Consider the following 144179-nt stretch of genomic DNA (forward strand, 5'->3'; position numbering starts at 1 on the left):
TCTTCTATACTTAAGGACCAATGCTGTGTGGTTGTAGGGCTGTAATAGCAACAGGGCTTCCACGGGGATGAGCAGCACAGGCAGCCCAAAGCATTTCATGGCACCAGTGTTTCCTACAGATTAAGTGTGTTGCATTATATTTTATTGACAGGAAATAGCTAATTTGTCTCAAGGCATCTGGGTCTTGATTTTATTAATCTGCTGGATGCCTAAACAAAGAAGCATACATATAACATTATGTCAAAAGGATAATTATTTCTGGAAGGGTATTGCTTACATATGAGACACTCTAGTGTTTTATATAACAAGTGGTAGAATAATTGTCAGGGCTTTTGTACATATTGTACATTGTACATATTCCAAAAGTATCTCAGAAGGGGAGTAACTTTTTACTGGCTTCTTGAGAAAAAACATAATGCATACATACATACAAACATACATACATACATATATATAATTTTTATATATCTATACATGCTCACTTCATACTGTCTTTAGTTATTTTTGTGCATTTAATAATAGCATTTCATATTCTGTCAAATTCCATCCAAGCAGTTAACAGACATTAACTGAGATCCATGGTCTCACACCTGTCACTTTGATGAGACATGGTGGAGTGGAAATGGAAGAAGGTGTCCCCAGGTAAGCAGCGTGCTGAGAGTCTACCTGTGATCCCTTCCTGCTGCTGCTGGCTCTGAGAGATCTACTGCAGCTTTTGGAGTTTTCCTTTAAGTTCCCCTGTCTGAAGTCATGTTACTATATTGCATTATGAGGAGGATTTCATTGTCAAAGGGACCAGCCTGGACAAGGGCACTCCAAAGGCTCAGAAAACAGAGCGTAAAAGAAGAAGTGTTCTTTCTATTTAAAATATAATGAAGGATATTTCATAGATTTCATAGAGTCATTGAAAGGCTTGGTCTGGAAGGGACCTTAAAGATCATGTAGTTCCCACCCCCAGTGACTTCTGTAAGTGCAGGGCTGTTGGGATGTTTCCCTGAGCCAGACAGGCAGTCATGAATCTCAGGAGAGCACCAGCAGCTCCAGATGCCTGCTCTTGCCCCTGCCCCATGCTTGGAGCTGTGGGAGGTTGCCTGCACCAAAACCTCATGTGCCCAGCCAGGGTACATGGGACATCCTTCCTGCAGCCATGGCTCGTCTTGTGCTCTGCTACCACGGTTGTGACAAAATCCTCCTCCCTGCCGTGCTCAGGAAGTGGCAGAGGCAGGGCTGGCCAGGGCCGTGTAAGTAAGCACGGACAGCAGTGCAGTAAGCCCAGACAGTGTGTCATTATTTCTATTATTGATTAGCTCTGTGGCCGCTACATTAATCATTCAGGGAAATATACTCTGCAATTTCCCCCTGAATCCAGGAATAATGCTGTCCCTGCCCGGCTCCGTGGGGTCCCGCGTGTCCCACAGACGCACGGGTGGGGTCAGTGCTACAGTCGGTAGCAAAGAGCCGAGAAGGGCATTTGGGTGCGTTCTGCCAGGAGCATTCATTACTGCTACACGGCCGAAGGCTGCAGAGGAAAATACAAAAATGATCCCAAAACTCAGAGTTTTATCTGGGGGTGGGGAAAAGGCCGGACTAGGGAATGGGGACCAATGGGGAACCTCTGGAGGAGTGACGAGGGGGAGAGGCTGACAGGCAACCGGGGAATCCAAACTAGGATAGATTAACATAACAGAACAATGCCTCCTGGGAGAAGCCTTTCTGGTCACCCTAACATAAAGTGGTTCTTGTGGTGCTGGGGACTTGTCTTACTGAGAACTCTCTGTCCCTTGTAATGTATGTTCACCAGCCACCACACAGGAACAGGCTGCAGACCCCACATTTTCTTTCCCAAGACTTTCAGTCCAAGCCTGTGGTTCTTGGCTGGATGTTGAAGCTTTCAAGCTTCTGTTGGATCAGTTCTGCTGGTGACACGCAGGGAGTTTGAAATTGGTCCTTTAAAGCTGTGCCTGTAGTGCTGGGGCACTGACTGCCAGTGTGACCCAGCCCAGGGCACTGGCACTGGCGCTGGAAAGAGCTCATGGATGTTTAACAAGTTTGAGCTCTTTCAGTGGAGTCTTTCAGCACCCAGCTGATTGAGAGGGAGCTCCCTGCTGAGATGGCAGTTCCTTAAACTTCTAGCACATTACTTCGCAAGTGAACATCTGCCCAGCTTAAACCATGTTCCAAAGTTCCTCTTGTCCTCCTGGAAGCAACCTGAAGCTGCAGGTGTGGGGGGTCCAGCCAGAGCACCATGGTCTTAAGCCAGGTGGTCGCTGATGAGTTTGTCACAGCAGTAAGGCAGGTTGGGAGCCTTGCCAGGATGGCTTCTGGTCCCAGATCTCAGGCTTAGGCCTAAATGGCAAGCTAGGTGTGTCATGGAAAACCAGGCCTGTCTGTGTTTGAAAGTGATTCTGCAACGCGGCTGATGTAAGACACTGAACTGTGAGCAGGCACTGTGACTACCCAGCATCTTGTATTCAGCTGCAGTGATGGAGTCACTTGGAATCAGTATAATATCCTTTCTTCATTTGATAGATTTGAGAAAACTCGTTCTAAAAATACAAAGAGCACACTCACACGAACCTCCTCCCCTTGCCAAGGCTATCCATGATGTCTGTAGCCAGTGCATATGGCAGATGACTCCAGATAGCCTATATCTGTCCCATACGTCTAACTTCACCTAAAGATGTAGCTGGGCTAACAGATTATAAATTCATTATAAAAACAAACAAACAAACAAACCAACAAATGAAACTGTGATGTAATTTATCATTGCATTATATTATTCTATTCTATTATTTACCAATAATAATACATAAACACATACATATAAAACAGATTATATAAATAAATACTATACAGCTGGGCTAATGTTACAAGAGTAATGCTTGTCAGTCAGCCAAAACCGCTTTTAGGTGTGGATAGCAGGTATGATGTTTGCAGAGCAGGTGCTGCTTATGTTGAGTGAAGCTATCTGCAAGTGCCTGCACAGCACAGACAGGCACAATCCTCTGATTCAGTTGGGATTAGGACTGTGTAATTTAGTACTATAGAGAGATGAAAAGATTTTTAAGAGGATGCTGCCTGTTAGTGGAAGAGATAAATTGGAAGTGCTGCTAAAAACCTTTGGGTTTTGCTTTCAGATACAGAGAAAGGACACTATAGAGAGAATTCACCTCTTGATCTCTGGCTAGTAGAGAACTGGCCACCTGACAGAGAGAATTACACTGAGTACTGTGGTCATTTAGTTACAGTTTTGTCAGCTGAGGTTGTCTGGTTATCCAGAGATCACATGCATATTCTTTCTGTTTGTAAAAGCTTTCCTTAAATAATACAGCCAGGTAATCAAGCCTCACTCTAGGATACAACAGTATTTATAATTGTTTTTCTATGTTTCATAACTTTTCTAAAATTTAACAGTTATGTTTAAAATTTCCCTGCCAAAACATGTGCCCAATTTCTATTCTCTGAAACAATTTGCCTGTTTGCAAGAAAGAGGGGACAGCCTTGCTCAGTTAAAGCTTTAGGGCAGGGCTGGAAAGCTGGGTGAGGAGCAGGGCTGGTTTCAGGATCTGTCCCTTACTCTGACTGTGAAAATGCCCATGAAAGACTGAAGTTTCTGCTGTCTGATTTCATTCTGTGTGCAGAGTGCTCATTGAGTGTGTGTCTGTGCTGGAGAGGGCCATGAGAATGGATAAGGGAAGAGCGGGGATGAGGAAGCAGGAGGCAGGACTGAGCCCTGCAGGATAAAGGACAGGGCTCAGGTGGGACAGAACCCGAGGTATCAAGAGTCACAAGGTGCCAGGAGGGTTGAACCTGGCCTGAGGAATAGAATAGCTCAGGGCACAAGGGCAAAAATTCACTTACTGCCATTGTGGAGTGTAGCTCCTTTTCCTAAGGAACCAGAGCAGCCCTTTGCCATTGGCATCTTTGTGACACTTGTGCAGAGGATTATTCCTACCTCAGGGTCGCTTCAGAGCTGCAAGCATGAAACCTGGGAACTTCTTAGCCCCTTCCTCACTTGTCCTAAGGGGTTTCTTACAGCACCAGAGGGAGATATGGAACTGGAAAAAAAAAAATCAGTTTTCAAGTTGCCTGTGCAAAGCTGCCTTTACAATCCTGAATGGCAACAAGGGCAGTTTTGGGTTACTTGCTCACCCTTTACACACAGGGTTTTCCAAAGAGTTGTAAATAGTTCAGGGTACATGGGCTGGGAGATGTGTCACAGCTGTGGGGAGAAACCGTCACCTCCAGGACTTCTGCATTATTTGCTGCAGGAACTGGGAATCTGTGCAGTGAGTAAGATGGAACAAGAGGAAGTCTCCTGGGATGGGCTGTTAAATACTGCCCTGGAGAACCTTATTTTATTCCTGACGTGCCGGAATTCCATGGGGATTTAAATCACATCACATCACTGACATTTCTCGCCGGTAATGCCTGTGTGTTCTTCAATTTCTGGATTTCTTATCTGAGCCCTTCAGTCTGATTTGTTGAAGTGAAGGATGCTTGGAGTTTCCAATGGAGACCAGGAAACTCTGGTTTTCTGTGGAGAAATGCAGTGCAATAAAATGCCTGGTTCCCTAAGAAAGTCAAACTGCAAACACTTCAAATGAGTTAGCCCTGTTGACATTAATATCTCTGTGCCTCAAGCCTCTATTTGTGAAATGGATGTAAGGAAGTTTCCTCATCTCACAGGACATTTGGGAGAACAAAGTCATTGTTCTTGGGAAAATGCTCATATGCTGAGAAGTGGTAGGGAGATGGATAATTCTGTCTTACAATGGGATTTGAGTAACTTGTAATAAAGGTGGCATTGGTGGAGAACTGAACAAAGATGGAAACAATATAGGGAGTTAACAATGTATTTTGTCATTCCCCCGTGGGGAATATCATGTGAGCAGTGATGCCCCTGTCTATTCTGGGTAAAAAGGACAGGAGCGTGGTAGAGAGGATGGTTAATGCAGTTAAAAGATTCCACAACACACGTGATGGAACTAAGCCAGGTTTGCAGGAGCAGCCCTGCCCCAGCAGCTCCGTGCGTGGCACTGTCCCTGGGCTGTGGATGTGCTGCACAGCACAGCGCCCACTAAAAAGCACCAAAAGGAAGTGCAAGGAGGGTGACAACAAAACGTTGTGCAGCAAAGCCAAGCGTCCTCACCCTTGGTGCTCTCTGCACCGAAATGCATCCACCCAAAGGTGCTCCTGCACTCGGAGCTAGCAGGCTGTGGGAGCTCAGGTACCAGCAGAGATGCACGCATGCAGAAGGGCTGAGGTGGAGAGTTAATTTGCAATTCAAATGTAGTTACTGAGGTAGATAAATTTAATTATTTAGAGACATTCAAGCCAGATTTCTGAGTGCCACACTCATGTGTATTTGTCAAAAACGATCATTTGCTTCATTTACTCTGCAATGATTTTCGTATTTTGAATTGTCACCTCAGCTCTTAAAGTTGTGATGTATGGCTGGCACTGAAATATCTGAGGAACTCCAGACAAAGAGTAAGTGCTTGGGAATGTGGCCGAGGCTGTTCTTGCTCCAGTATGACAACGAGCAGGCTGCATTGCTCAGTGCTTGCCGTCAGAGCTAATACACACCACCATCTGCCAGGTGTACATGGGGAGAAAGCCAGATTATCATCGTGCCTAAGTGCGTAACTGTGTGGAGGAGGCCAGGAACAAAAGCCATACATTACAGAAAATGAAGCCTGGGCAGATGAATTCCCCGCGAGGTAGTGGGAAAATCTTGCTCGCCCTATTTAGCTCGGTGATTTCATTGAGGTGAACTTTCATGAGAAAGGCAGGAGAGAGCTTTGTGGGTCTGATGAAAGATAGAGAAGGAACATGCTTAAGACAGAGAAGGAAATTGCAAGCCTTTGGTAGGGCAGAAATGGAAAGAAATTGGGAGTAGATATGCAGCAAATTTTCTGAGAGCATACATTTAATTTTACTCTTTTCAGATGCATCATTGTGAGCAGTACAGAATTTTCAGCTGAGGCAGATCTGGCACTAGCATATTTTAGAGGCTTTTCAAGTGGAGTGGCACACTGCAGCTCCAGGCCCTCTGTTCCTCATGATTAATGCATCCTGCTTTCTGTGTACGAGGAACCTCGAGCTGCACAGGTACATCACAGGCACATAGATGGGAAGAATTCAGAAAGGATTTTTCTCACAATCCTGGTGGCTGAAAAATACAGAAAATTTTCCTTCTTTTCACCTGACCTCATATCTTTGGTGAACTCTATTTGTCCCAAAATAAGAAATTTGCTTATTTTTCATTTTGATGGATGATTCTGCTTTACAGCATGACATTTTAGGACTATACAGTATTTCTGGAAAGGGTCTTATTGTGCAAATCAAAGATATGCTTTTGCATCATAACCAAAAATATTGTGAGACAGTGTCCTTAAAAATAATATTTATTCTACATTTTTATTTTATCAAATTTGTTTTCTACCTGCTGTACATCATTGTGACACATTCTTTCGTTAAAAGACCTCTAGAGGGAAATACTAAGTTTTCTTTCCTTCTATATTATGTGCTTGGACACCTTGACTTTTAAAAGGGAAACAAATCCTCGCTCTGTTTTAGGGCCTAGATATAGATATTTTTGATTATATAGGCCACTCAGGAATATATCTGAATTTGTTCTGTTGCTTAGGTGTACAAAGCAGACGGTGCATGAAACTGTAAGTCACTCCCTCTGGCTAATCAACCTGATTGTATATTATCTGTCTTCCCATCCCAAATGAGACATACAGAGAAGCCTACAAGTCTGATGGTTCCCTACAAATCATCACAGCTCTGGTATCTAGACTGATGTCCACATGAAGAATCATTAGGTTTTTGCGTGGGCGAGATGGTCTTGAAGACCTGAGCCTGTTACATTTTAGAATGTGCTTTTCAGCATTAGTGTTTCTGGCTCAGGCTGGCGCACGGGGCAGTGTGCTCCTACCCATGTCCCAGCAGACAGGCAGGGAGGCTGGCAGCTGCTGGGAGCAGTGCCTGCAGTGCCCGAGCTGTCCCCTCCTTGGTGTGCAGCACCTGAGCTGATGGGGTGGAAACCACACGTCTGGGAAGAAGTGCAGCTCCCCTCGGGCAGCTGCGCCACTGGGGTGGGACAGAGCAAGGACAGCCTGGCAGCTCGATCACCTCCACCAGAGGGCATGGGTTGGGGTCCCAAGGGAGCAGGGCTGGGGTCTGGTACTCTGTGGTGTCCCTGTTGTAGACCAGAGCCTCACTAGAGATAAAATAAACAGGGAGATTGTGCATCTGTACCTGTGAGATAGATGGAAAGGTAGGAAACAGGCATCCCCACAAACTCCTGAAACCCTCTGACCACCTGCCACCCTTTCCAGATTTTCATGGCCCTCATCAGCTCCCTGCCCCTCCTGGTGACACTGTGCCCCCTGTTCCCACCCACAACCCTCTACCACCATGATCACCTGAGTTTCACCACTGTCTGAAAGGAGACCTACCCACTAATTTGCTTGTGTGGTGAAGACATTCAGGTTTTTGTCTAAACTGCCAAGAAATCTTCAAGCTGGTTCCACTAGTGAAGCATTTATCTAACTCTTATGTGACACTATTACTTCCTTGTCTGGCCCCTGTTTGCAGATTGTCTCATCAGACCCATTGGGTGGATGGATGGAAACATCACTGATCCAAGAAACATGGCCTCAGTGTAATGATTCAAGCATTTGAGTACTCACTTTATGTGATATATTGTAAGTCTGAGATATTGAAATGATTGAGTAAGTTTGGGCTGCTCATAAATTTTTCAGCGTCCCTTGCAAAGGATGGGGGAGACGCTGGGCAGGCCTGGGCTGCAATTAAAGGAAACAGAAAAACCCACCATTAATGGGTAGTGGAGAGGTGCTGGTTTACTAATTTATTTGGTTTTCCTGTACCTCCAGTTTGCATTAGATCCGATGAATTCATGAAATTTGAATGAGTTTACAATATTTTTCAGGTAAGACCAGTCCTTGCACAGAGAAAAAAAGAAATGTAAGATGTAGTATTCAATTATGCAAGAATAGGGAGAAAGTACAGAGCAGCTGACTCGAGGCAAATAGACTGAGAGCTGGACAATGCTGTGGTGCTGCCAATCTATGCTTTAATGATTATTTATTAAGAACAGACAATATGTGAGCTCTCCCTCACTGGCTTCTGTTCAGCTGGGTGCCATCAATACAGGAAGGCTAACAACAGTGGCTTTGGGATAGACGTATATTAGAAAGCGTTTCAGAGGCTACAAAAAGATGGAGAAATGGTGCAGGTATGGAAAGAGTATTGTATTTACCTTTTCTGCAATGAAAACAGCATGGATTTGAATGCTGCTCTTGCTATTGATTCTTGTTGACTTCATTGAGAGATACATGCAGTCAGGGACGTGGAGTTTGATTTTATGTGGCTAAACATTTAAGCAAAGCTGTCACTGGCTTTTCAAGGCAAAAATTCAATTACTGGGATTTTGACATCACTATCTATTTTCTCAGAATTATTTTAAGATCTGGTATCATCCTCATCCCTGCTTTTTCCCAATACCCTTGTTTTTCTTTATTGTTTCTTCCTTTCTACTGAGGATATCTCTATATTTTGCCTTCTTTTTCTGCTTTTTTCCCATTCCACTTATTTCTTTGACCTTTTTTCCCCTCTTCTGTTAATATATTTTCTCTCCCTGCATGCTTTCTGTTCTTTCATTTGCCCCTTTTTATCTCCCCCATGCAAGCTCTCTCACTTTTACATTAATACACCAGCCACAAGCAGTCAGCAGTTTAAGCTGGCTTTTTATAGCAGTAAAGAGAATGAGCCTTTCCATTTGTGAATAAAAATATTCTTGATAACTTTGAATGACTTCTTCTAACAGTCTGAGATGGTGAAAGAGGAAGTCTGAGGTGAGCTTCTGAGGAAGATGATTCTGCAAAGGCAAATGCTGTGGTGTATATGGCAGTCTCCATTCTGAAAATGTTAAAGAAGGAATTTGAAGGAGCTGGACACACTGAACTTTTAATACAGTGTGTCTCCTTGTCAAGTGCCTCTAGCAACACAAATATTTCATCATGTTCAGTTACCAAAACCTGTAACTGTATGCACTGAAGTCACGAGGAAATTTATAGAACTGCCTCTGTATAATGTGATTATCAAAAGACCTGACTGCATCTGGAAAAACAACTGCAGTTCAAGCTTTTCTTCCTATTCAAAATTTGCTTGCTGAAGGACCTTGCTAGTTCTCTGTCATTGTTTGGCATTCTCAGTGTGTTACACGACAGGAGCAATGCCTGTTGTGTTAGCTGGTCTGTCTGGCATCCCTAAACTTCATGACAGAGGTGAATTGAAAGTTCTCCACACAAGTATTTAATTCTCTGTTCCAAGAAGCAGAAGGAGTTCCATGGACTGTACCCAAAATTGTGGAGATACTTCAAGTATGGTGGCAATTTCCTTCATGGAGGAACTGTTAAAATGAGATTCAAAACTAAGGTCATAATCCTTTTCCTACCACTTGTGTGCAAGCCAAGTGCAAGCATATATGTAATACACAGTTGGACTGAATGATCCTAAAGGTATTTTCCAACCTAAAGTATTCCATGATTCTATGATAATGTTGACAAGGAACAGCCAATGGAAGAGATGGGGAACATTAATGGCAGGAATGGGATGCCTGGAGGAGCCTTTCTTCTCTTTCCCTGGGTAATCTTGCTTCTCTTCAGCCAGCTAATTTGGAAAGGGGGAGCTCAAGAGGATCCTTAATTTAGCACTGGCAGTAATTCCCACTGGGCAGCCTAGTCCAGACACTCACATTGGATCCAGATGCTCAGATTAGGAGGCTAGCCCCCTCCATGGCATCAGTGGACAGAGAGATACCCTGCAGAGCCTGTTAACAGTGGGACCTTAATTCATCCTGAAGGAATCTTTGCTCTGAGGACAAGGGGAGTTTGGTGGGACCCTTGCCACATGTAGGTGGTATGAAAACTGAATGATAGAGCAAAGCAACTGCAGCGAAAATGCACTCACCTAAGGCTGTATTAATATAATTTTGAATAATGAATATGTGAGAGGAAACCAATTTGCTTTTAGATATCCCACAAACAGAAAAAATATCAGATAAATTTTTCATTGTGAATTATTTGCATAGACTGATAGGAACTCATTAAACACCGAAAGAGTGATTTGCAAGAAGGAAATGGAGAAAGTATTTAATCTGGTATTTCTCTCTCCTAAGCTTCTATCGTCTATCCAGCAAATTAATTTGTCTCTTTCTTCTGCTATTATTCTGTACTTCATGGACCCTTCTTACTGAATGTTTTACAGCAGAGGTTTTCTGTGAGCCAAAGAGCTTGAATTTCACAGATGCATATTAAAGTGCATCAGGAAACAGTAGAAGACATCGCATTTTCTCCACTCGTGGCTGAATTGCTACAACTTTTAAATTGCCATACTTAAAAGTATTAGCTACAGATACATAAATCTCCCATTTTTTTGAACACATCCCAGCCTCCACAGGCCAGGAATCCAGCTTTCATGCTAAGTAACATGACAAGCAATTCAAGGTGCCTCTGTTTCTGAATACACAATCTGAGCCAATTTAAAGGGACATAGCTTGGGGCAACCTAAATTGCTATACCATGCTTGAGTTGGAAAATACTGGATTTTGTAAAAAAAAGGGCTGAATCAGTATCTAGGTTGTTTCAAGCAGTTTTTTGTGTAACCTCTTCTTTAAACCCTGCTAAAGATGGTTCCACAGCCAGCCTAGGCATATTCCCAGTGCATGCCTATTCTTGGAATTAGGATATGCAAATTGACTTATATTTGCTGCAAATTAAACTTATTGTGTCTTGTCCCACCTTCAGGGGACACAAGAAACATTTGATACCTGTTCTTATATTCCTTTTTAATACAGAAAAGCATTACTGTGGTTCTCAAATTCATCTCTTCTAGAATAAGCAGGCTTTTCTGAAGAAAGTGCATTTTTCTGACTCCTCATTCTTATTCAATTCTGTGCTCTTTCCAAGGGTCATGCCCACAGCATCCAGTTGAAGATTCATCACCTCTAAGGAGAACAAAAAAAAAAAAAAAAGAAAAAGTCTTCCATGTCTTCTGTATGTGATTCTTTTAATAAATTGGGTAAGGATTAGATGTGGTGGCTTTGTAGCATTGTGACAGTTTTTATTCACTGCGAAGCAGTGACCAAGTGCAACCTCTGATAGTCTTCTGCTAAACTGCTGTTTAATCAGTTTTTCCATACTTTGTGTTTGCACCACTGGTTTCTCTTTCCTCCATGGATTTGCCTTTTCTGAATTTCTTACAGTTGATTTCACATCATTCTTCCAATGGTCTGAGTGTGTTTTGACTCTGTTCTCAGCCTTCAGAATTCTATAGTTCTTCCCAACTTAGGCAGAAAATGCTTTATTAACATATCCTTTTGTACACTATCCATGCTGGTAGTAGTGAAAACATTGAATTGGGCTGGCCCTGAACAGCCCATGTGGGATCTCCCTCTTGTATGACTGCTAAGAGTACCACTGAGTGCACCAAATGTGAGCATGCACACACATGCAGTGCAAATGTAGAGATGGAGTTGAAATTTGACATGATAATTCATATTACCACAATTACTCTGGGATTTGAACACAATTAAATTTCACAAACACTTCTCTTTTTTTTCAAAATAATGCCATTTGACATTGTAATTGCTTTGTATTCAAAGCACAAACCAAAACTGCTACCACAAAACCCACTATGATTCTGTAACCATTGGAAAAAATAATGATATGGCCCCTCCCCTCATTGCAATTACACTAAACTCATGGTACATCTTTTGTAAAAATTAGTAACATGCTTGGCTTTTGTTCCCTCTGCAGTATTTTGGATATCTGTCAATAGATGAATCTCCATTTCTTGTGGTGTATTGAGGAAAGGAGAAAAATGATCATTTTGCCAGAATTGCAAATTGCTTTCCTTTGCTGGTGGAAGTCGTGTGGCTTAGGCCAGAGGGGAATGGACTGAGATCACCCCTTTGCATAGGAATCTCTTATGTGCGTGTGTGTGAGATAAATGAGGATGAGAACAAGTGAGGAGAGAGAAGGAGGGTGGCATTGCAGGAGGGCAAGGTGCCAGAGAATCTTCCTGTGGAGAAAGACAGAGATCTGGAAATGTGTGTTGCCACTGCCAGAGGAGAGGGGGGCAGTCGTGCTGGAGGTCTGCAAAGCAGAGCCTTTGTGTATTACAGAGAGCTAGTGGGATAACCCATGGGTCCTTGGGCAAACAGGCAGGAGCTGGCTCCCTGCAGAGCTGTGTCACATCCCTGTTTTGAGGGCATGCCAGAGATTTATCAGTTCTCCAGCTGTAAGTGGAAGACATTTTTCCCCTTTCCTTTTTCCCCTAGACTTTGTAGCTGGGGAAGAGAGCCCAGGAATTAGAAACCCTTTGGTGTTTCATTACTGGCACATTGCTGGAAAAATGCAGTCCTTTACGCAGTGAGTTAGTTAAGGCTCCTACTTCTGCAGAAATTTGGTGTTCCCACCTAGGCAGCTCCTAGCAAATGCCTGGTGAGCTGTTCCTTTTCTCTCCCACATTCTCTGGAAGGTTGTATCCCTCTCTTTGCAGGTATAATTCAATCAAACAAGAATTGCATATTCCTTGCTAGTCATTGCCTAGTTCCCCAGGCACTGACCGAGTCATTGCCTACCCATCAGCCTCGACAGGAAGCTGCATAATGCTGCAGAGACACAATGGAGAAAGGGATATTTTTAAATGTGTGCTTTATTTTTATTTTTTTTTAAACCTGTATAAATAAATACAAAATGACAGAGAGGTTCATGTTTACTAAACATTGCATTTGATTGTATGACATTACACAGTGTGTGTCACAATAGTTCACCTTGTAATTGTGTCCTTTTAGCTGTTGGTGCATAATTCTATAACTCATAGGATACAATTAGTCCTGAAGCTGCATCCAGCCACCCTTTTAGTGGAACCCCTGAGTACTTACAATTGCAAGAGCGTATTAGGGGAGTGCTTGAGTCAATTGGCCAAAATTGGGGAATTTCATAAGAGAGGTCTGGCATAGCAAAAGGAGATAATGGGAGGTGTAGGATAGATTCTTGAGAAAAGAAAAAGTAATAAATGTTTGGAGCATTTTTATTTCTGTTTTTTGTCCCCTTAGTGGTTAACAGAAACATACTGGAATTAACCAAAGTCAGCAGAAACCATAGACTCATTTAGGAATATGATTTTTTTTCATGCTCACTGAGAGCAGGCAAATGGACAAACCCCCATGATCAGTTTTTACCTGATGGAGCTGGTTCATATCCGAAAAGGGTAAAAATATACTCAACCACTTGATGAAATGCTGATTCTCCAAACCACTTACCATCCTCACCCAGTGAAGGTCAACTGCCAAGGTTTTATAGACATTCTCTGGTCATGATTCGCTAGCTTGCTTCTTTAAATTGCACTCCATGTGCTTTTTCACATTCATTCTCTCATTCATTCTCTTCAAAAGGCTTGAATAGAGCTACTTTACCTTCACATTTAGAGCCTATAAAAATATTTGCTGGAAACAATTTTTCAATTCTGTTTGGCCTGTTTAAAGCAAATTGTTTTCAGGTTGGTTAGAATTTTGTATAGATTTTTCCCATTATTCTGTGAAATATATATACTTTGTATGTATTTTAGGAATAGGGGTAGCTGTAAGGGATGACATTTGACTACTTGAGATCTATGGCTGGCCACCTGAGTATGGTTTATATTTGGTCAATGGCTGAATGTGTATTAATGATAACTACATCTAAAAAAACAGTTACAGATTTGAATGGAGTGTAAAAGCCACCCATCTGGTGACCTTACAAATAAACCATAACAGGAAGTTAAAAACTGTAGAAAGGCTTTTTTGACAATCTTTCCCTGACTTTATTTCTCCTGCATCAGGAGATTTTTGGTAACATTTAGCCAATTCTGCATTCAAATCTGCATTTCCTAGAAGTGCAATGTTTGTTATTGTTTGCATTTGCTACTGCCTTAATGTCTTTTCTCAGCTCACCTCCTGCCTCTCTCCTCCTGCACAGAAGGTTTTGTAAATGATTTTATGTGTTTTGAGTTTGTCAGACTTGAAGAGTTCTCCTATCAGAACAAAGGTAAATATGTGAACTTTCTTTAAAAAAAGAAAACACAGTCTTTTCTGCTGAAAATTTCAAATCCAGCAACACCATCCACCTCTCCTCCCCTTCCCAATGCTTTATTTCCACTGGGCAACATGGTTTCAATCCAATGGTTATACTCTGCTTGGAGTATACTGAAAATCCATAGCTCTCCCTGGCTTGGAGTAGAATAGTGAGCACCTTTTTAGAATTTGGTAGTGGAAAATGAGGCTCACAAAATCACTGGTAATTGAGCCTCACAAAACTAGCTGTCCCTTAACTGCAATGATGGGACTTTTACTTGGTTTCCTGTTCTCTCCTTCCCCCTGTGGCCACCTTCATTTCCAAATGTACTAACAGGGAATAGAGATAGCAGGTGTGGGAACCTTCTGGGGCGAATAGAAGAGCACGCATTTAGAAAGGTTTGTTTGTTCTGAACAAAGTCTTTTTCATCAAAAAGGTATCTCAATAAAACTTGCAATATGAGTGTCAGAGGGGCTGTGTGACACGAAGCCAAAGGCTGAGGGCTACCAAGTTTTGGAAAAGCACAAGCATAAGTAGGCCTGGACAGCATCCATAGCACAGTCTGTGCTTAGGGAAACCACAGACTACCACAGAGGCCGATTTTACTTATAAGCTTTTAAAGTACATTAAGAATTGGAATGCCCTCTTTTGCACAGCTCTCTGATGAAGGAGGAATAACACTGCCCTGCCATGGCTCAGGTATGGGTCGTTTCCTGTGCTGATCTCTTCTCACCTCTGTGTCTCAGGTTCTTTGTCACTCAGACACCGTCAGAGGGATCATCTGCCTTGAAAGCAGACTGACAAAATGAAACTCAGCCTTTGGCTTCCAGGGGAAGGGGGGAACAGTTGTCTGGGTAGTGCTTTAAACAAACGTTATTGGCTATAACTCCCAAGGAATCTGTGGAGAGGTGCGAATGCACACAAAGAGTAAATACTTTGTTAAAGTATTTTTTCCCATAATTTTTCCATTTCTCCCATACCCACGTTCCACATTTTAAAGCTCTGTTGGTTTTAGTTGTCAATAATTTAAAACTCTTACCTTTATTTTGGTCTGGTGCTGGAAGAGACCACCTGAAGAGCTCTCCAGGGCTGTGAGTACATTTAGGAGATTTTCTGCCTAGGATTTTATGGAGCTCTCTACAATAAATTCAGGCATTTCTCATCTGAGTTGATTTTTTTGTCTCCCTCGACTTTACAGTTTCCTATACGTATTTGTCATCTCTACCTGTGAAATGTTCTCCATGAATTTATTATTTGCTTCTCACTTCAGATATTTCATATTCAGAGATTCTGGCTTTGAAGAATATACTGCACAAAAAAAAAAAAAAAAAAAAAAAAAAAAAAAAAGGAACTCACTGATGTTAGCAATCTTATCCTATCCATAATTCTTAAGTCCATGTTTCCCCTTTCTAAGCCAAATTCTTTTAACCTTTTCCTGTAAATTAGATTCTTCAGGCTTGGTATCACCACTGACTGTGAGGCAAGAACTCTTCCTTTGATGGATAGGTTTGGAAAGTGCTGAATGAGCAGTCTAATTGATATTGATATTGTCTTTCTCTCTCCTCTCCCCATTTCTGCAAATTCCATATAATAAATCTGCTGTATAAACATCCTCACAGATGGTGATATTAAATATCATATGATGTCCTGACAGTGAGATTTGGATGCTTTTCCTTGCTAGATCTAATAATGTTATGTCACTTGTGTACATCAGAGGCATGTCAGATCAGCAAAATGTTGGTTGTCCTGTGACAGCCGTTGTAGACACCCTTCCAGTAAGATCCAAGATATTGACAGAAAGGCTCCCAGGAGAGGAGCTAATGAGCAGGAATAATCCTGAAATTATAAGATGGCCATTGCCTCTGGAGCCAACACCAGGAGAGGCTTGGTAGAACCCCACCTCTCTTGCAAAGAGGGGCACAATATACTGATTGGTAAAACTGTCAACAGACAAGTTTGGAACAGCCTGCAACAGCATGCAGAGAGGAAGGGAAAGAGAAATTCAATTTCAGATGGATGTCCATGAATCAGGAATCACCTTAAGAGAGCTGGAATTTCCCACTTCTTGCTGTAGGTTATGTGCCTGAGGGCTCATTTTGTCCAGAGAGAAAATTGATCACATCTTCAAAAGAAAAGAAAAGAAAAGAAATGCTTCCAACAAACAAGTATTTTATCAGGAAGGTATGGCCATTTCAGAACCATTAAAGTCAGCTGCTCTTCTCTAAGTAAGAGCTGCAGTAAAATAGTGAGGGTCAATTTGTCACTTTTCAGCAAGTTCTGAGCCAGAATCCATGACTGATCTCTTATTCTGTATGATATTGTTTATATATCATGTTAAAGTCTCCAGCTCTGGACTCCAGATTAGATTATGAATGATCTCCTCCTTTTATTCCAAAACAATAAGGTACTGGATCTATATTTGAAATCATATAATTAGGCAGCTGTGATTTTTTATTTTCCTTATATGGACAGATCCTGTCTTTTATTAGATAGCCTTAATATAACTTACAGTTGCTAGTCTTACATATGTTCACATGATTTTTCTCTCTCTCATACTACCTTAGACCTTCCTTCCCTTTGCAACTCAGAAGTTTTTATATAATTTCTTTCTCATCCTCCTGACACAATAAAACCTGAGTATTTTAGTTTCTCAACAGCTCTGCATTTCTGCAGCTATTGTCTTTGTTCCTAAACTCTTTACCAAACTTCTCTGTCGCTCCTCCCCTGCTGATTCATTACTAATTTCAGTACAGATAAACTGTTCTTCCTACCAGCTTTTAACTACATTTCTAGGTTGGCTTTTCCTCCTCTTTATACAGAGCCAACTTGTGTTGGGCGTGTAAGAAATATATAATAGGTATGGGGGTGTATGCACTATATATACATTAGTGGGGCATCTCATTTTCCTGAATATAGCTGACAAATAAAAAAATCACTTTTTTACTTGTAGCATCAGGGAACAGATTGCTTATTATGAAATATAATCAGTATGTGAAGGCATATTTTTTACAAATTGTGTTTTCTGGCTTCAGTTTGTTTGTATGCATTTAAAATTTTGTTTCCAGCAAACTTCACCTGTGCAAATTGGTAATTTCTAAGAAGACAAACGCCAGTTTTGCTCAAAAGTATGCCTCTTCACAGAACAGAGAATATTTCAGAGGATTGAATGTGGCCAAAAAGAATCAGAATGGAATATTCTGCATTCATATATAACATATGCTATGTATAATCTGGATACCCAGCTAAGGCCTTTAACACGATTCTTACATTTCTCATATGTATAAATTTTCAAGTGGACTTTTTTGTCTGATGATGGACTGTTGAATGTCTTATTACTGGGTTCTTTCTAGCTAGTGCTTGGCATATATTTCAGTTATTCTCTGCCAGTGAACTGAAGTTGGCAAAAAAAGCCCTGTTCTTCTCAATGAATTCTATATTGCCATTAACCTTTACAAGTTCAAGTGATATTTACAGGATGAACGTGGACATGAGCACACTTCACTGTTTTGGGTTCACAATCCTGCCTAGTTCCTGTGTGCAAATTAGTTGTATAAAGATGGAAATGTGGGTATTTTGGAATGAAAATATTCTGACTTGTATGCGGCAGTGTAAGAATTGCATGCGGAATTCACACATGCTGCTCACGAACATTTGTTGGGCTGAACTGTATTCCTTGATAAGCTAAAAATCAGATTTAACACGCCTCTATTTTGAAGGTATACGTACAGATGAATTTTCAGAATAAAATGTGCTGATTACACATTTGGAAAGCCTGAATTTTGTAAATTAGATCTGTGGAGATTTGCATGAAGGAGCTCTTGCTAACACAAATGAGGAACACCAGCCTGGTATGGGGGTTTTGCTCTCTGAGTTCCTGCACAATGCTTAGACGTAGCCTCTCTTACATTATACAAGCAATTAGAAAAATTGATATCATTTGAGTTTCAGTTCCAGACAGAATTTTTGGCAAGAGTGCTTGTGGATTCTGCATTTAAGGCAATGAGAGAAAGAATGACTGAAAGCGCCAAGGCCAGGAGCTGTAAGAGGTGACAGGAGTCACCTTTAAATTGCTATCCCAAACTTCCCATTAAACTAAAGAGGCCAAAAGGCCTTGGTAGCCAAAAGTCCCAAAGCCCTGATATTTCTTGCAGTGACTTGGGATTGGATCTGGCTCACCTGCTTTTTACAGTAAAGTGAATTATATCTCATTTCTGCACTCAGGTGTGACAGAGCATCTGTAGCTGTCACCCTCATCCCCTGGCAGGGTGGTTTGCTTCTGCTTTGAAGCAGTTAGTCCAAGTGGGCCTGTAGGAATGCTGCTCCCCTCCTCCAAAACATTAGGGAAAAAGTGTAAATGGGTGATCTGCCTGGGTATGAGAAGAAGATGATTGAGCACAGTCATCAGAAGATCCTGGGGCAGCAGCTGCAGTTCTTCAGGTGGGAGAGGTGGGTCTCTCAGTGGTGATGGAGCTTCTAAGTTTGTGGCTGGTACAGTCTTGGTAAGAAAAATTTTAACAGTAATAATTCTGTTTAATAGAACTACTTCTGTTCAATAGCAATACTTCAGGTCTACCTACCTACCAGATCTCAGAAGGTCTGGTTCTTGTTTGAGGAGATAACCTGTAGTTTTTGATCCAGTTTCAGATTTTTGCCTTAGATGTTGGTTTGCCTGCTGAGGCTGGGGTCCTGCTGCTGGATTATCTAGAACCACCCCCCCCAAAAAGGACTTAGATCCCAATAACACAGAAATTAATAGAAGTGAAGGGATTTTCCCTGTGCTTGCTGCTGAGCAGTGTGCAGCTTGGAACAAGAGGAGCTCCTGGAGAAGCAGCATGCCCATCATCTTTGGGACATCGCTGGCTCCATGCTGAGCAGGTGCCCCTGAACTACTCCACCACCCGTTTCTGTGGGGATCTGGAGAGGATGCACATCCTGATTATTTGGGTTAGGCCAGGAAAATCAGTTTGTTGCATTGGTGATGGCACAGGATTTCTGTAGCAGTTTGGGAGCACAGGAAGCAAAGAGAGAGACAGCCATTTTATTTTAGGCTTATGCTATACATTGAGATTCATTATACAATTTTCCCCTAAATTAATACAAAAATAGTAAAAATAGGTTAAAAAAAGCCTAAACGAAAACCCCTGACATCTTGCAAGCCATTTATTTGATGCACAGATTAAGACTTCTTGGAGCTTAAATAATCTAGAATTGTTTATGCTGATTTTTTTTGTTTGTTTTTCCCAAAAATTAAAAAAAGGTAATGACTTGCAGAATGCCAACGACATCAGAACAATTTGTGCCTGAGAAGCGGCTGCCCCAGGCAGGCGCACGTGATGCTGAGGTGCCCTCTCTCCAGGCAGGAAGCTGTGCCAGGACAACAGGGCAAGAGGGTGGCATGTCAGGGCATGCCACTCTGCTCCAACCCATGCACCATGGACAGGAATTTGTGTTCAAATCCCCTCCTGTGATACTTTTGCCATATCTTTCTCAAAAAATCCCAACCAAACAAGAAGTTCGCCACTGCGCTTTCCTGGCTGTGGATGGGTTTCACAAGGGCTTCCTGGGGGCTCATCCCCCCCATAATTTGGAGCTAAAGCTTCTCCCTGTTCTCTAATAAGACTGGGGAGGGGGGATAAGGTTGCCCCCCCACTGCACTGAGCTGGGGTCATGGGGGTGCCCTGCAACGATGGTGTAGTGCCTGGCCGTGGGCGGAAGATGCTTCCTACCTTCAGGAAGGGGAAGGGGCTCTCTCCCCTCCCTGCCTCCTTCTCATCAGTCTTGTGTGTACCCCAGAAAGGATTACTTATTTCACAACATTTATAAGAAAATAAATTACAAGTACTTTTAGTGATATATGTAGGGATAAAGCTAGGGAAGAAATACTTTGTCCCTACATAGCTAATTGTACAATCTGATTTTTATGGATCAGGGTTTTAACATGTGCAAAGGCAGGGGAGGTAAGGGCTCTGGGTAATTCTTTCTAACCAAGAGCTTCCAGAAAGTGGTTTCCTAGAGGGCCTGTGCATTACCACGCAAGCTCTGCTTCAGCAAAACCTGCCAGCAGTGCTGCCACAGCGTGGGAATTGCGAGGAGCTGTTCCTGCACGGGAGCTGGAGCTCTCTGCAGGCTGCTCACCCCAGGAACCCCTGGGCAGGGCTGTGGGATGCGGACAAGGGAAATGACACCACCACAGTCCCTGGTCTGGCATCCCCAGTGCCCACACAGGGGCCATCCCTGCCCCTCCCACACTCCCATCCTGCTGACAGTTCCCAACCATGCAGAGGAGCTACTGTAACTGGAGTCCACAGCAAACCCGGAGCTGGCTCCTGTTAACTCGGCTTCCCTTCCCTGCATCTCCCTGAATGTGCTATCTGCTTCCAAAGTTAACAAATAGGAAAAACCACCACTTTGCTAAGATTTGAAGTCACCAGGTCTTCTCCCACAACCCCCTTGCTTTGCTGGCTCTGTTTTTCAGAGAAGCCAGTCTTCCTTCTGGACTTCCCTGATCTCCGCCCAGTCGTGCCACCACTTTGTTTTGTTTTCCCTTTGAATAAAAATAAAGGTGTTGACTGAGGTGGGATTTCATGGCTCGCAGGAGGACAGTCAGCCTAGAAAAAAGCATTTAAAAGTACACCTTTCAATTTACAGTACATGTTTTACCTGAATTCAGTGCTGGCTCAGAAGGCTTCTGAGAGCAGATGCGAATCCTCTCGTGACTCAACATAACCTCAGGCCACTTTGGTACTGTATTCCCTCCAGGTTCATGCAGTTGACCATGGTAAGTGTATTTGCTTGTCTTTGGAAAAGAAGCTCTTTTTCTTTGACTGACAGGTTTTTCTCAACCTTTCCAGCCATAATTTTAATCAAACTAGAACATTTTCACATTTCTGCTTTGGGCAGAAAATTCTGCCTTCATCAATTAATTTTTATGACATAGTTATTCCAGCTATACCACATTTTCTTTCTTTATTTTTTTCTCCAGTTAGAGTAATTGTAAATTGAAAGTGGACTTGTGCTAACACAACATCAGAAGTTATATAACAAGAAAACTGGATTGATCTTGAGGGCCATATGCACATAGGTTGGCTCTTTTTCCCCATGCTTACCCTGTAGTAAAAATATACTGTACACCATACCTTACTGTATGGGAATTTTAATGTTTGTAGAAGGTATATGTGCTCAGTGAGCCATAGTCCTACATAGTCTTATTAGCCTTAGCTAAAACTTTCACTGTTAGATTTTAGTCAGTGCCTGACAGTGTATAATACTGTATTCTACTCACTGAATTTATAAAAAATTTGATCATCTATATTGCAAACAAAACCACAGTGATACCTGGGCTAAAATGCCACTTAAGAATATGACAAAAATCTGCTTAAGCCTAGGTAGTCTTCCAAAATGGAGGTTCACCAGTAAGGGTAAAATCTTATGCACAGTTCGACACTGGGAGTGCTTTGGACTGAGAACAGAGCGCTGCATCTGCACCTATGAATCAGTTGGCGCAGGGAGGTCCACTGACTTTGGTGAAGATAATTGCTCCAGAGGAAAAAGTTGAAGGGGAGGAAGGCCAAAGTGGCTTAGCATAGTCTGAAACCTTGAGAACATGGTTCATGTTGAGGTATTCAAGCTACCTGTAGACAAGGAGCATTTGGTGCATCCCTCAGACACAACAGGATTCAGGCAGAAGTCTCATGGACCTGGGCTGAGTGCACCTTGGACACTTCCATGGCTGTGATGCCATGATGATTTTTTGCCTTTTCTTTTATACCCCTGTTTTAGCTTTTTACAACTTCTGTATTCTTAGTGCTTTTGCCTACATTCTTAGACATGTTTGTCAAGCTGAGAGACTAAACATTTTAGAAGCTTTGTAGTTAGGGATCAGTGTGCCCCAGACCCCAAGGTCCTCTCCAGAACACATTCTGTAACCTAAGATAGAACCATCCAGAGGAAGGTTCCTTGGGGAGGGGGATTCATTCGAGCCTCTCATTGGGGAATCTTTGATAGATATGCTAATTAGTAAAACCTATAATGTTATACCAGATCTTTTGGGGGTGTGCATTTCGGTGCACTTCACCTAGATGTGTGCACCTAAGGATCCTTAAAATAAATACCAAGGTAAAATCCCTTTTCCCCTTCTAACCGTGTTTGACTCTTGATTTTAAGACCAGGAAAAGGCATCAGCTGTACCTTGCCAACCCTGGAGGTGGGGAATGGAATGGCAGCTTGATGTGAAGCACAGTGAAAAATGTATGTAAGGTGGTTTTGGCTCTGTTCTGGGTTCTCTCTCTTTTGGGGATGCTCCAGTCTCCTGCCTGTCCTATCCCTGTGTGGAGAGGAGCACAGCTCCTCTTCTCCAACCCAGTCTTGGGTGGCTGGCAGGAGTTACTGGTTACTGGAGAGGGTAACATGGCACTGGGGGAGAACTGCTGGGAGAGGAATCTGCCCTTAAAAAGACTTTTAGGAATGGGCTGAACAAACATCCTTCAGAAATTATTTACATATTGTTGAGTCTGCCCTGGGGGCAAGGGCGTGGACTGCATGACTTCTCACCCTGCCTTCTGTGGACACCCAAGCCTCTTCTGCAGCACTTTGTCACAGGAGTGCCTCCACATCCTTTTTCTGACAGGTTTGGAGATAGAGAAGTAATTTTATCCCTGGTTTTATCACCTTTCTTGAAGATCTCTGAAGGCCTCACATGGTGAGATTTAATAAGAGATCTGTGAAACTGCAATCTTGTCTTTGGACATCTTTTTAAAGATGCTCCTGTCTATGCACTGCAATTAGATGTGAGGAGATTTATGGCAACTGTCTTGGTGTCTGGTGTCTGCAAGTGATAGCATGAGGGATAGCAGAGGTGTAAAATCAGTGTTTGCCATGTATTCCTCTCTGCAGTGTACAAACAACCTTTTTGACACATGTCCCATGTCCAAGTGCCCCACAGGTCAGTAGATTACTGCAGAGGAATTGCAATTCCTCTGTAACTCTCAGCTAATTTGCTAATGCCCTCAGAAGTTTAAAAGCCACTGCAGCTGCCTGTTGAACAGCCTGGGGACAGGGTGACTATTATTTAAACAACATACTGACGATTACAGAAAATCTACAGTGAAGTATATTTAAGGAATAATTTTTGGCTGGAAAACATAACCCCAAGCCTGACTCTAAAGAAAACAGGGGAAACAGATCTTTTTCCTAGCCTTACATTCATTTGGCTGTCTTCAAGGTGTCCGCCTGTGTTCTTCCAAGGCTGAAGTTGTTGTTACAGCTTCCCAGCTGCTACCGAAGCAACTGTTGTTTACTTAAGCAAAGAGCCTGTGCATTCCTGGACACAGCTTCCTTTCTTCTGGTCAGGGAAGGGAACTTATCCAGGGGAAAGTAAATGTTGCCAGCTGCACTGCTGACTTGTTTTGCTAGTGAGAATGTAACATTTTGCTTCAGGGCAAAATATCTGGTTATCTTATTTTCTGCTAGGAAGGATGCTTTAGAAGTATCTGTTTGCTTGAAAATTAATATTCAGTAGGTGGAATTTGCAGGTTTTGCACAGGGCATTTGGGGGTCACTGGGATTTGGATGCTAAAGAGATGTCTCATGGAATGAAGCACACCCTGGGTTTGTGACCACAGATGTCCTAGTGACTGTACAGGTACCACAGGCAGCCTCCTGAGCCACAGTGCTCCCAGTGCTCCAAGCCCCATGGCTCTTGCCATATCCCTTCCCCTCCAGATACTGCCACTGAAGCAAACTTTGTGCCATGTGCTGAAAACTTTTCAAGTACTCTTAGTTTCCAGATGAGCTGCAAAAGGGAGTCTGGTTGGAATACATTCATTTTGTACCACAAAGCAACAGTCCATATGAAACCACCCGACACGCCAGCCAGCTTCCTGCTACTGGGTTTTCACAGGCAATGTATGGTCGGAATACTCTCAGCAAAACCTACAGAATTGGCTTACACATCCCCACTAGGGTTCAACTGCATGATAAAACCTTACAGTAAATGAGCCTGTCGCTCTTATGGGTGGAGGGGGTGGAGGAGGGAAGAGATGCTGCTTTATCTGTATTACTCCACATCACAGATGCTGACAGAATTATTGATTTAGAACTCACGGCTCCAAAAAGACCCAGTAATGTAATCTTTTAAAGTTGTTTTTTTTTTTTTTTTTCCCCTCTCAGACGTGATGTTTTCAATAGGCTCCTTAGATATGGGCTCTTTGGGGACGTTGTTAAACTTGCTTCTACCAAACCGCAGTCCCAACCTTCGGTTTGTTCCACACAACTCTCACTGTCTACTGTCTCCTGGAAGAGCCCATAGCTGCAAGGTCTATTGCTTTACAGGTACTCTAGGAAGACCGAGGGATTAAGTTATACATTATGTAAAACTACCCTCTAATCCTCTTAGTGTGCATTACCAGTGAATGGCCTGAAATAGGCTCTCACTAAAAGAGCCCTAACATTCACTTTCTTGATGACATTTTACTATCTGAGGTTTGTATCATGGATTTTGGTGCTGAAATATTCAGTACACCATCTTCTGTCTGCTGCTAGATCCACTCACATGTCTTAGTAGAGTGCTAACAAAATTACAGTTGGTAAAGCAGATTACATGTTTAACTAGTAGCGAGACATGTATAAAATAGAATTATATATTTTCTAGAGTGACAGAGTCACATGGATTTTTTTTGTTCCTTTTTTTTTGTTCTTTTTTGTTTTTATAAGAAAAAGAAACAGCTATAAAACCATGATTAAAAATGTTACAAGGGATGATCTCCATTTTAAAATAATGATACTTTTAGGAAAAAAAAAAGTGATTCATAACATAAAAGTGTTTGGAAAGCACTTGGTTGCTGTGTACTGCCTTCTTTCCCAGTACAGTTTGCTATCTTTTATATAGTCTTGCATAAATGTTTAGATTAGGGGAGAAAAGAAAAATTAAATGTGATGGCAAAGACTTATAAGAGCTGACTCACTGACTTGAGTTATTGCTGTGCAGAAAGTTTGTAAAGCCTTTACATCCAGCGAACATTTAGTGCTACTTCAGCCTTGACAGTTGACCTTTCAACATGATTTGGTTTAGCCACAATAATTGCAGCATCTGCAGTACAGGCGATGCAGACGACTGCTTAAGAACCCAACTTCTTCCATTAGATCTTACTTCATGCATCTACAATTTAACCTCTCTTTGCATGAGTGTGCAAATTCTCTCATATAATCTGTTACAGGAACTGAGCAAGGTACAATACCCCGGCTCTTTTTTTTTTTTAATTTATTTTTAATTTCTCCCATAATTTTGAATATTCCTGGATTTACCTTAGAGAAGGGAGGCGAAAACCTCCAATCTCCTTCCTCTCCCCACACATTTAGTCAGTACTGGTTTCTTTTTGTTTCCTCAGTAAGACCTAGTGTAAAAAAGCAACCAGCAAATCAAGTTAGACTGTTGTAATTTGGTCAACCACTCGGGTGCTATCCATATCCACCATTTCAACACACTCTATTTCCTCACGGTTTTCAGGATTCTTCTTCTCTTTCCTCTTCTTCTTGGAGGGTGGCAGGAAAGTCAGTATCACAGGTAAAATGGCAAAGCAGTGAAAGAAGGTGACTAATGCTATTAAAAACAAGCACCTGAACAGTGTACGGGTCAGATTTGAAGGCACAGCTGCAAGAGGAATCAGACCAACAATATAGCAGAGGTAGCTCTGCAAAATAGCTACCCCATGCACTTCCAGGGCATTTTTCACCCATTTAGTTCTTGTGAACTCTTTGCCCAGGACAAAGGTTGATAACAGTGGAGCACAGTTGTCAATTGTATAATTAATTCCGTAAATTAAGCACAACACAGAAATACAATCTAGTTCCACTTTCCACAAGGTCATAAAACCTATAACTCCAAATTCAACCGAGGCAACAGTTAGAGTGAGCCAGACATTGATCAGAGAGTCTGCCACCAGGAATGCAGAGAAGAAGAGCAGAAATAAAGCACTAATGCAGGAGTTTTGTAAGGGGGCTCCCACTGAAGAGGCATAACGATCCATGTACACAAATGATGGATTGAAAACGATGAATTTCACCTTGGAGGTGAGAGAGAGCTTCCTCAGGGTCTCCAGGAGGTCGTAAAGTTCTTCCCTCTTGGTTTCCATTGTCTTGGCCACCAAGAACATCCTGGAGGCCACAACATCAACTTCATTGTTGTATTTCTTGGAAAAGATGATATCCTCTGAAAAATGGGCAAACTGAGGGGTCTTCAGGAAGGAGTTCCTCAACATATCAGTGAAATTCTTCTTGGGCAATCCAGTAGATACGTTGAGTTTCCTAAGGTAATTTAAGTAGCTCTCGAACCAAGATATCCTCACAAAGCCCTTGGTATACTCCAACACATCCTCCTGGACACTGGTGTTCCAGTACTCGATTGACTCGTAGATGTAGAACCCAATGACCGGGCTGTAGTTACTGAAATACTTCTGCTGGGCAGTTGTGTACTCGATGGTCCGAGTCGCAGTCGCTACGATGTTGCTCAGGTCTGACCCCTCACTGACCTGCAGGTAGCCCATTAAGGCAAAGGAAATATAAACAAGGTAAAAGAGAACTACAAAAGGCTTGACGTAAGTGTTTGTTATCCAGTCACAATAATAGCGTTTCAGGAACCACACCAAAAGATGACTCTCGTAAGTGTTCGTTTCCTCTGAATCATCCGTGTCCTCACTGAATTTGGCTGTCAGAAGAAACCTATACCATGCAGGCTTCTCTTGCAATACCTCTGGCTTTGGTACCTTTCTGCAGAAGATACTATGCTGGTAGTTGTTTTCTATGTAGCCAGTAAACACCAGGCTGGAACCATAAAAGGAGAGTACATAGAGGTAGTTGAAGAAAATTGCAATACAGGAATTGCAGCAGAAAATCCTGGCTGCTTCAATGTTAGTGAAGGGACTGGCACCTATTCCAAAAGTGACCAGGTACATGGCAGTGGTGAGAGAAAATGAGAGCATGGAGTCTGCAAATACAGCTGCAGTCCTCTCTTTAACGTGTTGGTCTTCTCTAGTTTTTCTCCAGGAGGATAACATTTCAAAAGTCCCATACAACCCATGACCTACAACAGAGAACAAAGCGAGTGTTTAAAGTACAAATCCTGAATTACATGGAAAAACGTAAAGTGGACATGCTAAAAGGCTCAAAGGAGACACAGCTGGATGCTACCAGTGCTTGAAGGAAACGTTCTGCAGAAGAGAGAAATTATTATGGAGGTGTAAACCACAGAAGTGTGTTTGCTACCTGCCTAGCAAACCTTACTGCCAGTGCTTGAGGAGAGTTCTGCACTGCTGGCACAGGATTCATGGGTTAAAGCAAAAGGATTTTTTTACTCTGCTTGGCTGTTTTGTTTCATTATTTCCAAGTGCCTGTGATGAAAGATGCTTTCAGATTAGTTTTTCCTGGTGATGGTATCTTGACCTGTGGTGAAAACAAAGAAATACGACCTTGAAGTGCCTATTCTGAAACCAGAGAATTAGTTGGCTGCTTTGCAGAAAATCTGTAAAAAATGAAAATTCCATATAAGCTGAAAATTATCAATTAAATCAGTTACCGATTTCTCTACTTCCGGTATAAACTTTCCATCAGGAAAAAGAAATCCTAGAAATGAAACAAACAAAGAAAAGCATAAATAAATTTTAGAGAAGGAGAGTGGTAAAACTGATATGGAGCTGCTTAAGGCATTGGTCTTCTTTATATATCTAAGATCTTATAAAACCAAATACAGCCCTATTTTTCTTGGCAATGTCTACATTTTGTGATGTATTTAATTGACTCTTAAAATGGATATACCATTCATGAAAGGAGAAGAAAACCTGTTGACTTAAAATCCTGTGTTTAACCCCCAAGTGCACATAAATCAGGAAAAGTACATGCTTTTATCTTAATCCCTGGTTGGTCATCTTCCTCTTACAGTTTCTATGTTGTGAAGATGCGTTTGGAGGACACAGACCTCTGCTCTCTCGTAGTGATCCTGAGCTGGGAATGCAGCCATTGACCAAATACCAGGTGAGAGGGGCTTAAGTAAATGTAGGTTGATGATTTACACAGAGATAAACAGACTATAATCTTTGTATTACCCCTAAAATGTGAGATGGTAATATTTTCTCATAATAATTCATTATAACGTTCATCTTTACTAAAGAGATCCTTTCCATCTAATCCCAGCCTCTTTTCTGCCTTTTAATTCCTCCTCCTCCTTATTCTTTTGCTGCTTTTGCTGTCACTTGTCTATTTTTCTGGTCTGCTCTTGGATTATCTCCAGAAATTCCCAAAAGCCAGTCCACTGTGTTTTGCTCTTACCCATCTTCCCTGATAGTATTAGATAAAATGATTAGTGCTAAATTAGCTGCTGATAACACTGAAGTGCAATCACTGGACTTTTGAAGCTCATGCTCCAGTCAGGAAGGTCAAGATAATTCACAGATATCTCTTAAAATTTCAGGCTGTCTGCAGAGTACCAAAGTTGCTGTATCAGCTCTGTTCTCTCCACCTGTAGACAATTATCACTTTTGCTACAAGGGCTATAAATACCAGTCAAGAAACCTCAAGCAAATGAAGTGTTTTGAAGAACTGGAACACCACGGGATATATTAGGAATGTTGGAACTAGATGATCTTGAAGGTCCCTTCCAGCCCAAACTATTCTATCATTCTATGAGTCTATAATCATGTTTATTCTTAAATGCCTCATACAGGCTAAGTATTTAACTTGACAAAATAACCCTTTTGTGGCCAGCACCTTTAACTGTAGGGGCAGTTGTAGCTGATTCACTCCACCCTTCCTGAAATCTGTATTTTGACAGATGGCAGAGCTGGTCACTCTGCTATGCTGAAAAGAACAGGTATGGAGTATTTTATAAAGAAGTCACAATACAGAGCTCACAAGATGAGACAATAGGACAGCTGGTGTACGTCCTTATCACCTGGTATTTAGTGTAACAAAGTCCATGCTCTCATGTGTACCAGATATTTTACCTATTTTGTTATTTAGAGTCATGGCATGCACCTCAAATGTCCAATCTGTAGCAGTATTACAGACCTGGCTTTGGCATTCATCTAAATTTTCCCCAACAATGTTTTACAGCTGCTTTCAGAGGCCAGGTCAAGACTGTCAATTTGATAACTAGCACTGTGCCCCCTCTTAAAGCTAATGGGGAATACTGGAATTCCCCAGACATAAAATGAAGCAAAAAGCACAATCAGTGACAGGCACCCCGTTGCTAATTATGCTTCAAATAGTTATGTTCTAGGCTCAGTAGGGAAAGCTATTAAGCTTGCTTTCAGTGTGTTCTTTGTAAAGACAGACTGACCTTTATTTAAATGTAACTGATCACTTGCCAAAGCAGGGAGTGAGAGGTTTAATCCATTTATGGCTCCCATGAGTCCTGCAGACAGGCTCGTCTGTGAATTTCACATGGCATCATACACATTAGCATTGAGTGAGCAAAACAGAATAAAATGAGGTCATTGAATATTACAAATTACTTCCATCATGAGCTTTAGCTATAGCATGTTTTTGTAAAAAAAAAAAATCAGTGCTAATAGGCTCTTGCCTAAAAATACTCAAATAGCCATATTAATTTGGAAACCCTTTGACTCTGCAATGAGAGAAGGAAATTAGAGCTAGTTAAATATGATGCTGAACATGCCGTTTGAACAGGTATAAGATTTTGGATAATGCCTGATAATACGACTTCTGATACCACATTCGTTCTTTAAGCAGGAAAGAGAAAACCACAATTTGCTCTTACATAATCTTCAAGACTACCCTAAAATGGAATCTGATTTAGAGAGCTGCTCAACTAAATGCATGAAGAGGCGTCACCACATGTGCTCCACAAAGCCAAGAGAAAAATATTTGGATACTCTCCTATTTTAGGATAGGTTCCTTTTGTTGTTTGCTACACAATCTGTGTACTAGGAACTGGTATTTTCCTTCAGTTGTACAGTTTGTGATTTCTCTGTCCATTTATATGCGAGCTACGGAATTATCATTTACCTTTAAGAGGACATGCCTAAATGACGAAGTTGCACACTTTTTGCACCAGTGGCACTCCTGACCTGATCCAGTTTCCTCTGAGAAAAAAATTAGGCCCAAACTCAAGCACAAATTAGGCTTGGCAGTCAAAAGATTAGCTGTATTTAGCTGGAATGGGATTTACCTAACCTAATTTACCTCTCTAAATACTGACTGTAAACACAACTTGGGTAACAGTCTCCAACACAGTAACTCGCAGATGTTCCTATAAGTCTAGCCCACAAAGATTAGGGCAGATATCTCCATGGAAGCATTCTTTCACTTCTCTGTCATTTCAGAGTTTTCATTTTTTTTACATCCCTAATCAATTTGCACCAATTACCTCTATTTCTCTCGCTATCTACTCTAGATAATATTAATGAGATGAAGGAAATTTTTTCCTTGTAAATAAATTGTGTAATTGCTTCAACTGATTTTCCCTTTTTAATAGAGATTTAGCCACAAATCTGTAATCATTTAGAGCAACTTGTTCATTATTCACGGTCATTCAGTAAATAATAAATATGAATTCAAACAGCTAATGGGCTACTGGAGATTTTTTCCTGCTGACATTTGCTGTTATGATTCACTGGGCATGCCCTACAGCCAGGCTGTACAATCATGAGCTAACAAGAAGTACACAGAAAAATGGGATTTTTTTTAAGAAAAAGAGGTTCAGGGTCAAAGCAAAATGTTAAAGGGATAGGAGAATGGTATTGGACAAAATGGGGATAAGACTTTTTTTCTTATTCTCTTTTTCTGCTACTTTGCATTTAGGAGATACTCCTACCATGTGTTGGAGGACTGAGAACAGGACTTTTATAGCCAAAGAAAATGAAGAAGATAATTACTGTTAATGCTGAGGAGCTCACAGGTTTTTCAGCCTAAGGTGGGCTACATTTAATTTTAGAACATAATAATAATAATAATAATAATCATACCAATAAACCAAATAAATTATGCCTAGCTTAAACACAGCACTTTTATGAGCAGCCTGAAAATGCTATAAAAAAAGTTTCATTTGCCTCCTTCAGAAACAAGTCTTGCAATTACACATGCTCTGCAAAATCAATGCAGAGCATAGATGAGAAAAAAAAGCACTTGTAGGAAGCTGTGAAAACTAAAGCAAAATTTTCTGTTCCTTAAAATTATCGAATATGTTACCTCATTTTTAAATACTACTAATGTGCAGGCACTGAAACTGTTCTTTTTAGTACCATTTTCAACCCCCCCCAAAAAAATGCATCCTTTCCCCTGTTAAGTGGTTGCTCAAGCAAGGGGCCTTTACGAATTGGCACTGGCAGCCCAGGCTTAGCACTGGCTCTGCTCCTGACTGGCAAACAGTGAAACTGAAGCAGAGAGAGATGAAGGGATTTAAGCAGCCCCAGAGCCTGTGAGAGGGCAGGGAAGTGACCTTCAGGTCACTGGAGTCACAAGCCAGTTCTCTTATTTGCTTGGCTTAATTGCCTACCTGAAATAAGGGCTGCTGCCTGCTTTTATAAAAAGACTGAGGGGTATGTTCAATTTTGCTCTAAAATCATGTGAAGTTTTGATCTTATCATGATAAGATGAGGCTTGGATATCCAAATAGTCTGTCAGAGAAATTACGGGGAATGACTGAGGTTTTTGGTTCTTCTTTTTGCATCATTCTTCTTAACCATCTATGAAAGTAGAGAATAATAGTACACTGTGGGTCTCATCTGGTTTGTCCTTATTATTTTGAAGGTTGTATGTTTCTGCATGTGTTTGATGCTTGAGTAAAATCTCTCTGAATAAAACACCACTTACAGGTTGTGAAGTTCCAGTCTTCTGTGTGGAAGGCTGCATTTCAGGGGTAATGGATTTTATCAATCCCATTTTAATGCAGAGGCACACAAAACACTAACAACAATAGATCTGCCCGTCAGTGAGGCTGAGTGCTGCACCAGGATGTATGGTGCCCATTAACTGCCACAATTAACACCAATAAAGCATCAAACTGTTTTCCAGAGGGGGCAGACTTCACTAGTGGCAAAGCTGGGCTATGGGGTGTTTCTCCCTCTGTAGGCATTACTTCCCTTCTCCTACAGAAGTTCTCTGCTCCCACATGGCTACTAATTCACCTGTTATAGACTACACTGGACTAAAAGAATGGTGGGGAGTAGAAAGTAGCCTTTTTTTTTTTTTTAAGGTTACTTTTTAAACGAAATCTTTTCCTGATGCTGATGGCACAAAACACCATCTGAAATGGGTAATGACTCATGGTAGGATATATGGGAGCCTTGTAAACTGGGGGGGTGAAAGTTTGAAGTGGAAGCATGGTCTGATGGAATTTCTGAGGTTAAGTATGGATTTTGATTTAAGGTTTTTGCTTGCACTGTAATGGCTGCATCCTTGTAACACTATCAGTTCAGCTGGACCAATGTTGTCCCACTCTGGTTGATTTAAGCCTGAAATCACCCCACTGAATTGGAGCACTTGTCTGCAAGAGGAATTTAGTGTGCTGTGAGAAAGGGTGTGAATGTACAGAGGCCAAACTATGTTGCACCAGCTTTCTTTGTGGGTATCTGAAGCACAGCCTGATTCACATTCAAAGTGGAGTGAAATATCATCTGCAGAGACAAACAGCAGATGAATTAACATGAAATAGCTAGGATGCTGTAAATTCATATCCCAGCTTGCTGCAAATGCAGGCAAGGTCTCAAGAACTGCTCTTGTGTAAAAATAGTACAGAGGAGATCAGAAACATATCGCAGGAATTGCCCTTTCCAAAACGGTACCTGCAATAACACATGATATAATGAAGGTGCAATGAATTTTCCTAGCTGACAGTATTAAAAATAACAATGTACACTGCTCAACTCTAGGACTGCTTTCCACAGTAATGTCAACAAAGAGACTGAGATAATTTCCCCCTGCTGACTTATTTTTTTCCAGCTAGATCAGTGATCTCATCAGCTCCCATCTTCTGACAAGCCAAGTGAAACCGCTAATCCGGACTCCCTTTGTCACAGGAGTTGTAATCAACCAGTTGTTGACTAAATACCCAGCCTGCCTCATGTGGCCTCTCCCAGCAGGTATGGTTTCAGCTCAGAACATATAGCAGGCTCAAACTGCTATCGAATATGACAGGCAGAGCAAGAATATTTGCATCCAGCTGAAGCAAACATTTGGCTCCATACTCTGTTCTCACTAAAATAATAAAATACTACAGCTAAATGAGATCCTTCAGCATGCAGACAGAATCAGCACCAAGCCTAATTTATACAACACTTTTCACTGAGTGGATAAGAGTTTACTGGCAAGGGTTGAGCTGACCAGCTATACCATCATTAGCATACTGTTGGAAGAAACTGTGGGTTACCCTAAGCAATGTCCAACTTTGTCCTCCATAAATGGTGCTGCAATACTCCAGTTTTGCTGCGTGAATGTCAGACCTGAAGGAGGGTGTGTAATGCTGAACATCCCACAGTGCAGACTTGTTTGTCCCAAACATTTGTGCTGAGCTGAGAAAACGCACTGTGAATCCTACTCGCTTTTCCTACACTTGCCTGTTTGTGGGAGCCCAGTTCGCAGTGTAGAGTAAAATCCTAGAGGCTACTAACATCCTGTAAGGTACTCATCTAAACAACTGTGTTTCCAGGCAGCAGTGTTCAGCTCAGGAGAATTGTGACTAGGGGACTGCAGGCTGTGGACAGTTAAATAGTCTTAAATGCTTCCTCTTTGGCAAAGTGATTGAAGTCCCAGCCACAACGAGCGCAGCCCGACCTCATTTTATACCTCTAAGCACAGGTTCAAAGGCCAAGTAAGCCTGATGCTATGTGCAGGCATGGTACATGGATTCAGGACACATGAAGAGCAACATGGGAGGGGATGTACTGGTATAAGAATAGGCTGTACATATTGCTGTGCTTTATTTACCTCCTGTCACACAGACTCTACATGTACTGTAACTGAATTACAGGTATGACAACATACCTCAAAAACATGATGACAATACTATTGGGTAGATTCAGTATTTGCAATTATTGTTTTAAAGGCTACTAAATTTTACTCATATATCACCTAAGATGTACTATGGCTGCAGGTACTAACACCTGAGTTGGGATCTTCCCAAGAAAGAAACATACTGAAATTAGGTAGGTGAGCCTGTTAGGCATCTAGGCATGAAACCATTTGATCAGTCTCTGGTTTTGCTTTACATTTGATTATTAACCATTAACCCTCAAGTGTCAGGCTGATCTCTCTATATATATTATAACAGCAATGGCCATCCCAGTTAGAAAGCCCCAGGCATGCCCAAGTATTCCTCAACTTACTACCAGCATCAAAAACACAGTATCTTGGTGCATTCACACCAGATTAAAATCTGCCTCAGTCTCTGGAGAGTTAGTTGTGTTTTGTGCTGTATCTACTTGGCAACAAAGTAAGAGAAACCAAAATGTTTAATAATATGCTCTCAGAATCTGCTGTGTTTCACAGCTGTGGGCGGCTGTGCCCACAGAAACACACCGTGAAGAGAAAGTGTCCCTGTGCAGCACACCCTGCCTTGGTTGGTGTGCGCAGAGAAGACGCCTTCAACTGGTGCTCAGTGCTTCATGCTGGGAGACCACAATGGTATTTTCAGTCATAGATCCTGCTGAAAGACTCTCCGGGCCATTAAGCCTGTACTCAAATTGCTTAATGCACAGTCAGGAAAATGGGGTGTGTCTGGAAATCCAGCACAAATTTGATGCCTCATTTAGGCCTTGTGCAGCACTCCCAAGCACAAAAAGGGGGTAGGTTCCTCATAAGACTCGTACAGATCTGCTGCACCGGAGTAATTTAGATCCCAGTCTTCTGGCAATGAATGCCTGCTATATCCTACATTTTTAAACTGAGCTTTTGGAAATGGAGCACCCAATCAACTCTCTGTTCTCCTGTGAAACTCTGTTTTGGTCAGGTCCCTTTTGGACCAATACTAAGAAGTACACATTTGCACAAAGCGGGCATGGACAAAAAGAAATCACCCCCTCGGTCTCACCCTAAATTGTGGAGATGCAGTCAGCAATGCTTGGGGTACATGGTGCACCCCAACTATAAACTCTCCAGTAGTATTTTTTATCATGGCAAACAAACAGTGAGACAATGTTTTAGAAAATGGTACAAGTCACAAGCTAATTTTAAAACCATGATCTATGTATTACTATTGAAATGAAAATCATTCCACATATAAATCTCTAGCTTTGAAGAAATACACACACATACACAAGACACACATAAACATTCTGTAATTTTTCTACCTGTATAAGGGGAAAAGAAACAAAGAGCATGAGAAGTATTTTAATTAAGTAGAATTCTACAATGCCTTGGTATTCATAATCCTAGACTTCACCACAATCCCTAATCAGCAATGGTGGTAACAAGGTTCACCACTTTTTATTTTTGGAATATGTATATTTTAAAGCTATTCACTAAGAAAAAAATCTTACTACTTAATACTGCATTTTCAAATTATTTTTTTAAAGCATACCAAATTCTGTTTAAATTAACAGCCTCCTATTACAATGATTATACATGCAATTCAGCACTTACGTGGTTAATCTTGAATAGTCCCATTGATTTCAAGAAAATAAAATTATTGATTTAGGTTTTGGGAGAATGATGAATGTTTTTATTGTATCATCCTTTTTTACTTTTTAAACAATGTAATATTTGAGATTTTGTTGTTACAGTGATAGCAAGAATGTCAGATAAACACATTTTAAAAACAGAGATACATTTGAGAGGAAACCTGAGTGGCTCTTGTATTTTGATAAGCAAACTAACTTATAGTTCAAAATATACTTTTATATATAAAGAGAACATTTAATTCCACTTAAAAATCAGCAAAGGCTTGTTTTGGCATTTAAATAGCACGCTGTCAGCTCTGTTTAAACGTGTCACTCGCTTTCCTCTGTTTTCACAAAAGACCTGGCAAAAGTTAAAAGTCATATTTCTTTCAGTGCAACAGAAGGAGCTGCATGTTAGCAAAATTTGGTTTTAGCTGCTGGAATATTTATGTCTGCATGGCTTGCTCATCTACTGACACCCCAGACCTTGTGCAGACCTGAACCGAAAGCATTTGAGCCAAACCTGTGCCGTATGTGCAAGTCTGTGCTTCTGGAGCAAACACCAGGGGAGCACCTGAATCTGGCCTCCAAAGGGTCTCCCTGCCCCAAAGTCCTTCCAGGAATGCCTCTTCATCCTCTTTAGCTCAGACACATCAGAAAATCCCCCAGGAAGCAGAGTGCCCTGTGTAAGGTGTTATTTGAAGAGACAGGGAGAAAGCCGTGTGGAGGACGACCGGGGGTCTGCTCGCCACTGCTGCTGGCATGGGGTGCAGACCCCAGGGTGTGTGGGGAGCCAGGACCACCCTGTGCACCAGGGGAGCTGTAAAGGATGGGAGAGTGCCATGCCAGGACAGTAAAGGAATGACAGATGTAGCTGGCAAGATCAATTTCCCCGTGGAGCATGTACCTCAAGCCTCACTAGCTGAGGATGTGGTCAGATGTGGAGTTAGTATGTTAAGAAACCCAGGCTCATCTCATACGTGACATGCTATAACTTAGATCAGCAGACAAAATTGAAAACTGATTTTCATCATTAAGTGATTTTTGGACCGATTTTATGCATGCTGCGTAAAAGAAGCACTTAAAAGTGAGAGCCTCCTGCAACCACCTGTACAAGGTTAATGTTTACCATGTTACAGAACAGCCAAGTGACATACAGCAAACCTCCTGGAGATGGAGTAAGACATAGTGGGTACATCTGGGGCAAACACATTTTAAATCTGCTTTAAATTTCTAAGGCCACAAGCTAAAATATCATTTGCTTCTAGGAGTGTTGACCCAGTGCAATATGGGCCAGTGGAATATGGATTTGTTTACCACACTTCAAGTTTCCCCTTTTCTGGTGAGAAAGCTACAATCACAACATCTCAAGCATACACTTAAATTCTCCTGTTTAAGTGATGTTTGTCACTACTCTTACTCATAATAAATAGATCAACCATATGTGAAACAAAATGTTCAGAATGTTGCAAAAGTTCGGTTAAAGCACATCCAACCTATTTTTACTGATTAAAAAAAAAAAAAAAGAAAAAAAGGAAAAAAAATTAATTACAAGTTTGGAACTCAGCCTGAGTTTTTCACAAAATATCCAGATTTATTCCAGTTCAATCTAATCCACCTCTGGATGAAATCATTCTCCGCCAGAGGTTTCATGACCTGAAAATGACTGGTCCCCTCTCTGCACACAAGCCTCTAGGCTATTCCCTATTTGGGGCTGTCATTTATTTGAAGCTCAGTGTGCACCACCTCTCTCACAGACAGACCTAAAATGAAGTAACATTGGTTCCTGCTGACATTCCCCAGGTCTTCATTGACCACCCAGGCCCAGTACCCAAAGTGTATCACAAACATATACATATATACTTCCTACATGTGTATATAAAGAAAGGATTCCTTTCTTAAATCTCTGAATTTCCAGTATGTTCACATCTACGTGAAAGTTTCTCCTGAGGGACTTCACTACTTGAAGAAAATCAGGATGTCTGTGCCAGACTCTTGGTAGCTGTGACTGTTTGGGACACCTCTGACAAAGCCCTCCATTGAGCCCTCGCACGGACCGACTTCCCTGCAGCTAAAAGAATGCAGACAGCAAAAGTGTAACAGCTTTCTGTCACTCTTTGCATAAATGAATGCTCATTGAACACGCTGCATCACCTGTAACATACTTCTCACAAGTGTTTATTGGAGCACCACCAATCAAGAGGAAATGGTTGATCTTACTCAATGACTGTACAGCACTTGGTTTCAATATTAAGATGTTCTCTGGACTAACTTCCTATGGATACAGCTCCTCTTTTCCAAAAAGATATTGTAAATTATCTGAGTCATCAGCAGTCTTCTGAAGCCAAGAAGCATGTACATGTGCAGGGATTTCACTGAGGTTTGTGGTGGTGAGGGGGGAACTTGGACACCTTGTTGGCTGTGTGTTATGTGTGCCAGCTGCAAGCTCTACTTGCTGCTTTTGCACAGCTCAGGAAAGGGCTGGTGTCTAAAACAGTCTGCCACCATTTGTCCACCAATTTCAAGTCTGTTTGCTTTCCATACAATAGTGACTTCAGTCTTTGGGTTCCTTAAGGGGCTTGGGACATCATCCTTCAGGAGGAGAGCTGGAGTGAGGAAGACCAGCAGGTCAAGGTGATTAATCAGCTCCACTTTGGGTGGAAAAGGCTGATTTTCATGAGACTAACTGGTACACTGAGTGAGAAAGGGTGGCCTGGGAACATACTTCTGCTCTTACCCCGTCTTCCTCATGAGGAATAGAAATGCCAGGTGATGCTTGAAGGACTGCAGAAGATGCATGGCTGCTTAGAGATGTCAGAAGAGACTGAGGGACTGAGGACAGGAGAGGAAAAAAGCATGATGAGCAACGTGACATGCCTGGGATTCTGTCTGCTCAGGGTAGATAAAACCAGATAATTTTATTCATTTCTTAGAAGAGGGATGAAAGGAACAAACCACAAAATGCTTCAGGACTGTAACTGAGCTGTGCAGGGTTGAACTGGGAAAACTGAGCAGATGGAGTGACAAAAAACCAAGTGTACTTCCAGGGCACTCTTGGAGTGCTTTGGCAGTGTGAAAAAAGGAAAGGATGAATGGTGGAAATCACTGGGAAATCTGAAGCAGCTGAGATACAACTGCAGAGTATAGTGGGGACCTAGCTGAGAGCCAAGGAAGTTATGGAGGAATATAGGGAAAATGGTAGGAGTAATGGGCCCAGCTGTGGCTGAGGAGAAGGGAGGATGAGAGAGGAGAAATTTAAAGAAAACCCAACAAAAATAGCAGAGGGAACACATTCACAGGAATGGGGAAAATAGCAGAAAAGATGAAGGAAGCTTAGGGAGACCAAAAGCTCAGGGAAATCTGAAGCAGCTGAGATACAACTGCAGAGTATAGTGGGGACCTAGCTGAGAGCCAAGGAAGTTATGGAGGAATATAGGGAAAATGGTAGGAGTAATGGGCCCAGCTGTGGCTGAGGAGAAGGGAGGATGAGAGAGGAGAAATTTAAAGAAAACCCAACAAAAATAGCAGAGGGAACACATTCACAGGAATGGGGAAAATAGCAGAAAAGATGAAGGAAGCTTAGGGAGACCAAAAAATACTGATAGCTGTGCAGGCTTTAGGAAGGAGATGCCATGGCCTGGAGCAGGAAGATGGGTGAGACCTACTGGAGGAGGCAGCCAGATATTGCAAAAGAGATGGATGAGAAGTGAGAAAGCGATGTGGGGGCAGCCAGCTGAGACAGCCAGCTGAGGGACGACATGCTTCTTCCCAGCATGAAAAGACAACAGGGGGACAGTTGGACAGGTAGAGTGAGAAAGCTTAGCTGGGGAATAAAAAACCAGACTCAGTAAGCTTTACATTTTTATTAACTGACAGCAGGAAAATTGGTGGAAAAATACTGTACAAAGTCAAACATTTGGGGGTGTGTGTTACCTCTGTGCGTGGACTGAAGGGCACTGGGGAGACCTGTGGAGGAGCTGGTTCTCCCTTTGAAACTCTCTGTATGTAACCAATGCTGACTCTTCAGCTTTACTGAATATAGCAAACACTTGGATGCTTTATAGGGAGGATAATGAATGCTTTTTGGATGTATTAATTTGGCGTATGTTGCAACTCCCTACCAGCATGTTCTTCCAGAGAACTAAGCAGCAGCCAGGCCAGGTGCCTTACTGGCACCGAGGCGCAGCTCCAGTGAGCCCCATGTACTGGTGTGTGGTGGCCTGAGCACCCTCAGGTTTTTGTGCTGTCAGCTGCCCTGCTTCATGGTCTCTAACCTTCAACAATCCTCTCACTTGCCCTACTGTACTTTTCACTCCATAATCAAACACATTGACCTCCCCTCTTCTTCTGTTGCCTACTCTTTCCTTCCAATCTTCCTTCCCAGCTGTCTCTGACCTCAGATCCCATCTTTGGTGCTCCAATTTTTTGCATCCATAGTGCCCCTGTACAGCTATCTCAGCTCACTCCTCCATCAGCACAGCTCTCCTCCAGGCAAGCCACGTAGAAGGTGTCTGTCCAACGAATCTGTGTTTCTAAGTAGCAGCTGGAACTTCTCTGCATCTGTGAGGTGTCACTATGAGCCCTGGTTCCTCCAGGTACCTTCCAAAGTGTTCTGCAACTCACCTGCTCCTCTGCTTCCTCCTGCCAGACGTAGCCCTGTAAGTGTTCTTCTCCTCCTGACTTTCCTCCACTTGGGACTGAACCTCAGGAGCACCCTGCCTGGGTCCTGCCTGACATTTCCACCTGCTCCTTCCTAGTCATACCTCCCTTGACCTCTCTGTTGACTGTTTTTCCCCTCTCACTTCCCAGAAGGGGCATGCTGCAGGGTGGGATGCGAGGGAGGTGCTAAAAAGGGGTTCTTCATTTGTCCCTGTTTTTGCCTTGTTTCACATGCTGCCGCTTATCGTTTCCTTTTAGAGTGTGCTACAAGCTCAAGCCTCCCTCATAACTTCCACCTGGTTTTCCCCTGCCAGCACTGGAGGCTAAATATAAGCTCTCGGAGCTGGCCCCGCGTCCTTGCCCATATCTGGCAGCGCCTGGCGTTCCACCGCGGTTTCACACAGCCGATGCTTTTCACGAACTTGGCAGCTGAAGACAGCCACTTCTCCCCAAGTAAGCTGTATTCATTTCCGAAGGAACAGCAAACACATTGCTAGTTTGCAGTGCAAAGGGCTATGTTGCAATTTTCTTTTGAGTGCCTAGGTTCCACTCTGCCTCTGGGAAGAAAAAAAGTCACGCCAAAAACTTGTTCAGACAGTGCTGGTTGTTGTCCAATGATTTGTTTGGTAACACTGTGTTTTTTTGAGGAAAACAGTATTTTTAAAGGTTTGGCAGTTTTTAAACAGAATGTGTAAGGGAAACTTATGATGGCTATATTAGCATCTGTGCCAGACCAAACATCTGTAGTTTTTAATGAAGAAGGCAATAGGAAATCAGAATTTTAATTCTGTTTTTCAGCTGACACTATAAATCAGCTATTTTAAATCAAACCAAGTTGTAGAATTTTTTTTTTTTTTGGTTCCTGTGGTCAAAAATGAATAGCCCTAATTCAGCAAAGTATTCCAAAAGAACTACACATGTGAGCAAACTTGTCCTTAAATTACTTGTGTGCACACTGATAGATGTGGATGGCAATTTTAAAAGCCACTGAGACATATGCTAATTCAAACTACGTCCAGATGAACAGTGGGAGCCTGCCAATTTTCCCAGGTTTTAGGCTTCACTTTCAGGTTAGAAGTACCTATATAAAACTATAGCTGGAGAAGAACAGTTCCCAGTTTGACCTGACAAGATATCCCAGGGAAAAGAGTGGCTGCAGCCAGCCTGCCCTCTGCTGCCTCACCCCACAGTCCCTCGGTGGGGTTCAGGCAAGCCCCAGCCATGGTCACTTCCCTGCCTCTTGCAGCTGGGCCTCCAGTCATCAAAGGGAACCTTCATTCTTTTACTATCTGCTGGGGAAGGGGGTATCTGGCACATCCCTCCTGGCTTCCGTTTTTGCCATTGAGTTAGAAACCAGGGAGGGCAAAAAAGAAACCTGCCCCAACATAAAAATTGTCACAGTAGTGACACACTATGTAGCATCATCTTTTGTAAACTAGGTTACAGTAATCTGCCTTAATTAAAAAATAAAATAAATTAGAACAAACTACCATGATTAAAACCAAAGTATGAAGTGTTTAAACTGGCATGTCATATTTAACAAGTGGAGTAGGCAAAAGATATTCCTGCCGACACTTACACAGCCTGATCCTAAGACTGTAATTTGGTAAGTCATGGTAATTCAGTAACTTTAAATTCCCTGTTGGTGTTAAAGCTGAGGATTCAACATCTAGAGAGGCTAGTACCCTTCACTGTAGCTTGTTTGTTCTTGGAAATGGCTGATGAATAAGGGATGTCAAAGAAAACAGGATGAATGAAAGAGGTATTACAAAGCACTTGGATCAGACTATTTTCCAGACACACTGCCTATATTTTTAGAATGGGCTTGTGACTGGACAACCTATTCAGAAAGTAATTCTTGAAAATATGAAAAGGTTGATAATTGTAAAACACTGCTGACCAGCTAATACATCCTGGAATGGCAGTGATGGTCTCCAGATAAACTTATTGAAGAGAAATGGTGTGAGATAAACAAGCTATAATTCAGCAAGGACAAGGGCAAACTTCTACGTGTTGTTTGGAATAAATGACTGTGAAAACAGGGTAGAAAACGACATGAAGGATCTGTGAATTACCATATACCACCAACCAAATGCCAACCATTTCACACAGCTGAGAAAAAAATGAATGACATATGGCGATGTATGAACAGCAGTGCCATATGCAAGATGTGAAAAATCATCCTCCTACTCTCCGTGCTGCTGAAAGCCTCAGTCTGAATCCTGTGTCTGGATTTAGGCACCACACTCCACAGAAGATGTGGTGGAATGGTCAAAAGTAAGAAGAGTGCTGGAAGTCTGGTAAACATAGTCTGAGGAAAGCTGCAATGAAAAGGAAGAGGACTGGGCAAGTGAGAGTGATCCCAAATATACAAAGAAAAAGAAAATAAATTACTTTCCAGATGCAGTGGATAAATAAGGAGGACAGCTAGGTTGCAAAAGGGGAACTCAGGTTAGAGATGATGCAAATGCTGTAGTGGTTGTGCAGTGAAACACAGGAGGAAGCAGTCCAAGGAGGAGACAAAGTGCATGATGGAAACTATCTGTTATGAAAGATGTAATCTCATCCTGTGTCAAATGATGTCTGGAGAGTGTCCCCCCGCCTCCGCAATGCTGATGAAAAGTTAAAAATCCTCAGCTGCTATAAACCAGGGAAACTTCATTAATGATGTATACCAGTAAAGGGGCCTCGCCTGAAACATGTCCAGTGTAATCATTTTTTCTATCTCATTTTTGCTTTTAGCCATGAGATTATGAGTAATAGATACAGGGCTGCATCGTTAGCCAGAAATCCTTTTGCTTTCTAAAGGTCAGTTAATCTATGATCTAATCTGACGCTCACTGAAATTAAGCGGAAGCAGTTCAGCGGGCTATGACGGAGGGTTCTTAGTATCTCACCCTTCACTTGCCTCGGCTTAAAACATCCTTTATAAGCAAAACAACATCTAGGTATGAAATACATTTCAAAACTCATGCTGAATCTTTCCGTTGTACTTCAGGAAAAAAAAAAAAAGGCCAATCTGCCTTTCTAGCTATCTGCCAGTTTAAAACAGTTCTCATTAAGAACTCCAAAATGCCTTCAGTGCCTTCTGTTCACCTGTTGATATTCCCATCCCTTGGGAAATTTTATGCAGCTGAGAAGCGGGCAAGATTCACATGAACTTGGCTGCTCTGTCTTGGCTTGTTCACAGTGGGAGTTGAGCTGCCCTTTTAAGAGTGGAATACTTCAACCAAGCAAGACCAAAAAAAAAAAAAAAAACCAACCCCAAAAAAACCCACACTCAGGAAAAAGAAGAAAAAAGGAAAAGAAAAGCAGAGTTGACTATACAGCTTGGCACTTAAAGGAACACTAAAACAGATATGTGAAACTTTTCATAGTTATCTGTAAGTCTTTGAGGATTTCAAGTCTCAGCATTGTCACTAGTTCTAAATTAAAGATCTGAAAGGTTGTCCCAGTGAGCAGATATTTGATCCCTAAACAAAGCTAATATTTCATATTTTTGAGTCGCTTTCTCCATGTACTTTCACTTCATATGTCTGGAATTCAGACTGCTTTTCTGCTACTCTTGTAACACATCTGAAAATGCCCTCCTATCTAAAGCTACACTTAATATACACTACTTAATTTGAGGAACTGAATTTTACAATACATAAACAGGCATTAAAACCCACCAAAGAAACCAGAGACTCAGGTCAGAAAGACACCCTTCTTTTGACTCTGTCTTGTGCTGCATTTCCTCTAGATTACAATGTAGTTTAACTTTCATGGATGTCATCTGAAAATGACAGCCGATGTAATGTAGCTGAATTCTGTTTGTCACTGAATATATTCCATATGTTAACTGGTAGTGTGATGCACTGAAGCATAGCCTTTAATTAAAGTGCAGCAATACCACAGTGCTACAGCACTACAGTACCACCACGGCACAGGAAACTGGTGCTGGATATAAAAATAGCTGTGCTCAAAACGTGCCATATCACTACATGATGTGACTAAGTCAGTGGAGACACTCACACTTGAAACCTGAAGTATTACTGAACACTGATTTTCACCGGGGAAGCTGTGATCAAATCAATGCATGTATTATTCTCCACAAATGAATAATGGCATGAATAAGGACATATTAAACACCTACAGCGCACAAAGCTTTTCACACTGGTTATGAACCAAACACAAACAAAGAGGCTGTGAACTCTCCAGAGCTCTCGTTTTGTCTCCAGGAAGTCCTCCTGCTTCTTTGGGTACAGTATGCAGCATTCCCACAAACGCCCTGGTGCAGGAGAGGGCTCAGACTTTGGGCTGGGAGCAAGAAGACCACACTTCTGTCCTCCCCCTTCCTACCTTCAAGGAAAACAAACCAAACCAAACCAAAACCACTCCATATCCCACAGTGAGTGAAGGTGGTACAAAACCCAGGGAGATAAAGATGTCTCTGCTGGCACGGGAGCCAGGGAGCAGCCAGTGCCACTTCCCTCCATAACCCTCTGCCATGGGATGTGCTGGTGCTGGGCTTGCACGTCCATCCCTGGCCAGGGGTGTCAAAGCTCTCTCTCCCAGGGCTGTGAGACCCTCCCTATGTTTGCTTAGCCAACACAGGGACTTCTGGAGAAATGCAACCCAGAACCAACCACCGCTCTTATCCCACAGGCAGGCACCTGCCAAGCCAGGACAGCACCACTCTGGTCTCCAAAGGAGCCAGCACTCCCTAAATGCCCGACATGGGCAGCCCTATGATTTGCCAGCGCAGCTGATGCTGTCAGTGTTGCATAGGGACCACTGCGAAGGTCTCCCTCCAAAACCAGAATCAAACATCCACAGAGAAGCAGCAGCTGGGCTCCCTCTCTGCAAAAGGCATGGCATTTGCACATCCTTATTCCTTGCTACTGCACAGGCTCCACATCCCACGGCATTGTGTTACGCCATTCTGGAGCCCCAGGCACGATTTTAACATCCAGGCACCATAAAAAGTTTCAGAAAAGAGGCAGTGTGGATTTGGTATGGGGCAGTGCTGCAGGGATGATACAACAGGAACCATGCAGTGATGCTTCTCGGCTTACTGGGAAATGCGTCAGAGAGGCACAAACACACAAAAGAGAGAGGAGATAGTTACCTAACAGGATGAAGGGGATTCCCAGGAAGGTGGAATTGTATTTCCCACCAGTGAGATTGATGATCCCAGCTGCAGTCAGGGTGGCAAGGGTCACTGTCAGCAATCCCAGAAGGCCAAGCCAGGGTTTGCTGCGGACACAATCCTGCATGGAGCAGCAGAGAATGGCCAAGGTGACCACAAGGACCAAGCTTGTGATCAGGTAGCGTTCTGACACCCTGCTCGTCTTCTGGAAATCCTCCTTCAGCGAAGAAGAAGTGAAAGGATACATTTTGACTTTCCTGTTGGATTTCTGGAAAAGTTCAACAGTGTCACAAAAAATGGATTCCCACTTCTCTGCCACCATGTCATTCAAGGAGTTGATTGCCTGCAAGTAGTAGGTGAGCTGAATGGCTTCCGCAGACTTCACCCGGTCCTTGCTGTGCACAGTAACCCCACCGAGCTGATGCCCATTATACACTTCCCTGCCATCCTTTAAGTGAGTAATCGGGTAAGTGATTGCAAAATTAGTTCGATTAGAAGAACGAGCAGCCTTTAATTCCTCCAGTACATGCACTATGTCGTCCACTATGCATGTCTTGTCATTGTTCAGGATACATATATGGGCAAACGTGTAATTGAAACCAGGTCTTTGAACTTGGATCCTGGTCACTGCAGAGTGCAACTACAAGGGAAAGAGAAATCACACACGTTATTCATCAGTTCATCTCGCACAGCAGCAGCCAGAACGACAGCAGCTCCTCACCGCCGTCCCTTTTCTATTTGATCTAAGCAACAACAACAAAAGTTCCAGTGACTGCAGTATTAATAGCACACATATTGCAGAAAAAAAAAAAGGAAACATGCATCCAACCAGCAGTATTATTCCCCTATGTCCTTTGCTGGCATAACGTGACTTGCATACGTGCCACGTGCATCTGCTGACTGGCCTCTCTAAATAAGTAAACTCAACAGGTCCAGCTACAGCCCACCCATGTCCAGGGACACTGTTATGCTCAGGATTGCCCAATTACTCTCTCAAGAGATCAACTTGAGGTACAGAAGGCAGAAGAACACCATGACCAGGTGTGCCACCTGTGCAGGATTCGCCGGTAGCCTGGCAGTGCAGGGGACCAGCACTCACTCAGAGTAAAGGACAGGCCACAGCTGCATGTCCTACGTATAGAGACTGCTGGCACAGCAGGGAAAAGACAGCTGGCAACAACTGCTTTGCCCTCTTTTCTCCTCCCTCCTTCCCCCATCAAATCCCCAGCAGTCTGAGAGCAGGAAGCAACGGCAGAGACAGACACTGGTTTTCTCTTGCTCCCTCTGAGAGGTTCTGTTACCAGTGAGGGTCCCCTAACTTTAGGGTTTGTAGGTTATTGTTAGGTCTAGCAGCTCTTAGTGCACCCTCCTTTTTAAGTTGTTTCTCATCCTTCTGTAATTTGCCATGCCTGAGCTCTGACCCCAAAAACATTCAGTTATTTTTGACCATAAGAAAGGCAGAAAAAATTACCATCTCTTCTTGAAAAAATATAGAAAACTCTTGCAACCTTTTCTGAATCCATTTTGGTCAACATAGAAGAAACAAGAAATTTAAAATATGGCAAGAGAATAGCCCTAATAGGGTGGGGTTACAATGCTTTTCAAAAATAAAATATTGAGTTTGCTAACGTGTATCATTCTTTCTGCTGATAAACACTGTTTAAAGAAACAGAAGATAGTGTACAGGAGAGCAGTAGAGCTTATACACTCATCTGGGGGCAACTGAAAAAATGCCTAATAACCCTGGCTAACCTCCTGCATCTCTTGAAACTAAACAGTCATAGTGACTTTATTTGCAGCAACCCCCCATCATTTATATGGTACTATCAATCTGATTGTTTTGTGATTACATTGCACAGTCTGTGATGGGTATAAATTTAGCTGTGTTGCCGCCATTCCCCAGGATAATGTGACATCATATAGACAAAGATTACAACATTCCTATATTCTCAACTTGTTTCTCTAGCAGCTTGGGGGTGTATTTTTCCACATTTGAGGAGTTTTAATTTTTTTTACAGAAGTAACAGTTCCATATTGATATTAGAAAGATAACTTTGAGAAATGAATTGAACTAACAAACCTTTTCACATTACGGTGAGAACATGATACCTGGCCATGGTGAGAAGCAAAATTTTCCACTGTGGTGGGAGAGCAAATGTAACTGTCTATATGACAGATTAGGGTCTTTTGCACAACTTTCTTCTAAAACAAAACAAATTAAAAGATTTATAGGAACATGACAAAGAAATGAACCTCTATGGGGTTTTCAGTTTGGGGTTGCAAAGCTCTGCTGTTTTGGGGTACAAATTCTAATGTATGTCACTACAGTTTGGCGAAAATTCCCTGCTTTACCGGATCAAAGACAGATATCTGATTTTAATTTTTTTTGCAGTGGAAGCTACGGAATGGTTTTCATTGACAGTAGCTATAAAACAAGACATCACACAAAGAAGTGCAGCTGAGGGAAACCAGGAGGAATAGAAGGAATTTCCTGCCTTTATTACATTCACAATACAACTCCTTCAGAGAGGATCTATGGAGTGACACAACACAGAAGAAACTAAACTGACATGCAACTTTTATCAAACAGTGTGTGCTGCTACTTACCCACCCTGCCTCACTGCAGCATTTGCTTCCTTCCACACCTGAAGCACTTTCTTTTAATATTTAGGTTATAAAATAACCTCATCTATCACAGCTATTACTTCATCTTTAGTGAAAGGCTAGAAGCTAAATGTCATACCTAAAACACTCCTTTCCTCTTGGAAATGATCATTTCAGGCTGAGGAGCCTGTTCTGCAGCAGTGGCCTGGTGCTTCTGAGGCCATGCTGTGCTGGACTGGGCACTGCATGGGGAGGACCTGCCCACCCCACCTCAGCAATGAGGCTTCATGGGGGAGAGGGATGCAGGCAGACAGTTCTGTGTCCTGGCATATCCTGGCAGCTGAGCAGCCCCCAGAGCTGCCTGCAAGCTCGTGCAGTTTAGAGCAGCTATGAGATATATCCTGAGCTTTGCCAGTGGCCACAATGCTTGGTCTCAAATCGGCGGCAAGCAGCCAAAAAAGAGGAAAACTTGCCATTCCCTCCATCCCAACAAAGTATGCTGAGAACTGTACCAGCATGCCCAAGAATTCAGCACTGGGAATCCTGACCCAGACTTTCTTCTCAAGACAAACACATCAATTTATCTGCACTTTTTTCAGACCTGATGCTAGGAAAGCCCTCTGCTGTCTCAGTGCAGGGCAGGGGTGTGCTGCAGCATGGCTGCAGGCTCTCTCTCCTTTCTCCCTTTGTTTGCCTGTGGCAGCCTGTGAGCCACAGATGCTGCCTCTTCCCTGATGAGAGCTTCAGTCCCATGGCACTCTCCTTTCTGCTGCCACACTGGGAATTCAGCTGCCACACAGATTTTTCCACCTGCATCTGGAACCCACACTCATAACCCTGTGTGACTGGTTTCCACAGAAAACAGAAGCTCCAAGAACTTACAAGGGCACATCCTGTGAGTTCAAAGGATTGCACAGCCTGCAGTTTGGCTTGCCTATGTTACACCAGGAGGTCCTCCAGGAAACTTCAGTCTGATGGTGAGAGTTGTTGTGTGATGGGGACAACATTAGCAATATGCTAATGCACAATGCATATTGCATTCCTCGGTGCAGAGGGTTGTAATAGCAAGTACCCATACTTGGAATAAACCTGGCACCTAGTTCTGGGACAAATGACTGACTACCAGATCCTCACTTATCCAGCTGTTCTTATCCTTACTGATCCTATTAGGAGAAAGGGAAATTTAAAGGAATAACAAAAGCTGAATGAATGGCTTTTCTTGAAGGGAGACATGCACTGCTTGCTCATCACTCCCAGCTTTTTCAGCTAGCTAACAGTGCAAGGAACCAAAAATCAGTTTACTGCTGAGATGCCAGAGCATTGCAGCATGAGAACTACACAGCACCACCTAAGCTCCCTCACCACTGTGGCACATGGTCCTTGAAAGTGTTCAGACACAAAATAATAACTTCCACCTCTTCCTTTCGCCATTGTTTAAACAGTGACCATTCCTTGGACTTCCCCTCTACCTTCCGAAAATGGTGTTTTATGTGTGTCCTGCACAACATTAAGAGATTTCTGGAGCAGTGTTTTCCTTTAGTCTTTAGTAATTTGCATTTGGTAACATCTTGGTCTTTGCTTACTTTAAGTCCCATGCTCACTTGGTTATTTATTTTAGACAGAGAGGAAAGATGGCTTCAACCCGGAGACAAATCCCTTTTGGCAAATACCTCCAGGTGAGGGTTGTACTGGTCTCACACCTCCACATCAAGCCATGTTTAAGCCTGTGGCACAGCTGACAGATGAGAGGTGGTGAAATCGCACTGTCCCACCAGCTGGTTCTGTCCAGGAGGAGACGCCAGGAAGCAAAAATCATTTCACTTATCCTGGGCTAAGCCATTTGCACCAGGGCCTCAGGGAGCCATGGCTGTAAATTCTTCAAGCTGTTTTATTTTTGCCAGTCCTCCTACTTCTGCCACCAGCACAGGAAGATAGATGCTGGGAACCAGAGCCCTGCAGTAGTGTCAGTTTGGGTGCCCTGGGATGGCCAAGTCCCACACCGGGCTCTATGAGACAGCTTTCGACTGCACAGAGCTTGGCACAACTTTCAGCAGTGGCATCAAAGCTATGCCTGAAGGCAAAAGGGTTGTACTTGGAGATGTATGGTCAGGACAGAAAGGAAAACTAGTTTTTATTCTTAAGTCCCTGCAAAAGATGCAGAAAGCTACAAGAAGGGGTGAGAAAAACTTGTATGCCTTTGCTTTGTTGAGAAATCCTTTCTTTCATTCAGAAGTGAGCAGGTATTACCAGAATTTTGTTAATTTAATCAGGTAACAAAGAAGTCTGCAGCCTCCCTGTGAAGGAAACAGATCCCATCCCAGCAGGGATGGGTTAGAAACTGCTGATTCATCTGCAAAATGGTCCAATCCCGGAAATCCTTTAAGCTCACATTACATAATCTCCTATCCCAATCAAATCTCTGGGCAAAGAGGATGAGGACCCAGCCACCAGTGACCCACTTGGGTCTCACCTTGCTGGTGGCACAGCTTTGCTCCCAGGGAAACGCCACTGTGACAATGACAGCAACATGCAATGGGACCCTTCAGTCTTTGACAAGCTCTGATGCCCAGCTCATGAAAACACATCCTGACTCTCTTGGAAGCTGGGTCAGTCACAGACACCATTTTTAATCACAAGGATGTGTACAACTACCTCCTGCTCATCATATATACCTCAAAAACATGTTTGGTTTTGCTGCTGAGTGGTGACATGTGGTGTTTATAAGGGACATCACTCATTGTAAGGACCCAGCTGTACTTTGTACTTGACATACAGTTGATGAATGGCCAATGAGACAAAACTAGCTGGATATATGGATGTCCTCTTCCATTGCAAATGATCTGGAACATACATGTTTTACTCTCAGGAGCATCATCTTTGCAAAGCCATATTACTTTGTTGTTGCTGCTATTATTTGCCTTATTTGGTCTTGCAGTCTCCATCTGATGGTTCAAATTCAACATTAGCTTTGCTCCTCAGTGTTGCCACTCTTAGAATTTTTTTTGCTGTCATTTTCACCAAGTTTGTTTTTTCTGTGAGTCCTGGAGCCTAAAGTATTGTGATTTTTTTCTTTTAGTCTCAGCTTTCATTAAAAAAAAAAATTTAAAAAAAGTAAAGAAATGTCTGATCTTGTGGTTATGGAGGAAAGACTGAGAAGGCTCTGAACTCTATCTATTACTGTTTAAAATTTTATCACTGTTTTGGGTTCAAGACTGAAAAACTAGAAAGCAGGATGAAGACAATAATTTTAAATATACACTTCATTTTTATGAGAAGCTGGTTTACTCTTTTAGTAATTTTTGCAGGTAACTTGTGCCAAGGAAAATGAAGATGAGAAAATGCCTTTAATGGACAGCAATAAATTTCTCCACTTTTCCTATGATCTCAGTAATCTCTGGCATTTCATACCTTTGCAGTGTACTTTTTTATTCACGTCAAGAGGTGGCCTCAGTCAAAACGTAAAAAGGTTATGAGAGAGAAAAGACTTGCACAGCTTCCAGCTTAATTTACAAAAAACCCCACCATGTGTTCTGCAGACATCGGCTGAATCAAACTTTCAAGAGTGTATTTTCATCAGAAGGTGCTGAGGGGGAGGGCAAGGGAGCCCCTGGCCAGGGCTGTGCCCTGCTGTCAGTCCGAGACTGTGGGTGCAGGGCAGAGGTTCAAAGGGGGTGGTGGGCAGTGGCCTCCTGACCATGTGAGCCTAGCGAGGGATGACGAGCGGGCACCAAGCCAAGAGATTCTAATGGCTTGGGATAAACATTAGAAGTCACAGCTGGAGAGCAAGCAGTGAGGATCACTATGAGTAGCTTGGCTCTTTTTCTCAGTCCTACAATCAGGTTTCCTGAAGAGATGCTAAGATACTAATTATGCACGGGATTTATTTTTGCGACTAATTTTTTTAGCTGTCCAAAACACAGTGATTTATATTTTCTCCAAACAATTTTCATAAAAATAAAATCTAAAAATTGTTCCAACTACAAGTTATCAACTGAGGTACAACTATTAGTGCTCGAAGCAGCAGATGTGCGTGCATTTACATTTCCATTTGTCTTCTTGGTAGCTACAGAAAATCACTAGATATGATTTTTCTTCTCTAACCTGAAGTGGAGAAGCTTTTCTAATCAATACCATCTTAATTCTGACAATCACCTTGTAAATCTGCCTGACTTTGTTCACACGAGAGAAGCTCACTCTCTTTTTTGGGATGACTGCTGCTAGAGGACAGGACACCTGGGCAGCAGAAACCTCTGCACAGCCTGGTGTGCGGCAAGCGAGATCAATTTTTTGTGATGGGGAAAAAACAATAAAACTTCACTCCCGTGTCTTCCACCACCGGTGGCTCTCCTCATGCACCTCAGATGTCTCCATGAACACTCTTCTATCCTTATACTGCTTTTCAGGGGGCTCTTGCCAAGGACTCCTCCAGCAGAAGACTGAGGAACAACCCCTTCTGCGCCGCAGGGAAACCTTAATAGCTGCAAGTTCACAGATGAGGGTGTTAATTAACAACTCGGCTCCTCCTATCTTCCAACAGGAGAAGAGGGGGTTCTCTTGCTGTAAACCCCAACTTAAAGGCAGGGCCTTGTCACAGCTTTTGGGAAGTACAAATGTGGTCAGTGGGGAGCCTCAGCAGCTCTCCCTGAGCCCTGTGGCACTGCCTGGGGGTGGCCTGGCCTCGGTGGCTGTGACGCACAGATGTCCTTGGCTTCTGATGCCTGCCCTGCTCACTTGTGTGCTCTCCCTGAGGGGTGATGCCCCCAGCACACACAACACATTCAGCCACCTATTGAAAACACCTGTCCTCCATGTGTTCTGTTTGTTAGAGGGGAAGCAAAGTTTGACCTTCCAAGGCAGGGAAGGCAAGGCAACATGGGATGCTGGGCATTCCGAGCACTGGCTGCTCAGCTGGCAGCAGCACAGGGTTTGTAGGGAGCATTACGCCACAGAGTGTAAAAGGAGGGAGAGCAGAAGGGCCCTGCCCCGGCAGGTGCTACTGGAGCAGGGCAGGGGTGTGGTGGGCACCAGGGAGATGTAGTCATCCTCCCGGGCACAGGCAACTTTAGGACTTCTGCTCCAGGTGCTGACCAGTGCCTGCGGAAGAGACCAAACCCTCTTGCCTGCAGGAATCACACAGAGGAGCCGCTGCTGCTGACACCGGGAGCTCAGGGGGGTTTCTGCACACACTTCCACACTGTCCTTGCAACGTGCTATTTACCTTCCCTCTTCCCTGGCTGTGCCCGGATCTTACCTGCGTATCTTAATTCTCATCTGTTTTCACATAAGATACATTTTAGCCCTGCAGCATTGTGCTGCTATGACAACAGGCTTGCACTTCTGCTGCTTTCACACCCTTGTTTTTCTTGTATTAGGACTCTTCCCCTCATCTTACAGCCTTGCTCTAAAGACATGACTTCATCCTTTGTTTTGTTTTCAGCAGAATGCACTGTATGTTCTATTGACGGTTTCCCGAGAAGTGTTTTTAGTGCCTGAGCTACCCAGAGAAGGTGGAGACCTACTACATCCATTGCTAGATCCACAGCTGACTGCCTGTGTCCAGGCATTCAGAAGTAGCCAAAAGTTTCTAAAAAAAGGGTACTTTGCGTCACTCAGGATCGCAACAGACCCAGCTTTTGGCTCCGCAGAACAACCACAACCAATTTCCACTGACTTTGGAAATAATGGTTTAAGCGTGCCATGTTTGTACAGCAAAGCAATTGGGAATACCACAGACAAGGGAACGTGGTTATTTCTAAAGATGGTTGTTTCCTCCACGAATTTCCTCACATGTACAAAGTAAGTGAGGAAATCCGTGAGGACCGTAGACAGAGTGTGCCAAAACACACGTTAACAGGAACAGAATAATTAAGGAGCAGAAAGAGGAACTAAAACCCCAACAAATATGAGGTCTGCAAGATTTTGAAGCTAAACTGTTTTGTTCTGCAATAATCAGAAGTTATGAAGTTCTTAAATAAATGTCTCCTTAAACAGAAATACCCAATTTTACTTTGTTTATGTGCACAAATATATATTTAGTCAGTTATCTAGACTGATTAATGGCCAGTTTATATTAGAGGAGCAATGTATAAGCACTTCTAAAAATTTGTAGTTAGTAAAGGTTTCTTTAAGAAAAAAACCCCTGTCATCTACAGATTTTTATAGAAGCAAACTGCAAATACAACCCCCTTCAGTAAGGCATGTTACATTTCAATCCCTTTTCATCTTTATGTCTTGATATCTTAAGTAGAGTTTTTGCCACAAAAATATTAGTACTATGTTATTAACACAGTAATGGAAATGGAAGAGAGAATATTTTTCTGCAAAAAAGGGGAAATCTTTAATTTAAAAGTCTTTCGTATAATGCAGTTAACTCACTGTAAGCATAAAGGAATAAACAGACTCAAAAGGATCAGTGTCTCAAATTCTGTCTAAGTTAGAACATATTTTCTGAGGTTCAAAAATCTGTCTAGGTCTGTATTCCTAGTGACTCTGTATAACTTTAACCTAACAAGTCTCTTGCTGCAAGTGAAAATATCACCATGAAATGGTAGGGGGGCTGTTCTAACACTATTTTTAGGTGGGACTCTAGGTTTTCTTAGATAAATTCTACAGACCTCATATAATCACCTGAACCTCTGCATGACGATCCACACCAAATATCCCAATTATTTTTGCTTTTCTAAGCACTTACTGGAAATACAGGGGTAAAAGCACACTTTCTCCAATTAGGTGTTTTATCTCCGACCTCTCTCTTGAAAGACAAATTTTGAGGAAGAAACATCCTGCACACCAACAGCACAGGATGCCAGCTCCCTATGCTCAGCTATAGAGCAGGTATTGCAGCAAGTAAAATTTCATTATTGTCCTCCCACGATATCTCAGTCTCAGGATGCATCTCTCCCATATCTGAGATTCTACCAAGGCTTTTTATTGGAACACCTATTCAAGACCAGAGATTCAGGATATGTTCAGATTTCTCCCTTCTGCAAGTGACTATGGCAGCTGGAAATGCAATGCTGGGATGGCAGGCCTAGAATGGTGTAAGCACTTATGGGGAGCTATGACAACTACGGATAGAGATTTACACAAATATAAGAAATGAAAGAGTACTCGGCATCATCTCCAAATCAAAACTATTCTGTAAGGCAGCCACACACCTCTCTGCTACTGAGGAGAGACCCTGTGTGGAGCAGCTTGTGCGTCCAGCAAGACCTGGGGCTGTCCTGGGAGCAGCCAGCGTCACACTGGCAGATGTGCGCTGACAGCGGGAACCCTTCAGCAGCTCCTGCTCTGGGAGTGCCGCCTGAGCCCTGGGCTGAGACAATTCTGAGGCTGAGCCCTGCCCAGAGTCCCTTCCCAGCCAGCAACAAGGTATCGTGCAGTACTGGCAACGGTGACTTTCTCAGGCTGATAACGTGCCCTGAGGAACTACACTAAGCTAACCAGAGTGTTCCAGAGAAGTCACCACAAGAGTTATTTCATTGAATGATGAACTGATTTGGATGTTAGACTGATTAACTTTTGACAGTACCATCTATGTTTCAGTTTTGATCACTCAGAGCCCAAAACTTTGTATCCCTTTACTAAGGGACAATAACAGAAGCTGACTTCTTCCTCTCCCTAAATCAGGGGAAATCTCCTTCCCTTGGCACATGACTAGGGAAGCTTCAGCTGCTCAAGGCTCATTCTCTTCCTTCTTTGGCAGATGAACTGGGATATGGCAGGTAAGGAAACCAAGAAGATCTGCTCTAACAGGAGCCAGCATCTGCCTGGGGCAACCATCCTCCCGTGTCTCCCATCCTCCTGCTTGTGGGTGGAGATGCAGCAACAGTCATGTGGGAGGAGCCAGCGTCCGACCTGACACTTATTCTAAAGCAAAACCTCTCCCTTGGGGAGGTCATCCTCCAGAAAAGAAAAGATAAGCAAAGGTGCCATGTAGGTTCTCTGCCCTGACTGTGCCTACACGGCAGCTTCAGAAATGTGAGTGGGATTTACTCTATGGTTTCACCCAGGACACTTATTTACAAGCACAGTCCTTTGAGTTGGTTGGCTCTGGACTGCAGCTGGGGCTGCCTTTGCTCCCTTCTCTCTTCATGCAACTGAATGTGTATAGGAAAACCTTGATGGCCACCTTTTTCTTTCTCCTTCCCTTGGTGGGTCCTGTTAACACAAAATGATGTAGCCCTGCATCACCACAGATATAACAATATTTGGAACTAGGAGCACTCCCTCCTGTTTTGCTGTTCTTTGACCCATGGGGCCATCCACAAGGTTGGACAGGCAGCTGCCTGAGCCTGCCTTTGCCCACAAACAGAAACATAATCAGGACAAGGCACTTAATCTATTCTACACGAAGCATATTGGAATTAAGTAGGTAAGTAAAGAGTTGGACATAATGCATCAGATATGCCTGACAATGTCTAAACAATCAAATGGCAATGGTGTTCATTATCTCACTAAAAGAAAAATAATAATTTTGTTAGTGAATTCTGTCTATTAAAAATGAGGCTGTGTTAAATACTGACAGAACTTTCTAAGTTATACCTCTTTTGCTGATGTGATAAATCTTATGCAGAAGTTTGCTTGCGGAAAGATTCAGAGTACCATTTATTTGTGTGTCACTCTGCTATTGATAAAACTACACATCTCTAGAGAAAGCAGTACAGAGAAAAAATCCATTATCATCATTATTCTATGACTGAGTAAATGTGCACATACTGGATGCAAATGCAATTCACAGTACAAGAAAATGAAGGAATGACAATCGTTTCTCTGGAGTTTTCTCATTTGCCAGTAACATTGCTGTTACTGTACTTAGTGAGTCGACACTCATTAAATGTTTGCTCATTACTGTTGGGTAATATGTCAAAAAGAAAACAGAAAATACTGAGTGGCTCTGTACCACAGTTCTATATGTGCCTACAGTGGAAATAAAATACAAATAAATTCACTGTAACAGTTATTTCACTGTTTAGTAAAGAGGTCTCCCTGAAGTCTCTTACAATAGTGTTTGCATCTGTTTTTTCATTTTAGAAGAGACACTCCTTGAAGTGATTAAGGATAATTAACACTGGCTTTTATATGGGCTGACAGTTTGACATTCAGGGGGAAAAAAAGCAGTGCTGAAATCTTCTGGGCTTCCACAAGGCAACAGCAAAAATGTGCAGGATTGAGCTAGCCACACCTCTGGTTATTTCCAAATGTTCCTTTCCTTTTTCTTGAGTGAACTTGGCCCTCTTAACACTCAGTTTTTGCATCTATTCTCCTTGTTTTTCTTTCCAAAATTGTTCAAAACTACTGGGGTATGAACTAGCATACCAGCTTCAAGAAACGGAGGTTTCCGACATGTTATGATATATGGTATGGTGAGATGTCCTGTCACATTGTGGCTCGCACGCTGCGTGCTGCTCAAGTGGGAAGATGCTGCCCGCTCTAACTTGAACCGGCAGCACAGGCTGCACCATGCCTGCAATCTATAGCTGGGCTGGATTTTCTCTTCATCTATGAAACCGGTGGTGGTGGTGGGCTGGGAGTGGAGGGGAAAAAAACACTACCCACTAAAAATAAGCTGCTGAGTTATGTCATTTGCCTTGATGAGCAGTGAGAAGGTGGTTTTGTGCTACCCCTCTCCATGCAGAAGTGCAGTCCAGACACAGCAGCAGCCCCCAAAATCATTCTCGGCAGCCTGACAGACTGGTACCAAACTGTTTTTTAAGTTTGAGTTTATCAAAGCCCGAGACGCCTTAAGCCGGGAGCACAACTGCCACGCGAGTAGAGACACCGAAAAATTATTTAAGCTAGTCAGACTGCCCTTCTCGCTCACCCAAAGCAAATACAAGCAAAACGGGGAAAAAAACAAAAAGATGAGAGGAAAAAAAAAAAAAAGGAGGAAGAGAGCGGAGCCTGCGGCGCTGGCGGGGAGCGCGGTGCCGGCTCCCCGCGGCGGGCTGGCGTCCCAACTGTTGCAGGGAGGTGACCGGGGAGCTGCGGTGGCAGCGCCCGTGCCGGGCGGGCAGAGCACGGCATGCGCGGGCGGGTCCGTGCCGGCGGGCAGGTGCGGGGAGCGGGGCGCCGGGCCAGACGGGGTGGCGATGCTCGGGGCCGGGGGACCCGCCGGGGTTACCTTGAGGATGAGATCGGTGTGGTGCTGGTCCAGCATGTTGGCCTTGCGGAAGGAGGTGATGATCACCCGGCCGTACCTCCCAGGCGTCTGCAGGTCAGAGTAGAGCCGGTGCTTGGAGCGGTTCACCGGGAAGAGGCTGTCCACCAGGTTCCTCTCGATCTTGGCCAAGCTGTGCGTGGGGGCCAGGAGGTGCTCCACGCTCTCCTCCACCTGATAGCGGCTGAAGCTGGCGCCCAGCAGGATGGAGATGAGAACGGGCGCCGAGGCGAAGAACACCGGGTGGCTGGCGACGAAGTGGCCGAGCCGGGAGAAGGACGTCCCCAGCCCCCTGTGCAAGACCTGCCGCAACATCCTAGTGCGGAGGGCGCGCAGGAGAGCGAGCGCCGCGCCGGGGCCCCCGCAGCTCCCCCACGGCCCCCGCAAGACCATGGGGCAGCCCCGCCGGGCGCCGCCTCCCCGCCGGCCGCGGCTGCGGGGGGCCGGGGGCCGCCGCCGCGCGTGTGCGTGTGTGTGCGGTGTGTGTGCGCGCCCGCCCGCCCGTGTGCGTGCGCGGGGCGGCTCGGGCGCCCGTCCTCCCGCAACGCCGCCGTGCCCGAGAGGAGTTTCCCAGCCCCTCGGTGCCTGACTTGCCAACCCGCCGCCCCTCGCCGCGGAGCGGCGGAGCGGCGGCGCGGACTGCCGGGGGGTGTGGGGGGGGCAGCCCCGCCGCCGCCCCGCCGCGGGAAGGGGAAGGGGCAAGCGCCGCTCCCCGCCCCCGCCGCGGAGTTTGCGCGGGAGCGGGGCTGCCCGCAGACTGCTGACTAATCCCCCAGCCGCGGCAGGCGAGGCGAGCTGGGGCGGGCGCGGAAAGCCCTCCGCGGCGCCCCCGCCCTCCGCCCAGGGGCGCGGGGCCACGCCGGGCGGCGCCGAGCACGGGGCGGCGGGCGCAGCGCCGCGCCTCCCGCCGGGACCGCCCGCCCGCCGGCCGCGCTCGGGACGCCGCGGCGCGCCCCGCCCCGCCCCGCCCGGCCCCGCCCGCCGCCGCCGGCACCGCTGCCCCCGGGACGACGGGGCAGCGCAGGCTGCCCTTGGCCCCGACGGGCGGGCGGCGGGGCGCGGAACGGCCGCTGCCCGTGGAGGGGGAGTTGGGTGTGTTTCGCGGGGGGCTTCGTGACGGGGACCGGCCGCCAGAAACGTCCGGGCGCTTCCCCCGGCGACGGGGGCGGGCCGCGTCCCGGGGTGTCCGACGGCGCGCCCCGCGGTCCCGCCGCACGGCTACCGCGGCGGCGCCGGCAGCGCGGCGCGGCACAGCCCGCCGGCCCCGCGCGGCCCGAGTGGGCATGTGCGAGCGCCGCACATGCCCATTAGGGAAAGCGGGTGCCGGCGGCGAGGCTGTCTCTGCCCGTCTCGCGGTGTCCGGCCACCCGGCACCGTCTCCGGAGCTGCCGCGGGCTGCCCCGGCGGTGCCCCGCGCGGGGAGCCCCGGCACCTGCCGGCACCGCGCCGTGCCGAGGAAGCGCTGCCGCTCCCCTCAGCGCGAACCGGCAGCCCCGGCGGCGTGTGCCTGAGCGCGCTGCTCACCTGTGTGTAGCTACAGCCCGTCCCTGCCGGGTGCGGTCCAGGGGCACGGCCTCATTTTTAAACACAAATTGTATTTAAATAGCAGAAACGAGCATAAATGCTCTGGCTGTTGGCATATTTGGGCACGATGATTCCTAGCGCTGTTATCTGGCCCAAGCGTCTACTTCCTAATCTAAAGGTGTTGGTAGTGGGAGTCCAGTTACTACCCAGGCTGGTGGTTTTACAAATCTGAGAAAAAGAAGTTTCTGTTTGACAGCTGTTATATGTGTTGGTGCATAAAACGGCAGTGGCTCCCTGTTTCGGTTGCTGATAGGCTGACAGTCATCCTCCCTTTTACATTTCAGTAGCGTCTGACTTAAGCTAATGTTTTGTCATGGGCGCTTCATGCACAAAACCTTGACACCATTCCTGTCTCCTCACAGCTAGGTCACCCAGCTTGAATGCTAAACTCTTTCCATGTTTCACTGGTAATGTGGCGAGCGAGTGAGTGGCTTGATTGAGCACAGCCAAGGTCAGTAAGGTCCCACCATTGCCTGGTTCTTCTGGGTTTCATGCCCAAGACCAGGAATTGCTCTGAGAGTGATCTGCCTGTGAGGTCAGTGCAGCTGCATCTAGAGTGCCCAGTCCAGGAATGCTGGGGTTTGTAACATGATCATGCCCCTCCTCAGTTCCACTCCCACAGAGGTGGGTCCCCACTGCTTGTATCAGTCCTATGTAAATTTAAGGAAGAAAATTTAATTTGAATATATTTTAAAGAAAATCTCAAAGTGGAAATAGAAACATAAGCACAGACATGGGAGAGGATTGGACCCAAGTTTAGGTGACACTCAGTATTAGGTCAGGCCTCAAGAGCCCAGGTCTCTGGTGTCCCAGCCCAGCACTTTCCCCTCGCTGCCCATGACTCTACACAGATCTGAACACAGGCTCACTCACCTCATTGTATATTGGGGGAACATCGGGATGTGCCTAGTGCTCTACATCATTAGCAACAAGTAAAGAACTTTTGTCATTGCTGCAGGCAGTATCATCTGTGCTGGTTTTTTTGGGTCTCCATTAAAGATATTTTGTCATTATTAAAAATGAAGGAAGATTAATTGTTTCAGTAACCATCCAGTGGCCAATTCGCAGTTCTCCAGGGTATCTCAGGAAAACTAGTTTGAGGATCTGACATCTAGCCCAGTTCTCAGCACATTAACTTTGGGTAAGCTATAGGTGACCCCAGGAAGACTCATATAATCATTTAACCAACCTTTAACAATATCTATGCATTTTTGCAAGGGCACAGAGGAAAAAACTGATGTATCAGCAATTCTGCTAGATGTTCCTCTGTCTTCCTAGAGCAGTGTCAGTTTTACTGCCTGTTGTAACCAGCATCAGGCTGTGCTGTTAGCTGCAGTGGAAATGATGTCTTTCCAAAGATAGTCAGAGGTTTTCACCCTATAAAATTCTGCCTCCCTTTAGCCCAAGGAATTGCCCTGCCTTTGACTGTGGGGTTTCCCATAGGGGAGGGACATACAGGGGAATGTGAGGCAGCTTGACATGTGCTACTGGAGCTCAGCTGTGTGTGCTGGAACTGCACTGAGTACATTACAATGCTGCAAACACCCTGTGCATGTTACCAAACCAGAGGGGAAACCTGCATACTCCTGACTCCGCAGGTAGTGAAATCACCTTGTTATTGAGCATCATTGCTCTGGCACGCCAAAAATCACCATCAAGATGCGTTCTGTGGGAATGTGGTTGTCAGGAGTGGAAAAGCTGGAGGCTCCCACAGCACTCTGTGAAGACCAAAGCCCAGTGAGCCCTCGCCTGTGTTGTAGGGGAAAGCCAGCAGCACGTGCCTCGCAGTGAGCACCGAGCATTAACCTGCTCTGCATTTGTTTTGGAGGAAAATGGAAGGGTAGGTTTTCTATCACGTATATGTGCCACTCTGCTACGGCTCTGAATGGTGCTTTACAAAATAGATAATGATGTCTCATTGCTCCAGAGAGTTTCCAAACTAAATTAAGAAGAGAATGATGGGAAGACATGACCGTACAATGAGGTGCAGATGCTGGGAATAGGGATAATGAGGGGGGAACAATATGATTATGTCCTTTCAAAGCAAATGCCTCAGGGTAGCTACTTTTGGGGATAGAGTGTAAAAGGGAGATGGGGAAGATGTGACTCAAAGGCAGCATCTGCACAGGGTTCAAGTCTGCTCTCAAGAGCAGATTTGTCTGCTGGTAAGCATTTGTTGACTCTCAGATCACTGCAAAGAGACTGCCTTGACCCATGCTCACAAGCTCTCAAGGCCAAACAGGTCATGTGGATTAGCATGAGGTCTTGGTGTCACTCCCAGGGCCTGCAAGGCCTTGGTGGGTCAAGCAACCCACAGCCCAGGCCAGGGGGCTTTAGGATGGCTTGAACATCTAGAAATGAGCATATCCTTAAGCATCTGCTCAAATCTTGTTACTATGGGAAGTTTTAAAACTAATGTGAGAGGAAGAAGTTGAAGAAGATTTTATTTAAAATAACTTCTTTATCCTACCTCCCCAAAAGTGGTTCAATGAAAAAAAAAACTGAGAGAAGTGGTGGAGGAGGGGATTCCTGATGAGTAACTTCAGATGAGTGAAGAGGGCCTAGGGGAAAGGAAAGGTGTCAGGAGCAGCTGGGATGGCTGTGGGAGGTATGCAGAGAATCAGGATTTTGCATTGTTTAGTTAGGCATGAGGAACCACAGAAGATATTTTGGGAGCATGTGCAGGGGATTTAGTGCTGCGAATGGGGAATGTTTTTTGCAACAAGGCACTGAGCAATGTGTGATGCAGGTTCCAGCTGGAGCTTGGAGAGGATGAGGTTACCCACAGTGAGGAGATGGGTAACAAAGACCTTTTTTTTTAAGGGAACTAAAAAGAAAATTTGCAAGGAGAGTTTAATAATTATGGTTAGATTCTTAAGGGTTGCAAAAGCTATTTTTTTTGAAATTGGTTATGTTATGCTCATTTATATTGGCTGAAAGTCTTGCTGGTGGCATGGAAAGACGCAGTGCTTCGTGTCAAGGGGTCAAGATGACATGTAGCCAGTCCAGGATGGCTGGGGAGAGAAGTAGCTCTCATTCCATCACCTGACCAAGCTCTGCTCTATATTTCTTGGCCTCAGGTCTGGGACCTGGGCCAATGCCAATTAAATTGGTGAGGGCACAGACAAGGTTAATGATAAAGTTAATTTCCCATTGCTGATTGGTGAGGGATCCTCACAACTTGCAACTTTTGTCCATTTGAAATTAACAGAAAAGTGAAGCAGAAGGAGGCATCCTCCTTATTTCCAGCCTGGGTTCCATCACAGTAGGAATATTATACAAAAGTTTCACTCTTTTCACTCATATGTGCTGCACTTCTCCCAGAAGGATGACAATTTTCTTATGCTAAAAAGGGCATTCTAGAAGCAACCTTGGGAAATTGAAAGCTGGTCTCAGTGCAGTTAGTAGTTTATATTTAATCAGTGAAACTTCACTTGCCTCTTTTCCTCTCCTCAGTCCCACCTTCTTTTGGCTGGCACCAAGGAGTGGGACACCATGGGCGCAAACAGCATGATCAGAGCTTAAGAACCCCAAAACTAAGGTGACTTTTTAAACTACGCAACCAGAGAAAGCAGAAATTTAGTAGAGGAAGAAAGCAGCATCACAAAGTCTGTGTTTTCTCTCTCTACACTAGTCCTTTGGGTTGTGAAGGATGGGGCTGTCTGAAGAACAGCTGCCTTCTTAACCCAGCGTACAAACCAGGAAGCAATACCCTGCCTAGGGATGGCCACATATTTTGCAACCTGCATCCACAGATTTCATTGGTGGAATTCAAGATGGGTGATTTCTCACCTCTGTGAAACAGGCTACTGACAAAATCAGTCATGCTGGAATTTTTTCTTCAGTGCGTGTAAGCCCCTAGTGTTCACCAAACAGAAGGGAAGAGAGAGGCAAAGATGAGGAAGAGCTGTGGCTGTCATGCCCTTTGACGTTGCACTCCCCAGTGCCCCGACGTGCTGCCACCCGTGGTGACAGGACTCACACGCTCCGCACATTGGACTTGCTAATGCAGATCTTGGGAGAAATCACAGGAACTGGAATATTTTTTTTGCATCTGCTAAAAGGGAAGAAATCCTCCCTCCTGCTCTTGCATGACAACATCTCTTCTTTGCAGTCTGTCCTGTAATATGCAAATATGTAAATGCTCCTCTCTGGCCTGTTCCTCCATGTGGATAGAGAGATATATGAAAACAACGTAAATCACCAAGAAATACTGTGTCAGCTGGCACCTGATTCTTTCCCAAGTGCCCTGGTGGTCACTCTTCGGCAGCTCTTTGCTGATTCATGAGGACTGCTAAGAGAAAGCATGTGTGACATCTTTTACAGAGTGTAATAAAAGAGGAAAGTGCCCTGTGTGGCTGGAACTGCAGTTCTGTGGTCTGTCTCTGAGATGCTCCATTAGCCTGCTCCTGGCAGTGATGATACAAAAACTGGAAATCCCCAATTGTACCATTAACATAAACAGATTGAAAAAAAAACCCCTGGAATGTAACAGGGAGCCAGGGAGCCTGTGCTTTTTTTTTTTTCTTTTTTCCCCCTCTGCTTGTATGAAAGCTCAGTAGAGGGGAAGGATGGATCTGCTCCCTTGCATATTGCATAGGCTGCACAAAAATGCTCTGCTTTTATTTGGGTTCCCCTATATTTTTTTTAGATCTAGATTTGCTTCTTAAACTGAAACCTTTGGGTCTCTCTCTGGTTATATTTTTGGCTCTACTGTCTGCTATTTGCGATTGACCAGACTATTAATCATGGCCTCTCACCTGTTTATTTTAAAAGAGTGGCTGCTGACACTTCTGCCAGACCAAGGGAAAGGTCTTTCCTTCACCATAAATAATAATGGCCTGATAAAAAAAAGGTCCTTCCTTGCAGAAAGATGGATTAAGTTCTTATTTTGAAATGCAGTCTGAATGGTCCTGATGTACTGAAATGTTACAGCTAATATAAGCAGACGAGTCCATTTACAGCTTTCATACTACATTTTAAGAAACAAAACAAGCAGACAAGACAACACAATAAATCTGCTTGTTGTCCCAGTCTGGTAGATGTTAATTGAATGCAGTTGTATTAGATAACTGGATGATGCAGCTTTCTAAAAAAATAGGAAATGCACAAATTTTATCAAGAACATGAGTTTGTCTAAAGAAGAGGACAGACTTAATCCATGTATCCTTTGGGAAAAATGTCTGTGAGCCAATGAAGAAGCATAGCTGTTTATGTGTTACCCTGGGTGCATAATACAAAGTTCTTATTAGAATAACCCTGAATATTCTGATATTGGAATGCTACTAGAAAAGGAATTATAGTATTCAGGGTCCAAGGGACCAAAATAGAAAAGAGGTTTCATTTGTGGATAAATTATTTTAAGAAAATAGGAATTTCTAATTTAACCATAACAGTTAAGTGTATAAAATGTATGACTTCTCTACTTTAAAGGTAAAGCACTGCTTTAAGAGACAAGTTTTAGTATAAAACAAAACATTAACTGTGAGTTTAGTAAATATGTCTGGACATACTGGGATTTTGGCAGAGTGTAACTCCTAGAATAGTGTGACTGTTGTTTCTCTTTTGTTTATATGCCTTCATACAACAATGGGTGAAAGAAGTAGGTTGCAAGTGAAAGCAGAAGAAAACACATGGAGCTATTAAAACAGGTTGGCATCTGATTTCAGATTTAGGAATGAATACATACACGTGCACACATATATGCACATGTATATGTGAAGGCACATGTATACACTATATATGGAATATATATAAATGCTTCTTTATATATATATATAATGTATATTTACATAGGCTTAAATAAAAGCAGGAGATGTTTAAGTTGGATACTAAAAAAACTTTTTAATGGTGACACCTTTCTAATACTAATGTGGAGCAGCAGGGTCACCTGGGAAAGGTGCAGGCTTTCCAGTACTGGCGGATTTTAAAAGCAAGCTGGATAAATGTATAAGGTGTGACATAAGTATTGCTAATCCCACTTTGGTGTAGAAGAAGGAACTAGGTATCTTTGAGGACTCTCTCTGCCAGCACTATTTTCTGTGACTCAAAGATATGGCCAAAGAATAGGTTAGGTGTCACACTTACACATCTGTTTATATATATATATATACACAGATATATACTTCATCTTATACTGGTGAAGTGTAAGAAAAATAGCCTGTGATTTGCAGATGCAAAAAAACTTATTACTGAGAACAGTGAACAGCTCCTACCTAGCTCACCTACTTTCTCTTTCAAGAGAAAATGTGGGTTTGATGAAGTCCCTGGCAGAGTAGTCAAGCTGTGTAGATGGGGCTGATCAACCTGTTTCTCCCCTGCTTTACTTCTTCGTATTCAGACTTACATCCCCTTTACAGCCTTTGGCTAGGCTTTGTGTCTCTAAAGTTGTTAGTAAAAACAATTATCTAAATGTATATTACAGATGTACAGCTTTGGGATAGCACACTGACTCAGAATTGTCTTCACACTGCTCTGTCACATTCTTCCACCTGCATCTAGATTGCATATTGAGTCATATTGACAGTGTTGTTGGCTATAAAGTAAGAGACCTTCAGTAAAGGACATTTTAAAAAACCCTATAATGTTTCTTCAGTCCTTCAGTATGTCTTTATGGACTGGTATCAGATTGAGTAGATTTTAGACAGTATCACAGGGGTTTTGCATCATTTATAGGCTGCAGCACAGATGACAGACCAAGGACTGAAAACTGAAGGAATCAGGTTCTACAACTGCTGTGTTGCTGTAAGGAATTCACTTTTATTCTTTCCTTGCCTCAGTTTCCCCATCTTTAAAACTAGGATGATAAAAAAAAAAACAAACCTGCCTTTTACAGGGAGTGGAATGACCATAATCAACAATATAACAGCATTTAGGAAATACAGTATGATAAACCAGTGCAGAGTTTTATTCAGACCAGAGAACCTTTACTGTAAGATCATTCTTAACATTATACTTTGTTATGTTTTATCAACTGCTTTTAAATGTTGATGTGACCCAAGTAATATAATGAATCATAAAGGGGAAGTCAGTTTTACCTACTCTTTAACCAGCCCATTTTCAAATTCCCACAAATATGGATCCCAGATAGCCATTGTTACAGCCCTGCACCAGTGCTTTCTCAACAAATACCAGAAAATTGCACCAGGGATGTGTTTGTCAGCAGTTTGGATGTACCTCTGTGCTGCTGTACCTTGAGCTGCTACTGTCCTTTCTGTCTGTCACAAACATATCTTTCCCCTGCATTGCTGTAAATACCCGTGAAGGAAGCCAGGAACTGGCTATAATCAGGAGAAAATAAAAGAGGAGCTTCTTGGGACCTTTAAGAAGCAAAACAACAAACAAAACAAAACAGCCAGATTATTATAAAGCAAGGGATTTGCCATTCATACACCCCTTATGTTAACACATGTTCACTGAAAATGTACCACAACCATATTTAAATAGCTCCTAAAATGTCTCGTTACTTGCTTACCCCACACTGCCATTTAAAGAATATGCAGGACAGTAGAAGGTTTCTCTGAGTACTGTGTTTAGGGTAAGACCACAGTCTGCCTGTTTTTATTTTTAAGCACTAAAAGTCTCTCATGACAAAGCATGGAATGTACAGTGCTGGAAGAAACCCATATCAGTAAGTCACAGGTGTACCTTTTATGAGCAGGTGAAATGCATACAGCCTTTGAGAGAGGTCAGTTATTCTCAAGGCACACATTTTCAGTTCAGAACCATCAGATAATTAAGCAGATGTGTATTCAAAATAAGAAAACATCAGATACCTTTTTCTCTTACATGCTTTTCATAGGACTGGCTTGATTTTCCGATTGTTCCTGATGTTTCTGAGATAAAAAGAGAAGCAGGGAATTATCCTACTGTATGATGTACATTTGATCTTTATAGGGTTTTTGGGTTTGCTTTCTATGAAAGCTGCATTCCAAGCAGTGCTTTCTGCTCATGAATACAGAATTACATTACTGTAAATGTTACATGTTGCTTTACATTTTAATCGAGGAGCTGGTGTTCTACCTGGGTAAGTGCCCATCAGCATTAGATGACACACAATTAAAGCAGAATGTCTAAACCTAATTTTCTCAGGCAAATGTTTAAAATCACATCTGTGCCTATTTTTGGATCAAAACCCCTTATCAAGCTGTACACTGGCTTTCCTTGCAAATCCGAATGTGCAGACCATGGCAGTATGAATCATCAGCCTGCCTCTGATCAGAATTCAGGGTATATTCTGGTTTGTGTATAATACTAATTGAGTTTGGCTTTGCACCTGAAGGCACATGCTTATTTTTTGACTGCATGGGAATATCATACAAGGAAAGATTGTTCTGTATTTCAATGAAATTTACTGTACATTTGAGGAAATCATTAAGAGTAATTTTTTCCCCTTAAGGTTGCTGCAAGCTTACATTTTGGTTCATGGGAGATGAATGCTATTCCTAAAACTAAAATCAGTATGTCATTATTCTGTAATACCTATGTCAGAATAGTACTTAGAGCCTTCTCTTGCTGTTCCTGTAAAATTCTTCCAAAATTTGGTAAATCAAAATAATCTCCAAAGTCACTATTTGCACATGCTTAGCAGATGGTTCCTAAGAGATGGCTGCTTAAACCACACTGTATTTAGCATGCTCAGTTTGGGGCTTTGTAATTGCTTTTTTTGGAAGCCAGGGGCTGCTCTGGTCCCTGGCAATTCTGCTAAGTTCAGGGAGATTGTTTTCCTGTTTGTTTGTTTTTTGTTTTTTTTTAATGCATCCTTCTCTGATATGATGGAAGGTGAATTAGCCTGACTGAAATAGAGAGGAAGAGAGGTGGATGAAGATACAGAAATCTTAGGCAGCTGATGGAGAATAATGGTGCAGAGAGGAACTGGAACCAGCGGGTAGGATATAACAGCGAGAGGATGAATCCTGGTCTTGAGGAACACGTTACTTACAGGAGTGGAAAATGAACACGGAGAAGTGTCTTTCTCCATCACCATATGTCACCCCTCTTTGTATTTCTGTGTCGCTTCTGTTGCCAGAGAAGAGTAGTGACAATCACAGTAAAGATAGTGTTTTATTCTCCCTTGAAAAGTTTCCTTCTTGGCTTGTGAGGTCAAAGTCTGTATATTAAGGCTTCAGATCTGTCAGCGGGTCCTCTGAGACAATAATGCATTCAGGAACTCATGTGGGGGATGGGAAGCCATTTGCTTTAGAGACATCTGCCCCCCTCCCCCACTTCCCCCCCAGCCCCATTTCCAGAATTTATACACAGGTATGTATTAAAGAGCATTCATGTTGCAGAGTCAGGCACTGAAATGTTCAGAAACACCTAATTTCAGGTGCCAAAATATTAATTTGGCCGCAGTGTGAACATACATTTTACTTACATGCTGACACATTAGATTTTTTTAGGATTAAGCCATCCCTTTTTAGGTGTCCAGGATCAATTAAGGAAGGAGTCAGAGTTGCATATGGAATGAGTCTGTTCCCTGGAGGCCAGACCCTGCGTCATTTGCTGTAGGTGCTGGAATGTAGCTGCGACTGGAACGAGAGAAAAGACCATTTAAAGAAAAGACTGATGAGTTACATAGCTGTACACCTTCTTGCACATCAGACTTTGTCCTTGCCTCTCATTGCTATGTCTGACTGCCTGAGGACTCTGGTATTTGATAGCTGGGAAACATGGTTTTGTCTGGGTAAAAGTATGGGAGGAAAGGGCTTGAGTGGAGAACAGCTGCAGTAAGGTGGGTGAATTCAACTTTGGCTTCTGAAATTTGTTATCTGTCTTCTTGTCAGGGCTGGGAGATCCTCTGAGCAAAAGAGAAAATCAAGATAAGTGACACTAATCCCTGGGTCACTGATCTGTAGCCAGAGGTCCAGGTGGCATGGAATGGCCTGGACAAAGGTGAAACTGGCTGCAGCTTGATAGAGGAAAGGGAGTACAATATGAAGAGTGGCCGGGCTTTGGCACGATCAAACTCACAGATGTGAGAAAAAAGGTAATGAAAAAGGGACACCTTCGGTAAGGTGGAGTTCAGAGTCGAGAGTGACTGCTAAGCTCCAGCGTCTCTTGGTAAAGCTTTATAATTTTTTCCCATTTCCCGTTGCTGAGTCTCTGCTGCTTTCAGCGTTCTTTGGGGATGCCACCAGCCCGCTGATGCATCAGCCACAGACTGTAAACAGAGGATTACCTGGGGAAAAAAAAGAGTCGATTAGTTCTTGCAAGGAAAACAGCGCCTTCCATTCACACTGACTGCGATGTTGTGGGGGTCCCCTTGCCTGCAGTTCTTGGAAAGAGCCTCCCAAAGGGCTCGCTGGCTCTCTGGGGCCGCGCTCGGCCAAATCCTGACCGTGCGGCGGGGCCACATCCGCGCCTCTGCCGGGCTGCTGCACAAGGCGCAGTTGTGTCCTACGTCCACATCAGATCCCGCGTTTTCCGCTCTTCCTTGCTCTCCTTTACTCTGTCCTCAGTTTCCCTTTTCCCCTCCCCTCAGACCCGCTGTGAGTTCCCACCGCCTCTTCCGCCGCCTTCCCCGCACCCCGCGCCTTCGCCCGCGGGAGGAGAGGGGAAGGCGGGACGGGGCTGCGGGAAGGGAGGCGCGGGCAGCTCCCGGCGGCTCCGGGCAGCTCCCGGCGCTCCGGGCGGCCCGCGGAGGCGGCGGGGCCGCGGGGCGGCGGTGTCGGGCAGCGCTGCCGGGCGCGCCCGCCTCGCCCCGCCGGGACGCGGCACCGCGCAGGAGCGGCCGCCGGACACGGGCAGCGACCTAGAGCACTGGTGTGGCACTTTGGGAAAACCAGCCAAAAATCCCTGAAAAAGCAGCTGGTGGTGCTGGCGCGAGGCTGCGTTAAGCGTATGGGTGTTACCCTGCCAGCATAGCGAGCGTGAAGTAATACAGTATTTCTGCCCCAAAGAAATGATCCGGTTCTGCTCTTTGGGGTTTTGTTCACCTTCTACATATACAGGTGGATGCTGCTGCAGAGAAGAAAGGCAAATCCAATGCTATGGAAAAGCAAGGCAGAAGGTGTGAGCAGCCGGGGAGTGCCCAGGTGCGGCACAGGAGTGCAGGGAGTCAGAGGATTCCTGAGCAGCAGCGGCAGCAGCAGAGTGTCTCTGAGCAAGTGTCAGAGTGTCTTGGCAACAGGACAAGATGTCTGCAACTTTCCTTCACTTATGCAGAAAACGCGTCGTGTAGGCAGTGCAGTGGTGCGTGAACACAGCAGTGTAGGCTTGGGTTTGAAACACTTGCATTGAAAGCAAAGGCTTGTTTGGTCGGTGTAGGGAGACTGAAAATTTTGTGACAGAGGCTATGGCATTTCTCTCCCTGGCCATTAATTGGTTGTTACAAATCTGCAGTGCAGTAATTCTCTCTCTCTCTCTCTCTCTCTCTTCCCCCCCCCCCCCCCCTCCTTTCCTCTCCTTCCAATTATTTATTCTAATAGTAATATTAGTTTTCAGTGGTGTAGAACATGAACTAGTTTCTTTGGTAACCAAGTCGGTTACACACCCACACAAAGTTAGAATCTGCTAGGTGCAGACATTTTCTCTTCTAGAAAAGATATGGGTTTTGAAAAGCACAGCAGTAGGGCAGCAATGTATGTCTCAGAGAGTTGTTTCGGAAGAGGTCCCATATACCACATGCAGAATTATATGTAAGTCCTGATCTTTTGTTTACACACACATATGAAACTTGAATATATTACCGATATATTGATTTCTTCAGTGACTTCAGGATTATATCCTTGTCCCAATATTTCATCCTTCCCACTTTCTCCCTCACTCCTACCCACTCATAGAGAATAGGGGGCTGTGAAAGAGCATGCGGTAGGGATACAGCACAGGTGAATAAGCCTGCAAATATATGCTGTACTGCTTCTTAATTTACTTGGCACAAGTAAAAATTTGCCCCATTCCATAATCTGTCCCCTGAATTCAGAGAGATGAAGTGCAGCAGCTTTTGTAGGTAACTTCTTTTTAGGGATTTAAGTAGAAAATTGACCTTTCTGTTTTGATTGGATTTTGAAAGCAAATAGGTACATGGAGGATTAAAACCAATTTGTGAATATAAATTGTAACAATTAATGTGACTAATAATCCCTGTCATATTGTCTTGATCATGATCAGTAGTTTATAGCAGAAGCAGAAACTTGTAGACTTTTGTTGTACTTTCTCTAGTGACATGTCAAATCCTGACAAAATTAAAACATGTGCATTTTAAAGCATACTTCTCTTGTTCCTGTATATGAGGCAAGAAGGCACTAGTACCTGAGAACTGAAAGGTAGCTATAAACAGAGGCTGAACCTGGCAAGGCCATTTCATTGCACTTGTCTGAATGAAGTGTTGAAAAGGAAACAAACAATAAATAGGAAAAGTGGAACTAGAAGTCTTTCCTTTTCTGTTCTGAATCATCAGTTATAATAGTAGGTGTGTTTTTAGTTAAATATGGTTTTTATGCTAATGTAATGCCTTTTAACTGCAGTTCTTCCAAAGAGGGAAAAGCCTGACACAAATACAGAGAGCACCTGAAAGTACTCTTATGCAGTACTTGTTATTTCATAATACCCCTTCCTGTGCTGCAACAAAGTACATAACAGGCAGTGCAGTTCTGCACTAGAAAGCTGAAAAGGTTACATTTCACAGTTTTCAGGAGCCTGATGAAGTTCGAGCTGGGTGGTGTGCAGTAAGCACTTTTTGCAGTACTGTGTAGTTAAAATTTAATCCTTTATAAATAAAAGGTAATGAAAATATTGATGGTAAGGAAAACCTGACTTGAAGCAAACTGACACCTATTTGTATCTTCCTGTGGGTCCCTTATTGTCATCCAATGGCCACATCACTTTCCTAAGCCTGCAGGGAATGTTTTCCTCTGGTCTTCTGCACATTCTGCTGTCTCCTCCTGGTGCCAGACAGTCCTTTCTGCAGCATCTTTCCTAGGCTCTTCCTGTCTCTCATTGCCATAGAGACAGTGTGTGCCTCTCAGGATCACTGCAAAGATGTGCTCATTCGAGCCCAGGGATGGCTGGAGCAGGCAGGCCATGGGCAGACCTGGAGGCTTAGGGTGCCATGGAGAGCATTTTGTGCCCAGGTCCTGATCTGTGTAGCTGTTTCATTACAGAAGGGCAACGGACTCCAGAAATGCTCCACAAGTGAAATGAGCTCATGGGGTGCAGCCAAAAGGCCAAATCCCAATGCCCTGGGTCATCTGAGACATTTCTGTTAAAGATGATGCGCAACCTTAATTCATACTCTCAGTAGTAACCAAAAGGATTCCTATCTCTGGCCTGGTGATTCTGTGTGGTCCTGACCAAATGGTTTCCCTTATTTTCTTCTCTTCAGATTAAGGATATTATTTTCTTTCCTCCCTTTGTAGGGTGAGAGCCTAAAGCCATCATCTGACCTACTCTCCATGCACATACACATTCCATATTTGCTCCAGAACATGGCAGTTGCAGCCCCTGAGCACTTCCACAAGCTTGAGCACCTTTGGTGCCTTGCCATGGGCATGTAGTCTCCTGCATCCTGTGTTGAGAGGCAGGTTCAGGCCCAGGTGCCTCAAGGCATGGTCCATCACCGGATATCCTCAGTCCTGCTTGTAGTAGGCAGGCACTTTGGGTCTAAAGTGCAGTTGGAGCAACAGGAATGTAGGTGCCAAATATGTGGTGACAGTGTTTACTGAAAGTATCAGCTTAGTTCCAAAGTTGAAGTTGCTGTTGTAATAGAGGTGTATATGGTTACTCCTAGGGTGAGCAGCAGCTGTGGGGCAGAATGTTGTTTCTGCTGAACTGGTGCAAGCCCTCTCCTATGCTTGCATGTGGGAGAAGCAGTGGGAAAAAAATGGGGAGCAGGGTGAATCATGCCCCCACTTTCCCCACCTGGCCACAGCACTGGGGATACTGGGGCAGCACACTGCACCAGGGACAGACCCAGAACATGTGGCATGTCTGTGTGCAGGCGTCTGGTGCAAAGACCCTTGTCCTGTGCTGGCCAACTGTTGTCCCTGATGGTGAGACAAGGTTAACAAACATGCACTGAGGCTAATAAAGCTTGACTCTCAGTGGGGCTAATTAGCTTCTCTACAGCAACATGGCAAAATGAGTGGCAGCTCTGCAGCTAAATCACTGGGCACAGTCCCATGCAGAGCTGCTCTGCTTTCCTTGTCTGCTTGGGGAGAATCTCCTATTCATGCAGCAGTAGCAAAGTCTTAAGGACAAGTTGCCATTGAGGAGTTGAGGTACAAAGGTGGTATCCATCATTATTGCTGTTTCTGAAATGATAGCTAAAAATAGCAAAGGCCATAATTTACAGATACATTTTCGTATTGATATCCTAGCACTTTCAGCTCTGGTTAGCCCCATTTTCCTGCTCTCTCTCTTATTTTCTCCATCTCTTCATAAAATATGTCTTATTTTTAAAATATGTCCACAACAGCCCTTAAAAATGTGTAAGGATATGTTAGCATGCGGGCTGCAATAAGCACTACTGTTACTGACAGTGAAGAGAAACCAGCTTGGAAGAAAACTTGATGTTAGGTGTACAAAGAAGATGAAGAAAACCTGTGCCTACAAGGTGGATGAGCCAAGAGATGTCTAGGGAGGAAATAAATTGTCCAAAAAAAGAAGGGATAGGGGTCAGTTCCCCAGTTTTTATGCTCCCAGCCTTCTCTTGTGAATTAGGAACTGAAATTCATCATATAGCCCTAATTTAGAAAAGTTCCAGTGTGACCCTTTATTACTTTTGGGTTTGTGTCTACATGCTTATGAATTTGCTTATTTACTAAAGCCAGAACTGTTGTCCTCACCTTGCAGGTAAGGGATAGAGGATGTGGCTCACTTACCCTCAGTGTGTGGAATCCATCTGTATATCTGGTGCCTGGGTCAGGCCTGGGTTTCCTTTTGTTTGGAGCTTCTCAGTGTTTAGGGTTGCTGAACAGCACCACCTCTGAAGTGAAAGTGCCTAATGTCACAAAGGCCTTATAAGAACTTTACAGTGCTTTCATCAAAACTTGGATTAAGCTCATAATAATGTCCTTTATGTGCTGCAAGTACATTAACACACTTCTCTGAGACAGATCCTGCTTCCATTACTCTGGTTCCTGTGGCACACAGGAATTATTGCCTCCCAGAGAAGTGTTAAGTGAAATGTCGCCAGGGGATTATCACCTCCCTTTCCTGCATGGTTTTGCTAAACTGAGCAGGAGAAAAGGAGCTCCCACTGCCCTGCTAGGAGGCCTTGAGGAGGAACTCTGGTTTGTAGTTTCAGCATGGGGGGAAGAAACATTGTTTTGCTGTATGTTTTTCTGGTATGAAGGGCTGTTCCACAGCTCAATTCCAACACTTCTAGTTGCCTTTGTGGAAAACAAGGCATGGCCCAGGAAGATTCACCTACTGTGAGGCTTTTCCTCTCCCCATTTCCTCACATGCTTCAAACACATCTCCAATGGAGTTTTTCTGATCATACATTGCTTATAAGAACCAGTGGTAAATTTAGTCACTTGTGCCTTTTGGGTTCATTGTATTTCTCATCTGCCAGCCTCTGCTGCCAGCACAAGCACGATCTTTGATCTTGGAGTCTTTTTCTCACCCTGGTCACTCTCATCTTCCCTAAGATGAATGTGCTGTACTGTTAATTCTGGTTATTATTCACTGTGATCATTGCCTAATTGTGATTTATGCAAACCAGTGTTACCTCAGACAAGGTGTGTGTACTCCCTAGTTTGTGTACACACGCAGTTAACGGCATGATGAAAATAGTTGATGTTGATATTTTATGATAACTAATAAATTAATTAATCCTGGAACGTATTTCAGATGTGTAATTCTGCAGTGGCAGGTCATCATAAGATGCTTTCTACAGCAAATATAATACTTGGAACAAAGATACATTGATTCAGGCAGTGATATATTAAAAACTAATTGTGGTGCAATCCTAATGCCATTTTAAAAGGTTAAACATTGAAAACTGCACTTGAGCCAAGCTGAGGGACTTGCTTCCTCTTTAGCTTGTATTTTTTCCTTGTGCTCCCAAACACACAAGACATCTGATGAACAGGAGTAAAGGTGCAACCCTGCCTGGGGTGGAGCCTGGGCAGGGCACAGGGGGAGCAGCCCTGTCCTGGGGCTGGGGAGAGGACTGTGAGCCCCTGCACCACTCCCTCCTGCCAGATATGGTCCCTCTTCTTGTTCTGAGAAAGGATTATCAAATCTTTGTGGGAGAAAAAAAGATCATAAGCAGGCAAGTAGATGTGAGGGAGGAGAGGAAGGAAGGAAGGTGGGGAAAGCAAGGATAACATCATTTCTCACTGTAGCATGAATGTATCTTGGGGTCCATTTAATTGCAACTTTCTTCTTCCTCCTGTCTTTACCCACCCACCCCCTCTCCAGACAACTTGGGTGGGAATTGGAGTGAGGTGAGGGAAATGCTTTGGGAGTGAAATGAATATTAAGGAGCATGTGAAGCAAAACACAAGAGCTTGGGAAGAGGCACCAGGTGTAGGGACACAACAGTCAGGTGTCCAAGGGTAGGTCTGCAGCTCTGGATGGCTTTCAAGTAGAGTGCATAAAATCCTCCATCTAGACCTTTCTAGAATTGTATTCAGGCATACTTTATAGAGGAAAAATTAAGGATATTTAGGTTGGAGGTGTTGACAAGGCAGTGGTGATGGGGGCTGCAGAAAAGGTCCATGTCACAGAGGGGCAAGGAGAGGCGTGCGGGACCCACATTGCTGAAGGCACAGCTGAGGATTTTGAACCTGGCACCCACAGGGTGCAGGAAATTGCCTGCTTGTTGAGTTGCAGAACACACCTAGAAAACTTTGGCTGCTTGTAAAGCCTCCTGTGAGAGACTTTATATTCTGTGACTCATCTCCCATAACTGCTAAAGAGAACAGCAGTGTATTTGTCAATGTCAGGGGAGTTAGCGCATCAGTGCTGGAAAATTGCTGTGAGGTCTTTGGATGGACAGTACCACGAAAAGCACTTTAGTCAAAGAATCATTGTAAAAAACACTTAGCCTGGTATCTTACCATTTATGTTTTAAAACAGATTTTTTAATATCATATTCAGCAGAATGAACTAGCATTGCTGTTAATTTAAAAGTGACTTGCAGTGTCTTTTCTGGTTTCATGATTTTAGAAAATGCCTGCTTTGTTTTGCATGTTAGTTCCTTTTTTTTTTTCTTTAAGGAATAATTTGTCTTTTTTTTTTGATTTCATGTTTGGGAGACATCAGGTTAGATCTTGATGAAAATTTAAGTTTTTTTTCCTAACATTGGCTTTTATCCTGTCAAGGAAAAAAGACAAATTATCAACATTATAAAAAATTAATTCTCATAGGAAAACAATGAAATGGGCATAAATACAGTTTCTGGATTACATTTTTTCTAAGTTTTTAGGCTGTTGAAAATGTTACTGTCATTCTTTAGCCCAGCTGGAGCCAAATGTAGGTCTTGCAAGTAGTGGGAAAAGGCTGTTTTGTAACAGGTGAGACTGCTCAGGAAAAATGTCCCAACCAAAGGTGGGCATGGACCAAAGGCTCACAGCAGGGGAACGTACCATTACAGTGAAACCCAACCAAACTGGTTCAAAACATAAGCATTTTGTGTCAAAGTAAAATATTTACATCTGAACTGGAGTAGAGTTAAAAGTTTTTGTGGTTAGTGAAGACAAAAAGTATCATCAGATATCCTCATCCCCACAAGTGCTTTATTATGTAGGATCTGCATTAGCCACTAAAATATCTTTCCAATATAAAACTTCTAGTTCATTTCTAGGTAGGATGAATCCAAAATACAGTGGGTCTAATGACTGTCTCTTAATCTCTCAAATGCTTTAATATAAATTGCTAGTTGCTACTGAGAATGAGTGTGTTCTGAAGGGTTGGCTGGTAACAAGAAGGGATAATGTTATGAGAAGCAGTTTGCTAAATAAGTAACTTTGTACTTCAGTGAGAAGTATTTTAATGTTACTTTACTCTTTCTATAATTTGTTCAAACTAAGTTGCATTTAATATTGTCTGTCATGATACAAGTCTCAAGTGACGCCTATGCAACAAGATGTTCAAATATCTATGTATGTGATATAAACCTATGTTTAAGAGAATTCTGTTAAATTTAAGACCCAGATTTTAGCCCCCAATATACAACACATTAAAAAAAAAAAAAAAAAAAATCTGAATTCTAATTCTACCTACATGTCATTGCTGAAAAGCCAGAAGGAAAAAGTGCTATGCACCTAGAGTACACCTATAATGATTTAATTTGCTGCAGAGTCATCCATCAGCAAAATGATAACTAGCCAACCCTTTTGTCAACAGAGCACTACAAAATTTACCACTTATGTTGGTAGGTAAACAAGAGAGTTAATGAACCAGAGACAAGCTGGTCATGATGGGCAAGAATTTAGGGATTCTGCATTGTCTTCTCCCCTGTTCATGCTTTCATACCTGTGCTATTTTGATTTGGCACCAATTTTACTCCTGTTTTACACTTGTCTTGTACTGCACTAAATAATTACACAAGGATGAAGAAAGTTGCAAATCAGGCTTGACATATTTCAGAGAGCAAATTGCAGGAACCATAGTTAGGACTCCTTAGGTGCTTGCCCTGGTTTTACAAATCACTTTTTATTTGACCTTTGACAATTAAATTTTCTATGTTTCTGTTTATCTAACTGTACTACCTCCTGAGGTGTTATTAGGTGTAATTTATCTATCACTCAATATGCTCTTATAAATTATTTTGAGGTAAGAGAAAAGAAAGAGAACTGGTAAGTGCAAAAGAAAATTTAGAAGGATAATTCACCTGTTAAACTTGTTTTTTTCTCTCTTTGATATACTGCGCTTTATTAACATAATTTTATCCAAAATGTTTATCAAGTAGAGATGGAGAAAATCAGGAGAGGGTTATCAAGATCATGGGTATTTAAAAAGATTAAAAATTTCAAGTAGTGGTTAATGAGTCTCTTTAGGCATGATATGACATTGAGTCTTTCAAAACAACTTAAATAAATTTATATTTGCATTAATATTTATTACTCACCAAGGCATTCTCAATGTTTCTAACTTGCAAGCCAACCATGAAAAAACAGATAGAGTTTAAAAAAAGATCTGTAAATACTGCTAGTCAGAAAAGACAATTTCCAAGCTTTCTTCATCTCTTTTAAATGAAGGTTTCAGTCACCTCAGAAGAAGTAGAATTTACAAGGTACTTGTCTGAGCTCATGCATTTCTGTGACTGTAAGGTTTAAGATTGCAAGTCCTCACTTGAAGTAGGCAAAAAAGCTTTTTTTTTTTTTTTTTTTGCTAGAAATTCTTTCTTGGGTATACAACATCACCTTCATAGAATTGAATTTTCTAAATAGAATAAAATTTTCTAATGAAGATGATTATTTTTGGTCAGAAAAAATTTTGTCTAGACTACTCTGTAACAAACAATAAACTATAAATTCTGTCCAAAATAATAAACTATAAACTCTGTCTGAAGTTTCATCCACTGAAAACTATCCGTTACCCTTTTCACACCAGTGCAAACTGGGAGTGTTTTACAATGGCTGCCCCAAGAAGGTGAGAGCAGCTGGAAAACTAACCCCAAACTCATAGGTGCCAAGGGAGACCACAGCAGAATCTAGAGACATGATGAATATGTGAAGCAAGGTGCAGGTGTTAATGCCAAATTTTTTTTTTATTAATTGGAAAAGTACCTCATCATTATGAGACAGTCTGCTGGACATGTTACACTGTAAACAGATAATGGAGGAAAAATGGATATGCAGCCATCAGGGACAGCAGCTGTAGAAGTTGAAAGAACTAGTATTTTATAATGAAGAAAGTATGGAGAGATATGTATTGTACATAAAATGACTAGACATGATGTTTAGACTGAATATCTTTTTCATTTAGAAATCAATCCTGCATGCTAAATTGCTGTGGTAACATAATTTCTTTCCTGATTAACGGGGCATTTCTCCCTCTTCAGAAGTCACAGCACTGAAAAAACCCCAACCAAAAAACCCTTTGCTTATTGCAAAATGCCGTATTTTGGGATCTGGGGAACTTTCAGCTCCACCCAGGCAGCAGAGCTGGGAGCCCTGCTCGATGCCAGCTCAGGCTGCTGACCAGCTTTTCTTCAGTGAGCACTGCAGCCCTTTTGCCTCCTACTCCCAGCCCAAGCTGCAACCTAATAAGGTTATTTTCTCCTGCTGGCTGCAAAGAAAGAAAGCAATTGAAAGGGTGTTGTACCTATGCTGGAATACTTGTGAAGGGCTGGCATATTATGGGATAGGAGGGTCATTACAGTGTGTAGATTTAAGAAGATAATTAGACTGAATGCAAAAGTGATTTTTGCACTTTGCTCATTCTCAAGCTGAAAGCACATCTTTATCTATAGACCTATCCTGGAAACATCATGGTTTGTCTTTAACAGGAGCTTACTTTTGTCTGATTTCCAGTGAAAGTTCTCAAGCCCAGCAGATGAAGGTCTGATTCTCTGCCACTTCACGCTATGGGTGGTCACTACATTTTGCAGAAAGCACCCCTTTGTACCCTGCCATTCACCTTTGTGGCAGAATTTTTGGCTGGAGTATGGGCACCACCTTGTTTTACATTCTGCAAGGCAGTGGAGGTTCAGACCACAGGACAGGAGGCACAGTTATGTTGCTGCTCTGTCCTCAGCAGTTTCTCATCTTTTTCCTCTAAGCTGGGTGGAAAGTCATTCAACTCTGTATGAACTTCTATTCAACCATCACTAATTCTGGTTTAAGGGTACAAGTTATGGGGTCTCATACTTTCTTTGGGGATACAAGCTTTTGAGGGACAGGCAAGTAATAAATACTGTCCTTACAAGCTAGAAGCTTCTGAGTGTTGATGCTGCCAGGCTGCCACATTCTTAGAGGTATCATCACACCCTGGTGGCTGATGATCCTGTCTTGAGTGATTAGCCTACAGTGGGTGGTTGGACACAGGCAATTTCTTTTATTATATAGCTGTTCAATATAGGAGATAGTGGAGGCCTGAATTGCCATGGAATGAATGCACTTTTAACCCATCAGCTGACTCAGAATGAGGTAAATCTGTGGGTGGAACAGTGGTGTCCATGAGCACAACACCAGGCCTGGTGAGGCTTTTGTGCTCTGTGCCAGGACCCCTCACGCAAGGTAATTCCAGCACAGGGGAAGCTGCTCTCCTGCTGGCTCACAATTCCCTTTCTATACACGACTCAGCTCATCATTATGCCAGGTTTTTTTATCAGCCAAGAAGTTGTAGGAAGTAAAACCCTTTGAAAAACAAAAAATACTCATCAATAGTTTATTCATTGGTTGTGGAATAAATTATTTGTGAGCATCACTGCACTGCTCTGTTGGGAAGAGTTATAAGCCCCTGGCTTTGCTTACTAAGTCCTGGCCAAGCCTTCCTTGGTCGTTTCCATTCTCTCTGGCATTTCTTTTTCCCATTGCTTTATTCATAAGGAGATGATTTTTATCACTCTCTGCTCAGCAATAATGTGGTTCCTATCCTTCCTGCAAGAAGAAATTTCTTATTCTTTTTATTACATATAATCATTCTTTCCTTAATTTATATCATGTCATGTATTATTCAGTGACATCTCTTGGCTCTGATTACAGGTTCTATATAATCTTACACACTTCAAAAATGATTGTTTAAATTACAATAAAATAATATCCAGCTCATTTATCTGCTAAATTTGTCTTTCATTTGCAGTTATCGGGGCCAATGTTTTATACAAAAGAACTTTCTTGAGGAGCCTTGCAGAGAGGTGGAGCTAATGTGCTGGGATTCCTTGAGAAAGACAAGGAAACAGCTCTGGGAAGTACTACCTGCCTTGGGGGAGAGATGTTGGGGTTTGGAGAGAAATGGCACAGAATCTTCAGTTCACTGGAGACCTGAACCAGGATGCATTGAAGACAGGAGGAGCAATGTCAAATGATGGCAAATTGTGATCTCAGCAGTTTTTAAAATTCTCCCAAAGGTGGAAAACTGAATGAAGCATCCTTCTCTTTACTGCCTACAGGCAGACTCAGAGCTCATCCCCTAAGGGACACAAAAACTGCCTCAATTCCTCTGCTCGCCTCTGGTGGCATGAGCCAGTGAGAGCCAAGTGTGATTTGGTTTGGTTTGGTTTGGTCTGAGATGGAAAGAAGACTCATGAAAGAAGTGAGACCAAGGAACCTGCTTTTAGGAAGTGGAGAAATAAGGAGAGGCTTGAAAAGATGCTCTTCCTTGACCCTGATGAAATTAATTTTCACAGCTTTTCTCAAGATCAATGAAATCATCCATGTTGTGCTACTTTCCCATCCATCCAGATAGCAGTTGCTTCTATCAATAGTTAAGTATTGTGCTAGTGTTATGAAAGCATTGTTGGAAATTGGGCTGCTGTGGTTTCAGCAGTGGACATGCACAGAGGACAGCATATCTGTTCCTTTTAACCCTAGTTTCAGACAAAATTTCTGGTCTTTCTATTTACCCTCTTCCTATGTATTTAGAATATCTCTGGTTGTCTCCTGGATTCCAGCTACCTGCTTTCTGTTGGAAAGAAATTCCTGCTGTGCTGTTCAACAAACAATAAGCTGCTATGCAGTCATGCCTGGGCTAAACCCTGAAATAAAGCTACTAGAAGTGCTCAGGCTTCTCTTTCTTTGTGAAGACCCACTGACTCAAGGGAAGAGACCTGTGAGAGATTTTTCAGGATGCTGTTAGGACTGAGTACAGTTTATTGGAGTTACTGATCTAAGCTGCCGACTCCTTCAGCTCCCTGACCTCATGAAATAATTAAAGATGTCCTCATGAACTCACCTAATTTCCCAGAAAGATCTATTTCTTCTTCCTCCTTCAGTTCCCCTCCACTTCAGAAGAGGCTGCTGGATGCTCCTGTAGCAGGAGCTGCTCCTCTGGCCACCTCTATGGTTGTCAGGAGTTATTTCATAGGAAAATCACTCTTTCATGCCTCAGCCCTCCTCCCAACCAGCTCCAAGTTCACATGCCTTGAAGTGAAGGCAAATCCTGCCCAGGAATTTATGTTGTCTAACCTCATCTTCTCAAGCTAGTGGTACGTCTAGGTCCTGACCCACTGGACAAGCCAAACTGATATCCATGTTTTGTAATTTGGGCCTCTTTCTAACGAATATTGTAAAAGCATAATGGCACATACCAAGGAGTGGGCATGTCACTTCCAGGGTTACTTCAATCAGTTACAAAGACACTGCTGCTGTGTCATTTCTGGCCACAGGTTTAGATTTCAGCTGCAACTTTCTCACTTTTGAGGGAGAGGGAAGGTTCTGGGTGTCTCTGCCTAGTCTGAGCCCCTTAGATTATCCTTTCTGCACTCACTTGGATAAGATATGAGTTCAGCTGCAATGGGCGACCCCTCCCCAGCTTTCATGCCCAGGATGGAACAGAGACCCCTTCTAACATTAAATCAATCCCTATTAGCAAAACTGCCTGCTGGAAGCTTTTATTTGCCCTCCCAATGCCAGGAAAAATAACAAGTTTCTTACCCTCCTCACACAGACAGTTCCTACAGACTCTTCTACCAGATAAAAGCAAGGGAGGGTTTTTTTTGTTGCTGCTTTTTGTTGAAGATTCCTGACTGAAATCCTGCAGTATCCACTCTTCTCTCTGGTTAGGATCCAGCACTGCAGAAACTCATTTTCACTATACTTCAGCTGAAAACTTTAGAGACTGCAGACTGGAGTTGGAGCAGTCTCTGGACACTGATTCTTGTCAGGTTTATAGATGTATTCCTAAGCAAGTAGTTTCTGCTCTCTGCAGGATGTTGCTTCTATCTCTAAGGGCTAGGTTATGTAAAAATAATGGCAGAAGCCTGCCTTAACCTGGCAAAAAAATGGAATAACAATTGTTCAATGAAATGCTGCCTTTTCAATCAATCCTCCTTCCTAATTAGTGCTGCATGGTGGAGCTAATATTTCAGTGATAATGGAAGAAAAAAAAAAGAAGGAACAATTTGGTTGATGATTGATGGGAGAAAACCTGAATACATTATTAAAAGTACCAATCAGTTGTGTCTAGAGGGGATTTAATAAAAAACATTTTTGATGGAAATCATAAGACAGGTTTTTCAATATAAGTATAAGCTTTAATGTAGTCTGGTGTGACTTGGGGAGAGAGTCTGCTCTCACCAGCTTTACTTCATGCACTGTGAAAAGTCACTGTGGGCCTCAGCAGGTCCTGTTGGAAAAAATGCATTTTGCTGGTGGTATCCAGGTATGCAGAGGAGCAGAGTGGGCCAAGTCAGCCGTGAGATGGGGTTTTACAGCACTAGGAATGAACACAAAGTTGAGTTGATACATCTTAGTACAAAGGCTGATTTTAACTTATAATTCCTCTTTGGTCAGGCACTGCTCCTTTCATTCATCAGTAGCTCATTGGTTCTAATCCTCATTTTGAGGGTTGATACAAACTAGTCTGGAATTGTAGGCCCAAAATGTTAAACTAACTTGCTGTAGGAAGTATTTCTAAATTAAATTTTAATTAGATTAAAATTCTCTTATTTTACAGCAATATTAACTCTAGAAAATAGCATGGGGGTATATGGTCTTTTGCTACTGACCTGCATTGGAGCAAACAGAGCTTATAAAACTCATGCACTTATATCCCACACTGGATATCAGCCTCAATATGGAAATAGACATAAGTTAAGTTTCTTTCTAGACATAACGTAAGTTTCTTTCATCTAGGAGAAAAAGGCAAGAAAAATCAGAAAGCATTTTATAAGGTGGTTAGAGTGCTTCACTCTTATAATGTCTTAGGAAATAAAACATTATTAAGAATGCCCTAAAAATGTATGAGCTTATGCTGTCTAGTAGCTACTCCTATCTTAATATTGCTTATTAGGAGGCATTATAGGTTCCCTGAAGAACCCCAAAACAAGCCTCTGAAGTCTCTTACCTGGCTTTAGTTGCACTGGTGTGGCATGGCCTGGCCAGTTAGTTGTGGCAGCATGGATGCTGGAGTGAGGATCAAAAGGAAATGGATCTGAACTCAGCATTACAGATAGAAGCTTTCCTGTGCCCTTTCTCAGGCATAAAGAGCTGGTGGGTGTTGGTTGCAAGCTCTCATTTTGCACTTCTGTCCTTGAGTTTGGAGGTGTTGGCTCCATTCAGCTTTAACTATTTTAGCACAAGTGTAAATGCCCCTGTAGTAGTGGTTCGTAATCTCACATCACAGCCATGGTTCCTCTCTTTGTGAGCCAGGGCAGAAGCTAACTGATTGCAACCACGCTTTAAACAGAAGTGTAATTAGATGTAAGTCACCATTTCAGACCACTGTTGCTGACAGCTAGGGGATTAATTCTGCTCTTATTTATTAAGCATATGCTCCAGATTTTTTATATAATTTAAGTTGAAGAGAATATTACATGACAGGCATCCCTTTAAACTTTTACAACGTCTTGGATCTCCTTCCAGTGTTAATTGTAATCCCAAGTGATGAGTCTACCCATTCAATACAAAGTCAGTAAATTTTTCTGCCTCTGGTGGAATAGTTGCTGGGTGTGGGGAGTCATTCTGCTGCTCCACTCTGTGTGTGCAGCCAAGGCTGGATGAGGAACTCAATCCTGCAGTGACTGGCGTGAGCTCACTGGTCACAGGGAAAACAAAACCGTCTTGTAAACTGCTTGGTCTTCCCCTCTGCTCCCTTCTGCTGTTCCTGGCTATTCCCCTCCCCCGCTTATTGTGGAAGAAGCTTTGGAGCTTCCTCATCCCTTGGGGATGTGGCAGCTGTCACCCTAAGAGGCATTAGAGGTTGTACTTATGAGCTGTGAGACAAAAAGCATCTCTTAACAATGCAGCTTGCTGCTGCAACACCACGAGTACTGAAGTCCTTGGGCTTGGGTTTTCAAAGGGTTGGGCAAGCCTCAAGGAGCCATAAAACTCATGTAAGCAGCTAACTTCCAGCAAAGTCCTCTGTAGTGCTCATGGGACCAGGACAAGCTAGGTTAGAAGGAGATGGCAACATGGATATTTCACTGGGTGGATTTAGAGTTGGAGCTTCTGTTTCTCTTGAAGACACAACATGGTTGTTGGTTACTTTGCTTGGGGAGACTGGAGGGTCACATATGGCACCCAAGCCATGGCCTGCAGTAGCCACCAAAGGCTGGGAGATGCCAGTGGCAGCAGGGCAAGCATGGGTGAGCATTCACCCCTCTGTGGGCTGAGTGGTCTCCTGTGAGCAGCTCTGTGACTATTTCCCCACATTTGTATTGCCAAAACTGATAGTCATGCTACTGGCTGAGAGAAGGGTAGTAAGGAACTTGAAGCAGGCAGCTGCATTATGAAAAGAAGCCTTGGCTTTTTCCCTCACCAACATTCTCAGCTAGTTAATGCTGGTGTAGCTGCACTGGAGCTATATAACCCACCTCCATATTGTATTATTAATTCTATAACAATTGTGTTGCTATTTCGTGCCACGGATGGGGTTTTTAACTATTTCATTAGCTCAGTGGGAATGGTACGCAGGAACAGTTTAATTCTGTAGGATTATAATGAGTCACAACACTCAAAGGAGCAAATTCCAGGATACTAGAACAAATTTGGACACTGCCAGCCTTCTCACAGCACAGATCAGCTTCAGCTAAGATCACTCTGACTAAAATATGCAGCTAAGGCACAGCTGAACGTGACTCATAGGAAATAGTATGCTGACCTGAATACACATGCTGAGTACATGCTGTGGGTGGGCAGCTTAAACGCTTGGTAAAACCATTTCTTTTAGTCCTATTTTTTCCACAATGATGAAAACTGAGCTTTAATAATCTGAGTTTCCCCTCTGCCCTGCAAAAGCAATAAATATACTGCCCCCCCCCCCCCCCCCCACTCCCAACACCATGGGTTTCTCTGTTACAGATTTATGTAAAAAAGCTTCTGCCAAATCTGGTGCTGACGAGTAGTGGGAAGGATTTGCAGCTGGGAGATGTTGGAGGTGGTGTGAGGTAAGGGGGGGGTTTGGGTGAAGTGGTGGGCTGCCAGGGCGGATCTGCAAGAACTGCTACAGCTGGGTAGAGGCACAGGCAAGTCCCTGCACAGACACACATGCTACACTGGCTGAATGCTTTGTTTTAAATTATTTTTTGTGTGTATTGTCTAAGGTAGGTACAGACTGCTCAATGAAGTCACTTACCAGTGCAAAAATACAAATGCTGATAGGATTATTATGCCTGTTAATTTACAATGGAAAAAAGTTCACAGCTCCTAATCCCTACTTTGAGTAAGAAAAGAGGCATACAGTGATGAAACTTCTTTTATTCATCCTCTCAGGTCTTAAGCAGCATGAGCATTAGGCAGGCAGTGTATTTACAGCCTCACATAGCAATTTCAACTGACTGCATTTGGGCACACATTCCACTACAGGCAAAACTTGCCTCCGTAAGGGGAATTCAGGGAAAAAGAGGAGCTTATGTTTTCTTGACATTAATGAGAGGGATCTGGCATTAACTGAAAGTAATTGACAACATTAGGGCAATGATAAAGGGCTGGCCTTGTTGCCAGGAAGACAGATTAGAGGGAGAGACTTTTTTTTTTTTTTTTTTTGCATCCAAGAGTTATTCCAGAGGCAAGGAAGTGCATTCTTTCTAAATCCATAGGGATATATAATGGATCTACTTAAAATTTTGTATTGCTGCACAAAAACTTTCAGTCTCTGGAACAGTGAGCTCATATTTTTTTCCACTGTGGAAAAATATAGATCAAGATTGTACTGGTCTATTGGAACCCATGGTCTGCAGCTGAGCTCTTGCTAAAGAAAGTGAATCCATGAACACGTTACCATGACATAGTAAGATACTGTGTGCCAGCTGAGATGTGCTAACTGAGAGAGGAGATTGCACCAATGGATGAAACATTTTCTTTTTTCATCTTTTTTTTTTTCTTTTGTGTGCTTTTGTGCTAAATACATACAGAGGATAACAATTTATGAGATGTAATTCACTGGTGTAGACCCACATCAGGGGCTTTTCTGCTCTGCTTAGGCATTTGATTATACTTCATGGACTGAACAATCCTAAATGTACGTAGGACTGAAGGTAATTGGGTGCCTCAAGACAAGGACAGGACTATGCAGCTGGGACTTCATCACTGTTTAAGTATGGAGTGAGAGCATAGCAACAGGTCAACCTGAATTACTTGAATGGATACTTCAATTTAGAAAATACTTTTATCTATGGAATCTATCTGTGTAGCTCATCTAAAAACATCATGTTCATAACTGTTTATTACAAACAGGAGTGAGGCACTTATACAACTTTGAAATATAATATGCTTTGCACTTAGCTCAGCTTTGAACTTTTGAATCACCAAAAGTATGAGACCGATTTTAGAACAAAGACACCAAGTGAAAAACAGCGAGTCACTGGGATGAGATGGTATTTACCTCACCATTCCAGAGTAATGTGAGGCTAAAACAGCTCAGCTACTAACTGTGATGTAGAGACTCTCTTGCAGAACTCCTTGGTTTCTGCCATTTGTTAGGAATTAAATAAGTTGCTGGTTTTTAAGGGGACTAGGGAAAATCTGATGTCAAACATCTGTACTGAGCAGATCTGTTGAATCAGTAAAGAGTATAATCCATGGAAGTAAGAATGAATATCATGTTTGGAGGATGTCACTCCACTTCTTTTGTAGTGGAAAGGTGTGTCTCCTTTCGGTATTCTTTGCATGTAGCTGCAGCAGATCTGGTTGACACTACCCAATTAAATTTACAAGTAGTTTGACACAGGATGGAATGGAATGGAATGGAATGGAATGGAATAGAATAGAATAGAATAGAATAGAATAGAATAGAATAGAATAGAATAGAATAGAATAGAATAGAATAGTTGGAGGGGACTTACAAGGAACATCTTGCCCAACAGCCTGACCACTTCAGGGTGACCAAAAGCTAAGCATATTGATAAGGGCATTGTCCAAATGCCTCTTAAACATTGATGGCTTGAGCATCCACCACCTCTCTAGGAAGCCTGTTCCACCTTTTCACCACCCTCTCAGTAAAGAAATGCTTCTTAATGTCTCTAAAACCGGTCTAAACCTCCCCTGAAAATACAGCTGTACCGGTTTGGCCAAATTTAGAAATATATCCTCTGAGAGAAGGCAGGTCACCACCCCTCCCCCACCAGGTTTGGGGGAAAAAAAATTTTCATCAAAGGAAAGTGAAAGAGATAAAACCTATTTATTTAACAAACACATGGGAAAAGGAAAATAATGCTAAATAATAAAAATCTCTCACTGTGGAGAAAAAACCTGGGAAAGTGTCAGAGTGCTCCCTTTGGTCTCCTCAGAGCTGGGGCTTGGCCCAGGGCCAGGCCCTCTGTGCCCGGTGGAAAGTCCTCCCGATGTGCTCTGATGTTACAGCAATCAAGCAGTCCAGTAGAAAAGGGAGAAAATCCGAAATTCCAGGGAAGGAAACAAAGTTCAACTCTCAGTCTCTCTCCGGAGATAAAAAGAAACTGAACAACTGGCCAAAAGCTGACTGGAAAACCTTAAGCCGGGTGCTTCCTCCCTCCCCTGCCGCAGCTGGAAAAAAAGTTGCTATCTGTGTGTGACCTTGAACAAGCTGCAAACTGCTTTGAAAAAGTTTTGCTCAGTTTTTCCTCCCCCCTCTCAGGTTCAGTTTAAAGGCATAAAAAGGCACAAAAATTAATTTCTGGGCATAGGGCAGAGATATGGGATACACATCATAAAGTCACCCCAAGACAACAGCTTTGAACCATTCCCACACATGCTGCCACTGGATACCAGGGGGAAGAGATCAGCACCTCTCTTTGTTGAGTTCCCCCAAGATTCCTTTACAAGCCTAGGCATCCAAGGACAAGAAGGAAGGCAAAAAGAAAATAGTTGTGTAAATGGTAGGTAACAGAGGGTTAAAATTGTAAGTTTTTCCAGAGAAGAGAGATTCAGAATGCTTTGCGCCAGGACCTGTGGAATTTAAAATATGTATTTATGAATTAATGTATAATGTTCTGTAAAAGTGGGTGAATATAGACTGTTGACAAACTTGTACTGATGATACTAAATTCTTTAAAGTAGTAAAGATGAAAGCTGATTGTGCAGAACTGCAGAAAAATATTGCATAGCTAGGGACTGGGCAGTAAAATAGGAAAAAAAGAAAATTTAATCTAAAATGGGACATACTGGAAATCAACAATCCTGACTTCATACATAAGAATGATGGACTAAGCTGGTCATTAGTATTCACCAATCTATGGAGGTTGCTGAGTACATGGAAATCACCTCAAGCTCTGAAAGTCCCTGAGCTGCAGATTGGTGGAGGCTGGAGGAACATTCAGGATAAGTCGTTTATTCATCTCCCTCTCAGACTCCACTGGTTCTGGCTGCTGTTGAAGACAGAATTTTAGCATCTGACCATCAGTCAGAGACAGGACTGCTGTTATTTCTATTTTCTTACACTTTCAAAAATCTCCCTCTTTATTGTGTTTACTGTCTGAGCCACTGAGAAGTATGTCTCACTTTGGAGACAACTCAGAGGAAACAGAAAAAATGATATTCAAATGTGTTGGCTAAATCCAAAACATTTAATGGGTTTCATTGTATGTGTCTAGAGAAAAAGGGAAATGAGAGATATTGAATCTGTGGTACTTAGAAAAGTACCATTGTTCTGAACAAGTTCATGCATCCTTAGGTCAAGATACATGAAACTCAGTTATGGGTTTATTATACTCCAGTCGTGGCAATGAAAAGATTTATTTATAATTTAAATCATCCATCATAATGCTTGTCTATATTTTTCTCTTTTTAGAGTATGGTCATATAAGAACATATATTCAATCTTACTGGTTTGGGGGAGAAAAGATATTTTAAGGGAAAATACCACTCTGTATCTCAGTTCAATTTAAGAAAAGGGGTTTTGCCTGCTATTATTTCTCATTTTTATGTCAGACAACACAGTTAAAATGGAAAAAAGGAAATTTTAAAACTTGCATACTGCTTAACATCCAGGAATTTCTAGACATGCAAATGAGAACACTCATACACAAATGTCACTAGAAAGTGCTTTGATAATATTTGCCAAAAATGTATGTGCTTTTAAATCCTTGTATAGAGAGGATCATACAATCATAGCATTGTATAGGCTGCAAGGGTATTTTGGAGATTGTATGATTCATCCTCCCTACTAAAACAAGGTGAAATTAAAAATTACGACCAAGTTGCTCATGGCCTTTTCCAGATGAGTTTTGAATGTTTCCAAGGCTGGAGATCCCTTGAGCTTTCTGGACACTGGTTCTGGTGTCTGATCACTGTCATGGAGAATTGCTTTCTGTATGTCTAATTGCTTTAACTTGTGCCCATTTCTTCTTGTTCTCTTGCTGTAAACCTCTGGTAAAAGCTTGGTTCTCTCTGCTCTGTAGCCATCAGCTGTGGCAATGAGTACATCCCTTCTGAGCCCTCCCTTCCCGGCCTGAACAGCTCCTCCCAAATATCCTGTGGCGTGGCCCTCTGACCATCGTGGTGTCCTCCCTCCTTTGGACTGGATTGAGTGTGTCAGGTTGTTTCTTCCACTCCAGACTACACTCCTCCCCACCACCTCACCTACAAAACCCCTGGACTCGAAAATCTCAGTATAAGATGAAATAGGAAAATTTACTTTTTTAATGTAAAATTTACTGGGCACCAGCCTGGAGTAGCAAGCCCTGAAATGTTTGACCTGTCTGCCCTGACATACAATTTTTGGTACTTATGTACTTGTTGAAAGATGGTCACAGATCATATTTGTGAATATAGTTTAAACATAAGAACATGCAAATATTATGCAAAGATCACCTGGTCACTCAAAGGTAATAGTCAGAAGGTATGAATGGATGTGACATGTTTTCAAATCAGTTCAATGTCCACATGGCCACCTTTTCAGAATGGCCTGTGGTGTTTTAGGGTTGCAATAAGGAGACGGCTTCTAAGCCTCTTTGAAAAGTGAGTCCTCTTCTACACCCTATGTTGGGAGACAATCTTGTTTTAACCTCAAAATCTAGAAACTAATGAGGATTTTCTTTGAACATTTATTTCTCAAATCCCTTTTATTGCTGTTTACTTGTGTGATAAAATTGTTTGAAAAATCAGCCCTGGGCTTACTGAGATGCTTAAACATATGCCTAATGGAGAGAGTATCCCAATGAAGCCGTCGAGTTAAATCTGCTTAAAGTCAGGAATGTGTTTGTACTGTGGGAAGAATTGGTCTTCATCCTTCATATTTAACGAGAATAGGGATGTGTGCAGAAAAGACAGCCCTTTGCTTTTAAAATATTTGGGCTTTTTGTCCCTTGATAATAGCCATTTCCTCAGTGTTAGCAGGATATTCCCTTCCAGGAGTGAAGCATGGCTTATTTTTTGCACATACATTCAAGCAAGATTTCTTGTTTTAAATGTCACTTAATTTGTCAACTTTATTGGAGAAGGGGGAAATGATGCTGAATGCAGCTGTCACCGTCGGTGCTTGGCCTTGGCAGGTTTTCCAGCAAGAATGAGTTTTACAGCTTGTCTACCCTCCAGCCCTGAGTTATCTGGAACTGCTTTTTACCATTATAGCTGCTCAGCTGCAATTAAGAGGGCATCTGAGTATTTGGGAATTCCTTGGACCATTAGTTTGAGCAACTCTAATTACACGAGGAAAGTTTTTTCTTTTTTTAAAAATTCTGTCCTTTTAATTACCTAGAAGCAGTTTATTTGAAAGAAAATTATCTGTTTTGTTGGGAAATTTTCTGTTTTGTAAACCCAGTATTTCAGTGACACAACCGTAGCTTTTACCTAGAGCTGGGAAAATCCATCAGCTTTGTGTCAGTAGACCATTTGTGAAAATTTCCACCATTTCATTCAACTCTTAGTGTTTCTCTATTGCTGTGTTTTTTTTTTTTTCATTTAAAGTTACTACTAAATACCCATATTTGCATCAAAATATAGGCAAATGGACACCCATCCACAAAGGCGAGGATTCCACCTCTCCTCACCAATCCAAGGCTATACAAGTTAAAAGGAAATTCCTGCTGTTCAGGAAAGACACTCCAGCTTTTCATTTTTATTTCATGTTTTTTGTACACTGCCGAGCTGTTTCTGTCCAAAGACAAGACTTTTGCTTTGATTTTGATGACTGTAAAGAGTTTCTAAACCTCCAAAAGACTACTTAGAGGAGCCTTCCCATTGACATCAAATAGCTTTAGATCCACAGAGGCTCATTCTGAAGACACCAAAACCAATTCTGACTTTTTTTCAAGCTCTGCATTGTAATATTGATGTTTGCAACTTATCTGCTCTTTCTGAAATGTTTTTCCTCAGTTCAATGTAGAATTACTAATTTCTTAAGTTATAATACATATAATAATAACAATAATAAATATATATAAAATTGATACTCTAGAATGACTTGTGGGAAGCTTTTATCTTAATGTGCTCAGTAGCTGTAAATATTGTCCATAAGGTTTCTAGTAGATAATTATACTGAGACTCTTTAACATTCATTTGAATACTATTTATTATAAGTTCTGAGTCTTAAAACCACAGGTTTCTGTTAGAAGTCATTAGCCTTTTACTAGAATAGTTTTTCCTGACAGAATTTCCTCCAAGTCCTGAGTAATTTGTCACCATTTCAGCGATAATGAAATTTGCAAAAGCAGTTCATTCTGTGCTTTCTCAATGCACAGCTGTCAGCCAGATATCATCTGGACAAAGTGTTAAATAAGCAGTATTACGAAAAAGAAGAAAGAAAATTTTGACAGCAAATGCAAGCCGCTTCTGCTTATCAGACTGGCAGCAGCAGGGCACTCTGCATCCTCAGCCACTGCACAGTCACTGTGGTTTTCTGCCACACCAGTAGAAAACACTGGAGCTTGGAGAAGGAAGGTCAAACCTGCTTCTCACTGTACCAGGGCTGCTTTTCGTAAGTCCTGTTCTTGGTCTGTCCTCCACATCCTCTAACCTCTGTAGCAGGGCACAAGTGGAGAGGAGGGTTTCTACCTTGAAACTGGACTGGAGTGATTTACGAGGGATCTTTGCGTGTTGTGCTCAGGTGGCTGCAGAGTCAACAGCTTTCCTGATGAACAGAATGATCACACAGAAGGATAGTTCTGCTCTGCCAGCTCTAGAATGAAGGTCTGAAATAGTTCTGTGTTTTACTGGCTTCCATGTGCAGCAGCAAGATCAAGGAAGAATACAAGAGGATCTTTGCTTTCACTACAGGGACAGCCCTAGTGCTTGGGAGTGACAGAGGATGTGAGAAGTAGGCAGCAGTAAGTCAGTACATTTACCCCTACGATGGTGTCATGTGTGTCAGGGAAACTCATGTCATGGACATATCACAGATGGAAAAGATGGGAGCTGGCTCTCCTTTCTACCTGATGGGCAAATCAGGAGACAGAAGGAAAACTGCCCTATTGCATCTCAGCGGCAGGTCAGCTGGACTTGCTCCCTGCAGGAGAAAGCCTGCATTACTTAGTTTTTGAAGTATGAAGAAAAAGTCCTGAGTCATGGTTGTGCTGGGCAAAGAGAGCCTGAAATGCACCTTCTTTCCTAGGTCAGGGAGCTCGTGCCTACCTGTGTAACAGTGTACCATAGCCAGAGGATGACCTGGATATACCCTTGGTCCAACTAGTGGCATCTCATGGGCTGCACCAGTATGTGACCACCTTACATCCTGGACATTAGAATCACCCTAATCTGCATGGTGTGTGCTGCTGCCCAGCTACTTTAACCCCTGCTCAAAGCATTGAGTGTCAAACTTCAAATAAAACCAGGGTCTTTGCTTGTAAAATAATTACTTTTTTCCCTTTTAGATAATTCATACTGCTGAATCTTAACAATTGCAAAGCTATATGTATAATCTCAAACAGGCATTTGGGGAACCACTTCATGTATTGCCATTACCTGCTTCAGGATAAAATTTGTCGCCCTCTGGAATGCGCCCCTCTGTCTCTGCTGACTTTGCAAGGACAAAACCCACTGAGTATAGACCAGACTCCCAGACAGCTTTGTGTGATGGGTCTTACCCTTAGTGTACTGGCTCTCAGTTGGAAGAAAATGGTGATACAGCAGGCAGGATCTGGAAAACATTTTATATCTTCTGAGTTTATCCACACCCTAACATAAAAATAATTATCCCTATGACCTTTTCCATTTTGAGGAGGACTCACTCTTACAGAGAGCTTAGTCTCCTCAGTTGCTGAATGCTTTCTACAGCAGTCAGGGTTTCTGTGCAGCGACAGGAGTACACAGCCCTCCCCAGGGTTAGGTGTTTGGTGATCTCATGTTGCTTCTGACAACTCAAGGCATCTCTTTTAACGAATGGCCAGAAAAGTTCAGAATTGATTTATAAGTAGGCAGAGCATATAAGCACAATTCCAAGAGCAAGGCCTGTCGTTATGGCTGTAAACTGGAGATAAAATGTTAATCCTAACCACGTGAGACCTATCTCACCAGAGGTGTAATCATTTCATATGTAAAAGTAGCAGCTTTGGATATGCAAGGAACTGCAAATTTAGTTATAGACAGATCACACAAACTACAATGATGAATTCATGCTGTGAATGCAGCCTGTCATGTCTGGGCCATTGCATGGGACTTGATGTTCGTTTGTACAGCTCGTGTTGTTCCTACCACGTGTGACATGTGACGATGTGTGTTCTTCAATTCAGGCAGAGTGGAACAGTAACACATCTTCATATAAAACAACTTCTAAATGCCCTCTACAGGCTGGGACAACGAAAGCAAAAGCATATTCACTTAACGGCAACTTGTCAAATAATGGGAAATTTTGGGGGATGAAAAAGAGTCCTCTTCATGGGAACAGGTGAACTGTGAATTTTTCAGCAAGCTTTTTCAATTTCTGCTCACAAATGCAACTTCTTCTGTCCCTTTATAAGACTTACAATTTAATTCATTTGCAGAAGGAGGAGAAATCAGCTTACTTTGTTCCTTGCATTGAAGCTTGCCCTCTCTCTTCTGGGCTTAAGAAGATATAAAAGTGGTCTGTCAATAGGAACGAGTTCATGTTGTATGTAGGGCAATTTTTTAAAAAAAGCTCTCTCTTTCTCTCCTTTTCTAGCTTTAACTTAATTTTGCCTGTCTTAACAAACTTAATGACACGAGTATTAATCTACAGGCAGTCTTGTTCTATCTGAGTCTGCATTTGTTTTACCTGCATAGGTAAGGGAAATTGACCCCAAAATATCACAGTTTGAGTCATGAGTATAGAGGAGAAACCAGATGGAGAGGAAGGCAGCAAACTTCAGAGGCACGAAAGGATACTGCGGAAAGCAAGGGAGCAGAATCTTTTCCAAGTGTGTGGTAGACATAACAAGAAGTATATGAGCTTAGCTTGTAGGAAGATGATAAGAAATAATTTCTAGACATAGACAAAATGAAAGACTTGGATACATAGCCTGAGGATTATATTATTTGAGATTTGTAAGAACAAATTAGATAGGCACCTGCTAATGATGAAATAGGTGTGGCTAAGTGGACGTCAGGGTCTGAGGTCCTTCAAGCTCAGTTCTCTGAGTTCTGTGATGTAGAGCTTCTTCCTTGCCATGAAAACATTACCAAATGGATAGGTCCAAATGAATGGAACCTATTGATGGACATTTCCTTTGTGGTACAGTGGCCTGCATGGTAACAGACAATAGAAACTAGGATGATGAAGATATGGCATTGCACTGGGAGCTTGCTCAGTGTGGGCTCTCAGAGCTCCAGCTGGGGCTGCTTTTGGTCCTTACAGCCCCTTCTCAGCCCTGTGCCTGAGGGCTGGAGGATGAGGAATTGCATGTGACTGTACAGGTAAGTCCCATTTATCAAGCAGAGTGTTTACCAACTATCAGTGAGCAGATCACAAAAATGTTTATTTTTTTCTGAGTTGGTTTGCATGTGCATTTTCTGCAGTTTAGAGCTTATATTGCTCAATCAGCAGATCTGATAGAGAAAATCTGCACAATTAAGATGATAAATTTGTCATGCCACCTGTCTTAAAGTATGTAAAGTATACCTGTTCTGCCGTGAATGATTACTAAAGATGATGCATCAGCAAGGATGGGTCCATGTTTAACACTTTGGTTTGAGATTTTTGTTATAATCTCTGACATGACTGATTATGCCATGGCCTAAAGCAATTTATTGAATTAATGAATTACTTACTAATATATGAGTATGATTAATTGAGATGCCTGTTTGGATCCTACTCTGCATAATGAAGCTTGAGCACTGACAGGTGCAGCCTGTGGGCCTGTTTCTGTCTTCCAGGAAATGACAGGGAATCACAGATAATCCACACCAGCAAAGGCTGCAGGACTGCTCTGAGAAAGCTTTCACAGAGAAGGTAACAGGCACCTCTTAATTCAGGGACCTGGAAGATTTACCCCTTCCTGCCACATTCTCTGCCTTTTCCTCCTTCAGCTCTTACTCTTTTATATATTTACTGATTTATTGTCACCACTGCAATGAAAAGCCAAGAGTGGCACTACTGGCCTGCCTCTGGAAAGCTGGTGTGAAATTAGGACTCATTTTCCTGAAAGTCAGGTGCAGAAAAGAATGACTTTGTAGTGTCTGGTTGAGTTATAAATGCCTCACTGGGGTTTGTTCTTGAATGTGGGTATTTTCAAGAGTGATACATTAGTGTTTTGGGTGTAAACAGCACTGGTCATCCTTCTGAGGTAAATTCAAGCAGTGATTGGCAGAAACTGAGTAGCCAAATATCAATAACATTGTGCCTGTGACATTGCTCACCCCAAGTGTGCAGCAGAAGACCTGGTGGCTAGATGGAAAGAGGGCATGGCAAGGCTGTACATCCCAGGATGGTCCCCACTGTGTTCCTCCTTTCCCGCCTCACCTGCTGAGCCCAGGCTTTGCCACTGTGTGGGTGGCACATGGCTGTGGATGAAAAGCCTTTGTCTGGCCAAATTGTTCCCTGCATTGTTCGGATGAACCGTGGAAGAGATAACCAGAAAGGCCAACAAACTGGACTGTATGGTAGTAAAATTGTAGGCTTGATAGCTTCCTTCCCAGAGGGGTAATTTAAGCCTGCTTTGGCTGAGGTGAATGGTTTAAAGCTTTTTGAAGGAAGAATCAGGTGTCTGCATGCTTTGCTTGTGTGGCTTCTGGGAACGGAAGAGTGAAAAAGGGGGCCAAAAGGCTGCCTGGCCTAGTTCTTTGTGCCAGTGTGGAGGATGTGTGTATGGATCGGTGCTGTTTTGCTGAGGTGCCATGTTCTGATAATGAGTAGGAAGCTGCCGAGCTTACTGCTCCACAGAGCAATATAATTTTTTCTACAAAATGGGCTACTAACGCTTGTGACACAATAAAAAGACTGTTTTCTAGTCCCTGATTACAACATCTTAACTTCAGTTTTACTTTTTAGAGTCAGCAAGGTAGCTCTGCTAGAGCTAACTCTGAGGGGAAGGATGCCAGTAATGCTGCTGGAAAGGCAATAGAGTGAGGCTGGTGTTCAGGTAGCAAGGCGTGTTTGGGGTGCATTGTTTCAGTAGGCAACTGGGTTTTGATTTTCATTGAGAAAACCTCTCCTCCACTGAACATCTTTTCTTAGGGTGCTTCTGGTGATCCATTTCTGTGGCAAAGCCATTTTAAGCCTTTAAGTCTCTGATCTTGGTACTCTAGTTGTAGTTTCTGCATACAGTAGTACTTGTCTTGCCATGCTGACAACACAGACCCACAAATACCTGTGCCATACCTGAGCAATGGGTCTGAAACATTATAGTGTGTACACAGCAGCTGGGAAGGCCCTTCCAGTCCAGGACCCCAGAGCTGAGCATAATTCCCAGTGAATTACAGCAGGAGTTTCTGCTCAGAACCCCCTTTCTTCTATGCTGGCTGAATCTGAAGCCACAGCTCTGTAAGACTGAATGGCCTCCCAGTTCACCTGGCCTTTGAAGGAGGAGTGTGGTGAAATGGGATTGGAAATGTCAGGGACAATATGCAGAGTAGTTCAGTGAGGAGCACTCCAAATAGCCCCTGAGGGCAGCTGGGATTCAATGAGAATAACCGAGCCTGAGATGTCTGTGTGATTCATGGTGGCTTTTTGGATTCCTGTCTAAATATCAGGACCAAAAAATTCAGACTCCGCAGCTGTTAATGAAATGATCTCTTGAGAGCAGCTTCGCACGTAAGGGATGCTTGTTTTGTGTGTAAAATTTGTAAGGCCATCATTAGCTTTTTTCTTGACCCTTATTCCCAGGATGGTGAAAAACAATTTCATTTGCAAATAGTAGATTTCAAGGGCTATGATTTGAAAAATCTTCTTGAAATGGTAATGCAAACATTGTGCACTGTCTCTGTGGCCCAGGGCTTGCACGGTAGCTTCCTTATTGCATTAGCACCATTGAGTATTCTTCTCTTATACTCCTTCCGTGCAAAGGAGATATTGACAGAGGGATCCCTTTGAGTCTTTGAGTTTGCCTGACTGTGGAAAAGAGTAGAGAAAGGTATTTGGAGAAGAATAGTGGGAATAATTGTTTTTTCTATTGGTGTGATGCATTGATCAACAGATTTTTTTCACCCGGAGCCATGTGAAACAGACATTGTGTAAACTTTTCGGCTGAACAAAAGATTCAGTTAGTCAGATAAAGCAAACTCAAAGGGCGTAATCTGGAGGAAAATGAGCAGAAAATGATAAATAGAGGTGTGCAGTGGAGTAGGAAGACAGTCAACTTCGTGAAGCACGTGGCCATCTATATTTGCAGGGGTTTGTATGTCCTTTGAAATGGATATGTAGCTGAGTGTAATCACTTAGTCTGTGCACGTGACTAAAGGACTTGGTCAAAAAAAGTTCCAAGTCCTAACATCCTTCAGTTTAAAAGAAATACTGTGTTGTGTTATTAAGACTTTTAAATGTCTATAGTAAAACAGAAGCATCATTTTGAATACATGTGCTTTGTTATTTTAATATCTATGATTTGAGTGTTTTTCTTGTTGAACCATTGAATGACTTGACATTTCATTAAATGATATAATATTTCATAATTTTACCAAGCTCAAATATAGATGAAATTTATGGGATGGAGTTCAGGAAGGTACGTGGGAGAGAATATGGAGAAGGAAAAAAGGCAAAATGTTTGAGGACAGATAGTTCTATAAGCTGAAAGACCTGTCCATGAAGTATGGTTGGTCCTAGGTTGTGAGGCTGCATTGACAAGAAGGAGCCCTTCTGGGATTTCTAGTAGGAGGCCATTGGTTGAGGAGTATGGAACTAGTCTGAGTGAATAGTGAAACTTCTGGATCATGTTTCCGAAAAACAGTTGTGATAGGAACTAGGCTGCACTGGGACAGCCTTAAAATGCCTTGCACACTAGAAGTTATGAAAAATTTATATTTCAGAAACCAGGTGTTTCTAAAATGACTGAAATTCAGTCATGCTGCCAGCTGCTCAGAGCAGATGACATCCTTTCAGCTGTAATTCTGTCACCTAACAGCCGTCTGGAACTCTAGTTAGAGGTTCCCTTCTGGGCTCTGGGTCTCCTGAGTCCACAGCAAGAAGCCTGGAATGCTGGCCTGGCTCATCACTCTTGAGCTGGAGAGCCTGGAAAGCATCACGTCTTTTCTCCTGTGGCTGCTCACCTCTGCAGCTTGTCTCAAGTCCTTTAATGAGAATCCTGACTTGGATTTGCCAGAAGTTCATCATCCTAAGATATTGCAGTCCTAGACTTTGGCCCAGAGGAATGGCATTTACATTTTGAATGCTCTATAGAGCACAGTCCTTTTAAGTGGCACATTACCAGCTTCTGAAGGGCATTCAGTGCTAAAATGCCACACAAGAGATTTGTGTGAGACAAAAACGTCTGTTATCTACTGCTTAATCATGAAAAAACACTTAATTGCACAAATAAAAAGATAAAAATTATGTTTTCTGGTGCTGTGTTTCTGCTGCATTTCTGAAAATGAGGCGTGGGTTCAAAGTATGCCTGGCACTGCGGTTTGCAGTAGTACTTGGTGGATCCTCATGCCGCTGAAACAGCTGATAAACTGCAGAAAAGCCACTGAAACATGTGACTTGACCTACCTTAGTTAAAGTCAGCAAAAACAGCAGGAGAGAGGGAGACCTGAGACTCCTCCAAAGGTGACTCCTACGTTCCTCTGCTCTCCTGGGACTTTCCTCAGCATTGTGCTATTTCCAAGCTCTGAAGTGCAGCTATGCTTTAAAAGCCCTACAGAGCCGGAGGCATTTTTTCCCCCTTGCTTTCATTGATTTTTCTTGACATGCTGATGTTGCTTTGCAGACAGAAGTGCTCCGTTGTGGCCTGTGTTGGAAGCAGGAGTGAGAGCCAGTGTCAGCCACAGCATCTGGACCAACTGCTCGAGAATCAAATTCACTTTTCGCTCATGAGTGGTCCTGCTGTGTGGGAAATTGGGATATATTACTTCTGATGGTTGCAGGTTACAAACCACAGAGCAATGGCATGGGCAAGCTATGAGATAGCTTTCTGTATGATCAAATACTGTTAAAGATCAGAAAACCCAACAGAAACTAGGGTGCTCAGGCTTGCAGTCACATTTCTCCTTTCAGCCATGCCTGCCCCCTATGTTGTTAAGAAGCCGATGAGTTTTCTGAGCAGCAAAACGTTTCCTCCCCTCTCCCCCTTCTACTCTGGATATGTGATGTGTAACAGGGTGGGTTGCAGGTTCCTCTCAGCTCAAGCTCTCTGCCCGCCCTTCCCTGGCAGGAAGGTTCCATCACGGACCTCCTCACTGCCTGAGAGAAGCCTGTTCCCTTCAGGCCAGGGGAGGATACCTCACTGAGGTAGTGAACAAGGTCCATTTGTCATTTGCACTTTGGCATTTATTCACAGAGCTCAGGATACCTGACAGAGAAATTCAAGACCAGTTCTGCCAGTCCAGTCAGTCTCACAAGCCTCTGTGTCTTCTCACGGCTTCATGGGAACCCTGTTGTCGAAAAAAGAGCATTTCATCACAGTGCCTGATTGTGCTGCATAATGACAATATCCTATGCTGCAGGAACTCCCTTCTTCCTAAATCTCTCTGAAGTGACTCAAGGAACTAAAAAGGCTATATTGCAATCAGCTGGGGAATCACTGCCATCTGATAGCTCTGTAGCATCTGCACTGATTTTCTGTAGGACATTTGATCTCTGCAGGTAATCATGGAAAGAGACCTGGAGGAGAGGAAGCAACCTTAGCAGTAGTGGTAGCTTTCTGTGAGGATGGGTAAAACCCAAGAGTTAAGAGGAGCTGGGACTGACACCCGTTTCCCTCCCTAGGCATGCCATGTTTCAGGGGTGGGATGTGTTCAGCTAAGGGATGGTGCAAACCTGGCTGCTGCATTGGTTGAAAATCTGCAGCAGAATAACACAAAGCATCCTTGAGAGCTGGCTCTCTGACTGGCCATGCTGCCTAAACAACAGCACATTCTCTGACTGGTTTGGCCCATGCCCATTAGAGCTCTCTGAGATGCTGCTCAGTCAGTTTGTGAAACAGCTGGTAGCAGCGGCCAAGTCCAAAAAGCAGCAGGGCTGTGATTGCACCAAGTTTGTCTCCCTGCACTTTAAGCAGGCCTCCACTGCTGTTCTGGCAGGCTTTGCCCACCAGAACCACAGAACCACCAGAACCACACCCCACCATGCCCTCACACCGTCTTTCAGGCATGCAGTGAGTTCTTTTGTCTTCGTGGCATAGGAGAGGCACTCTGATTTCACACCATAATTCACACCCACAGGTTATGCACCAGCTTCTTTGCATGCCCAGTGAACTTACCTGTTTTTAATTCTTCTCATCTGAGTAAATATGAATCTCCTCTGTTTCCATAGTCATGATGGCCCAATGTTTGCTCTTTACAGACCTATACTTAAAGACTGGGTGAATTGGAGCACATTTGAGTTGATGGATGGGAGTCCTCTCATGATTGAGTCTTTTCATTCTAGAAAGTTTTCACTCACCTTTACAAGGGCAAATTAAACATTTTCCACTGCCAGTGTCAAGTAAGTACAGCACCCCTTAGGGAGTCTATAACTTGGGCAAAGAAAAGAAAACTTTAGATATTGGACAATTCATGGCATCCTTGAAGTAGTTCTTCTCAGTTTGTATGTAATACTTTTCTCAAATTTATACTGAATATTTTCTTGGGGTGTTCTTTATGGTGCTATTACGGGTAATGCAAGATGCTATTAGCAAGTAAAATGCCACTGCAGAACATAAACCCAGCTCATAAAGTGATGATGAGTTTTTGTAGCTGCTTCTTTTAGAGGTGTGTTTGTTATGCTCTGAGCTCCTCACCAAATTCACAGGAACTCAGAACCACAAAGCATCTTCTTGAGAGCAGTTTCTCTACATGTAGTTTCATCTTTAATGTCTTCATTTCCAGTTGCCATAATTTCTGTCTTACATGGCAATACAGGAAAAGAAGGACTTCTCTCAATAGTCAGCCGTCACGTTTACCGTGAAACTTCTGTCCTCTCTGACTGCCAGTGCTCTGTGTGGTACCCCAGGACTTTGTCTGAGAACTACTGCTGTGTGTGTCTGGCTGTCCCTGTCCTTCTGTAGGCAGAGCAGCAGACACTGGGGCTCATTGTGGGCCCCTCCCTGCTGGATCCAAAGGACCGATTCAGCATCTGACTCATTAATGTCCTTTTGTGCTGAGACATACTTTGATTTGCAAGTATAATTTTAAATTATATTTAATTGTACTTAATTGGGGATGGGTGAATATTAGCCTGGGACACATTTTGCTTAAGATCCCTAAACAGCATGAAGAGTTTTGCTCTTGAACTCCTGTTCTTTAAGAAGAACTCACAGGATAGTTTCTGTGTGGCAGTGCCACACGTGTCATTGTCTACTTCCAAAGAACAGCTTGTTTTTGGAAGGTGTAGTTATGAGAAATACTAAATCAGTTCAAAATGCATCTACTGCTTCACTGATTATTTGCAGCACCAGAAGGACGCCTTGCAGCTTCTCCAGCCAAAGTGTGCTGCCCAAGGTAGGGAGCTCAACTTGTTACTAACTCCTCCTTCACTTGAAGTTATCAGACTGACCTTTTCGTCACCTTTACCAGCAGACATTTGGCTGCTCACTGCTGAGTCAGAAGCTGCTGTCTCAGCTGAGAATACCCTGCTTTGTGAGTCACGCACTGTCTCTACAGGCAAACTGTTTAAAGGGCATGGTTGAATGTTGGCTGTTCCTGTGCTCCTTGAGCATCATGCTGCCAAGTGGATTGAAAGGTGTCAGGAAATGTTTCATCATGTATAATTATTTTTCTGAGTATCCTTCTGAAGCTACTCTAGCTCTCTGTACTGATTAGCATTACTCTGTGATTCCAAGTCATATATGGGGTTGAGGAAATGGCGGGCAAGTCCTCCTTCCCAGCGGATCTTGTGATGGGTACACTGACGTGTCAGACAGTGAGTCATCACAAATTTGCTTGATTTTTTTAGGTTAGCCTCCATTTTTCTAAGCCCTCCAAGTGGCCATAGCTGCTTCCTTGAGTGTCTGACTTCAGAGAAATGTCAAGATCCACAAATAAGCATCACACAGAAGTAATTCCTGCCTGTTCCGTGTGTTAACTTCTAAGCTCTGCTACTCATTAGTAGTCAAAATGCAATAGCATTCAGTAATGGGAAAGGTCACATCTCTGTTAAATTGTTAGTGGAAACTTTTCTATCTAGAAATATATACCTGTGTATAAAATATATATGGGGGTATACACACATACACATTTATATATATGTGTCTGTATATATGTATATGGGTGCATAATCCTAAACATTCATGGCCAGGATGGATGTTACAGCTACCAAGCTAAAATCAGTAGTATTTTGGGAAGTCTGATGAAGCAAATAATTTGTAGACCCATGATGTAACTTTCTGAAACTATGTAGAAGAAACAGTGAAGAATTTTATCATCAAATGAACACACGTATTTCTTGGGCTTAGCTACTGTAGAACAAGGTGTGTTTTCTTCCATCTTGTAATTGCCAGGCATCTAATTTTTCAGCATTTTATGTATAATTATAAAAATTAGTCAGCTCTAGCCTTTGTATTCAAGCCAGGAGATCAGTCTGCTGCCAGTTACAGTGGTTGGTCTTTGTTATAGCACTACACCTGACAAATTCAATAGCTAAAATGCTTTGTGTTTCTGCTAAGAAATATTGGCTCTTACTTCAGGCTGTGACTTGCTGAATCAGATTTCACAGGTGTCTGGTCATGAATCTGGCTATGATTTCCTTTCTAGTTTGGTAAATGTTGAAGTCTGGATTTTTAGTATTTTTCCTGGAGAAGAATTTTTTTTCCAAATGCATACCAAGTTATGATGGTTCATTTCTTGTATTTCAAACAGAAATCCATAACATCTGTTGGCAACAGCAAGTGTTAACTTCACAGAAAAAGCCAAATATTTGCAAAGATATAGAAAGAATTGCAGTTTTTAAAAAATATGAGGAATTTGTAGGAAGACTTGCCACTGAAGACGTGAGGCTTCTTTCCACAGTGGTACCAGAAAGAGGCAATCTGTACCTTCTTCCAAGCTTATTTGGGATCCAACTGGTTCTTTCTATTCCATCAAATATTCCTGGTAAGCCTTGCCTTTGTATTAAATAAACTCTTCTCTCCTACAGCAGAAGCACTAGAGAATAGCAATGTGTTGTTTAACTATACGTCAAAGTCTGCTAAAATGGATTTCCTTCCCTGATGATGAGGGGAACTGGCCATAAGCTGGGTGAGGAGCAGAGTGCAGCTTCAGGAGGATTTGTGTGGTGACACTCTGGTGCTGTGAGAGCAGCACAAGCCTGGAGGGAGAGCAGAAGAGGGGTGCTGCCTCTGCACTGGCTCACTGCCTCCCTCCGGTGCCTCCCTGCACATCCAAGGAGGGAGTGGGGCAGGGGAGGAAGGCTGTGCGGTATGGATGGCTTGCTGTTTTTCTGATTATGAGCTTATCTTCAGTTTTCTGGAGTTTAAGCTCAGTTACAAACGACCTCAGTTGTGTAAAGTGGCTGTTCAGAGCATGCAAATTCGGCCCCTGCTGCACATCACCCTCTGGAGGAGACTTACTGCCTCTTCCAGCTGTAGAGAGAGGTTGGGCATATCTGAGGTTAGATGATACAAATGCCCTCCAGAGATATTTAAGCCTGGAGAGTGAGTTACAGTTAGTAAACCTGTGTCATGAATAGGGACAGACTAAAATTTCTTGGCCTATAATCCTGCACTGGGCCTCTGACTCTTGTTTGGGACCTGGCATGTCTTCTTTTAACAAAAATCCAACATCTATTTAAAGACTGCAAGTGATACAGACTGCAGTACTCCACATCCCTGAGTAAGCTGTTCCAATGATTAATTACCTGCTCTGTTAAAAATTCACACATAATTTCTAATCTGAATCTGTCTAGCTTTGACTTCCCAGTGTTGGCTCTTTAATAGCTATGAAAGAAAGAGACATGGCATCCATCTGTGTCTTGGTGCAGCCCCTTGTAAATTGTGATCAAGCCACCTTTCAACCTTCTCTTGGATGAGCTGAACAGATGAAGATGCCTTTTACTGCAAGGAATGTTTTTTTTTTTTCCCCATAGCTCCAGTAATTTTTGAGGTTCTTTCTCCTGGGTTTTTACCTCCAGCAAGGTGACTGGCACATATGTAGTAGATCTGCACACTATTCCTGGATCCTCGATGTTTTCAGAACCCCCCTGATGGAGATACAAGCCAGGTGCTTGCATGACCCCTTTGGGACTGAGGAGCCCAGCCCCAGAGCACAGGGCCTGGCACTCCTCAGAGCAATGACTTAGACCTGGTCAATCCCATGGAGATGAAGACACACAGTTTTCCCCTCTGCTATGTGGAAATGAAGAATGTTTCCCCTTTTTTCTCCCAGAATAGCTTCTCATGGAGAGCTTATAAAATAATTTTGTTCCATGTCAGAAGAGAAAACATTTTCCACAGCACTGGTGTTGATGGATTCACATAGACATTTTCTCCATAGTGGTTTTCGCTTATGGGTGGGAGAAACTTTCTTAAAGTCTCTCAGGACATTGGAAAAATATTGTTAAGATCCTTAACATACTCTTCAACACTGTTTATGATGTGGACGAACAGATTTATGAGTAATTGGTGAAAATGGGAGTATCAATCCTTTTCACACTCAGGTTTATGAAGTAATTAAATGCCCTCATGTAGACATCAACAAAAAGATGCAAGTGACCTTTGTTTTTGACTGACAGGTATTTAGGTGGGGCATTAGCCTCCCCTGGGATTTGATGACTGTGAATTTAGTTGAAAAGAGCCAAATGATCATTTTGTCTAACACATTTTAACTAAAACACACTTGAATCATGCTACAGGCCTGGATACTTGTTGGGGTTCCTCTCCCCTGCCATGTGGTCCTGGGAGTGGGGCCTGGGAGTAGAGGCACGGCCTATGGAGTTTCCCTACTCCCTGGTCAGCCTCGTTCCCCATTGGTTGTTTTGTGTTCCCCTGCCCAGGAAGGACCCTCTGGTCCTGTGATTGTTCAGTTCTTGGGCAAGTCGCCGGCTGCGTGGCTGGAAAAATAAACATCTCTGAAAATATCTACCAAGAATTGGTCCATATATTCTTTTCCACGGGCCTTGTTGTCTGATACATGTGTTGCAAGAATCCCCACTGCAACAGATACTGGCACAGTGTATGGGTTTGCACTGTTCTTCACTTAGCTTTGCCAGCAGTGGCCTGGAAGAATGAAGATGCTCTGCAGGCTTCAGCCAGCACATGCTTATCCTGGGCTATACATGGCCGTGTCAGGCTGCACTTTTACTGCTGTTTTGACCTGAGCTCAGTAGTTCCAAGGCGGGGGGATATGGCTGCAGGCTCCCCCCACATCTGTGTTGAGTGCATAACTTGTCTCATGCAGAAAACAAACAATTTTGGAGCTGTCCTCCTGGGTGAGTTTCTATAGTGGACAGGGTTATGCACTCATATTAGCACTTCTTTGATTCCTGGGAGGCATGAATACGCAAGTGCTATATTATCCTCAGTTTCATGTTGCTGATTATGCAAATTATGCCTGAGTTAGTTTACATTTGGCAAGTAATTTGCACAGATCAATGAAATACAGGTGATAAACCCGTGTGCTTTAGTGCAGGTAGAAAACTGCCAGCCTCACTGAATGTCTTTATACAGCTGAGTTGCTTCCACGTTTAGCTGCTTGGTGTGCCCCAATCTCAATGGCTGCTGTGCTTCGAACAAGCCAGCCAATGCTTATCCATCCCTTCTCTCCTTGCATCTTGGCCTCTCCAGTTTATTGGTCTGTGCCAAGTGTCTTGATGAAAATAGAAATGAGATGCATGGATTTAGGCTGATAAAGTTAATTTGGTGTTAGGGCTCGGAACATATGCTATTTGGGTAGCAGTGGGATTTAAATCAGTGATTTGTAATTGTTAAGCTGGTGAATTCACTGATGTTGTTTGGATGTAAGAGGTGCTTAGTCCACTTGTAAATACTTGAGTTTAAGGGTTTTGTTTTGTTTTAAGCTGAGGTATCCAGCCTTCCAGTAAGTGCTACTTAAAAGTAGATTATCTATGTTTTGAAGACCAGGAATAAGTTACCTGAAGACAGGTTGACCTATTACTTGTAGTGATGAGTTCCAGAGGACTTTTAAAAGAGAATTTGATATTGGTCTGATTTCTCTTCATTTGTCAAGCAGGCTGTAGGTGAAGTGTTGATTTTATATAGCAGAGCTGGATACTTTTGCTCTCAAAGTCCTTGTGACAGAGAGTGTTAGATTTGACCTGCCATGATGAAGCCCTGACTTCTGTTCCCAGGCAGGTGTGAAAAGCCCTCTGGTAATGCTTGCAAATTGCAAAATGTCAAAAGCTGCCTGGGGAAGAGGCAAATACTAACGTCCTGTTCTCCTGACTGGCAATTTGGTACCTAAGCCAAATGGTCTTCATTCCCTTGTCAGTGCCTGAGATTGTATCTGAGCCCTGCAGAGAGGTGACATGCCTGTCAAATGCACAAATCATGGAAGGTATATGAAATCTGACAGACCTGCACCATTAGAGGACCAGGAGCTGATCATGTCACTGCTGAATTCACCCTGGGGTGAGGGAGGAGGGACCTGTGGGGATGTTTGACCAGAGCCCTTCTGTAGATTTTAAACATAATATCTTAGTGTTAGTGCACTGTTCATTGCTGTCTCTTGAAAATCCCCATGGATCTCCTTCCTTTACTTGTGATAAGTGGGAACCAAATGAACAGGCTGGGGTTTTTGTCAGGTTTTGGCTGGATTGATTTCTGTGTTGACTGCTAACCAGCTATGCCAACACAGTATATTTTGTGCTGCAATGGAATGGCTTTGTCTATCCATGTTCAGGTACATGTGTAGAGTTGCTAAACTTAGTTTTGGACTACTTATCTAGAAAAATGTTTTGCTTGGATAAACACATTCCTAAATGGCACTGTGAAGTCCATGATGAACAAAAAGCAAGGATTTAGGATATCATAGAATCACATAATGGATTGGGTTGGAAGGAATCCTAAAGATGTTCTCATTCCAACCCCCCTGCTGTGGGCAGGGACACCTTCCCATAGAATTAGACCAGGTTGCTCAGGGCCCCATCCATCTTGGCCTTGAACACTTCCGGGGATGGGGCATCCACAGCTTCTCCGGGCAACCTGTGCCAGGGCCTCACCAGACAGTAAAGAACTTCTTGCTAATATCTAATCTAAATCTACTCTCTCTCAGTCTAAAGCCATTCCCCCTACATCCTCCTCATGGATATTTTCACAACTTGCCTCTTTGCCCCTGCTCTCTGTGGCATGCCAAGCTTTCTGTTTTGCTCAGATCCACTGAAGAGTTTGAAGATTAGAAGTCTGAGTGTATGCTAGAAGAGTTGCATGGGTTGAGACCCAAGTGAAGAATTTAGGTATGTGGGCTACTAAAATTTGCTGCTGGACATGTCAGAGGTGGATGAAGGCACTGCCGTATCATCTCAAGGGGAGATATGTTGCCACTGAAAAGGCTGACTGCCAAAGTTCCAAGTGCTTGCTCTGCCTTGCTCTGCAGCATGCAGTGGGGCACTGCTGTCATCTCAGGGGAGGCCCCTCACTGCTCTAATGGGCAGCTTTCTGTCCATCCCATGCAGCCCTTGCTAGCTCCACACAGAGGGAAAATCTATGCTGCAGTTCTTGCCTTTCTGCTTTGTGTGTCCCTATCAGTGTGTCTGCAGTGCCTTCTCTGGGCTCAGGGAGGTGTCTGCCACGGCACATAGAAGTGTCTCTGTTCTGAGGCGCTGTTATTGCCACATATACTGAATGCCAGTAGGGTGTCTTGTTTAATGTAGCCAAAATGCTGAGTGGTTGAGGAGCTGTTGTGTGCATCCTTGCTCTCTACTGCCTGTTATGTTCGGGTTTTTTTGTTTGTTTGTTTTTTTGTTTTTTTTTTGTTTTGTTGTTGTTTTGAAGCTCAGTCTCATGAATGGCTTTAAAAGTAGGAGGCAGTAAAAACAACTGGTTTTTAATCCTTTTGGGTAATCACGTAGAAGAAAGGAGATGGCATTGACTACAACTACTAAGTTATTGCCTTGAGAGTAAATAAACTGCCAATGATTGAGGAGGAAATTAGCCATGCCCATTTCAAGCCTCATTCATTTCTCACCCCTTTCATCCTGGTGACCAGTGTCTTCTGCTGACAAAGAACCAATTGGTTAAAGGCTTGGTGCTGCCACCTCTTCCCTTCTGGTGTGATGTATCCCCATGGTTCTCACCCTGAGCTGCTGTGGCAGGACTAGGATCAGGCTTATCCCTCATCCTCTCTTCTTACCCTATTGCTCCTAAAATGCTTTCAGGCCTTCATCAGTCATTGTGAAGAAGGACACACACTCGTGCTGCTGTGTGGTGAGAGATAAAAAGAAAGGAAGGAAAAAATATTTCCAAGTTGTCTGTATTTGGAGCTGACAGCGATAGCCAGTGACACAGAGTAGAGAAGGTATATATTGGTCAGCTGAGCCATTTTTCTGTGAATCACCTTCCCTTTTTCATTCAATCCCATTCTGCTCCAAGAAGCCATCAACAAACTCAATAACTCAACAAAAACAAACCATATATCTGCTTGAGAACAGACCATTAAGTCTGTAGCATCCCACTTGTGAGCTGTATAGCTATGGATTGGTTCCATGTAGTTAGGGATCCTGCCAAAGACTTTTCAGAAGTGACTAACGGTTCTGTGTGCATCAGTTTTTGGCACCTGAACACCCACCTCCTGAAAGTCTCATCCATTATACATGCTGCTACAGAGCAGGCAGCCCAGTCCTGCCTCATCAGGGCACCGCTCTGGTTTCCAGGGGGAACAGATTAAGCCTTTATGCTTCTCCCTCCTTCTGTTCACCGAGACTGTACCATAAATAGTGTCACCCTAATGTGCAAACCCCCAGAATCTGTCTGGGTATCTCCATAACCTTTATGGTAAATTAAGTGTTAGGATTGTCTAAAATTAGAACAGACTCTCTGTTTTTTTGTTGATTTTTTTTTCTGTAGCAGAACTGACAAAATTTTATCTTGATGACATTTGATTTAAAAAATATCCCTTCAGCTGAGTTGTTCAATATACCTTTCTCTGCATTGTTTGCATAAATTTAGCTATTAGGAATAAAGCAGAGTGGGTTGGAGTAAACCAAAACAATCTTCCTTGCTCATCCCTCTCACCAGCAAGCCAATGTTGTTTTTTACAGCCCTTTTTCTAAACACCAGCACTACTGGAACAGTTGGGAAATCCACCGCTGTGTTCAACAGAGCCAGGAACTTCCCTCAGGTGCCTCAAACCCCGTCCTGCAGATGCACACTGTCTGCTGAGGCAGAAAGAAGACAAGTCTGACCCAGCTGGGCTGCTCTTGATGCTGCTGCTGTGGACAGGGCCTGTGGGTATGCCAGGGGACCTGTTACTGGTGCTGCCATCCATATGGACACCAAACACCACTGCTTCCTGGTGACCTACAAGCCCCAGCTCTCACATCCCTCTGCCTGGCTTACAGACACATCTTCCACCCTAGACTTTCCATGGTAGGAGTGAACTTTTGGTGCATCCTTCTTCCCTGGAACGGTATAGTGCTCATACTGGCAGGATGCTCTGAACCTGCTCTGCCTGATGTGAAACCCTGGAGCCTGGAAGTCACGGTCCATTTTGCAGCAAAGTCAGTCTTGTGCTGCAAGAAGGTTGTTACATTAAGTAAAAGATCATCAGATATCTCAGAATGGACTTCTCCAGTTAGATCTCTTATATAAATTTAATGAGGAATGGCTGGTGGTTTTACAAAGCCAGTTGATAATTATCAGTTGAGCTTGACATTTCTGCTAATGGAGTAATACAATTTATTGTACTGTGGAGAGGACCTTCTGTGTAGAAAAGCCAATTTCACTTCCAGTTCTATGTGAAAGATAATACTCATCATTATTTCTAGAGACATCTTAATTTAAAGTCACAGATAATTTCAAATACAATTCAAATTCTTGCAAATCTTTGCTCTTCTGCCTAGTCAAAAAATAGTTATTTACTTAACTCCACAATTAAGCTGAAAGCATTTCTTCTCTGCAAAAGGCTCACTGCCCTTTAGAGAGATAAGATTTGAGTTCTGACTATCATTAATCCTTCCTTTTAACTCCCTCCAATGAAATACATTTGAAAAACACACACATTGCACTTTTTTCTTCTAGCTGCATATATATTCTGCTTGCTCTGGTCTGCAGTTCATGTCTGGTCTCTCATCTCCCTTATGGAATGTTTTGCTTATAGGTAATTCTGAACCTCCCTTCAGTACTGGGAAGAGAAGAAAACTCTTCTGAAAGGTTAAAGTGTTGGCATAGAATGAATTTTATTTTGTCATTGTTAGTGATATTAAGACAGACCCCAAGCCTGATGGCTGCAAGGGAATTTTAAAGTTCAACTTAAGCAAATTAAATGTTTCAGTGGGAAGAAGGTTTTGATTGGAAGTGGATAAAAACCTGTCAGATAATTACGGAAAAAATATCTGTCCTATGCTCTTATTAAACTACTATCTACTTATACCAAGTGGTGAACTGCCCTTGCTGGGATCTCAAGGGTATAGAAAAGCAAAGCCCAAGGAGTCTCAGCAAAGCATTAAGTATATGGTTATTCTTAAAATAATTGAAATGAAAGCATTAATGTTTTTAAAACCTCCATTAACCTTTGAATCCCTAAGGTATCTTTACTAGACTGTTAATACCAGGTGCATTTTTCTCTCTTTGGGCAGTTATTTTTGCATAAGTTTTCATTGCTGTCATGTTTAGATGCTGTGGCTGACTTTCAAATACAGTTATTTCCTTGAAATTCCTGCTGGCTCACACTCTGCAAGCTTTGTTGCACAAGTTTGTGTGTAAGGAAAATTTTGATTTATGATACTTTAAAGCAAAATAAGCAGTCCTTTTCTGTTCACATACTGGGTTTTATTGCCTGAGTATGTCTACTAAATGGGCAGATTTACTTGACATTCCATAAAACAAGGCAACTGGGCAGAAAATGACATCTTTGAGTCCACATGAAAAAACCATTTTCTTTTTCTCTTGGCATTTCTACAAAGCACATACTTGAATGAAACCTCCTGCCTGTTTGTGTGTGAAGACATCTTCTTCTGGGCAGGTCTGGCTCCCCCTGCTCGCCCTGCAAAGTTCCATGATAAAACAGCACTCTTTTGAATGTGAGGTACAAAATACAGGTGCACAATGTTGGCAGATGAGTTGATCCAAAAGAATATGCCCATATAATTAGAATGAATGCTTTCATCCAGATGTGGCTGGTTGGTCAGATGTCAAAACACTTGCTGTTTGTTCAAGAGAATTTATTTTTTGAGAGACTTTTACACAGAACTATCCTGAACATCTAGCTTCCAGGACTGTAGTTTCATATTTTGAGGGTGACAGATTATAAGGGACTGAGATGTGAAACCAAATTTTTTTCTCAGTAAAGAGGATTAACTAGAGGAATCAATGACTGAAAGGAATGATGGATTTGCCATCCCTTGATATCTTCATAGCCAGTCTGAGTGCCCCTCTGAACAGTAATCAGAGATGGGTTGGTTGGGTCTGTGCAGGGATAACTGGCTGACCCTCGGTTCTGTCTCTCATGAATGGGCTGAGCACAGCTGCTCCAAATGCCTCTTTTAGCCCTCAGATCCAGGACAAGGCTCCCTATTGTCCCCTTTCTGGAGGGGGTGCCACCAAAATCTCTGGGTGCCCAGCTGTCAAGGACAGCCCTGGAGGCTCTTGGGCCAGGGAAGAGAGATGAGTCAAAGGAGGTTGTGCAGCTGTGACTGGGCTGCTTTTGCCTCACATGGATGTGTCAGCTCTCCCTGTGTAAGAAGCTGTGTCACCTATCCTCATTGTCCTTCCTACTGCCTCCACTTCATGCTGTCCCTAGCAGTGCCTTTTTGTCTTCTTAGTGCTTTCAGTTCTCTCCTTGATCATCCCATTCTCCCAACTGAAACACCTTTCCCTTCCTGCACCTACCATACTCCACTCAAGTGCATCACCACTTTCACTCTCCTGTTTCTGTCTTACCTATCTGGACTGTAGATTCCCTGGGGTCCTGATACTTTGATGGTATTAGGGAGGGTTGGTGCCATAGGGATGCACGGAAAGATACATGATCTGATCTCCAGTGTGCAGCGTAAGGGGGTAAGTGCTTGAAGCAGAGGTAGGTAGACCTCATTTATCTATATTAATTCTTGGTTATCTGCTCATTAATCCTTGATGCCATAAGTCCTGCTGTAGAAAGTGTGATTAATATAACAACAACAATAATTTGCAAAGAATTTTATTTTAGGGGAGAAAAGCAGTGAGAATCTAAAACTGATAGAAATTATTGTTCAGATAATAGGCTGAAAGTTACACTGAAATTAAAGATGTAATGAAAAGTTTTTAAACTCTGTACTGCTCTGCCTTTGCTTTTTCTGACATCACAGTTTACACCTGAAGCCACCACCATGAGAGGATCGTTTCCTCATGGCAAATTTATCTAGCAATGAGGAAGGGAACAGTTTTCAATATGATGTTGCATCCTGCAAAATTTCCTTGCTGGAGTAAAAGGAGGGACCAAATAGTATAGCATTACAAACTGGGGTCCAGGGCTCCTTCTGTTGTAGCAGCCTGACCATGTTTTCTGTATCCATCAGGCAGAGAAAGAAAAGCAGCATCACTGGAGCTCCTTGATCTGGTCTCATCCCTGCCCCAGTCCTGGGAATGAGGGATCCTGAAATGCTTTCTGAAGCACAGTGGTGTTCCCCTACTGCCAACTGCAGCAAGACAAGCAGCACAGGTCACTCTGGTGTACAGGACTTCTGAGGATGTGTGTGAACCCTTGCTGAGAGATGGGAGAAGAGAGAAAATCAGATGTGCCAGAAACAGTGGATACATTTCCTGCTAATGTCCCCAAACAGCAGCAGCATTTAAATATTAGCTGCTCCATCAGAGTTTTTTTAAACCTTAATATTTTTCAATCTGCAGATTAAAGCCAAAAGATTTCTATTGTCTCTGAGCTGCTTCTGAGCTATTTTCTAAAGCAAATAGTGCATGTGTCTGCACTGCTTTGGCCCCTTCCTATCCCATGTCTCCCCCTCTCCCCCCATCCCCTTGGGTGCCTACTGGTTGTACACCTGTGTGTTATCTCTCACTGAGGGGGACAAGGGACTTGCTTTAGTCAGTTTGGAAAAATAATTGACTTTGGACTCATGATTGGCACTGTGGTGATCATGTTTGCTGATTTCCCTGCTAGGAAATGAGCACTGTAGAAATGATGTGTAAGTGTTATTTTTTTAACATTTCAAAATGTTCGTTAGAGAGAGAAAGAAGAGGAATTGGAAAAAAAAAAGAAGAAAGAAAATGACTGCCCTCACAATATATATATTTTCTCTTGTAATGTTTGCAATGTGCTTTGGAAGCTGCTAGATTAATTGCCTTTTTCTAATGCTGTTTGCCAGAGTGACGCAAGCTGTGCCTGTCTTTTCTCCTGTGTTTCAGTGGCACAGGTGCCAGTGTAGCCCTGGCTTCCTTAGCATTCACTTTTCATGCAGTATTCTTGATAATATTAACAGTGATGTGTGCAGCTCTGGAATACTCTTTAGCTGTGGCAGGTAGGAGATTGCATGTCTTTGGGAGAAACCAATTGCTGCTTTCTTCTTTTGCGGTTTTTTTCCTTTTTTTTTTTTTTTTTTTGGAAAAGCTCTTCTCTCCATGTAGTGTTAAATATATTTACTTTCATAAATGGCAAAAAAGTAAGGGAGGATTTGGTTTATATTCCCAGCCAAATGCAGTTCTGACTCTGCACTTGCTTAAACATGTGTACCCTGCGTGGGTACAGTGATATTAACAAACATTTTGAAGTTAGTGAAACTTTGTGTGCATAGGCAGTTGCAAATTGGGTAAATGGGTTTAGATTCTCAGAAGATTTTTGATGTACTCTATTTTTAAGCCTCAATAAAATCAGGGTACATAAACTGTACAGGAAACAGGGGTACACACCAGCTAACTATAACTACCATATTCAGAGAGAGACTTGAGACTTTGGGGTCTCTCTATAGTCAGTGGAGACAGAAATATTATTCAAGAGATGTTTCAAAGCACTTACTTAATTTAGGCACTTTGGGGGACACATCTTCTAATTCAGGTGCAAAAAATTAAGTGGTATGAATAGCCCTCCGTGTTTTAACTCCTGGATGCAAGTCATCCAGAAGAAGGTCATTACCACATAAATTAATGACAGGAGTGCTAACAACTCTGGTGGCTCCAACAGGGACCTCCCGCCCCCAGGATGATAAATAACCTCTCCATCTCCACCCTGCAACATGAGCACGCTGGGCTTTGCAGGGCTGTCATGAGCCATGCTCATTAATATTGGAATGGCACCCTCAGACCCTGTGAGGGAAGGTGGGAGAGAAGAGTAAACATTACCTACGACGGGAGGTGAGGAGCACCATTGGGAAGTGCAGGGCAGGAGGAGGGGTGTGCATACTCTCAGCTGGTGCTCGCCTCCCTGCCAACAAGGAGAACCCTGGCTCTGGGAGGTGGTGTCTGTGGCTGTCCTGCGAAAGGTTTTCCTCTAAAAAGAGTAGGAAACCGCAGCCTGAGTGCACCAACTTGCCCCAGCATGCCAGACAAAACCTGCCTGTGAGTTCCTCCCTGACACCAGACAAAAGTCACCTCTGTGTCCCTGCCCCACACCAGACAATCCCCTCCTGCGAGTCCTTTGTCCACTCCAGACAAGCCCCTCCTGTGTGTCCCTGCCCCGCGCCATTGCTGGGCACGGGCTTTATCCTGGGGGAGCCCTTTAGCACACCCAATGCCAGACATGCCAAGTGAAGAGATGACTTTGCTCCACAACTGCATCCCTCATCCAGACAGGGACAACACTTAATGAGTTTGGTGTCTCTGATACAGCCTCTAGCATGAATTTTTTTGTAGCAGAAAAATATGGTGGCTGCTGTCAAGCTGCCACAGCAATCGCACTGGGGACCGAAACATGCTGGATGAGGGGCATGATGAAATTTATTTCTTAGTGCTGCAGACATGCAAATTAAGTCTTTTACTCTTGGAAGTCTCCTGAGCAGAACAGCCAGGACTCTGCGCCCAGCAGTGATCCTTGCTGCAGAGCAGAAGGTGAGTTGTATTTTTTTTCTGTTTTCAGCCTCACAAACTTTCATTTTGTCAGCTGACTGTGAAAGGTGTTGGTTGTCTCTGAAGCAGCATGGGCAGGCTCACGCTGAAAGACTTTCTCCTATGAAAGGATGAGTGGGAGGACTGGCACAGATTTGAGCTTGATTAGTATTGAGTGTAAGTTTTTCCTTGACAAGTCTTTGGCACATTTCTGATTACTTACCTCTTCTCTGTGCCAAGTCCTTGCAAGACATGTACTCAGTGTCCATTGCCAAACAATCGTTTTAAATATTAATCACTAGGAAAGCACATAAATTCTGCGGTTCAAAAATTGTGTATGTGTCATTTGATCTAAACCAAAACAACTTTGTACCATGCTTGGTTTCAATTTCTTGTTTTCTGTAGTTTAGAGCTTTCTGCTCCTCCCTGTAAACCACTTATCCATGCAGACCAGATTATGGCTGGCCCTTGCTTGTGTGTAAACAGGTGCAATTCTGTCATTAACCTCGTGCTAAGGCCAGCTTAATTCCCCAGCTTTATGTTAGGAAGGATGGCAAGAACGAGTGGAGCTGGAACAGGTGGCTGGATCAGGGCTTTCAGGGGTCACAGGGTGTCTCCTCCACAGGTAGCTTCATCTTTCCACCCTACCACTGATGAATCTGACCCCAGATGACAAAGGTGCAGGAGGCCCTTTCTTTGTAGTAGTATCTAAACAGAAGCAAGGATGTAAGGAATGCCTGTAGTCTTTATTTTGATGCTGCTCTTAGGGGTGATGTTTGATCAGATACCTGAGCAAAGATTTGGAGGTGGCAAACAATATAGGACCTCTTTTGTCCTTTGCTGTCTCAAACAAACAGCTTTCATGCTTCACTTACCCTGGCCCTGAGTCTCATCTAAGAAAAGGAAATTATGTTTTCTGCTGTTTTTATATGTGAGGGAAGAGTCATCTTACGAAACCTTACCAATGAGCCTTATAGCTGAGCAAGGTTTACTCTGGTCAGGTTCCACCATATGTTCTTCAAATCTTCAAGTCAAGTCTGGGGGAACAGTTCAGAGAAAATCTCAGCACAGAAAACAAAAGATAGAAGGTTGAACTAGATAAGGTGATCCTGCCTACATTGGAAGAGAGTGCATTCACTGGATATGGCTGGTAAATAGAAGATGCCAGTGTTTTTACTTTCTTCTCTTTTCATTCAGATCAATCAACTTCGACTCTCTGGTGCTCCTTGAGGATGAGACCTGAAGGCAGGAGCTCCACCTGACCTGAGGCACTTTCAGCCACAGTGGAGTAGTAGGGGAAATCAGCAAGTAACTGGCCCAGTTTGGAGAGTCACTGAGCTGCTGCTCCCCATTGTGAGCCATTAGTGCCAAGGCACTACTCTGGTGCCTTGCCAGGGTTGGGTGACAGGCACTAAGGCTTGAAAGTTTCAGGGCAATGGTGTGATGCCTGCACAGACAGTGAATGGAGAGATGTAACTTAACAGTTCCTGTATCACTTTTCATGTCTTCCCATTCTTCCTATTTCAAAGGCATTATTCAAATGTATTTCACAATGTTCTGCATGCCCTCGGATCCAGTTTCTCTAGGGACACTACACAAATCTCTAGCCTATTCCCTTTATTTCTGCGCTCTCAGATTATTTTTCCTGTACATAATAAGTTTTTTTGGCTTCTCTGTGTGACCAATGCCTCTCATAAGATGTAAAATAATTTCAGCCTAGTTTTGCAAGACAAGTGCAAATTATGTCACTGAAAAAGAACATGGATTCCCCCCCCCACCTTGTTGTCTGTCTGAAGTCTGCCGAAAAAGTCTCAACATTTCTCTTTAAGTTGGAGAAGTCATCTTGATTAAAACTTGCCTTTCTCCTATTGGCCTATAAAACCTGTCTGGGAATCTCACATCAGTTCACACTAGTGTTGCAGGAGAAGCTATTGTTAAGCTACTACTAACAAGGAGAGGCACCTTGTTGTCAACTTTCAAAATCTGCACATATTGAAATTAATTTTTGGTTTGGTCTTAGAAAAAAATACAGGATTTTCAAAATGTTGCCTTTCAAAAAATTTGGGGTGCGACGAGGTGTCTAAATTTTCAATTTCAAAGCCCTGAAGTGTGTTGTTTGGGTTTTTTCCTCTATTTAGTCCTTTTGCTTGTACTTTGTTTTGATAATTTCTATTATTTTGTGATCTGCCAATAGTGACAGTGAAATAATGTGTCGATTTATCGTAATGTCATAGTAGAAATGTTTTTAACCTTTTATTTTTTGCCTAGGGATAACATCACAAGCCTAACTATATGGGACTGAAAATACATAATAAACTTTCAGCTACAACTCATAATGAAAGTGTTTAATTTTAAAATGATGGCTGGGAATTCAAATCAAAAAGATCATTTTTGGTGGGTGGGTTTACTTGTATTTTTATTTTTTTTTTCTGGACACTTCTTAGTTTTGCTTTTCACTGATGCAGCCAAAGAAAAGTGCAGATAAGTGGAAATAATGCACATCTCTTTTGAGCAAAATTTGACTGGCTCTTTCCAGCCAGCCCACAAAACAGGTAACTCTACACTTTTACTTAGCTCCATACAGTTACTAAAGCTACTATGATAGCAAGGTGATTCTTCTAAAATGCGGTTACTGTGATGGGATAAGAATTCCAAATTAATTCACTATGGAAATGCAGGTGTCCTATTTGTTGCTGAGAAATTTATCCTGATTTCTGTGTCTGTTAAGTGAGCTTAATTCACATTCAGGTTGCAAAGTGAACTTCAGGCTGCCGAGGGGATGGAGTGCACTGATAGTGGGGGTCAGCATTGGGGTACAGCCATTCCATAAGTGGAAACCCAGGAGCAGATTGTGTCATATCATACTTGGGTCTGCAGAGCTGTGCTTTTCTTTGGGACTGACACAGTGTGTAAATGGAATAATTGTTAAAAAAACTTCAGAGTGCCTTGCTGAGTCTAAGGAACATTACTTTCTTGCTAAAATTAGCTGTATTTGAGGGTATGGAGGGGAGAAAGATGTGGAATTAGTCAGAGTAATATCAGGTTCGGTAACCCAATCCAGGGAAAAATCAGCAAAGCATTTCTGTACCTTTGTGTTTTCCAAAGGCTGTACACTGCTGCTTTGGATAAGTTAAGTATTGTAATTCTTTGACATCTTCAAGACTAAGAATTAAATTTAAAGGATCCACCATCCATTCATCTTCACTGTGGAAGACATTTCCCTCCCTGACACCCTTCCAGCTGCTTGACCCTGTACCATGATTATAGGTTGGGTCACTTCCCTGGGAAGTGTGGTGGCCTTCCAAGCTGCTGACAGGAGGAGAGGAGCTGGAAGTCTTGGGAGCAGCTGTCAGTCTCTGCCTCCATGCCATATGCTGGGGATGGCCATGGCTTTCAGAGGGCTGAAGGTGCCCTGGTTGGCACTCATGGGTACCCAGCCCCAGCCAGAGCCCTCGATGGGGTGCCCCAGCCTCAAACAGTCCAAGGCTGTAGGGAGAAATCTTACTTCACCCAGCAACATGATGTCAGGGAAGAGATAAACCACCCCCTCCTCCGCCCCCTCCAAGTAGGCTAAGTGCTGATCTCTTTCATGTCTCTGATGTCTTATCACATTTCAGATGCTGTCACTACACCCGGCTGGGATATTTTCAGTGGAAATGCCTACAGAGAAATGAGAACAGTTTTGGTAAAAAACAAATATCCAGAACTCAGCCTCCTTTGCATTGCAATGTGATGGGATTTGGAAAGAGTAAAAAGATGTGTGAAAGAAACAGCTTGTTTATGCAGGAAGCTGCTGTGAAACAGGACAAACCAGGCTTCACAGCTCTGTGCTGCCGTGCTCGAGCTGTTTCCAGTGTTGGAGTTAGTCATTTGGAAACCACCTGCAGTGTAAAATAACATCCTTTCTGCTGGAGCTTTCTGTGCAAACCTCTCACCAGTGCTGTCACGAGACAGGCAGGCAGCAGCAGCCCCCAGCCACTGTGTGTGGTAGTACAGACTGTCTCACCCCTTTAGCCAGTGTCTACTTAGTTAAAAGTTGTCTTTGCTGTACTACATGGTTGGAGTATGTATGCCCATACTTTGCAAGTCATTTGCAGCCTATAATAATTCACACAGTGAGGATGATGCTGTATATCCACAAAATAGGAAAATAGTCCCAGATAAACAAGGCAGATGGAGCTAGGGCTCTGCAGATGGAAGCTTGTTTGCACCTATTGGTGTACCTGCATCCCTCAGAAGGGGCCTCCTGTTGAGAAGGGTCTGTCATAAAGGCCTGGTGGACACAGCTGGGTGTGTTCTCAGGAGCAGTCTCCCAAGGGGAAGCATACACACTGCAGTGTGTATAGGGGCTTCCTTCAGTCTCCGTGGCTCTCCCACTTGCTTTTCCTGATTGCTCAGAGACATTGTGAAAATGGCAAGTGCTGACTATCTAAGTAGCCACTTGATAGAAAATACTCTCATCTCCATAGATGTCTCTTCCATTTCCACTCTTTTCAACACCTTCCTGTTACCTTTGTGGCATTGACAGGTGGGCAGGACCTGCGTGATAAGCAGTATTCATGCTCTTACCATTGTGAACTAACTCACTTATTTTGGACAGGGAGCACACCCTACATTTGCCACAGGAGAAGACTGTGTGCCTCCCAGTTACCTAAAGCACCCCACGTGCTCCAAAGTCCCACCAAAGCCCACCTAGAGCAGTTGGTGTTTGCTTGCCATGGTGAGGTGAGGTCTGTGGTCACCTTGCAGAGGCAAACGGAGGGTGAGCACAGCCCTGCAGACTGACTCTGTGTCAGTGTTCTCCCAAACCAATGCCTTTCAGACACCAGTTATGTAGTTATGGCTTCCAGAGATGCTGGCCAGGAGATGGTTACACCCAGACAGCTTGTACACATTGGTGGGACCAAGGACAATTTCTTCAGAAAGCTGAATAAGTGACATATGTTTTTTTATATAAAATTGCTGTCCTTCTCCAGGTGGTTGAATGTCTTTCAAAGAAGTTTTGGCCTTTGTCTAAGCCTTGCAAACTTGGTAGAAACCAGACCAAAATATTGTGTTGCACTTGAGAAGCAAATCAGCAGCAGCAGTGGTCTCTGCCCTCTTACTGCAGTAGTTTCTGCACAAAGCTAAATAATATTTTCCAGATTTATATGTCTGTCTCTAAGGAATTCTGGAAATACTTTCAGAAATACCTGTCCCTGTTTCAATTATCTCTGTTCATCAAGTAGCACTATTGCCACTCAGTGGGGTCTGAAACATTAATGACATTTCCCAGCAGGGGCCCAGATGGATAAGACAAAGTAGAAAGAATTGGTTTAGTTATGGAAAAAAGCATTAAAAAGAAAAATATTAAAGTCAAAACCAAAAACAATAACACAAAATAATAAATAAAATACAAAATAATACAAAATAATAAAACAAAAATATCAAAATATGCTAAGTTTTAAAATTTTATTAATTAATTTGACAGTTCACTTAAGTGTTAGTCAGTTTTTAAAACTAACTCTTCTCTCTAATTAAAAACACTTAATATTATGTTGCTATTCTTATTTAAACCTCATGGCTATCTTTCAGTTCTGAAACTGTAAATTTAACCTTTAATATTGAACTAAGATCCTCACTATTTTAAAAATAGTTTTATAATACAGTTCTTAGATGTGCTGTAATTAGATGTAATTAATATTCTTGAATGGACATGATCTTAGATTTATCTGTGAACCTCAAGAAGATCTTTCAGGTATATGTAGTTAAGACAAATTACTCATCCTATATTTTTTGAACTTGAATGAGCTTTCTAATAGACTCCCACAAATTTCAGTTCATGTTAAGACTTTGGAAGAGAAGTTATTTATCTGTTTTCTCAACTGAAAATGATCCTGTTGTACCCTACCGTAGCCTATTTCCTGCAGTCAGGATGTAATACCAGAAGTATGTTGACTGTACTCTGTTTACTAACACTGAACTAACACTTATTGTAAGTTTGTTCTTGCTCTTATCCTCTCTCCCCGTGGGCAGGATTGTTTGAGCTGTTCACTTTCTAAATTACAGCAGATTTGCCCCCCTTTTTTCTATAGGCACCTGTCACTTGGTTGTTAGGGAAAGGAAAAATGATGATTGCAGACTTGCACCTTGCAGTAGAAGCCTAATTTGCTGAGGTCTTCAAGGGTCAAAGGTCTTGGAGTTCTTACTCACACAGAAGACCAAATTGAAAAAACCCCTTAATCTCCACATATGTCAGTCCTTGTCCTTGTGCAACAAGGTTCTGCTGTGCCTAGGAGCTGGATTTCCTGATCTAACAGGGGCAACAAGTCTTTAAAACTTGATTGTGCGAAATACTGGTTGTCCTGAGCTTGTAGGGAAAGGAGCAAGTTGTAGATGCTCCGTGTTTAACAGGGTGAATTCTTACTGCTTTTAAAGCCACTGCCCATGTGGTTGTCCTTTTTTTTCCCCAGTAGTTTTAAAGGCTTTCTATCTCAGTATCTCATAAATACATTATTAATAAATCACAGTCTTTACACTGAATTCTCCCGAATTACTATGGAGAACAAAACACATTGATTTTTTGCTGCTGCACAGAGGAGGGCCCAGAGCCATGCAATCATGTGGCACTGATCACCTCCTCATAGAGGATGGAAAAACAGAGGTGGGAGTACAGGCTCCTGCAGTTCTGGCCAAAGCAAGGGGGACTGAGGGAAAGAAGCATCTGGCAGCACTAACCTGAGATGTGCAGCCATTGCTTGCTGGCCATTTCATTCTTAATTCGCCAATAAACCAGTCCTGAAATTACTTAGGCTTGGCACTGATTTGTTAATGAGCTTGTTGATGCAAAGTTAGAAAGATTTGAAAAGGTGACATATGGACTAAGAAATGATAGGGACAGGATGCCTCTCACTCACAGAAATACTAGGAGATGGTTATAACACTCAGCAATGATATGGAATTTCTTGAAAACATGCCTTGTCTTTTTTACCGCCTGCAACAGGGGTCAGGGTAATGCACCCCAGGGAAATCTCTCCTTCCATCCTGCTATTTCACAATGTCAGCTCACAAAGGGAAGGTGGTTGTAAACAGACAACTCCTGGAAGTCCTGAAGTTGTCTTGGCTCCTAGCTCTCTGGAAGACTTCCTTGCTTAGATATGTTATCTCCATGGAAGTGCAAATACCCCATTTTCTATTTTTTAGAATTATCACAGTCACTTTGATCACCAGATATGCATTCAGATAAAAAATAGTAAAGCAAAGGGCTAAGTTCTTGATTATTTACTGGCAACAAAGTTACAGTACAGAAAAATGAAGAAATAAATAAATGCAAACTTCAAATATACTTCACACCTACAATTGCTCCATCTGTCACACAGGATTTCTTTGTGAAACCTGAAGACACCTTTCTGTTCCTGTTTCAGAGCTGCTCCTCAGATGGGGCTTCTCTGTGTCCCTTCCCCCTTACACTGCAGGCAAAATTGTTTGTTGTCTCTGCTGCTGAGTGCAGATGAAAGGCAAATATTTCCACAAAACTTTTAATCCTCTGTAGGGAGACCACAATTGCCTGTCTCAAACACTGTTAAAATCACAGAAAGACTTTGCCCTGACAGAGACACAGAGTGGCTTTAACTCCAGGCCTGGTGAGGTCTAGCTAGCACATCTTGGTAATGAATCCAGACAAAAATTCCCCAGTTGTGCCAAAACATGTGGAGGGGACAACTGCCCCTAAGCACATTGCCAGTCAAACAAAGATCATCCCAAGGTATGGGACAGATGGCATTTGTGACCACCAAAGTGTCCCCTTGGCCCCTGAATATACCTTTGGAGTCCTGAAATGTGGACTGTAAGTTAAGGCACTTTATGAGAGCTGAAATAAGATAAAAATGTTACTATTGTCTGTGTGTTATCTCAGGCCTAGAGGGGAGGTAAACAAGCTGGGGGAGCAGAATGTATCACTGCAAAAAATCCCCAAGGGAAGACAACTCAGCAACTGTGCTGAGGTCAGCTCCCACTGGGTGGAGGTGCGTCTGGCAGAGGGAGATCGTGCACAACCCACAGAATCAAAAACCCACTGAGTAAAAAGAGGACAAAGACTGAGTATAGGACTGATTAGCATTGGAAGCAAGGGAATAATTTAACAAATAGAATCAGAGAATTGTGTATCCTTTGTTTGTTAAAATGTATAAGTAGTGAAAAGTTTTGAAACCTTGGGAAACCCATCACCGAGACCAAGTGAAGAAGGACAGTGGGATGCTGCTGGATCCATGGGTGGTGGTATCTTTCTACTTAATCTGTCTCTCTTTCCCTCCCTCTCTCTCCCCCTCCTTCTTTTCTATTTCTTTCTACCTCTCTCTACCTCACATTTATGGGTAAATAAAATCTGTACTATTGACTTCAGCCTATGGTCTTATTTGCACCTCAATTTGGGTGGAGGCATCTCTCTAATAAATGGATCCTAACACCCTCATCCACCCTCAGGTTTGTTTTTAAATTCTGATCTTTTAGCTTAAACTGTTCTGCATTTAAGATATATAGAGAAACTTTGTAGTGCTTATTTTTCACACTTACCCCTTCCTCAGTTGCAATGTGGCTGTGCATCTATAATGTAACATTTGTCCTAAGGCTTCTCAGACAGGGCTGGGGTTTTTTTTGAAAAAAGTTTGGATTTGGGTTTTTTTTTCCCTTAATCTCTTATGACACTATGTTTAACACAGATGCAAGGGATAGGGGCCATGGAACAAGTGCCTGTGTCCAGTGATGTTAAGTTTAAGGGGTATGGTTTATTCAAATCTAAAGTGGCTAAATCATATATTATTTGCATGCCTTGATGACATTTGGATCTTGTAGGGAAACCTTATTCTGTATGATGATGCCAGATCCTAGTACCTTTGTGATGTTATCCTAGCATCACAGATATTTATGGCCAAAAAAAGTATCTTTAGCATTTCACTCTGGACCTCAGAGGAAGCAAAATATTGTTCTGAACTTCAACTAGGAATCCTGACCACCAGTAGAGTTTTATTTGATTTTCTTGCCTATGTCTACATGGCTTCCTACAGTACTATATCTCTACTATATCTGTAGTTCTGTAAAAAGAAATTTACCAATGATGTCACTGTAACTTTGCTAATTAATACATATTCACACCATCTTTAAGAGCTGCTAGTAAATTTTTATTCCTCCAGCACATAAATTTGCCACACACTATGTAGTTCCTTTCCAAAATGGCTCAGACATCTCGCTTACAACTCACTTACAATCACCCTTCCAGGCTAGTTAAGGTAAGACATTTCAAGATATGATTCATCATGATATATATGAGATTATGCTTTCAAATTTATCCTTGGCTCTGTCTCTTAACATTTTCACTAAATGCTGAGCTGACAGCTGGTGTCAATGCACAAGCTTTGCATTTTTCCTTGTTTTTATGAGACTTTACAAGATCTCTGCAATAGTAATAGTATTTTCCTCAAAAAAAAATTAGTGTTATATGAGGGAAGGTGATGGAAAAAATAGTATGTTCCTGAGGGGTCAAAAAATAAATGTTGGTAGAAAAAGGGTTTGATGTGCCATGTAGACCGTTGTGTACAAATTAGCTGTTACTTATTTGTCAGAAATAGTCCTACACATTGGAGAATGAAGCCATGATTTGGGAAAAGGTGGAGAGACAGGTTATCTGATTATGGTATAATTCCTTACAGGAGGAAGTAGTAGGGCAGTTTTAGTATACATGTGCTCTCAGAAACTTTGATCCTGTTAACAACATTTAAAAAAAGAGACAGATATGAAAATTAAAGGAAAACCAACCCAATAATTTGGAGACAAAATATCTCTTAGAATAGCAGTTTTGGTATTATTAATAAGTGATTACCTCTTGGAGAGGGACAAATATATAGAAAAATCAATGCTAATTCATTTGGATCACTCAACAACATTAAATATGATAGACTACAAATCCATGCTGGGTTCCTGGTGGCTCTGCTAGGGGCAGATATTTCTGTGCTTCAGTTACTCTACCAATTCCTTGAAACCTCACCAAAAAATAATCTGAAGCAACTGGAATTTTGACCTTAATTTTTTATTTGGCTTTCCCAGGTATTTGAAAGTTCTAGACAAAGGAAGATTCTCTGTGTTCTCACAAAGGAAGATTCTCTGTGTTCTCTTTGGCAGGTTTATTTCTCACATTTCCTGACCTTGGGATGGTTCTGTGCCATGGGTAGAAGTTCATCAAATCATTAGGCACGCTGAAAGCTTCTCAATAAGGGGCCTAGAATGGACGGAACATTTCTGGTCTTTCTGCTGAAGTGGTTTGAAGCCCTGCTTTCTTTGTGGGACTGTTTGCTGTTTTCAGACGCAGTCAGAGGCAGTTGCTTGTCTCCCTGTTCATACACGAACTCACAGCTGTTCTTTTTTCTAGACTGTCTTTTCTATATTTAGCCATGCATCAGTAATCTTCAGAAAGCTTGGACACCACCACAGTTAGCGCTGAGGAAAGCTTAGAAGATTTGACTAAGCAGCATGTGGGTGGTAGACTTATGTGAGTACTGCTCAAATTGGTTCAGAACAGATTTGGCATCTACATTTTCTCCCGGATTAGTTGAGTGAATAACTTTGGCTTGTGAGATTGTTTAGGAATGCTTCATTTTAAAAATTTGCACTGGGTGCTTAGGTCATATGATATTTTATTTCCCTCATGGGATTACTGAGACGTTGCTGGTTTAAAAACTGTGAAATGAAAGCCCTATGACAACTGTTAACAATATATTGAGCTCAATAAATCCCTATGAAAAAGACCTGTGCATCATGTAAACTTTACTCAAAGACTGACGCATCTGTCCTTGGTATCAGTTGTCATTATTATACTGACACCGATGTTGTTATGCTCTTCTATGCAATCTGAAGATCTGCCCTTTAGAGTAAGATTGGTGTGGTGTTTGCTCCTTTTCGTAGCCATAGCTTTTCTGTTGTGGACACTGAATTGTCTGTATGAATTTTTAGTTAACTATTAATTTGTAGCAAAGCCTGTGAAACCCCTTTAGGGTTTAGTTACTACTGCTGCTGCTGACACTGACTCATAGACCAAGATCCTTTAGCTGTTGCACAGACTTGTACAGAGGAGTTTACAATGGGAAGAAGGAGCTTGCAATCTAGGGATAAGATGGGAGAAAACTGATGTTGATAGCATATTGAGGACCCCAGGGAAATGGGTAGGCAAAGTGGCTCAGCATGGTACAGTGACCTCAGCACACTCAAAGCTCAATGTTGACATCTTTGTAGACATCAGGCAAGAGAGTGCTCCAAGAAGGCATATAAGCATGTCTTTTGTTGTTTTTTTTTTTTCCTAGCAGCAATAGAAGGTGCTTAGCTGAAAACCTAAGCGGAAAATAAAACTGGTATCTTGGACTAGGTGGTAGTAAGATACAGCTACTGATGCAGAGATAGTAGGGAAGGAGTAAACTGAAAATTAATTTGAATTTCTACTGGATTTGAGAATGCTGATGTTTAGCAAGACCTAGAAATAGCAGCTGGCTGAACTCAAAGGCTAAGTGTGCAAATACATTTATAAATCATATCCTTTTAAACCCAGCTAGCTCTGTTCAGTGATAAGAGTGAGGTAGGAACTTGTAGCATTGATTCTGCTTAGAGAGACCCACCTTCCAGATGACTTTAGGATGCAGTTCAATGCAGTGATTTGATGTTGAATGTGATTAATGTATTGGTACTTGTAGATCACCCTTTCTCCCAATTTCATGGTTGAAATAAGGGACATTGCAGCTGAGGTTTGAAGACTAGGATTCAGCATGTGAAGTGTCAGTGCTATATAGCTCTTACTGTAGAAGGTGCCTCCTGCTGTGCTCTGGCAGAGCACAGCTCTCACTCTTAAGGCATAAGGCAAACTCCTCTCCCCTGAGGTTTTTCATGTACTGAGTGTCAGCTGATTGAACTCCTGCAAATGCTTCCCATATTTTGCTCTATGTCAAGTTGTTCTGGAAATGCTCTGAGTACATACTTATCACAAACAAAACAGCAATGAGAATTTTTAAAATAAATTACTGAATCAGTGCTTTATGAGGACCATTTACATTAGACAAGTACTGACTGATCTTATGCCAAAGCACTCTCTTTTGGACTATTAGCAAAATAAAAGGTTCATATGTTTCAATATCTATGGTGTAGCTAAAGACATCAGGTTGAAATATGCTGGAGTTAGATATAGCCATAATATTTTCATGTGGGATCTGTCAGTTAGAAAGTGCAAGGGCTTCAGGAAATGAAATAACAAGCTTAGTAAGGGTGGGAGATTACAGGGAGAATATGGTTAATATAATTAGAAATAGTTTCAATCAAGGAACGAGTTCATCATACAAGTGTTCTTCCACAGAGAAAGCACTTTCCATGAATGACTTTTGCTGCCCTGGCTTCTTGATCTTCATGCAAAATTAAGACTCATCAAAATTACATGGCCTATGAACGAAGCCACTTCAGTTTAGTGTCACCCAGATGAAATACTGGAGTGTCACCATGGCACTTGGTAATAAACTAATTTTAAAAAAATAGGTAGGGAAATCTGTGGTGCTGAGGAAATAAATAGCAATTAAAAACTATATATAAAAGAGGAATCACAAGAAGGAATGAGGCTTCCAATGAATGACAGGGAAACTCAGGGAAATAATTGAAGAAAGAAATGTCATTCTAACCTTTAAAAATATTAAAAAATTAATATATCTGAAATATCATAAATCCCCAATCCTGTAAACAAATCTATATTTATGGCCCTTCATGTCTGTCCTCACAATGTTCTTTAAACGTGCAAAGCATCAATGTGGTGGTCTAAGGAGGGCCTAAGAGATGATGTGAGATGAAGTTACAACCCCTGGGAAAAGAATGCTGAAAATTCTGTATCTTTTCCTTCTGGATTACACTTTGGATTACATATAATTTACAACCTAGGATGACACCTGGGAAATGCTTCAAGAAATTATACTCTGAAAAGCCTCTTTACAGCTGACACAAATCTGTTTAGCAGGAGTGTTTATCAGATTTACTCATGTTCCTGCACAACTCAAAGGTGTTGATAGATGTAATAGAGCTGGTAAGATCCAAGTGCCTGCTTGTTGCTACTGTAGCAGGCATGGATGGTAGCTGGTAAAATGGAAAGGGCTGACTGGCTGATTATCAGATCTGATTTTTTCAAATTTATTTTAATGTGAATATTTATGAATATTTCATTATCTATGCGATCATCTTTGAACAATGGTCCCAAACCATCAAATACTGCTGGTGCTGTCATCTGGCAATTTGCAGACAAATTCTGTTGAAAACCCAGTGAAAAGCAAGTTCTAAATCCCTTACTGATGCTGTTAAGTGTCATGTGGCATTTGCAGTAGCTATGGATGTAAATCATTCATAATCCAATATCAAACCAAAAAGAGCAAATGAGTTTGCCTCTGTGGTTAAGAAGAATAAGGTATTGATTACCATAACAAATTAACCACTTGAAACCTGATATATGCCCTCTGAGTGCTGAGAGCTGTGAGCTGGAACAGTCATGTATTACACATTGGCCTCATGAGATTTAAAAGCAATTGCGCCACAAAAATAGCTGGTTATTAAAAGAATTCTGTAAAAATTATTTTAATGGCATTTTCTGCAGGGCTAGAACAATTACCAAGTTGCAATCAAAGTAATAGCTTTTCATTAACTAAGATAGTTGAGCAAGATCCTGTCTTTACAGATTTTTGTTGTGAAAACTGATGCTGGGTGTATTTTCAGTGGCAGGCAGATGGGTGACAACGTGAACTATTGCAGGATAGTAGAGGGAGTTAAAAAGCACTTGGCACTTCCAGAGGCTTCTACACTGAGATAGTTAGAAAATGAATGGGAAGATGAACCTAGAAAATCTGTGTATTTGTGTGGGGAAGAAGTTAGGTTCAGTCCCTACAGATAAACTATTTAAGGATGTTTCTGTGTGCTTTGGATTTTCTCTGCTTTCCTCCCCTCATTGCAATCAGTGAGATTCCACCTGAATATAGTAAGCTGATATAGTAAGATGACAACGTGAAAGTGCACTAGCTTGACTCAATATCCAGCTCTAGCCAGCAAGCAGGATAGTACTTCCAACTGATAGGAGCCTGGAAACAATGAGGGAACAGGGCGAATATTCATTCACATTTTTAAGGAATTTCTCTTTGGCTGTACTCTCACTTACTCCTTTTTTTTTACTCAAATGTTTTTGTAAAGTAGTTTGCTGGCAGCAGTATTCATGGAAATTGAAAATCATAGCAAATACTGCAAGTGATGATAGATTTCTTTTCTTCAGATCCACAGCAAGGCTTGCAAGGAAACCCATGCATTGCATTCAGAGTCACGGAACAAAAATGTATCGCTTTATTATTCTGTAAACAAAAATGCTTTTAGCTGAAGATGCTCAAAACTGGCAAGATATATGTTGCTGATCAGCTAAAAGATAAAAATTCTTCACAGAGGCTATTGCGACTAACTCACACTGCAGATATTGTGGTATGCTGCCGGACAACTTGAAAACAGAAAAAAATATATGGTATGTTTGGTTGTTGAACTCTATGTTTGTACTGAACTGTGTAGCTGACCTTATGAGGGATGTAAAGATCCTTTCTGCTTTACTGGGTATTAAAAGAAACAGTTGGTGGATCTATGAAGACAGGGAACCTCCCATAAGCCAAAGGAGAGATGTTTTAGGTTTACAGCTAAAGGTTTAAGACATTTTGTTCCTCCTTTCACCCTGCAGTGTGAACTTGCATGAAGGAAGTGGGAGGAGGGAGGTGGTTCTAGGCATTTGAAGGCAAAAATTTAGGTTTGTATTTAGCCCACAAGGAACAAAGTAATGTACTGCTACCACTGGCAAAGCTGATTTTTGTGCTGAGTTCTGGGGGAAAGCAAAACATGGTGGGGCTGGGGAAGCTTGGAGATACTTGGCTGGGTTGAATTTCTCTCTCCCCATTGCAAATCTCCTGAACTCCTCATCTGATCTAACCTTGCTTGAGTGGAATGTCTAATAGTAGAGTAAATTGTTGTTATATTGAAGTTGACAATGTGTGTTGATAATATTTCATATTATATGAATATAAAAATTACATAAAACCTCATTGGGATGCATTGAACATGTTGAAGCCCACTGGAACAATGTGCACAGATCTAGGAGCACTCGGAAAAGCAGCTGCTGTGGTTTTAAGAAACTTAAATGCCCTGAATTATTATTTATTTGGTGACATGACAAATTGTTCTACAAGAACTAGATTATTGCAGCTTAAAAATAGATTAAACCCCCTGTCTGGGTGATCTGTCCAATTTTGATATAAAACACTCTAAATAGGAGTCTTGCCTGCCTGGGATGTGCAACATTTAAGGAATCAATTTACATTATAAAACTCTGGAAAAGTTTCCCATCATCATTATTGGTTCTTCACTTTGTTATCTTGTATTTTGTATCTTTCCTCATGCTAGATCTGTTATACATCTGTTTCTCATGTTAATTAAAGCAGGTTTAGTTCTCAACATGTGGAAGTATTTATTAGTGTATTTGCTGGAGGGCTGATGGGACAGTGACCCTGCTACATCCTTCTCTGCTTGGCCTGGCCACCACACCTGTGGTACAAGTACAGAATAGGAAATGGCTTCTGGAGTGCTGGCTTTTATCCATGGATGATCCAGTCCCACTTCAGACTGCAAGAGCTTTGTCAGCAGAATTCATTTTAATTTGCTTCTCCCCCTACCTGAATAGCGTCACGTGGCACCCCAGTGGATAGAGAGATAACTAATATTGTTTCCTGTGGCTAATCCTCAATAAAGGAAGATGCTGAAAGTGGATTAAATGTTCTTTTTCACTATTGGCTGCAAATGGAAAAAAGAGATTGAAAAGATCAGTTCAATTTAAGCACTTCTTTTATACTTAGAATTGATTTGGAATGACAATTTACACGAGAGATTTTGGCACAGTAACGTTCACATTCATACAATCTCATAAGCTACAAGGGGAAAGTGTGGGGCTTTTTATTTTTTTTTTTGGTAAGAAGATCACCTTGCTTTATTTTTTCAGTGTTACCTGGGGCTACTGCAGAGTGGATGAGGCTTTGGCTGTAGCAGTAATATCCACACAGCGTAATGATCCGGTTGTGCACGGTGAATCCCACATTTGAGGCTGCAGCCTTTGTAGATAAACTGCTGGTTGGTGGAGTTCCCTTCCTTGTGGGAATCAAAGCACCCACTCATTTCCACTTCTGGTGAGGAAATTAATATCCTATTCATGTAGCTCTATATTGCTTTTAATTGGTTTAGTATTAAACTACCAACTGCTTGAATAAAATGTTGTGGGGAAGTTCATTTCTAGAAGGCAGTTTGTGTCTGCACAATTAGAGAGTGTTTATTTCTGTGTTACTGAATCACAGGAGGGAATATCTCCTGTAGAAAATGGTATTTTCAGCTAAATTAATGACCTTTTAATAAAACAATGAGCATGTTTTTCTTAAATAAATTACTGACAAGAATAGTACCACCAACTTGGGTGGTAACTCATTTACCCAATAAAAATGTGGGTAAATATTTATAAATTGCACATCAGGAGTAATCAGGGAGAACTGGCAGCATAAAACATACAAACAATATTTTTAAACTTTGCAAGCCCCTTCATTAACTTCTTAGAACAGAGACTGTTTGGGGAAGAAAGCCCTTGGAGGTGGATTTCTCTCCTTGTATCCACTTCAGCTGTCAGCCAGCTCTCTTTCCCTGAACTTTGGGCTGGAGGGTCAAATGGAAGAGGCTCTGCCTGCTGCTGTGGAGCTGTGCTGGAGGGGCAGCCTCTACTGTCCTTACCTAATGAACAAGTTGATGTGGAAATGCCACAGTCATGGGTTTGGTGAGGTTTGCAGCTGACAGTCTGGTTGGGGTACAAAGGACTTAAAAAACTGTGAATGATGATGAAAAATGCCTGGATTTTCCCCCTCAGTACATCTTCTCTTTCTGCTCTCCACTCAGGAGGGGAATATCTCCATTTCCTCAAGTATGGATGGAATAATAAAAAGAGTAAAGCAAATTCCACTCCACCTTCTCCATGACTCCATCAAGATCTCACAAGGTAGTCAGATGCCTGATATAATTGGTGTGCTACTGGGTCAAACTGTTCCGTGAATGTCTCTGATGCCACAGTAAACTATGTTAGGAATTCAGCCAATGATATTCTGGTCAGAGACAGTGGAATGCTTCTCCCTCAGTATGGCATCAGGATCCAGTGCTGTTGTACAAGGTATAAAGCTGCTCTCAGACCATCTGTAGGTATTAGACACCCCATGGCTTGTTCTGTAAAGTGTGGGAGATGTCACAATCCTTGCCATGTCTCAACATATGTACGCACATCCTAGAAACTAAGTTCTGAGGAAGAAGGATTGCATTAATGTTACATATTCAGGAGGGATCTCAACATAGTCTGCTAAGATGACTGGGACTTGCAGGCATCTCATCTCAACACTCCTATAGGATCCCAGTAACGCATGTTTGATAAATCAGGTCTCTAGAAAAGCATCCACTGTTGATTTAAAGACCTTGAGACATCACGAACATCCCCCACCGCTTATTCTGCTGGTTAATATCTTCACTATTAAAACCATCTCCCTAATTCCTGATCAGCCTCAGCTTCCAACCATTATTCCTTTACATGCTTTTTTTCTGGTGGATTAAAGGGTCTTCTGCCACCTATAAAAGCTTCCCCCAGAGGTCCTTAGATACTGTAATCCAGTAATGTCTGAGTCTTCTTCCTGGCAAGCTTTTAAAATGCCTTGTGGTGCAATGTTATCTCCAGCCCTGGAATAATTTTCGCAGTTCTTTTCTGAGGTTTCTGCATTTTCAAAAAGCATTTTAAAGACTTTGCAGGCATGATGGGATGTATAGTGGGGGGAGAGTCATACACAAACACATACTACACACGTGATATATTTTGGACTGGTTTCATGGTAACTGCTATATGGAACAAAATGTAGCTTTTTATGCATTAGATAATATTTAATAGTAAGTTTTCCACCCATGAATCTGAAACAAATGTTACATCAGTATGATTTGAAAAGGTGCATCAGAACAATGCTAATGAGGTCTTTGCTTTTGTAACCAGACACCAAAACATGGAGGAGTTCTTGTGGTCTGACTCAAAACACATTTATTTTTCCTTTTGGCAGTATGTATTAAAAGAAACTCTTTCAGGTTGGCCATGAAATTTTCTGAAGCAAATAGTCTTGTTTAAAAAATGCTAATGCAATTTTACACTTCTAAACTTTTTTCCATTTTCTACTGCAACTGTTTGCGGGGTTGGATTGAGTAATTTGTAAATAGGCATGCACATCAGTTGATTTCTTTTACAGTGAACAAAGGAAGTTTGTGCAACTGAATACATAGTCTAGTATGGAAGAGTGCTTTGAAGACACAGCTCTCCTAAAGGAGGGTGTAGACAGGTTCTGGGGGGATGTTGGGGGCAGAGGACATCTCCCAGTGCCCTGTCCAGGGAGGGCAAAAAGGGCTCTCTTTGATTTGAGTCTGAAGACAATGAAAGCTGGCAAAGTGGGAGGGAAAGAGATTGGGAGCAGAAAAAGGCAGAAAAAAAGAGAAAGGATAAAACCCCATAGCAGCTCAGCAAAAAGAAAAGGTTAAAAAACTCCGAACATTAGCTTTCCAGAGGATGGACACCTCCAGCTTGAGCTGGGTCAGGCACTGGGAACATCCATGAGAAACAGAGGAGGCACAGAGATTCACCATGCAAGCAGAGGGGCTTCAGCTCCAGGTGGCTTCAGTGAGGCTCAGGAGGGGACCTGGGGCTTCAGTGGGGCTCAGGAGGGGACAGAACCTGGGAAAGGAGATTGAGGAGGGCTCCCAGGGTGTGGGCTGCATGTGGGTATGGCAAATGATGGGAAAGGAGGGATGGGATAGGGCAGGGGACAGAAGGCTGAAAGGGAGGTTTGAGATTCAGTGGGAGCCTGGTAAGACTGGGAGTGATGATCAGGCAGGACTAAATGTAGGGAGGGACTCAGAGCCTGGCAGCAGAAAATAAATCACAGATCTCCATGAATTCAGTGTGGCAAATGCATGACTGTTATGAACACTTAGCTGCCATCACATGCTCCATGAATCACTGCCCCTAGCTTCAAATGTGACACTTGCATCTGTCAGGCCTGGGGTGTCGTGTCACACCAGCAAGGGGTGAAAAAAACACAATTATAGAGAATGCAACTGATTTTAAGTGACTTGTCTGATGTTGTGTCAAAACTGCAATGGAAGCAGACACTGACAAATCCAGTCCTTCTCTGGCCAGGCTTGTATGCCCTCAGCTGTGTTGAGGTCAGAGAGGTCCACAACAAGGAGAAAGCTCATTTTAGGTTTTGGGATCAATAAAGACCCAGCACATTGTAAGTACCCAAAGCTGTGAAGCCCCATCATTATGCTGTGGGTGTTTCTTGGGCACTGGTTGAATGGTGACTGCCTCTGCTGCAGCATTTTGCATCACCCTCACCTTCTCCCATTGATTTGATAGATCCGATCATTATAATCTTATTTCCTGAGCAGGGTGTAGTTTGCATAGCAAAAGGCCTCTTCTTCAACTGCACTTTGCCCTGGGTATCATAGATTAGGACTGAGTCCTGCTGGGAAGAGGAGCGAGAGGGTTTTAGAGAGTTGCCATCCATAAAGGAACCAGTGATTGCATTATTCCCCTTCAAACCATCCTCCGCACTCCCCAGCCAGCTGCTGTTGCCTAACTGGGTCCAGATGGTTTCAGCTCAGCTTGATGGTTTTTCCTAGTGTGCATTTATGATGCCTTCAGTCCGTGCAGCAGCCAACTGTTGTGATTGGGCACTGTTCCTGTCATTGCCTTCCTCTGCCTGGCACGCGGCACGGTTTTGTTTTGTCCCAAGATAGATTGCACATTTCTTAGGGTTTTTCCCTGTGCGCTTGGAATGGGTCATTGAAATTGTGCTCCATTTCTGCCTGCAGCTGTTTGTCCATAAATTAAGCCATGGTAGGAGAGACAGGACAGGGAGGAAGTTAGTGTTGGATTTGCTGTACTGCCCCCTCCTCGAAGGGCAGGGACTCCCAGTTGAAGCTGGAGCAGCAGGAGGTGGCTGGGAGGGAAGGAAGTACCTGTAAGGTGAGGTGGAGGAGGAAGAGATTGTTTCATTTGAGTTTTGGAAAAGGCATGTGCTTTGTGGCTTTAACCTAACCATCTCCCTCCTGTGGCTTCCTTCCTCTAAAGGTATCTCTTGTGGACACCACAACTGTGTGTGAGTGAGCTGAAGGTCTCGCACGCACTGTCCTAAATTGGATCAGGAGTCCCTCTCCCCTCATTTCTGTTCTCCCTCTGGAGCAGCAATGAGAAGTCAGATTTCTTCTTTGACAACAGATATGTGAAAACATGAGTCTGCCTTCCTCTGTACAAACAACCAGTGGAGGAATGTGCAGGAACACAGGAAAGGCTTGGAGCTACAGCACACGGTTTATTTGGCTCTGAGCCTTCCTGCTGCAGTGATCAAGGAACACATTTGCTTGATTATGGCCTTGTTAATTCTTTATTTGGCATTTATTAAAACTCTAAACTGTGCTTAGAAAATACCCATGATTAATGATCACTCATTAGGGACCAAGGAAGCTTGAAGGATAACTCAGCTACTTTTGGCAGAAGTAGAGGAGGTTTTACCTTTTTACCAGTGTCCTGGTGGAAATGACAAGATTTGGGTTATCCAATGATTTTGGATGCTGTAATAAGGAATTTTAGGGTGAGGGCCTGAGGCCTGTGGCTACCCTCCATGGCTGCTACTACTTTCTACATGGAGAATGCAGCTTATCATCAAGGTCCAGGTCACTTTAGCAAGTCACTACAGCTACTTCTGCAGCTTGATCCTGACTTGGTAGAGAGCTCATTCCATGCAATCTTCACTGTAATACTTCTGGTATTCAAACCGTGGCCCTTCAGTGTGCACAGATGGGAGAGATCCCTGCTGTATCTGGAGTACTTATAAGGTGCTCTGCCAGAGGAATGTGCTTTTTCTTTTCAGAGAATTAAGTGGGCTGCTGATTTTGTTTGTGTTGCCCCGCTGAGGGCTGGCAGGACAGCTATTTTATCACCCTTCACTCCCTTCACCCTATCCCTTCCTTGAAGAAGGGCACAGATGAGTTTGTTTTGAATGCAGATGTGCATGGAAGTATTGCCAGGGAACAACAGTTTTCAAAGTTATTCAAGAAAATGAAAAGTGAGACACAATAGCTATAGCGACATACCTTGGTTGCACTAAAATAGGTGAGGAAGCCCTCAGCATCAGGGAAAAATGCAGTATCAGACTTCATTTCCAAATAAAGGTGTGCTGTATGTACATGTATTTGTTGCATGTGTTTGGGAAGCACAGTAATACAGGTTGTGTTCTGTAAAAATAATTTATGTTTTTCTGTTAAAATAACCGATGTTTTTCTACAGAAGGCTGAACTGTAATATTTTCCCCATCCCATAGAGAATATTGCATGGAGCAGTAGGCATTCCTTTGAGCATCACTTAGAAAGAAAAGTTCTTTAAAAGAAAATACAAAGAAAAGGAAAAAACTCACTCTCCCTCAGTCTTCTCATAGGCAGCCAATAAACCAGCCTTCAAAGAGACTTCTGAGACTGACTAACAAGCAGCTGCCTTTGGGCACGGTAGCTGCACAAAGCTGGATCCTGATTGTAGCAGATATCTCTTGGAAAAAGATATTTTGCTTTCTTTGCAGGAAAGAGAGATGAGTGGAAAACCAGTGAGATGATCCTTGGGAGTGATGAGCTATGCAGGGCTTGGGAAGTTGGAGAAAGCTAGGTACAAGCTTGGCGTCTGGCATATTTTGGGTATGTATCAGAATTACAGCTTGCAACAGCTGCAGAGAACAGTTCCCTCTCCCAGGGCAGGTGTGGGTTGGTAGAGGGTGGTCTGTCACCAGCACAGCACAACTATCACCCCCAGCCCCAACAGACCCTGTGAGTGGAAGGAGTGATATCTGGGGATTTGTGCATTGTGTCTCCTTTTGTTTGTATCTGCTCTTTTTTAGTATTGTGACAGAAGGGGAAGGGCTGTTCCCTTGATCGCTTTTAATGACAGATACTTGGCAGGTTTCTAGATTGGCTGTGATGACTGTGATCCAGCTGTATGATAAGAGATTCCCTAAATCTCACCCTGAGATGAGCCACACATTTTTAAGGAAGCGATAAATATGATAGAATTTCTTTTCACCAAAGTATAAACCTTCATCTCACTCACACTAGTTTCTAACACCATTTGTTACAAGTCCATGGGTGCTGCAGGACTGTGTTTGGTCTGGCCAGCAAAGATAAGCCCAAGTGAATTGATGCTTCATGGTAAAATTTTGACGTTCATGTAATTCAAACCTTTCATACCCCACTTAACAAATGCTATATTGATTGAAGGCTAGAGATCAATTGTGATCAATAATGATACCCAAAGTTTTCTTACCATGGTCCCATTTCTGACTGAAAAGAGCCTGACAGATGTGGGGCCCGCCTAAGCCTACATTTGCAATGTGTATAAGGACACGGTGTTATTTTTTTGATTTTGTGAGTCTGATATGTTTGTGCTATGACTTGTACCAGACATTCTCAGGGAGCAGATCACCCTGCATGCCGTCACATGGCACGTGCTTGACAGCTAGGGGTCAGGCCAATATGGGCTTATGAAAAGCAGGTCCTGTGTGACCAGCCTGACCTCCTTCTGTGACAAAGTGACCCAGTCAGTGGATGAGGGAAAAGCTGTGCATGTTGTCTATCTAGACTTCAGTAAAGCCTTTGACACTGTCTCCCACAGTATTTTCCTGGAGCAACCAGCTGTTCATGGCTGGGATGGGTGTACTCTTGCTGTGTAAAAACTGGCTGGACTGCTGGACAGAGAGTGGTGGGGAATGGAGTTACATCCAGGTGGTGACCAATCCTAAGTGGTGCTCCCTAGGGCTCAGTGTTGGGGCCACTCTTGCTTAGTGCCTTTATCGGTGATTTAGATGAGGGGATTGAGTGCACCCTCAGTAAGTTCACAGATGACACCAAGCTGGGTGGGAGTGTAGATCTGCTGCAGGGTTGAAGGGCTCTGCAGAGGGATCTGAACAAACTGGATTGATCAGCTGAGGACTGAGGTTCAATAAGGTGAAGTGTCAGGTCCTGCATTTGGGTTGGAGCAACCCCATGCAACACTCCAGGCTTGGGGAACAGTGGCTTGAGAGCTGCCCAGAAGAAGGTGACCTGGAGGTGGTGGTTGACATTCAGCTGAACATGAGCCAGCATGTGCCCAGGTGGCCAAGAAGGTCAATGGCATCCTGTGACCAGTGGACCAGGGCAGTGATTGTTCCCCTGTACTTGGCACTGGTGAGGCTGCACCTCAAATCCTGCATTCAGTTCTGGGCCCCTCACTTCAAAAAGGGCATCGGGGAGCTGGAGCATGTCCAGAGAAGGGCAGTGGAGCTGGTGAAGTGTTTAGAAAACACATCCTGTGAGGGGCAGCTGAAGGAGCTGGGGCTGTACAATCTGGAGAAAAGGAGGCTCAGGGGAGACCTCAGTGCTGTCTGCAATAATCTGAAAGGAGGTTGAAGCCAGGTGAGGATCAGTCTGTTCTGCCGTGTCTCAGGGGAAAGAATGAGAGAGAATGACCTTCTGTTTCACCAGGGGAGGTTCAGATTAGATATTGGAAGTTTGTTTTTCACTGAAAGAGTGGTCAGGCATTGGAGTAAGTTGCCCAGATAGGTATGGAGCCACCATCTCTGAAAGTGTTCAAAAGGCATCTGGATGTGGCACTGGGGGATACGGTTTAGGGGTAATTATGGTGGTGCTGGGTTGGACTAGATGATCTTGAAGGTCTCTTCCAATATGGATGATTCTATGATTCTGTGATTCTGTGGAGAGTTCTTGGGGCATTTGCTTGTCAGCAGGAGGGTCTGAGATTCTGCATGGCACAGCTGAGAGAGGCTTCATGCTGGGAAGGCTCCCAGTATATGTTGCCTTACAGATGTTGCATTTGCTTGCTCATGCATTGATGCTTCAAGTACCTTAAGGTAGGGTAAGAGCCTTTGTCATGGATACATAAGCAGCAGGTGGGCTGCTCTTGGCCAGCACATGTGGGAACCACATAAATACAAAATGAAATATTTTTGAGAGACACCATTTTCCAGCTCCTGATTCCTACAGGAGTCCAAATTCAGCAGGATGGATCCTGGCTTACTCTGAACCTAACTCCATCATTGACGTAGTAGTAGCATCTTCCCTCTTTGAGGAAAAACCCTTCCTAGCTCCCATTGTGTATTCACGATGACCATGCCACACCTAAGTGCCGCGAACCACTGGACAACTGGTTTAAAGCTGGCAGAGCATCACTTACTCTGCTTTCTGTGAAGGCTGCTCTGACTGGTGTGCCCTGAGGCCAGACAGGACTATGACTGACTACAGTACTTCAGATGAGGTAAACATCAACCCATTGAGACATCTGTGTGTCAATGACAGACAAATGACAGACATCCTGCGAGAACTTCACTGCTAGATCCTTCTGGGTCTGAAGCTGGGAGTCAGGGGCTGGGGAGTAGGAGTGGGGACTTGGTGGACCTGAATTTTAGTCTTAGATGCTCATCTTGTTGTGAGCATTTGACCCCACCATGATCACAGTTCTTGGAGGAGCCATTCTCCACAGGATGTCATTGTTGTAGGAGGTTTTCAGATTGTGAGTGTGGCAGTAATTGTCCTGGAAGTGCTCCAGTACCAGTCACTTTGCTCAGATAAGGATTTTGCCCTGGTTGTACAGCCGGCAACTTCAGCAGAGTATAATGAAGTTGGAACTGCCTTTTAATTTTCTTCGGTAGTCGAGCTAGAGTTACGATTATAATTTGGACCTGATTCTGAAAAGAATCTTAGCTCTTTGTGATCAGGCATATGATTTAATTCAGTTTAATTTAATTTTGACACAGGCAAGATTCTCGTTTAAAGTGCACAATTCCAAGTGTATAAATCTATAGAAACGATACTGGCTCAGAACCTTTACCAGGCAGGCTGTCATAACTAATGCCTATTAGTTAAATTAATGTAACAACGTGCACTTTTAGTACTTAGGAAAGAATCTGCTCCACAAATATAAACCACAAAGACCTGAAAATGGCTATTTAATTAAACTCATTTATTTTCTTTTCAGATGCTTTCCCTAAAATTTCTTTCTTTCCTTGGGTAAGGTGTTCTTTCAAGACAATGTGAATTTAAAATGCTAAAATCAAGGAAAGGCCAAGTTATGGCATAATGAGTATATTAAAGCTTACTCAGTACTCTGTTCTAAACTCTGTGAAACTCTATTTCTAGTATAAAATGCAGAGGAAATGGAATTAATTTGAAAATGTTTCTGTGGTGAAAGGTTAACATGAAGCCTTCCCTGGGAGCTGATATATATGAGTAGCAAGTGGGAAACGTGTTCTTGCAATCACTTTCTGAATTACCTGTAAGTTCTGTGAATTGTTATGGTATGTCAGAGCATCTTAACTTTAATTTCATTTTTTGAAGTCTGCCCATTTTGCTTCACAGTAGTCTTCAAATGCTCCTTGTTTCTAAATGCTTATGAGAGGCCCAGAAAATGCAGGAAAGCTGGGATGTGTCTGGAGTTCATGTGACATTGCAGGTACTCACTCTCAGCCAGTGGAGCACTGTGAACTTCTGGTCTCTGCCACTTAAATCGCCTGGTGCACCAGAATAAGAGCTCTGTGCTTGTGCGCTGTGGTCTTGGTTGAAGAGCAGTGTCTGGAGTTAACCACAATGCTGTTTGATGGTGAATGAAAAAAATGGTTTTGCCTGACAAATCAGAGCAGATACATCTACTGTAGACTTTTAGTTCTCTGAACTATTAACAGTCAATTAGCAGCAAGTATTTAACACATTTAATAAACGCTACTATGGACACCATTTCTCATTTCCTCAAAACAATAAAAAAAATAATGTTTTTTTACATAAAGATTAGAAGATCCATTTTGGGTAAGAAACAGACGTCTATAACCATAAATAAATATGTAGCATGTCCATTGTGGGCTTTACAAATGTGCTAAGTACATTGAGTTAATTGGTAATTAATTCAGAGTAAAGTCTACAGATAGTCTAAACATATTGATTGCCAACTCTTCCTTTTCCGGGAACAGAATCACTGTGCAAGGCTGAACTGAATTAAAATAAAAGAGCACTACAGAATAGAATTTTTGCTGCAGACCGAAGATATTTTTATGGCATGGAATGCTACTGGAATAGAGCAGTAGTCATCAACCACTGTTTAGAGCATGCAGCACATTTTGTGTTCTAGAAATCAGGAAAATCTGTAGGGAGCACACATAGTTGAAGAATATAGGGTCACAATAAAACGGTGATTTTATTATAATTATAAATGGCCATGGTGAGAATAAACCCTCCACACTGGTTAAAAGACTGATTTTTAGAAAGAAAAATAAATAAACTGGCTACAGAGCACATGCACTCTGAATATTAGACATCCCAGCTGGGGCATTAGAAACTGCAAGTAGGGACCAATGCATGCCCTGCGAAACGACAAATGCCAAAGGAGACATAAAGAGGTGCTCCAAGAAGTTATACATTATTCTGTGAGTTTTTTCAGGAAGAGTGGGCATTTTCCTCATAAATGGACTTGGAAAAAATTGTGGCTCAGCTCAATAAAACATAGGCTGATGAAAAT

At 42.7% G+C, this 144179-nt stretch overlaps 1 protein-coding gene and 1 long non-coding RNA gene across 4 annotated transcripts; both read right to left on the bottom strand.

Moving 5' to 3' along the window:
* Positions 1 to 19175: 19175 nt before the first annotated feature.
* PTCHD1 (patched domain containing 1) lies at positions 19176 to 59092 on the bottom strand. Its single transcript, XM_068997180.1, has 3 exons — positions 58273 to 59092; positions 45525 to 46185; positions 19176 to 27228 (listed from the first exon to the last, which is right to left on the bottom strand). Exons 1-3 carry the CDS (start codon positions 58699 to 58701, stop codon positions 25574 to 25576), a joined length of 2745 nt encoding a protein of 914 aa, XP_068853281.1. The 5' UTR covers positions 58702 to 59092; the 3' UTR covers positions 19176 to 25573.
* Positions 59093 to 66631: 7539 nt separating this feature from the next.
* Positions 66632 to 70528, bottom strand: LOC138101182 (uncharacterized). Of its 3 annotated transcripts, none has more exons than XR_011147073.1 (6): positions 70161 to 70528; positions 69899 to 70072; positions 69269 to 69422; positions 68834 to 68910; positions 67668 to 67727; positions 66632 to 67211 (listed from the first exon to the last, which is right to left on the bottom strand). It is a non-coding gene; the product is annotated as an uncharacterized lncRNA (long non-coding RNA). The 3 variants fall into 3 exon arrangements; XR_011147026.1 differs by having other exon boundaries at positions 68834 to 69037; XR_011147062.1 differs by lacking the exon at positions 69899 to 70072 and having other exon boundaries at positions 68834 to 69037.
* Between the last annotated feature and the right edge of the window lie 73651 nt (positions 70529 to 144179).

The sequence above is a fragment of the Aphelocoma coerulescens genome, chromosome 1 (genome assembly GCF_041296385.1).
Source record: "Aphelocoma coerulescens isolate FSJ_1873_10779 chromosome 1, UR_Acoe_1.0, whole genome shotgun sequence".
NCBI lineage: Eukaryota > Metazoa > Chordata > Aves > Passeriformes > Corvidae > Aphelocoma > Aphelocoma coerulescens.

Bases quoted from the DNA above. Each gene is read 5' to 3' on its own strand.
- PTCHD1 (XM_068997180.1), bottom strand. From the start codon at position 58,701: ATGGTCTTGCGGGGGCCGTGGGGGAGCTGCGGGGGCCCCGGCGCGGCG. The intron at 46,186-58,272 runs GTAACCCCGGCG...TTTCCCTTGTAG, and splicing joins ACACCGATCTCATCCTCAAG to TTGCACTCTGCAGTGACCAG. The intron at 27,229-45,524 runs GTAACTATCTCC...TCTCTGTTGTAG, and splicing joins AATCCCCTTCATCCTGTTAG to GTCATGGGTTGTATGGGACT.